The following is a 142,540-nucleotide window of genomic DNA, read 5'->3' as shown; positions in this document are numbered from 1 at the left end:
TCCATTGTATACCATCCAGATTTAACTCCTACTTTGGGAAGATTCTGGTTACTAAAGACAATTCTCACCTGGATGAACCAGTACTACTTTTACCTATGCCAAAAGAAGAGGTGGCTGTTTCCCCCTGAGCATCCTCATTCTTTTCACAAATCATTGATCTCCTTCCTAACTAGTCAGGCACCAGAGTCAACAAAATAATATACTCAACAAAGTAGCTGTAATTGCAAAATATTAGTGTTCCAGTTTCTACAGACACCTAATAACCCAAGATTTCAAAATCTATTGACCATAAACATACTTCCTATACTAATGAAATTCCTATACTAATATTCTGCAGCTTTAATGACTGCCAAGAGTTCCTTTTGAATGTTGCAATAATTTTTCTCTAGAGAATTTAAGCAACTCCAGTAACCATCCTCAAGATTCTTGTGTTTTTGTGTCAATACTGCCCCAAACCACATGCTTGAGTGTCTGTATGTAATATGAAGAAAGATTTTGAAATACAGATATACTAGGGGAACACTTGCAATGGGCCTTTTCAGCTCTAAACTTGATAAATCACATTTCTACTGATGAGTGAAATAGTTTCCTTTTCATCTACAGCATACGTATTTGTTTTGCAACATGGGCAAATCTACAAGTTTACCATAATCCTACAAAACTCCATACATCTGGTGGATTTAAGGAGTTCTGCTCAGCTCCTTGTTTTGTTCTTGCCTGTGTAAATCCATTCTCCAATGACTATAAGAAAAACAGAAATAAATGTTCTGTCCTTAAACCAACTCAAATTCTTTGCTTTCAGTGCCAGACTGGCAACCTTAAGCTTATCAATTGTAAGCACATCTGTTTCTGTTCATGAACTGTAATATTTGCCAGATTATCCCCTGACACAGATCAGATCAGCTGTAGGAGTATTTGACCCTCCTCATTAACCTTTCACATTTGACCTGTGAAATGCCAGAAAAGTCACAAAACATCCTAACATAATGCCTCTTGCTGGCAGCCACTTTTAATACCTCACTGTTGGAACCTAGGAACAATCTGCTCCCCCTCCAGACTATCACCTAGCCATGATGATGGAGAGGAACATCAATGTATTTTCTGCTGTTGGGGATGTTTTCCTTTTTTCCTCTGGCCAAAACTGAAGAAATTTTAGATTTCCTCAATGATTTTATACCTCTTCTTTCCTGTTTGTAATGAGTTACCAATGAGATGGAAAGGCCTTGCCTGAGCAGCACTGCAGATCCACCTGTACCTGGCCACATCCCATGCTGATCTGTCCCATTGAGTTCCTTTCCTGTGTCCCTTTGGACCTACCCCAACACTACGGACACACAGTGATCCCTGAACTCTTGGCTGAACCAAATTACCTTCCCCAGGACTTTTCCTTTCACCTTTCCTGAGTACTGTGAGACTGTCTGCTTATCATTGAGGTCACAGCCCTGCCTTTCCTGCCCTCAAAATAATTATCCTAAAAAATTTTCAGAACTGATTCAAGACTTTAACCCACCTTCTTTACAGAGGAAATAAAAAAGGCCAAAAGCGTAAGTGTGTCCCTCACAGTCATGTGAAAACCTGCAAAAAACTTCTATCAACCCCTTACCTAACTTATTCTATAGTTTTATTAAATTGAAGTCAGGCTCACTGAGGACTCCCTGGGGTCAGGGTAGTTACATCCACGCTGCATGGGGGCTTCTTGCAACACAGGTGGAGGTTGGACACCTTTGCTCCTAGAGCAGAAGGAAATTTTCCATCAGTGATGAGCAGCAGAGGCTGGATGCACCCAGCAGGGCAGGTCCAGTGGAGTAAAGGGCAGTGGTTTGGTAACTGCTCTGTCACAAGACATAAAGGCAGCCAAGGCTATAATGAAATGCCATAGTTTAAATACTGAATAGACACAGCAGCCTGAACTGTGAATCATGCTTAATTTTTGCCAAACACTTTGTATTTGTTGAAAAAACATTTTCTCCCTGTGATTTTGTCATGAATTTACAAAGCATGGGTTACCCATAAATTTAAGCAATTGAACATAATTGGCTTGTTCATTGAATAAATGAACAAATGAGGAAGCAGGTCCCAAAGGCCCATTTTGGACAATTTTCTATTTACAAACCCAGATATCCATGGTTTTAGAGGAAAGATTAGGGAAATGAACATTCATCTGCTTTTGGAAAAGAGGAAGGCAACAAATGAGCAGGCACTGGGCTCTGTGGGACTGCTGCAAATGCAGAGCTTTACATCTGCAAGAGGAAATAGTCTGCTCCAGACTGGTTATGTAAAACACTCCTAAGTGTTGAGGTATTTCAGTGGAGGGAGCCACAGTAAGGATGAAAATGTAAAACCAGAACAAACCCCTCAACAACCAGCAACTCTGAGACTCTGGCAGAGAAACAGCAGACTTAAGCAGACCTGGAAGTGTCTCAAAAGCTGCCATCAAGGTTTCTGCTTACCACTGGATGTGGTCTCTGAAAATTAAAACTAACATAATCAGTACTGCTAAAATATATTAAGTTTCTAGGACACGCTGTCAGTTTTTAGTGTCCCTGAGAAAACTGTCCCTATTCAAAGGTTGCTACACACAGGCAGTGATGTTCTGAATTCACAGGGAACTTCTCTTTCATGAAGTTGAGTCTGGAGTCAAGGGAACACTTTCTTTCTCACATATTTAAACTTTACATGTAAACACCAGACCCAATACACCTTCCTGATCTCCCCTCAGAATATTTCATTCCTCATTACTCACTGCTGGCAGAAGAACATAAAAGGTCTAAAACCATGCATGTTCAAGCATTCATCTAGGTGCTCTTTTTTTTAATTAACAGCATTTTTCATGTGTTGAACTAGCCCTGGTTTCTCTACTTAAAAAGTTAATGATTCACACTTTGTCTGTAAGCATACCATGAATCCTAACTAAATACTTGGCTATATATGTGCAAAGATTTCTCAAAGCCACCAAAGATTTTAGACTCCCAGCTCCATAGCCCTTTCTCAGCACAACAGAGCCCATAGGAAAATCACCTTCCCACATTTCCTAATCAAAATTTTACGAGCAGAGACCCTTCTGGGGTTTCACACTCATTGTGTGAATACATTTTGGTTTTTAAAAAATGAAAAGTCACCCAATGATTAGCAAACTATTTGGAATTTCTATTCTATTTTCTCACTGAGAAGATGCATGTGTAAAATTACACACAGGAGCTAAAGAAGTAGCTCCTAGAAACAAGGATGCTGTTTTACTCCCTGTATCTTCACAGAAGAGGGAGCTCCCTTGCTTGACAATGATAAAATTTTTAAGAATCTTGTTTAAATAACAGAGTATAATCTGAATAACTGTGGCATGAGCTGACCTGCTGTAGACACCACACAGCACACAAAAAGTGCCAAAGGAGCCTCTGCAGAAATTACAGTGGAAATAACATGACTAAAGCTCATGAGACTTACACAGTCCTTTTTTGTCTCCTAAGTTTGGAAAGAGAATGCATCCTCACTAGACTCCTGTGTGGAATAACAAGGCAGGCATCCTATGCAGAAGAGAATTTATGAAACGTGGAGATAAACAAGAAGTGTTCCTGAAGTTCAGGAGAGAAAAGCCTCTGCAATGCCAAGAAAGGCTTTACAATAATTGACAGGTTTAATGCATACCTAGGGAGAGTTATAGCAGTTGACAAAGCATTGTTTCTGGTCTGACTGTATTTCCAGAGTAAGCAAACAGGCTGTCATACACGTGCATTTGAAAAGAAAAAGCAGTTCTGAAATACTTCACTTTAGGTAAGACTTTCAGTCCAGTAACCAACCAAACAATGACACTTGCAGGCTAAAAGGAATCACTGCACCCACCACCAGCCCTGGAGTTCTCATTCATTGACAACCAATGAAAAGTGCCTTCATCAAGCCCAAACCCACTGCTCCCCCCCCCTTTCCAAGCAAAATCATAGCCCTAAGAACAAGCCTGTGTACCAAAAGCAGCACAGAAAATTGCTGTATCCCTCAGTTCTTGATGCAGAGCAAGAGACTGACAAGCAGAAGGCTTGCAGGATTTTGTTCTCTTTGAGTCAGATATTCTGGGGTAATACCAAGCTACTCAAAAAGATTAAAGGGCATTTAAACATCAAAAGGAAAACATTTTATAGGGAATAAATGTGAAAATGCATTTACAAAGGCATTTCTTGAAACAGAAGGAAACTGTTGTACTGTCTTCTACAACTCTCCTATACACACTGCCATAAATAATTCTGCTACACATACGATTTATAGTAGAACCATTTTTCCTTGAGTTTCCCTCTCCCTCCCTCCTCCATGTCCCTCAGGCTCTGCATTTTAGTGAGGAAAGTCATCCAAGGCCACACAGCCTTTGGACAGGAAAGGGTGGAGAGTGAGTGAGCCTGTGCTTTACATCCAAAAATTCTTTTTCTCAACCAAACAGTTTTTGCAGCTGCTACTGCACTTACACAGATACCAAAGCCTCAAGCACAATGGAAATACTAACAAAGTATTGACTGCATAAAATAAATATTCAAGCAGTTCAAACTCTGAGATGAACTACTATGTCATTAGAGGGGCAAAACAGAGACCTTCCTTTGGCTATTATTCGTGGGAATGTGAGTGTGTGTGAGCCACCAGAAGAGGGATAATCATAAGAGTAGGTAACAGATAACTTACTAGGAACAGTGAAATCCATTCCAGCAGTTGGGCATGTTTCACACAACTGTGCAGAGTTATATCAAGATTTTAAAAATCAATTCAATATTTAGACCATGGTCCTGCCTGGCTCTTTACTGCAGCAGATGTTTGTCAATAAACAGAAATCTAACTGTGTCTCAGTGGCATTTCATTCTCTGGAGCTAAGGAATACCACTAAATACTTCACATTTATACAGATCCACCTATCCTCCCTTACTCTCTAATATTCATCATTATCAAATCTGTATTGGCAAGACCTCTCCATTTCCCTCATGGGATGGGTGCATACTATGAACATGGAAAGGTTTTATCTGTATTGCAGTACTGGTGGCTATTTGCAAACTGCAAGATTCTCATGTTCACTGACCTGGAACTAAAGACAATAGCATTGCATTATGAATGAAAGAGGGATGTTCTTTTCTTCCTTCCTATTTGCATGGAACTTTAAAATAATTCATGCTTTAATTCAGTATTTGGTAAGGGAGAGTTAAAGTGAAGGCTCCCTCCTCCATCCCCTAAAGTGCTTTAGAACAGCAGCTATCCATTTCACCATCATGTGGTATATAAAATTCTGATTACACATATACTCAGGATTGCTTTGTAGCTTTTACTCTTGAAGGAACATTGTGATAATTCAGCCTGATCTCCTAAAATGGCCCTCAAATTTCAGCCACCGATTACTACATCTATCCCAGTCACTTTAAGATAGGCAACAGCCCTTGGGATAGAGGCTATAAACAATGGAAAATTTACCACATCCAATGACTGTCTTTTTAAGTAGTTCTTTTTCCACAATGCCATGAATGACAGCTTGTTTTTCATCCAACATCATGGATATGAGGAAACCACAGGACATGACTGGGTCCCAAATCATGCTGTTTACAAACTAGCTGCAAACACACAAACCCTGGTAGCTGAGTATGTGTCCAAAGCCCTGAATCAGACCTCAAGAATTACACTGCTCATGCACATACACAAGAATCTCCTATCCAATACAGAATATGCTTTCAACAAATTTATCTGTAACACTCTTTACCCTTCAAGATTATTGACTGATGTATTGCTTAAAAAGTACTTCACATTCTTTCATTGATGGCAACTTTGTTTTACACTATTCACTAACTCAGGGTAACCTTTCACCAATGTGCATGTAACCACTGATCAATAGGTAGTGGAATAAATAACTTTGAAAGAGGTGGACTGACAACTATTCCATATTAATTCCTGTTCATTTTATCAGCTACATCATATGCCCACAGCAACACATCCTTCTAACCTTTCCAAGGCTTCTGACACAGAGCAATGCAATAAGAACTAATACAGCTTACATACAAATTGATTTACACTTTTCTTCTAGTTATTTTAGGAAATCAGCAGCATTTTCTCCCAAAAGTCTCTGCACCAGTCTTCTTTAAAAAAAGAAGAATAACAGAAAGCCGTTTTCATTAAGTGTATCATAGCCAAGCAACAGACACAGACAAGCAATTTCCTGAAGAGCTGAGCACAAACACAAATAGAGTCTGCTGGCATGGGTTTCATCAGTCTGAATATTTTAAATCAAAGCAGCTCTGTATGGAATTAAACAGAAAATCAGAATAAATCTAAATATTTTAACATCAAGCAACATCCATTCTAAAAAAATAAATAAATTGCATGTTCTTAAAAGTTAACTGCATGTCAACAGGAAACCACAAATTAAAACTCACTGGAATTGAGACAATGAGGTTGTGTTTCCTAGCATATGGGTTTTTTGGTAATTAAAACCTATTAGTCTTGCATCTCTCTACCAAGGAGTAGCTTAAGAGCTTTATGTAATAACAACACTTTCTACATCCAGACACATTACAAACACGGACTCGTTAATTTACAGGGAACTTCTGGGAACTGGGGAGTTTGCTGTGGAGTACGAGCTGCCACAGTGGGAGGCACCAGATCCAGAACAGCACCTTCTCTGAAGAACTGCAGGCAGGTATTAATTCCTCTCCCTCACAGACTGGCACAGGGCAGGGTAGAAAAAAGTGAGACTGCATTCCTCATAATTATGGAGCTTCTTAACTTTGGTGCAATTATGGGCAGTAAGTGGTAGACAACAAGTGTCCTAAAAGCCAGCAGCTTCCCAACCCAACAACACTAAAGGGTTGGTGCCATGACTTTGCCTTTGCAGAATGCACAAGAACAGCAGCACAGAGTCTCCCTTTTGGGAAAACAGAGTACCCAGCATGCAGATTCATTAAGAGAAATTGTAAAAGTGTTTATTGAATTTCTCTCCAGAAAACATGACAGGAACTTCTGCAGCAATACATGAGGTGCTGGTTTTGGGGGTGCTGATTGACAGCCAGGTGAACACGAGCCAGCAGTGTGCCCAGGTGGCCAAGCCAAGAAGGGAAACACCATTCTGGATTGTATCAGGAACTGTGTGACCAGCAGGGTCAGGGAGGGGATCTTACCCCTGCACTCAGCCTTGGTGAGGCCATACCTTGAGTACTGGGAACAGTTTAAGGCACCACAGTATCAGGAGGACATTGAGGTGCTGGACACGGTCAGAGAAGGGCAGCTGGACTGATTAGGGGTCTAGAGAACAGGTCTGATGAGGAGAGGCTGGAGGAGCTGGGGATGGAGCAGACTGCCCAGGGAAGTGGTTAAAGCCCCATCCCTGCAAGTTTTTAAGGTCAGGCTGGACAGGGCTCTGAGCAACCTGATCAGGTGGGAGATGTCCCTGTTTGTGGCAGGGGGTTTGGAACAAGATGGCCTTTAAGGTCCCTTCCAACCCTGACAATTCTGTGATTCTGTGTTCAGCCTGGGGAAGAGAGGATATTAGGAAAAATTTTCTCACCAGAAGAGTTGTGAAGCATTGCAACAGGTTGCCCAGAGAGGTGGAGTCACCATCCCTGGGGGTATTCAAAAAAGAGGTAGATGTGGTACTTCGGGAGATGATTTAGTGGTTCCAGTCATGTGGGACTGATGGTTGGACTTGATGATCTTGAAGGTCCTTTCCAACCATGACAAGTCTATGTGCCAGCTTCCTACATAAGACATTCCCTGCATACAACAGTGTGGCCCAAAAGAGCAATTAGGTTTTTTTTATTATTTCAATAGGACTTCAACCCTAGCTGTACCAAGAATCTGCTCAGTGACATTTGAGTAGAACACTTGTCACAAGACATGGGTATATTTTCACATTGCTTTTTCTCTTCAGAGAAGCCCCCAGCTGGAACACTGTTGCACAACTGTGCCTGCTAAAATCCCTGGCCTTTTATCTCCAAGTTCCTTAAACATGTTTATTCTCTCCTTAGCAGTTTTTAAACTCAGCCACAAACATTTTCCTCTAACCACACTATGACACAGTCTCTTCATTTTAAGCTGTTCAAGCATATTCATACATACAATTTAATTTAATCATGCACAGACAGAATGTTTACTTTGAGACAGAAAATGGGAAGACAAAACCCTCAAAAAATAGCTAAAGATTTGTCCACTGTTTCCATTCTTCCCTCATTAACCTACTTTATTCTATGATATTATCTCCAAGAGATGCACCTTAAGTCTGTGTAGAAGTGAGGGAACTTTGCTTTCATGGATAAGCATTTTGATTGCCAGTTTTAGCCACAGTGAAAGAAACCCTGAGCCAGTTTGAGAACCAATCCAACCTCACAGAATAAACCACCACAGATTTAGATTTTAGGAATGCTGCAACTCCATCCTTTTTCAGTGCAAAACTAAGAAATCAAAGCACCTAATATAAGCATTATTATTATTTTTATTACTACTGCTACTTGTCTTCCCACTTGATTCCTAAATTGGCTCTCCAGAGATGACACATGTTGAAATGAGCACCAAGGTAATCCAGATTTCCTGGCAAAAATTTGTAGAAAGTGTTACAGATATATTCTCAAACTTTCAAGGCTCTAAGCCTGATTTCTTGTGAAACTAAAACTGGTAACACTGAGAGTTAAAAAAGTTACTGAGGAAGATTTCAGACAAGGACAACGCTGACCTTGCATCTAGGAAAGGAAATCCTTTGACATCAGAGGCAGAAAACACTGAAACAGAACAGGCAGCAAAGCATTAACACCTCCAGCATCCAACTTTCATGCATTAATGGTTCCACTAACCTTGCCCAACCTCTGAGCAGCCTTCTAAGTGATACTTCAGGGTAAAGTAAGTGGATAAAATGCTATCAAGGAAAAGGTGAACAGAAAGCATTCTCATGGAAAAAATTAAATGCTTTCCACTAAAGAGTGATAAGGACCCAGAAATAAATCTTGTGCCACAGTACATCTGCTAAAAGAGAAGCTATAAAATCTGGAGTGAGACATAAAACAAGGCAGAGCCAAAATGAGTTTATTAGTGCTCTCATGAAGCTTTTGGCTTCTTCACTTCTGTCTTATTATCAAAGCTTGAATTACATAAAAACACTGTGAAAAGCAGTTCTCTAAGGCATTCTTAGACCACAAATGGCAATCCAACAAGCACAGAGAGGTTTCAGAGATTTTATTCCACATCTCATGACCTAAAGTGTGTTTTATCCTGCTTGTAGGCTTTACCACTGTGGTGAGAATACATTTGCTAAAGAAAAAGCAAACACTGCTATTTACATAGAAAACACATTTCCCTGCCTACTGAAACACAAGCTCTTAAGAGAGGTATTTATTGAAATGTAAGTATAATAAAGCAGTGGTTCAGTAGGTTTCAGATATTCATGGCAGCATGTTTTCCTTCAGAGGTTCTTTGTTTTGCTTTATCATTCTTGACATTTCATATAGTCAAGAACTGAACTTTTGCAGAGGAACTGCACTTTTACCAGAGCAGCACATTGCAGGGGTGGAGGAGCTTGACGCTAAGCATTAATAAAAGATCATACTTTGCAAAATAAGAAATTAATGAAAAGCCATAAAATCATCTGGAAACACAAATCCTTTAGAAAAACATCAGAAATAAATGAGGGATATTCTGAGTTTTAATTAAAATTTACCTGTGCACCTGTCTGCTAGCTCTACTTAACTATGCTTCAACAGTCAGATGAAACACTGCACTCTGGTTTAACAAGGCAGTACATATAGTTTAGAAAATTTCCCAGATTTCTGTCATTTATATATCTCAAAAGACTCCAGCTGACATGGCTGGAGCACAGCTTTCCAATACCAATTCCAATACCAGTTCTAAACCCCCATACCAAAAGTGAAACCAGGTTTTACTTAAAATACAGGCATTAACATTTGGTTTTGTAGCAATACTGAGATTAACATTAATTTTAAATCCTGATAAAGGAAGCTTCTGGAAATTACTTTTTGTTTTGCTTTCCACCTCCAGCCCACTTGGTGACTGCTTTGATATATAAAATTGTCAGCAGATCTATAGACTATGAAATTCTTCAGAGCAAAAGCCATGCTTTTTGTTTGACTTCAGAACTGTCAGAGGAATCCCCCAAATACCAATATGTTTTAAACTACATTTACATCCACAAAATCTTTTTTTGTTTTGGGTGTGGTTTTCTTACATTTCTTTTTTTCTGTGTTTTATGCCCATCTATTGTCACTTTCCAATTTCCACAGCAGTGCTGTACTGTGTTTATTTGAACTTCTTTCATAGATCTTATGGTTTATTTTAATGGCACACCTCTTTTCAATGTAGCTTTGGTGAGTTACATTTCTTATGGTCACTTTCTGACTAGGCTATTCAAATGTTCTTCACTCTACATGTTTTGTTCATACACAGCAATTTACTTAAAATTTCAAGTTAATGAAACCCTGACTAATTATTTGACTGTCTCTACTGAGCCACTGGACACCCGAGGTGAGGATTTGGCCTTCCAAAATCCCAGATCCTTTGCTTTGGAAACTCCTGTATTTATCTTTTGCCTCCTGATTAAGTGGCCTGCATCTCCTCCTGCTGAAACCAGTGATGGAATTTCCACTGATCCCACTTAAACGAGGTGCAATCACCACTTACCCAAGGGTTTATTATTTTTGGTACAAAAAACAGGCATTAAGGAATATGTCTTCACCTCAAAATTAAATCCTCTGTGTGTGCATCAGCAGGGATAACCATTTTGCACTTGCTGTTTCAATGCATTTTACAGCTGACTATACTTTTCAATCCCTTCAGTAAGATAACTGCATCATAATATAGACTGGGAAAAAAGCACAGAGTTGCTGTCATTTGCCCAGTGACACATGGGTTAAATCCAACACCAGGACCCTGTGGGTCCATGCCCCCCTGCAAAGTAAGCTCCTCACAAGTCTCTGTAACTTATCACCATTTCTCTTCATAAGAGCTGAGCTACAGCTCCATAACCCTCTATTAACATCTGCACCTGTGATCTGATTCCACAGATGAAAGAAGTTCTTGTTTTACTGTTCAAGGCCCAATCTCAGCCTCTTGAATCTGCCTCACATATCAGTGTCCAAGAGTTTCTCTAAGCCAGCTGGGTAGAACTCAAACAGTTTTTCTAATCCTAAAGCACATTTCCAGAGTCAAACTTTCTTTGAAATAAGGAGTTTCAATGCTTGGGCAAAGCACCTGTAATCAGCATCTGAAATTTCCCTCTTAGAAGCTCTTCCTCAGCTTCCCCTGCCTTTTGGCTTGCCACCACCTTTGGTTACACTTGGCACAATATTTATTCTTAATGCTCAATTAGCAGCACATCTCTGAAAACTACCAAGTTATATCAAGCCTTTTCCCTAGCCCTCACTCCATTCTTGCAAGACTATTATTGTTTCCACTCTTTCTGCCATCTTACTCTAAAAAAAAAATAATCTTTTAGCTTATAATCCAATATTTAAAAGAAAGAAAATGTTAATGTGTTTCAAATCAAAATCTTAGGCTGTTTGCTATATAATATCAACCATACCTGTGAGAAGTACCTGTGGAGAAGAGACATTGCCATGGTCATCCTGAGTATAAACAGGACAAAACCCTGGTCTTGCTTTAATTTACCCAGCTTTGTCACCATCAGCAATACACCTGCAGCATTTGAAAACACTGGGTGCTTCAGGGCAGAATACATTAGTGATAACTGAGCTCTCACACCTGAAATTTGCTGCTCTTCTTACAATCTTTCAGGCCATAGCACTTGGATGGTTAGCACTTAAGAAGGGACCATCTTGGGTCATGTCCAAACTTACAACACCACACAAGACAAAAGGGACTTCATAGTTTGACACAACTCATGCTGTCCTGGGCTTTTCAGTAGTTCTTTTTCAGTCATTGGTACCATTGAATATTCTGCTTTATCCTGTTAAGCCAAGTATTTTACTATCCTACCCACTGTAAAAAGACCATAAACTTCAACAAAACTATCTAAAGTTGGAGTCCATTGTCCTATATTCACTAGATAAGGCTCTATCTAATCTCTTCCTCCCTTAATTATACATTTCTTAACTTTCCTCAGATACCTAAGCTGAACCACAGTTAGTGAGTTGGTTGGAAATGCTTCAGTTGCTCTTGCTTTTCCTCTCTCAACCACTCTTTATTTCTTTCATATAAATAAAAAAAAATTCCCCATCTCTATATTTGCTCTCCTTCTATTGTGATGTACTTGAATATGGTAAAAATGACTTGAGAATCTTGCTGGCATATGGATGGAAAATACTTGTGCTAAGAAGGGTTTGTTTTCCTTAGCTGGATACACATGGGTTACACATTTCAGTAAAGCACATGTTATTACAGTTGAATTTGCCCTTAATAGGGCAAAAAGGGATTTTCATACTTGTGGATGCATCACAGAACTGGGCACGTCACATCTGCCAAACAAGTTATGAGACATGGTATACCAACAGACAGTCACAAGGTTTTGTTATGCAATTCTGGTCTTAACTAAAATAGCCAGAAATATCTGACTGCACCAAGAGAACCTCTGTGAAGGAGGTTGTGTTTAAAGTTGAGCTCCCAAACTAGGAACTACTGACTGCAGTAAGACCCCTGAGAAACCTTTGGCTTTGGAGCTGAGAAAAAGCAGTGATGAGGCAGTGCCTGGTGATTAGGAATGGAAAGGAGGACACTAATTTCACTTTTAAAAAGTTAACAAGATAAAGCTTTTCTCCCAAAACCTTCAGTATGCATCTCTCCCAAGCTCCCCTCACTACCCAGACACACAGCTGTGCCCATGACAATTCCCACATTACAAACTGGTGCTGCCCTCAGGGGCAGCTCTGCCCCTGTGCTGCTGCAGCCCCTGCTGAAAGGGAGTGGAGCTGGATTGTGAAAGATTATACAAGCAAGATAATATCAAAATAAATAAGCCAAGGGGTAGCCCTGCTTTCTAACAGCCCCCTTCTACCACAGGCCTGAGGTAACCAGAGGGGGTTACCTCAGAGGGGGTTACCCCTTGCCTGGCAAGGGGCCAGGCAAGGCTGAATTCTGCAACTGAAGAGTGCTGAAGTTGTTGAAGGACAATGCAGAGGTGCTTTTGTCTTGGCTGCTTGAGACAGCTTCAGAACACCATCCAAATTGTAGAAAGAGACTCAAAAGTCATGGGCTTGTCCTTTTATTTAAGGGATATATTGGAAGTCACATCACTGAAGGCTCTTAAACTCAGTTGGATGCTGTACTTAAACCTTGAGCAAATGCCTCAGAGAACTGCTAGAGACTTTGGGCATTTATTTTTCATGATAAGCCACAGAGTGAAAACATCCTTCAGAGGCCACACTACATTATTAAGAATTTGTTCTAATACTGACAGCTTAAAAATTGCATGGGCTGGGTCACAGAACTTTAGAGCTGGAAGGAATCCAGCTCCTCCAAACAACAGAGCTGGAATGAACTCAAGTAACATCAGCAGAGACATAAAATAATTCGGTACACTAAACCAGCTGTTCTTTCCCTTATTCCTTGTTCCATGTAAACCTCCTGAAAGTATTCTTACTATTCACTGTAAAACAGAAACTATTTATGAGAGACAATGGATGTGACAGTGAATAAATCCAAATATTTAAAAACATAATAGGGTACTTATAAATTATAAAATTGTCTACACAGAGAAATCACTGAGCTAGTGGAAGCATCCCATAATTGATATTACCACTTATAAATGCTTAAACTTGTGGTCCTTATATTTAGATGAAATAACATTGCTCTAAAGGGGAGATTCAGGAGAAGATTTTACAATTCTTTCTAGTCCTTGTATTGCTGATAGTTTACCAGCCAATGAGATTTTTGTCTTTAGACTGTCCAAAACAGTGGCCCCAGAACAGGCCTGTATACCAACAGCAGCACAGAAGAGAACTTTAATCCTTTATTTCACTTAAAGCTAAGAAATGGAAAATTCTGACTAACAACGGAACAGTTTCACTCTGAGGAAGAAATAAAAATACATAAGCAACTTTAGGCTGTGTATGGGAAATTCTCCCAAAGAGTGGGCTAAACATCACATTATTTGAGACCCTCAACATTCATCCGAATTTAATGCTTGTAAGTATTAAAGTATTAAATAGAACTTTCAAGTACCATTACAATGAAGAAAACACTTGCAACTTTATAAATATATATATTTATAAATATATTATAAAACATTATAAATAACTTTTCCACATCTAGTTTCTTCTCACAACAGGACCTACAGTGGCATGAAATGAAGACAACCTAGTCTCAACTTTCCATGAAACAAAAGGAGCCCAATATTTTATATAGATCATTATACATATCTATATATCAGTTATCTGACAGCAAGATGCTTTTTATGATATTTTGCAGCAATGTACTGTTCACTTAATAGAGACTGTATGAAGATGATGACTGGGGCTTTATCGCCCTCTTGTGAATAGGAAAGAAGTTGCAATCTTTCAAAATAACGAGCAAGTGCTACTGCTACTACAGAATCCTGTAGTAAAAACATATCTGTGCTGTAAAAACGAATTTTGTCAGAAAAGGATAAATTGCAAAATTAGAAATAATTTAAATGGGTCCAAACAAGATTTGTCTTCCACTTATATATGAAGACAGACATTTAATTTACACAAAATCATGGCCTACAGCACTAAAGTCAAATGGCACAGAATAGCTCAAACATGTCCTGAACCTCCCTGATGGCAGTCCCAAAATATCTTTCAATTTCAAAAGGAGCAGGAGGATGAAAATGTCTATTTTTACCATGCAGAATCAGAGGTAGCCTCTTAGCTGCAGTGAACATGGGTCGAAGTTCAATATTGTTTCCAGACCCCAGTGAAGTTTCCAGAGTCAGGATTAGCTGTGTCTTGGTCAAGCTCTGCACAGCAGCTCAAGAAGAACACAGGCTAACACAGCACCGGGAATCCATCAGATCTCTACTGAGCTATTTTTAAGGATCTTCTCTTTGTGGCTCTTCCTTCTTCCCCACTCCTCTGCACCCAACTCAGGGTATTGCTGCTCCTTTCCTTCTCCCTCTTTCCCAAGAGAACTGAAATCAAGGGAAAAGCCATAAAATATTCAGGTAAAGCCACCCCCTCTTTATCTCATAACACTCCAAAGAGGAGGAAAAGCAAAAGTCAGCAGCAGCTGTTGGACATTTGGTTTTCTATTGCACTTCTTGCCCCACATCCCTGGTCAGCTGCATTACCCCTTCCCTCTCCTTTGCCCTTCTTCATGAACTCTTTGGGAATACTTGGGCGGCTGGACTAAATGATCTTAAGAAAACCCTTCCAACCTAAACAATTCTGTCATTTCTTACTCCCTCACACTTCTCTAAGTCCTCTTCTAACACAAAGTGGTCAGGATCTGCTACCAGATGCCTCTTAGGCTCCATTTATCCCATAACTGATGGCTTTCCCTGGCAGGCACAGGCCCTTGCTGGCTGTATGCAGAGGGCATCCAGTGCATAAATACAAATAAATTCCTTTTTTTATTTCATCACATCTAATAAAAAGATAGCTTTTTCTTGTACTTCTTTAATAATGCAACCTTATCAGAACTGTCTCCTGAGATTATTGTCAAGCCATAGTATCAAGAAATCAAGTACAATTTGATCATGAATAACAGGGGACTGTCATTATGAGGCAAGAATAACACTGTTACTGTAGTCTGAGAGCTCCTGTCTTGGTTATGCTGCCTTCCTTAATTTATAATAAACAAAACATAAATCCTGCCCAAATGAAGGCATCACCAAGTCCTACCAGCACAACATAATAACAATTTCCACAAAACAATTAATACCACTTAGCATAATAAATTTTAGAATGACATTGTGGTAAAGAATACAAATTCACCTATGTCTTTCCTGTTCTTAGTAGTGACACTTAATAAACACAGCTTTATAGCTACTATATTTAAATGCAATTAGTTCCATACATTTCCAGCTTAATAAGAAATAATACATATTCATTTCTGCTCATTAACAGTCAGTATATAACTCTTAGCTAATGAACATTCAATTATGTTCCCTGAATACATTGTGGGATAAATTCTCTTTTTGTTGCTCGTATCAGTTCACTTCAATTCAGTTGCTTCTAATTAAAATTCTTTTGCCTCATGTAGACAAAACTGGGTTTTTTGGAGTCCCTGGAGGCTTCTTTAAGAGTTCTGTTTTATCTTTATGTACAGTCAGCTCCCTAATTAATGCTTTAAATAGGGTAAACTTTACTGAGGCTCCTGGGTTCAGTTCAAAGGAAAAAAAAAACCAGTTAATTTTATATATCATTCTCACACAATTCACTGGAGTCTCTCTTTTTCTTGTAAATCTACTTTTTTCTTTTATTTTCAGTGAATTCAATAATCAAGGAAGGTACCAATTTGAGAGCACTGGGAGTTGGAGATCCCCCCATCATCAGTCTAGAGCTTTTCTTACCTAGTGAAACTGAAGAGAAATTCTTGTCAAGTTGTCCAGCTCCAAAGCCAGCTCAGGTGAGGAACTTTTACAAGAGGATCCTCCAAGGGGACATACCCAGTGGATGTGTAGAGATTATACTACCTTTATTTTCACTCAGCATCATTAGGACCCAATGCTATCTTCTCCTAATTTGTTAGCAGAGCTAGCTCAGCAATCTATCTGCCTGTCTAGGACTAAAATCTAACAAAAGTCCTACTTACTCCACTGGGACTAAGAACATGCAAGCTCATCATTAACTTAAGTGCCTCCTATTGCAGAGGTCATTATCAGGTATGACTTGCCAGCTGAACTGACAAGGCTCTTCTCTCTGCTTTTACTTGTCTTGTGTCAATTAAGAAGTGCAAGAAGAAAGAAATTCAGCAGAAGCAGCTTCATGGAACTCTTAGCATGAGTTTTTCCCCTATGGTGCAGCATCCCAGCACATATTCTTCAACTATTTTATTTGTACCTATGGATTGGATTCTCATCTATAACAGACTGGGGACAGCAACTTCACCCTAATAACAACCATGATTTTCAAGAGGAGCAAATTGTTAGGAAGCTTACCAAGCAAACCCTGTGTGAAATGTGCACCAATAGAAATGATACAACACGAGCACAGAATGTCTAACATTTAGGAAATAAGGGAAAGAGGTAGAGAAAGGAACTTCTGTGGGAGGAAACACCTAGGACTGACCAGGAGAAAGATTACCTTTAAGGTGTTTCATTTCTGCTTAACATAAAATCAGAAAAACATAGAACACTTTGGGTTTGGGTTGGAAGGGATACCTCCTACTAGACCAATACATGTGTGTCTGCAACTGTCTTAGAAGAAAAGAAAGTGTGTCTGGGTTTGTGTGTGCATGCCATGTCCACATGTATGCCTTTCAGCACATGCTCCAGAACATGAGTAGCTGAGCACTGCGAAGGAATAGTCCAGAACTGTTGTCCTTGTTTGAAATCACACTAAAACAATCAATTCTACTGGGACATGTGCACAGCAAGCTTCCTAGAAAACAGAAATCAATTGATGGAGTCCTAACTAATTACACTGTGTGCTATCCAGCCCACTGAGCATTCTGATGCATGGAGTTTTCTAGTTAGTGCTGAAAAGATATTAGTTCTAAAGACTCAAGCAATGCTCACTGCAGTTACCTCATATGACCAAGATTTTTTCCCCAAGGTCTGCCATTTAATTTGTCCTTTATCAGTACAGATCTTGAAACAGTACAGAGCAATCCTAATTCCTCTTCCACAGCAAGTAATCCTTCTACCATTGCAGCTACCAGTGCACAACAGACGATGTTTATCTCTGTAAACTTCATCAAGGAGCCCCATACTTGCACACTGCTCAGCCTGTATCTCCTCAGACCCTCACACAATGCCTTTCTGATTCTGAGATATAACTATCAAAACTGTGCTTTTTTAGTTCAAAACACCTGGGGCAGCTTGCCACAGATCCATTCACATAGCAGGATACTGAGTTTATACATTGCATGGCCAAGGCACAAATACCTTTGAGGTGATGCAGCTTACCAGAATAATCCTGGAAGACTGTCCCAGGTGGAGAAAGACAAACTTGATGTGACTTGCATTCATCTGCAAGATGATCCCTTGGAGAGAACATGCTGTCAGCTGCACCCAAATTTCCTCTTGGGAGGCATTAGTTGGCATTGCAGAGGGAATCAGAGACTGAACAGCAGTTGGACACCATGGCCTGGAAAGAAGGGAAGAAGATAAATTGACAATGGAAACACATTGGGAATCTACTCATAATACCCATTTTGCACAATTATCACAAAAAGAAAGAGAGAAAAAAAAAGAACAGTACTTTGCATGAAGAAGTTTTGTAGCTATTCCTTGAGAAATGGCTGTTGTTTTTCTTACAAGCAGTTAACAGATTCTGCCCTAACTTTTCTGCTCAGCTGCATCACAAAACTGTGGCCACCAGATGGCAGATTTCTGTCAAAAGCAAGCAGGGAGCAATTGAAACACAAACCAGGTTTTCAGTTTCTAGATCAAAAAATGACTTTCCAAGTGTGTGATATAGAAGACAACAGCCCTAATCAGAAGACTTAAAAATGTTAAAAAGGCAACTTAATTTAGCTTCTGATTCAGATTAGGAATTACTGATAGAAGGGCTTTTTAAAAAATGTTGTCAGGGATTTCATATTCTGCATTATATGATTTTTTTCCTACTCCATATTTTTACAGAATTGATATATACAGAAATTAATTTGAGATTACTATATATTCATTACAATTTTTATTATTAGAAGATATACTGGAGTATACTTTTACAACTGCCAGGAAGAGAGAATTAACTGTTCCCCCAAAGGCAGTTATGATGAGGCAGAGATCTTAGTCCCTTTTAGACTGTATGTATAATTTATATTAGAAACTCCTTAGACTTTAAAAAAGGTTGTGTCTTCTTATATGAAGAAGAATTCTTGCCTTACACTATGGAAATGTTTGCTGTGTTTTCATATATCACTAATACGATTCACTTGGATAGCATACAGAATTGAAAACTACTCCAGGGCCACTTTTCTTACAGTTTCTGGGCAGAATCAAGGCATTATAGGGTAAAGCTCTTCAGGGAAAGCACCCATCTTTCTAGTGACCTGCAGAACTAGAGCAGTAGCTTCAATGTAGAAAAATAATACAGATTCATCAATGTTCACTTTATAGACTAAAAAGGAATCCCAGTTCAAAGGAGATTCTGACATCAATTTATGCAAATGAATTACATGTAATTGCACCTTCTCACCTGTTCTGAACATTAAAATATTTTTGTGCTGTGTATTTTGGTGCCTGTGATGTTAAGCTTTTTTGATGGTGCAATGGCTAATCAGCCATAAGTAAAATATTTACAGTAACAATCAGTGTCATTGGTTTTAATAAACACACAAGTCACAAGAAACATTCTTCTACGTAATAAAAACATCCTGTCTGTAAAGCCAAATATTTTATTATTTCCCAGTTCTAGATGTAAGATCCTTATGACCATTTGGTAAGGGCAAATATAGTATTTCTTAGAACTCTATTGTAAATTACAAGTAATTGTTCAGATATGGATCTAAGTCCTATCATGGTTTCAGTGTGAGTCACAGGGTGAGGCCAGTGACAAAAAACCAGACACTATATAGGGATATAAAAGTATTACATGTTAGACACAAATTAATCCTTCCTTTCTGCTAAGTAGCACTGGCCAGTTCTCCTATGGAGTAGTATTTCCAGTTTGGGTACTTCAGGAAAGGTGTGGACGTGCTGGAGAAAGGCCAGAGGAAAGCAGTAAGAATTATCAGATATCTAGAAACTATTACCTGAAAAACAAAACCTGAAAAGACCAGATTGTAGTCTAGTAAAGACCGGAGAGAATCGTAACGCTATACAAGTGTGCAAAAAGTAGCTGCGAAGAGGAAAGTGACAGTTCTAACATCCACCAAAAATGGATATAAATTGCAATCAGAAAGACTTAGCTCAGATACAGAAAAAATCCTATCGAGGTATTACCAGAGAAATACTGGAACAGACCATGGTGCTAGAAAAGTCATGGGATTTTTAAGAAGAGTTTGTACAATCATCTGTCAAGATGATGGAGGTAGAATTGATCTTTCTCCTCTGGAGTTGTGCCCAGCCTTACTCCATGTGCCAGTTGTGCTGATCTGGTTTGTACACAGCCAGGATTCTTTTCCAAGCAAAGTGCTGGCTGCAATGACTGGCAGCCACAGGGAGACCCTGGAAACCAGCCAAGGGAAATCCTACACTCCTCAGCCTTCCATTATACTTCAGTTAGCCCTAATATATAATTATGATTGCTCCTTAAACAGTTGCAAAACACTAATAAATATTAAATTTATAATTATTAAGTATTAGGTATTCTGATTGTATCTTTGTGGTAGCAGTCACATCGAACTGGGAGCTAAATTGCAAGGCATTCTAATTATTTTCGTTACATCAATATAAACAGCCCAGCAATATATAGGCTAACCTTGCCTTGGAAAGTACCAGTACTTTCGTGTGAAGGACAGGCACCATAAAAAAAAAAGCACCATAAAAAAGCAAAGCATTTGAACAAATATTGTGTAACAGGCCAAGCGCCAGTGGTCTTGAACCAGCACTCTCTGTGCAGATGGAGCCTGGTGGCTCGCCACCATACAGTGAGAACCTAAAAGCAAATTTCCTATACATCACGCCAAAATTTCTTTTTGGGTTGAAAGCTGAAGGAGCAGCACTGGTGTTTAAAGGAGCTCGACCGGCAGAAGGTGCTGCAGAATTGTGTTTTCCATCGCTCCTCAGCCTGGCCTGCAGCCTGCCCGCCTGAGGCGGCCCTGAGGCAGCAGCTGTCCCCACAACAGAGCCCGTCAGGGGATAAGTGCGGGAAGAGAGCCCGGGTGAACACAGCCCCACAAGAAAAGCAGCAGATCCCTAAACCTCACAACCTCAAGACCCGAATCAGCCCTCCGCCACGGTGAACATCTATCCTTCTCCTAGAAACTACTTCAGCTGTATGCCACGATTGCCTCTTTTCTCTCAGGAAGCCTGGGTTGGAGCCTTGCAGAGGAGTTAATCCCAATTCCACTGGGCTACTGACTGGTGTCACTGGGTGAATGAAATTAGGCTTCTGAACTGAATGCTGTCTCAGTACAGCTTTTCTACAACCGCATCGATCTCAAAAGCAGTCGGTGGTACCGCAACTGTGGTACCATAAGGCGAACCTCGCCTCAGCTACCGCCCCTGCAGTGTTTACAGAAGGGGTGTACGGTACGGTAAGGGGTGCTTTGCTAAGTGGAGAGGGCGGGCAGAGGTCCCGGGGCTGCCTGGGCTGCAGCGCCCAGCGCTTCCCTCGGGTTTCCCGCCCAGCAGCTCCTCCGCTCAGCAAAGGCTCCTCAGAGGGCGCAGCGCTACCTGCAGCCTGGCGCGGCCAAAGGCACCTAAGCTCGCCTGCACTTGCCCTGAGGGGCCTGCCCCGAGGCGGGGCTCCCCGAGGTGGGCAGGGCCGGGCCGGGCAGCGGTGCTGCGGCCACCCCCCCACTCCGGTTCCGCCGGCAGCTCATGCGCAATCGCCCGAGGTGTCGGCGGGAGTATGGCGCAGAGGGTGCTGCCGCTGCCCAGGCAGCAGTCCTTCTGCCCGCCCACCGTCCCCAACCCCTTCGTCCATCCGGGGGGCCCGAGCGCCTGGGACAAGCTGCGGGTAAGGCTGGCGGTACAGGCGTGAGAGCTCGCCGGGGCTGCCCGGTTTTTGGATGCGCATCGGTGCGGGCTGGAGCCGGGAGAGCGGCGGGGCAGGGCCGGGATGGGCTGGGCAGGGCCGGGCAGGGCAGGGCCGGGGAGTCACCCTGGCTGTGATGCGCCGGGCGCGGTTTTCTGGCAGCTTGTCTAAACTAGGGTCACTGTGATCGCTGTGAAGCGAGGGATTGTCAGCAGTGCGGTGTTCAGGTCAGTGGCCGTTTTGAAAAGAGCTTCCCAGGGCAGGACGCGGCTGTGTGAACCGATACTGTTCAAAACTGCCGCTTCCAGAGGGCAGCGCGGGCGCTGCCGGGGCCTTCCCTGCCGGCAGCGACGGGAAAGCAGCAAACCCGACACAGCATCCAGGGAAAAGCAGCATCCAGTAAGAATAGTTCCTTCCCGGTTATGGCATAGTTTGCATCCTGATCCAGTCTAAAGATGGAGAGCAGAAAATGAATAGGTTATATAAATGGTTAAAAGCAAAGATGAAAAAGGTGTTCGACTTGAAAAGGTCACTTTTTTGAAATCCAGTTCTTCAAGCCATCGTTCCTCAAACACATTACTCATAGAGAAAACATGAGCCTTAGACTGCAGTTTCCATCCTGTCCCAGTGACAAGAATGATACACTATCTGCCCTATCAGATGCCTCTGCTCTAAAGTGAGGATAATGATAATGTCTCTCTGATACAAAAAGCTAAAATAGAAAATAACTTTTTACAGTAATCCTGTTTCAGATGCTTAACTCACTTTAGGCTCATTTGAAGCCTGGGTTGGAGGATTGCAGAGGGGAGTTAATCCCAATTCCACTGGGCTACTGACTGGTGTCACTGGGTGAATGAAATTAGGCTTCTGAACTGAATGCAGTCTCAGTACAGCTTTTCTACAAGCACACACAAGGTTTACAGGGCACTTTTACAATAAGGAATGCAAACTGTTTCTGGGGTTTGATTTTTAATAAAATTCTCTTTAAAGATTTATCTGATAATTCAGATAAGAACTGACATCTCAGTAAGGACAATGAGGACATCAGTGTGTAGGTGAACTTACAGCATTTTCTGCTGACTGTTACAAATATCTCAAGCTGATGTGAAACTAAATATTTTATGTTTCATATTGCTCTTCCTCTAGTTATAAACAATGTTTGCCCTGAAGGTAGCTGGGTGGAAGAAATCTGAGAAACAAAAAAACAATTTCAAATCCTTTTATCCCCAATGTTTTACTAGCAGCCTGAAATACATTTCAAGTGCATCTGAATCAGTAGCTGCAGGCATGAATCCTGAGGTAAAGAAACCAGTTTCTTAATGAGGTTCCAGAAATGGACAGTGTTTGCTGTTCTTTCTAGAGGATGCACAGACTACTTTCAAAAGCTTGCAGTTTTAAACTGCAATTACCATTTTAGCTCTAATAGAGACATCCTACCTTTTTACTTCAGGAGGAAGGGAAGGAAAACATGGTAAGTCTTAAAGCAAGATGCACTCCACAGTGCACCTGGAAGGGAAAGCTGGGTCAGAGCCTGGTGCTAGTGAGCTGTGAAGCAAAACTGCAGTAGTCACAGATTTTTAAAGCAGACACACTAGACAGATAACCTTTTTGTATTTTGAGTTGCTGCCTTCTGTTCTTTTTCCCCTGTTATCATAGAGACTTGGATACTTCCTACTGTCTGCTTTATCCCATAAACACCTGCCCCTCACTCACCCAGCACCATTTATTGGGCCAGCTGGGAATCAGAGCCTTACCAAAGAATGTTACTATCAGCTTCAAAGAAGGGTATTGTCCCTTCTCTTTCCATTTAAATCAAGCATGGGGTATCTCTACTCTTGCATGTTAGAGGATTGTTTTGTTATGTTCCCCTTATTCTATATTAATCCTTTAACATACACTGATAAAAATGGATACAATTTCAAAGCCCTCTATGGAAACCCAAAGTTGGATTTTCCTGTATTGGTAAACTCCTTTGAATGTAAATGCTGCTGTCCCCTGATGAATGGAGCCTAAAGTGAGACATGCCAGCTGCTCACATTTCCTTCAGCATCAAATATGAAAACAAGCTGGAGCCAGACTGACAAGTAGATTGAGAAAACTTTACTTTTTTAAAATTTTTTTAAATTTATTTTAGTTCTGTTCATCCTGATTGCTCATTTGCCTTCCTAACTTGTGAACTGTAACTGCAAAACACAAAGACTAAAGCCACTACTGAGATGCTTAGTGGATTTCTGTAATGGTGAGCTGTGTAATGGAACCACCAGGGTCCTAAAAGGATTGGTTTCAACCCTGTGCTTGGAAGCAAGCAGCTAGACTCTCTGGCAGAGGTGGCACACACCCTGGACACTCATGGAAGACCCTGTTTTGATACGTGTGCAGCTTTGTTAAACAGTCCATCTGATGACAGTTTCAGAGCCAAGTTAAAGTTGGGCTTCATTCTGATCCTCAGCCTTCTCTTCAGCTGCTTCCTAGATAACCTCTCAGCAGGTAAAGTTGAAAAAGAATTCAAACTGATTCTGTGGCCTTGTGATAGACCTTCTTTTACTCTTCCCCAGCCCCTGACATCAGTGACAGTAATCCCAAGGGTGACAGTGTACTCCCAACCTCAAGGGTGAGTCAGCATTGGGAGTGCAACCTGCAGATGTCTGCAGCAACTGCTGTGCCAGGCTATGCACTTGCTGTAGCCACCTAAAATAGAAGGTACACAGATTCCAAAAGTGTGAAAAGTTCTTTGGATGACTCAGAATAATTCTGTCTTTGTGGTCACTGTATATGGAAACTGGAGTGGCTCTGATCCTACCTAGTAGTTACAAAGCTTTGAACCTGCATTTTTTCGTGTTATTTTTTTCCTCTTTTTTGTTTCTCGTCTACCTTGACCTTTCTCTTTTCTGTCCTGTTCTTCCCCTACTCTGCAGCTGATGGAGCAGAAATCAACTCAGCCTCATTTCACAGCAACCTAGAAAGCCAATAGCTTGCATCAGCAAATCTGTACCACCTGCACATCTGCCTAAAATAGATTAATGAATTTATTAACATTTTGTGGAAGGGATGGTTTTGCTGTTACTGTTTCATCCTTTACTTTTTATTGTGGGTCGGTGCATATGATTTTTTTTCATAAAGCAAAAAGTAATTTAAAGCCAAAACACACGGATTTTTACTTATGTTGCCCATTCTGGATTACTGAATGCAGCTGAAATGTTGAACTGGAACTTTAGATCACAGTACCAGAGGAGCTATATGGAGGAAAAAAGACACCTCTAATTTTGGGAGACAGGCAAGGACTGCTGGTTGATTAACTCACTACCTGACTTTTTCAGATTCACTATGACTGGCACCAAAGAGAGTGGGAGCAGTAGATCTCCAGGGCAAAATCTCTCATCCAGCTACTGAACCCATTTCTGTGATCCAAAGAAGTTCTTCCCTGTTGTCCATAAAGTTACACTTAAAATCCCATAGCTAGACATATACAACTAAATATGCAGATCTCTCCTGGAAACATGATACATGGCAGTGCCTGCAGAAAATAAGCATCAACACTATGTGCCTGCTGCTGGTGCTTATCCTTATTTCCATTGTGCATCCACTATGATACTTTGTTGTCACTGTGCCTTCCATAACACAGAACTGAGTCCTGAAGACCCAAAGTTCCTGCTAATCCTTGTCAGTGTCACAGGTTAGAGCCAGAGGCTGGAGCCTGCTGAGTATTGACAAGAGGACATTATGTGAAGATGGAAGAGATTAGGTGGGAAGGAAAAGGACTGTGTTTATAAAAGGAAAATTAGAACCAACCTTACTATATTAAAGAATTGGGTGCTTCTTCTGTACAGTAAGAACCCATTGCTGGAGAGCTGACTAGAATGAGAGAGGAGCACTGTTCAGTTGAGGATTTTCTTTAAAAATAGTAAAGCATAAAAAACAGTAAGCTCCCAATCATAAGTTAAACTAGCATAACCCTCTTTTAGTAACTTCCACCATACTTCACAACTGATGAAGCTGTCAGTCTGTGGTCAATAATGCACTTATGTAAATTTTGATGGACTTTAAGAAACTTAGTCCGAAAAAAAAATAAAATCATTATTACAGTTCTGGGTATTGTTTTGTGCATATGTATGCAGATAGAGCTGATCCTTATCAGTGAGTGGTAGCTGAGCTGGATTATGTGCCAAAAGGAGCTGAACCATTTCCCAGTGTACCAGGAATGCCAGGTTGTGACTTCTGCATGGTGACACAGCTCACCTTCCTCCCAGACCTCTGCTTCCTCAGTCTGCACAGTGCTGTGTTGTGCCATAAAGACCAACCTTCAGGATAGTTTCTAACATAATTTACTGGGCTAAAACAATTAGGAATTTCTTCTTGCAGTGCCCTGTACAACAGCTGACTGTTAGCAACCATGTGCCAAGACACCTGTTTCCTGGAGCTGTGCACGAAACAAATGCAAGATAAAATTCCTTGGCAGGGGGATGATATTTGAAGATTACTTGCAACCAGGGCATGCTGGTGTTTCTCCTTACCTCCACTGCCCTTACAAACATACATGAAGAACTGAAGATGTGCACAGGCTTGAATCTGTTGAAATTGGGCTTGCTGCCTGGCTTTGCTGTTTGTGACTGCAGCAGAACTCTCTAAATAGATTTTTGCTTTATATTAAAGCAAGCCAATAACAGTTTCCTGATTGCAGAGAGGAAAGGGAACTAAGCTTCCTCAATTTATTCTGAAAATTTCAAGGAGGTCCTAGAACAGAGGCTGATGTCCAAGATGCTTCAAACTGGAGGCAACAAATTTTCATAATCAGAAGAGTTGTGTTGTATGTTTACAGCAGGTGGTGAGCTAACTATGTCCAAAGGCAATGAGCCAAGACCTGCTACAGCAGCTTAAACTGCTCTGTGAAGTCTGAACCTCTGCCATAAGCTGTAGGTTCAGTTTTCCTGAAAATTCTATTTTGCTTATGTCCCATATACGGGAAGGGAAGTTGTGTTGCATGTGCACTTACTCTAGGCAACAGTAGTGAGGATCCCTTGCAGTAACAGTGTGACTCAACACAGGATGTGTCATTTTGAAAGTGCAAGAGTACATCTCAGTCATCTTAACAATCCCACTTGGCTTCTAGACAGGCAATGAGTTACAGAAGGCTCTTTGGTGGAGATGTATATCAGCTGGGCAGACTCCTCCGAGCTGATTGTATGCTTCAGACCAAGTCTAAGTATAAACTAAAACCAGCAAACTCTGTTTACCCTCTCTGTCTAACAACATCCAAACCAAAAAACTCCAATACTCTGATGTTCTAGTTCTAGCTGAAATGTGAACCTGAAAATGAAACACTGAATGACTGCCTCTCCCATATGAACACTGGAATCATTAATGCTTGCAGTAATGTTAGTGTTTTTAAGCCCATATAATGCAACTACACAGATAGCAGTGGTACTGCAGTTAATACCATTTCTTAAAGATTTGTTTTCCCTTTTTTTCTAGATTGTTCTTCAGGGTATTATTTTGCTGCCCCTCCGTGCCATATGCATTGCATTCCTCTTACTGCTAGCATGGCTCTTTGCATCAGCTGCAACTTTCCGTCACCCTGGAAAAGGATCTGTGCCACTTGAAGGATGGAGAAGGTAAAAAGCAACCAATATTTGTGAAAATTGTGCTTTTCTTTGTTTTGTGTTCTTTTTTTAATAACACAAAGCCAAGGTCTAAGCTCTAAAGCTTTTCTTCTCTCACTGCTTTCCCCCTTTTCATTAAAGAGGAGTCCTCAGTCACCTCAGTCAAATCTTAGTTTAACCCATTTACATGAAACAACTTTTGCTTTTCATAGGTAGATTTTCAATTGTTTTGAGGTTAAACCAAATCTGGATAAAAGTCTTTATATATATATATATATATATAACGTCTTTATATATAGAGAGAGACTATTTGTAAGCAATATTGATAGGAATGTTTGAGAAAATAAATTAATTTAGAGAAGTATTTGTTCATAATATGTAGGCCAAGTTTCTCTGTAGCCTTTGTTATTCCCACTCTTATAATTTATGACAAAATTAGCTTTGACAGCTCCTCTTTTAGCTGGGCTGCCCTTGAAGGAGTATTTTATAGCTGCCTCTGTGGGTTCTGCCTTTATTCAGTCAGCTTCTGACCTCAAAGTAGTGAAGCTCCCTTCTGCAATTGCACTGCAGCTGCACACAGGAGGGGGAGACACAGGAAGTGAGTTCTAACAGGGCCAAGAGATCACAGAGTCCCATGAAGGAGCCTCGTTATTTAATCTTACTTGTTTAAAACTGGCAGTAAGAGAACAGTATCAAAGATACCTAAATTCTTACAAAAAGGACACTGAGTCTGCTAATCACCCACTCTTTCTTTGCAATAGTGTTATGCTGCAATGCTGTATTACATGGCAAGAGAAACAGGATACCTGGGAACAGGGTTTAGTAAGGTGCTGTACATTGAAAATTATTACAGTGCCACATCTTTAAAATTATAATCTGGTTTCAACATGAAAAGGTGCTATTCCCTTCCCTACTTCTTTCCCTCTAGCCCTACACTCCCTGGGTGTGTAGTATTACTACCCTGTGCCTGGCCCTGGTGTTGGTAGGAACTAGGAAATCTTTCACAGGCTTTTGTTTCGAAGTACAAAAGAACTACTAACTGTAAGATGGATGATATTTCTGTGTTTCTGTTTTCAAGGAGGATGATCCAGACAACCCTCTCATGCCTAACTCACTCTGTGTTCTTCGTAATGGGTTTCCAAGTGAAAATAAAAGGGAAAATAGCAAGTCTGCTGGAAGCCCCAGTCTTTGTTGCAGCTCCTCATTCAAGTTTTTTTGATGCCATTATTTGTGCACCAACTGGAATGCCATCAATAGTGTCTAGAGCAGAGAACTTGTCAGCTCCAGTATTTGGCAGTAAGTATTTATGAAAAAACAAAATGTTAAAATTGACATGAGGCCAAAATTCTGAAGTGATTTAGGGGCTTTTTAAAATCCATAGGTTCCTGAGATATTAACGGATTATTTCCAGTGAAAGCACTGGGAGAAGTTACCATTTGACTTGTTCAAAATGTCTAAAAGTATGCAATTTCTTTTCAGACATGGGATATAATATCACTTTAAATTTTCTTTGTACTGAAAGTATATTTCATTACTTCTCAAGATAGAAGTTTTCTCTTAAAATTCTCCCAGTAGGTAGCTTGAGAAGTCTGTTCAGCTGCTGTCTTTTAACAGTGTGGTCTGCAAATGTACAAGACAGATCGGTGAAGATTATTTCAAAACATACCTAAACTACTAAACATACTAAACTACAGTATCATATTTCTAATTTTAGACTTGCAAGCACTGTTACAGATATTTTTAATGGGAGTCAGACTGGGAAATAATGAAAGAGAAGTTACTGAAAAAGGAAACTGAGAGAAGAGAAAAGATCAGATGACTCATGCTTCCGTTATTTTCTCCTCCTTTTGACACAAAAAGAATCCCTGTTTGCATTATTACTGGAATCAGCTGCAGACTTACTGCTGGCTCTACATCTGCCATCTCTATAGGACTCCTAAAAGAATAAATGAACAGTAATCCACAACTAAACTCAGCAGCAACACAGAAAACTGTCTGTGTAGGAAATTAACTAACTGATAAACTACTGATGTTCTCTTGAAAGCATGAGAGTGGGACATAGAGGATAATTCTTCTCAAGTTTGTCATCACATCTCAGCAGGTCCACAGATTCTGATGTAGACTTGTGATGAAATTAGGGGTTTTTTTCTTTAATGTACACACAGGCTGTGTGTGCTGTTACTGAAAAGGGACACGTTACATCTGCAACATTGCACAAACGACTTGTTTATTGTACTCTGCGTGAGCAAGGCCTGAGTCGGGCCCATGAGCAGAGACCTGATCAAGTCTTTTCCTTAGAATTGTGTGGAAATGTTCAGTGGAAGATAACAGCAATATTAGCAGAATGTATTTGGGTAAATTTGGCATGTTTATATCTACTGTAAAGCTCCTCAACTGGCAGTAGATATATCTTCTGAGCTATATCTGGCAGTAGATATATCTTCTGTGTCTTCCTGTTTTGCAGAAAGAGGACAATAATACTTGTCTTATCTATTAAGTCTGAAAGCTGTTTATGGGGAGTTCATCTCTTAGTGTGAGAATAACAAGGTTTTTTGCTACAAGGGAGCCTTGAACTCATGTGTTTTCTAAGCATGAGCATAAACCAAATAAATTCTTAATCTCTTTCACAGCAATTTTAAGTTCCCTTCAGCCTGTAGCAGTTTTTCGTCAAGACCCTGACTCCCGGAAGAACACTCTCGCCGAGATAACTAAGAGGGCATTATCAAGAGGCCAGTGGCCACAGGTTAGAAATATACTACTGCTCTTCTGTCATGGGTTTGTATTCACTGTGCATCACAATATCAAAAGTGCCCACCTGAATAGGATCCTGTGGGATTAACAACGAGCAAGTTAGCTCGTGGCTATGTATGACTGGTTTTGGAAAGGCAGCCGAGAAAAAGTTCTGTCGTGATAAATGGATCAGTTAAAATCCAATACTAAATGCTGATGCTCTTTACTTTCTATTTTCCCTATTCAAGTCTTAACGTGCTGTCTTAAGTGTAGCTGATGGTTTGGATTGGTACATATGAATCAGTTTCTCAATCATATTGCTCATGCATGAGCAATATGGTGCAAAGCTGTATTCACAACAGTTAGGGGATAAGCAGTTAATGAAAAGCAGTAAACCCAGGCTGCCCATGCTCCAGCATTATCAGTACTTTAGCTTAAAACATCTCATTCCACATATGGATAATAGCTGAGTTGAAGCTTAGTTCACTCTTCAGGTGCCAGTTACATGGCAGATTTTGAATATGCACATATCAAAGCTAGGAAAGCTTTTTTTTTTTTGCTTTTTTTTTTAATATTGTGCTTACAAGCTACACTGATGCTTATGACTTGGTGTACTGTTAAAGGTGAAGTTATTCTGGTAGACCTGATCTCTGCTGAAAACAGCATTGAGGAGGAAAGGGGAATTGGCTTGACACCAATGCTGTACTTGGGATAAACACCAGAGATGTATCATGACATAAATGGTCTATGAGTCAAGCTATCTGGGCATCTCCAAGACTGAGTCATCAGTACAACTAGGGGTGTCACTGTGTGATTATTAACCCTCTGCCCTGGTCACACCTTGCTTCTACTTTTTTTCTTTTCTTTTTTTTTGAGAAACCAGACCACAACATGATGTCTGTCATATTCTCCTCAGAGTGCCTGGGCTGCATTCTTTTAGCACAATAGAAAACAAAGAGTAGCTGGATTCCCCATTTCCTCCTCCCAAAAGCCAAAACATAACAGGCGGGGCAGCACTTGTGCTTATTAGGAGCATGAGGTTCTGATTATTGCTTCTCCCAACCCTGTACTAAAACAAAAGGGAAAGAGGGAATGATTACTTCATTTTTGCTCAGTCACTAGTATGTTTCCTGAGGCTTATTACATATTCTTAGCAGAAATACACCCATCTGTGTCCATCGTACCAGTGAACAATTTCTGAGTACAGAACATGTAGTAAAGGACTAACTGCAAAACTGGTGTGTGCAGCTCTCTCTATCATACCTTAGGATAGGCTGTGGCTCTTAGGTGTGACCTAATGATGCCCTTGTTCATCTGACCTTCACCTGTTCATTCAGACTGAAGTGGGAGCACACCTTTAACAATCTGGATACAGACCACTTCTGCTGAGGGTTTTTTTGGAATGCTGCTGCTAATCCTACAGTGATATGAGAAACATAAAGCTTCCTTATTTTTCACAGGGGGCTGGATTTGGTGTGTCACATTACAGTTCAGTTTGATATTATTTATCATTGCAATGATATATAATAGATAAATAACGGACAGTAGGTAAATAATCTACTGTCTTTCAGACACTAATGCAGAAACCTGGGTATATGGTGGGTCTGAGTCACTCAGAGCTTGCAGTGATGTGTAATGCCCTCAGAGCTGTGTCACAGAGGCACACACTCTCTCTGCCATTTGCTGCTGCCCCTCAAGCTGTGTTCTTCTCCTGGCAGCTGGCATCTCATCTCATGTTGGTAGCATCCCTACCTGTAAATGCCCAGGTACCTCATGTACTTTCTGTCAGCCCAGGCTCTTGATGTTTGTGTACCCAGCAGTTCTACAAGGAGCTGCCAGCAGAGGAATAATTCTCACATCATTTCCAACACTAAACACTTAGAGTGGAACACTTGAACCCTTATTCCTGAACTGATAAAGGCCTTTCCCCAAAAATCCTCTCTTACAAAGCATTTGTTTCCAAATCAGGATGGATCAGGTTACTATTATTATGACCATCCTTCATTTATTTATTTCCTTTTGAAACAGTAATGATATTCTTGTGATGCAGTGTAACATGTCACAGAGTTTGAGTAAAAAGTCATCCTTTATGTAACTGATGCTGCAGTAGAAGCTTATTAAATGTGCATGTACATATCTATGTATTTCTCTTTAAATCCAAGATACTGATTTTCCCAGAAGGCACCTGCACAAACCGATCTTGCCTGATCACATTTAAACAAGGTGAGAGTTTTTGTCACATTGTTGCTGGAAAATCATGTGTAAAATATTAATTTGGTAGCTCCAGTAAAGCCTCTACTTCTGCAAGTACATCTTCCACATGCAGTAATGTCTTAGATTATTAAAGCTCAGTGGCACCATTTTAAGCTGACCATTTTATACTAGTCAGTTTACTTTTCTGATTTTTGGTATTTTGCAGGATGAGGAATACCTATGATGTTTGTGGTTTTTTCTGGTACAGTTTTATTCTAATTTACTTATCTGGAAAGGCCAGTAGATTATTTTTAATGCAGGAAGGTAACTGATAGCATCACTGATCATTAGATTGTTGTGCTACACTTCAGTTAAAGCAGTGTTGCTTTTTTTTCTTACTGTTGTACAGTGTTTTGCATAGTAAAGTTGCAAAAACAGTGCTACATGTTCAGATTCATGTCACTTATGAAGATGATCAGATGAGAGAAGGGTTCAGGAAATGCTGAATAGCCTTGTGAGCATCTAGCCCATGGGGAGATAACACACAGAAAATTGGATTGAATAGTCCTGGAACCTTATGCAACTTTAACCTTGAAATTAAGTCCATCCCTTTTCTGTCCTGACAAATTCCTTGTTGTGCTGCTGGTTTAAAATAAGTACAAAGAACTCCCCTCCCCACCAAAAAAAATCAACCAAAAATACAACACAGAGAACACTTCCCATTCTTGTTCCCTTTTTAAAAATTTCTCCTTCTAGGTACCATGTGTTGTATGAATCACTTCAAACTCACAACTGCTGTGTTAAGCTTAGTACTAATTGATGATAATTTGTGGTTGCAGGTGCCTTTGTTCCAGGAGTCCCTGTGCAACCCGTGCTGCTCAGATATCCCAACAAGCTGGTAAGGAGGACACTGGGTCACTAAAAAGGAATACAAAGTCAAAATCCTGACTGAAATGGTACCTCCAATAAATATTTCCTGTTGTCACTGAAGAATATTGCCTTGAGCTTTAGCACTGGAAGGAGCCAGGCTTCCCAGGTGTCACCCTGGTGTAGCAGCTACTCTGATGGTGAAAAACTTCCTGCTAAGTTTCTTAGCTATAATTAGAGGGAAGGCAGAAGTGTTGCAGCCAAAGTCAGGAACTTCCTGCAAAGCCACAGAGCATGGACTTGGAAGTCTAAAATTCACACTACTTCCCTACTTGTCATCATTCTTTGTTAAAGCTCAAAATATTCTTACTGCAAAGGGCCTTGCAAAGTTTCTGAAAATAAGCAACATTGAGTCTAGCAACTTCTCAACTCTTTTTTTGGTTATCTAGTCACCCAACAAGTCCAGAAAAGGTCAACCCTTTAATTCTCAATGGTTGGAAGATGAAAAACAAGTGGTTGCTATTGTTTTATGTTTTATGAAGATTCCTTCATAAAAGCCTTTTGCCACCAGAGGGGAAGAGAATCACATTTCACTGACAGGATTTATGGATCTGCAGATCCATAAATACATTGTAAAAAAACCATATAAAAAGTAATAAACATAGAATAAGGAAAAAAAAGCAATGTAAAAATAGCACAGAAAAAGAATTATAGATTACCTACAGAGACGTGTCTGTAAAAACTAAATTAAACATATTTATAAGATTGCCTTTCTAAAAGGACTGATGAAATCCTCTGAATAAGTCTTACTGGATTTTTCTGTTGTTTGAACGTGAATAAGTGATTGAAAATATCTAAGTAACGATATGCATTTTATTCCCAAGTTGATACTATCACAAGTCTGCCATGCTTATTTCCAAATTTTTAAAGCAAGGAATCCCAGTCACCTTGATACCTTTATATACAGGACTTTGAAACCATCATCTGCTTTTACTAAACCTGTGCCTCTTTTATACTGAAACTTACCTGCTACCTAAACTTCATCTGGTTTTGTTACACGTCTGTGTTTTATTTTTTTCCTTAGGATACTGTGACCTGGACATGGCAGGGCTACTCACTGTAAGTGTTTTAATTCTACTGAAACTTACACACAGAATTTTTTCTCCCATTGCTAAACAGATACAGCTAAGCCAAGACGTGTTCTTCAGGAACTCTTTTTATAAGGGGGAAAGACTTAGGGATAATGCTGTCATACAGCAGATCTCATAGTGGAATGGGTAGAAAAAAGTGTTTGCAAATGGGGAAACATTATTTCCAGCTCTGCCACCATTTTCTGCTATGTTTTACACATTACACCAGAGCAAAAGAAGCAAAAGAAAGATTTTAAATACTTTTTGGGGGGAGGGAAAACAATCATAGTCATCAAAATCCATAGATGTTTACAGTTTCCTACATGGTATACAAGTAACTGGTATTTTATTTATTCATTCCTGCATATTTTTTGAAGTTATATGAGTATAAAGTAGGAAGATGGGCAAAAAAAAGTATTAATTTTTCCCATCCTCCACCATTTAAACATCTAGGATTTTTTTTTTAGATTTTTATGTTTGCCTGACTCAACAAAAGCAATTGTTTTGAGATTCCAGTGACGAGGCTGTATATGTAGTATCTGACATTAAAATCATGGGAAATACTTCAATAAACCAGTTAGGCAATAGATCTGTTTCTTAACACAGGTAACCCTCTCATTTGCTGTATTAAAGTATTAAAAAACCTTTAGAGCTGCACCAAAAATAGATCTGGAAAATACTTTTCACCTTAAAAAATTCATTAAAATGTGGATTTGCAGAACCCACCTACCACATTTTCATGTGGAATAAGTAATGTACCTAAGTACAGTACTACCAGGTTACTAAGTGACTAAGATTCTTAAGGCAACTAATTCTGAACTAGTGGAGCAGATCATAAATGCCATTTAAGCTGTCATTACTTAATCCTAGCACATGCACACCTATAGATTGGACATGTGAAAGGTGACCTAGATGGAAATGTCCCTCTCAGTTTCCCAAGAATTTTTTGCTATGATTATTGCTGCTGTTACAGTTACCATCATATACTGAGAGTAATGAACACTGCAAATTCTGTAACATACTTCAGATTTTCCCTATGAAGGATTTATGCTGGTAGATTGAAAAGAGCTGTCTTGAGTCATGAGAGCTGAGGTGGGAATAGGTGAAGAAAGAAACTAAATTAGAAGTATTCCTGTGGAAGGGAGGAGGCTCCCCATTCATTAAAAATTGAGAAATGCTCTAAGCCAGGTGGCTGGATGATGAAAGACCCAAATCAAAACCTGTGAAAAGATAAAAGAAACAGCTTGGCAGAATCATAGGAAGAGAAGGGATGGATAGGGGTAGAGTTCAGAGATTCTTTACAAAAATAATTGGAACCAGGGGAAGGACATCCCTCACACAAACCTGAAGATAAACTGGAGAACTGTCAGGCTCTTTGTAGACATTTCTGGATATTGCAGCCAGGATGGGACAGTACCAGTCTACTTCTCAGAAACTTCCTGACCCAGTTTATGTTTTCACGTAATACTCCTTTTCTAACTTTTGTGCCTTACTGTGAGGAACACCTAATGTAATGGGTTAGAAAATGAAGCATTAAGAGTGAATTCTGGCAGAAAGTAGGAAGGATCCCTTAGTTATTCTCCTTTGTTTTCCTTTTCTCTTTTTTATTTTGTCTAAAACAACAGAAGAAAGTGTGCTTGAAGGTTTTCTATTACATTATGTACTATATTGAAAGTGAAGAGCAAATGTCTATTTCTGTTCAAAAATCACAATGAAAAGAACAAGTCAGAAGTGGAAGTCGTAATGCTTATCCTCTTTCACAGTTTCTTCCTCCCCCTCCCTGTTGATACTAAAAATTGTTACTTTCTCTAAAAGCACTGGAGGTCCCAAACAGTAACATAAACACTAACATGGTTAAACACGTTAACATAGTTGTGCAAACAGTACCATAATTTGCAAAATTACTAGCAAAACTAACAGATCCTTGCTTCAGTTCTGCAGAAGGAAGTTACTTGGTCCCATTTTGCAGATGAGAGAATAAAAAATAAAGTTAAGCTACTTCTTGGAATCAAAGCTCTTAAACCTTTAAAATCCAGTGTGTATTCATCTCTTTAAAGATAATGTAACATAAATATATTTTGCTGGCCAAAGAACTATATAATTATGTTAAGAATGCATGACAAAAAGTTGCCTGACCAATGAGCAAGCAGCAGGTGTGTGCAAAAGCCCTGTAGAAAAAAATGTGGAGAGCAACACTTGAGGGATCTTCAATGCAAAGTACTAAAAATCATGGCCCAGTATTGGCTGTTTTTGACAACACTTTAAAAGTTCCATATGATGTGCAAATACTTTTGTTTCTAGATATGTAAAATGAATTTTTGTTCCTCTTTGCCTGCAGAAAAGAGCTGTGTGCAATGACACTGTGTCAGCTTTTCACAAGAGTAGAAGTTGAGGTAAGAATTAGAAACAAGAACAGAATGATGCTGAATAATATATTTAGATTTGTTATCCATATAAATGTATCACTTAAATTTGATTAGTTCCTAAATGAAAGAAGTCAGAAATGCCTTTAACCATTGTAAAATCATTGCTAATTATTACCTTTACACATTTTACAGATGTTAATGCTAAGAATTGTATGTTCTGTTAAAGTTAACAACTTCTCTCTTTTTCCCACCTTCTTATTGCCCTCCTCCCTTCAAAGTATCCTTTGTCTTCCTCACCATCTTCCCAGACTGAACTCTAAAATGTTTCTGCAACTAAGAGCTTACTTAAGGGCTTTAGTACTTTTACTATGGAGAAAGCTGAGCCTTTTATAATCAACTTATCCCCTTGATCATTAAAATCAACTGCACAGTACAAAGACCTATGAATGACAACTGAAACAACACACACACTTCATAGTATCAGTACACTTCCTCTAGGAGCCTACATTCAAAACACAGAAGTGAAGAAACAGAGCTGAGGTGCAGATCTGCTCTTAAATGCAGATCACATTCCTTACCAGACCACAAAAGATTGTCAGTGTGGAGTGAACCTTAGGAACCTGAGGAGTGGGAGAAATTCAGACAAGTTTTGCTGTTTATTTGCAAAACACAGAGTGCAGCAAAGTTGTGCAAAGCTTTGTGAGTACAAGCAGTCTTGCTCTTACTGACAATGAGCAATATGGTCTTTGTTGTGAAACAAGATGAAAATTCATTTAAAGGAGCACCTTGTTAATTTTATAGTACATGCAGTAGGCAGATTTTTGTAGAAGGTGTACTGAAGTGCTAATTCTGTTAATGATTTTGTACAGAAGGACATAATTTTATATTATATATAATGCATAATTATATATAATATATATATAAAATATATAATTATAAGTAATTTTTATATTTAAGAGTGAGAAATAGTTGATGTAGCCCTTCCAGTAGAAGCTTTCTTTTCCTCTGTTTCAGAACATAATTCAAACTTGTCTGCTAGAAAATAAATGTTCCAAAAGATGAAACTTTCACAGCAGCACGTGTCCCCAAAGTGGACCTAATTTCTTAGCATCAACACAAAAGTCTTCCCATTTCTAAAAAGGAGAAGGGGCAGATTTGCCTGGGGAAGGAGGAGTCTCTCCCTTTTAGGAGTGGACATTTCTGTTGCTGTCTCAAACTGCCAGCAAGCAGCCCCTCTCCTCCTGTCAGTCTTGCACTGCCACTGCCTGCTGTGCATCAGCAGTGGTGACACCCTGACATCCCAGGGAGTACGTGCATGCATCTCTGGTCACATTCTGACTGTGGGTATCAGAGATTAAACAGTGACCTTGGAAGTGAGCTTTAGGGCTGCAAAAGATACAGCATTTGGCAAATTCTGTAATAGAGGCTAGGTCAAAAGCAGGTCAGAGAAGTATTTTTTGCTACTGAAAGAGAGCTGGAACAGATTTTTCTTCCAGTACTGCAATTTGACAAGGAAGGTACTTATTAGTCTTCATTAGATAAGCAGCTCTCTGTGTGTGAGTCCATTTATGCCACCTCAGGAGCCAAGAAACCAAATTCATGGCAAACTGGTTATATGAATAATTGTAGGTGGGTTTTTTGGAGGGGACAGCTGTTTAACCTACCAGAAATTTAGGTCACTGTCTGAGCATGTAATGAGCACTTTGGAGATGGTGACCTATGTTTCACAGGGAGATTTCTCAGTTATGATTTAATCTCAGCCAGCACAGTGTGTTTGGGCTTCCTCAATTTAAGAGTTATCTGGTTTCTGAAGGGGAGTGGTAATAAGCAGGGAAATGTGTCAGACTTGAACAGAGAATGGCAACTGATATGGAGGGAATGGAATCTCAAACCTTCGTGAGAACAGCTGGACCCCTGCTGTCCTTACAGGGGAGAATTATAAGCAAAAAATTGTTATGGCTGTTTGACAGATAACTAGTTCCATAAACCTGCTGTTTTTAAATCCTAGAGAGCCAGCAGTATAGCTTTATAAAAAACATAAATGGATTTTTTAGGATGGACTGCATTTGTATGAGACAGTTACCACTATATTAGTGTATCACTAGCAACTACAATGTAACTAAAGAAACAGTGACACATAATTAGCACCTGTGTCTTCCAGTAAACCATGAGCAGCACATTCTCCTACGATTTAAGGGCTAGATGGCAAGGGTGAAGTAGCAAAACTGATAGAAAGGATAACCAATAACTGAGAAAAGACATGGAAAACAGAGCTGCAAGCAAACACTGTAGAAAGAACAGAATACTCCTCCACACACACTCCTTTGCAAACAAACAGAAGCTGATTTATGCCATGTTACATAATAATTAATTATTTAGTAGCTTCTTAGTCTTATGCTACTTCAACTTCTTGCATATTAGCATTGAATAAAGCCTCAACAGTCAACGTGTTGCAGTGTGGATATGAAGGGTGTTGTTTGGGTTTGGGAGGAGAGAGAGGTGATTTGTTGGAATTTATTCTGCTTGGAGTTTCAAAATTTTACAGTATTTGTGTCCAGTTAGTGCTCTACTTACAATTCAGAACTAAGATTCCTTAACACTTATCATGGAGGAAGAATTTAGAGGAAACATAGCAGTCACATGCTAGCAGACATGTAACAAGGTGGGACTGCAGTGTGTATTTAAAAACATCATAAATCTTTCATACACTATTCCAGTATATAACACTATTTATAAAGGGCATTTGAAAAGGAGTGTAAGTATTTCAGACTGACATTCTTACCAATGTAGCATTTAATTTTCTAACTAAGTGTGCATTATTATACTTTCCTTCTTTTTCATATTAAACTTTTCATATTAAAGTAGCTTCTACTGTCTTTAAGAGGTAGTTTGGGCCTAGATCTCATTTGTGTGGCTGGGGCTGAAGAGGCAGAATGGTTTTTAATGCGTTTGAGACCTCTAGCGTCCAGTTCCTTCACTGCACGGCTAATATTTTTCTCCTGCTTTTCCCCCATTCCAAACAATAACAAGAAATTGTTGATGTGGTGACTATTGACTTAAATGGATAACTCATCTCTTTCAGTTTCTGCCTGTTCATGTTCCTACTGAGGAAGAAAAGAATGATCCCATTCTTTTTGCCAACAGTGTCCGACAAACCATGGCAACGTATGTAACCAGTCATGAATACAATCTTTGATAAGTTTTCTGTCCTGCAGTTCCTTTTATATCCTAACCATAATTTAGTCGAGTCCCAGGTTTGATATATAGAAATTGCTCTAGATTTTCACCAAGAGGTGTAAATTCCTATACTAAAACACCCGCATTGTTTTTACAAGGAGCATAAAGAAGGTCATCTTAATTTGGAACATAGTATGTTCAATTTATGGAAAGCTGGAATAAATTGCTCCTTTGTTTTATTGGCAAGAATAAGTGGATGGTTTGTTCCCTGAGGTTAATGGGCTGCATGTACAAGACTGTAAATCTTCAAACATCATGACACTGCCATAATGTAGTTTCACAGCACAGTTTCAGTCCCACAGAATGATATGTATTGCTGTATTCTACTTGCAGCAGTGCAAGAATAAATTATCATTTGGTTTCTCTATGAGCATTAAAGCCAAAATGAGACAGAGAAGGTAAACAGTCAACTAATAGTAATTTTAATGTAAATAACTGATTTTTCTTTTTCCTTAATTTCTTTTTCCTTTCAGTGCTTTGAATGTGCCAGTCACTGATCACACTTTTGAAGACTGCAGACTAATGATTTCAGCAGGACAGCTGACTTTACCCATGGAAGCTGGGCTAGTGGAGTTCACCAAAATTAGCAAGAAACTCAAGTAAGGGAAGTTTAACTATTGGTAGCCTAATTACTGCAGCACTGCAGGTGTTGATGGCCATCTACAAAAGGCTAAATTGCCTGACAGCTGACTTGGCCATGTGTAATATAATGTATTCATGTATACAGCCTACATATGTACACTATATGGAAATCAGAAATGAGGAAAATCTCAGTAAGAACTAATCCCATGTAATTTTTGTGGGCAGCATTATGAGAGAAAAAAGGCATTTATCTAAAATTTTGTCACCAAAAGGTGAAGAACACAAAGCAGTACCTCCTTCAGTACCTCCTTCATGGTACTCTTGGTGCCTAATTTAAATTGCTTTCATGGATATGCACAGGAAGTTTGTGGTAGAAAGTAAAACATCATCTCTCCAGCCTGAGACTCCAGCCAGTGGCTTGTTTTTCTTAGCTGTAGTGTGCAGCCATGTTTTGCTAGTGCTGTCAACTTTCTCTCTCTGCTAGAGTGGAACTGGAGGACTGAACCACTTCATCATGCACCAACACATCAAATCATCTGCCTTGGCTGTGGTAAAGCAGAATGATGTGCTCAGTGCATCTTGACTTACTACATATGTGCTCTACATCCATCTGTAGAACTCTGTCTAGAACAATCTTCAATAATTAGATAGCAGTCCTAATTATCTGTACTGAGATGCAGTGATGTATTTCTGCAGAGAGATCAGATACTTCTCAGGCTGCAGCAATACTAGCATTTGGGTAGAGAGATAGCTAATAGAGCTGAGATCTGCTGGCTTCCACTAGGGAAATATTCACCCTAGAGCATGATACAGCAAAATAATGCTGCACCTGAATTTGTGGTAATGAAAGGCTCCCTGTTAGACTTGTCTAGTAAGTTGGCAGATTATTTTAGGTTCGTAAAGTTACTCCAAGGAAGTCTGATATGCCCAAGCATAGAACTGCCTGCTTTTAATATGGATAACTTGAGCAGTCCTTATTTGCCCATTTCATGCCCCAGGTTTGAAGTGCAGCATTTCTAATGCTCTACACACATGCTCTGTTTGGCTATTTTTTGTCTTTGAACACTGTAATAACTCCTACTGAAATTCCATCTGTTCAAGATCAGCTGTATAGAAATATCTCCTCTCCCTCATGTCTGCATAGCCTAAAATGGAATCATGTCAGAGAGCAGTTGGATACCTTTGCTGCTATTGCAAGTGCTTCCAAAGGGGGAAGAATTGGAATTGAGGAGTTTGCAGGGTACTTGAAGCTGCCTGTTACAGATGTCCTTAAAGAGCTGTTTCTACTCTTCGACAGGGTGAGTAGTTGGCTAACTGACTTGTTGACAATGTTTTGTTAAAAATCACATCCCAAAAGGATATTTAATTCTTTATGTCCAGTTTACTAAATGCTTCTTGTCTGGTACTTCCTGTAGGCAAGATAAGTGATTCTTACAGTTCCCTTCTTAAGTTTCAGTGGAAGTAGGTTGGTCAGTTTATAGCTTGTGAGATGACAGTCATCTCTTGGACCAGGTTGCTGCCCACCATCAGAGGATAATCATCCTGGTAATGGCTGAATAGGTTTTTCTAGTCCAGATTTTTGGCTTATGTTCACTCTGACAGCTTAATTAATTGGTGTCGTTGTAAGTTTTAAGACAAATTGACTATGACTAGAGTGTATGTTCCTGCTGCAGTTGTATAGGGTGCTATTAGACATTATCAGGACTTCTCTTGCCTCTTTCCAGCCATATCACGGAAACATGGTGGGATGACTCCCATGACTGGAGTGCTACTATAGGTGGCTACAGGCTTTTCAGAAGGGACAGGCAGGGTAGGAGAGGCGGAGGGGTAGCCCTATATGTTAGGGAGTCCCTTGACACTGTAGAAATTGAAGTCTGTAATAATAAGGTGGAGTGCCTGTGGATCAGAATCAAGGGGAAGGTCAACAAGGCTGATATTGTGATGGGAGTCTGTTACAGACCACCCAATCAAGATGATGAGGATGATGAAGTATTCTACAGGCAACTGGCGGATGTCTCCAAATCGTCATCCCTTGTTCTCGTGGGCGACTTTAACCTACCAGACATCTGCTGGGAACTCCACAGCACAGAGACGAAGCAGTCTAGAAGATTCCTGGAGTGTATAGAGGATAATTTCCTGCTCCAGCTAGTAAATGAGCCCACCAGGAATGGAGCCTCGCTTGACCTTCTTTTCACAAACAGAGAGGAGCTGGTGGGAGATGTGGTGGTCGGTGGTCGCCTGGGACTTAGTGACCATGAAATAATAAAGTTTTCAATATTCAGGGATACAAGGAGGGTCGTCAATAAGACCTCTACGCTGGACTTCCGAAGGGCAGATTTTGACCTCTTCAGAAGACTTGTTCGGAGTATACCCTGGGAAACAGACCTTGAAAACAGAGGGGTACAGGAGGGTTGGTCGTACTTCAAGGAACAAGTTCTGAAAGCACAGGAGCAAGCTGTCCCAATATGCCGAAAAGCGAGCCGGCGGGGAAGACGACCGGCCTGGCTGAATTGGGAGACTCTGAAAGAAATTAGGGTTAAGAGGAGGGCCTACCAATTATGGAAAAAAGGGATAACTACTGAGGAGGAATTTAGGAATATTGTTAAGTCATGTCGAAAGAAAATCAGAGACACAAAAGCACAATGCGAACGGAATCTCGCCACCTCTGTGAAGGATAACAAAAAGTCCTTCTACAGATACATTAGCAGCAAAAGAAGGGGCAAGGAAAATATCCATTCTATACTAGACACGAGTGGGAATATAGTTGTTAAAGATGAAGAAAAGGCTGAGGTATTTAACACCTTCTTTACCTCAGTTTTCAGCGGAAAGACAGGTTACCCTGAAGACGGATGGCTTCTGGAGCTCATAGAAAGTGACATGAATCTAAACAGCCCCCCTGTAATCCTGAAGGACACAGTCTGTGACCTACTGCGATGCTTGGATCCCCACAAGTCTATGGGACCAGATGGGATCCACCCAAGGGTAATGAAGGAGCTGGCAGAAGAGCTCGCCAAGCCTCTCGCTATCATCTATCAACAGTCCTGGCTCACTGGGGACATCCCAGATGATTGGAAATTGGTGAATGTCACGCCAATCCACAAAAAGGGCCGGAAAGAGGACCCAGGAAACTACAGGCCCGTCAGCCTGACCTCAGTGCCTGGCAGGGTCATGGAACAGATCATCCTCGGTGCAATCACACAGCACCTGCAGGATGGGCAAGGGATCAGACCCAGCCAGCACGGTTTTAGGAAGGGCAGGTCATGCCTGACCAACCTGATCTCCTTTTATGATCAGGTGACCCGACTGGTGGATGAGGGGAGGGCTGTGGATGTGGTCTACCTAGACTTCAGCAAAGCCTTTGACACCGTCTCCCACAGCATCCTCCTGAAAAAACTGTCAGCCCGCAGCTTGGACAGGAGCACCCTGTGCTGGGTTAGGAACTGGCTGGAGGGCCGGGCCCAGAGAGTGGTGCTGAACGGGGCTGCATCCAGTTGGCGGCCGGTCACTAGTGGTGTCCCCCAGGGATCAGTGTTGGGCCCAGTTCTGTTCAACATCTTCATTGATGATTTAGATGAGGGGATTGAGTCCATCATCAGCAAATTCGCAGACGACACTAAGCTGGGGGGGAGTGTTGATCAACTCGAAGGCAGGAGGGCTCTGCAGAGGGACCTGGACAGACTGGAGAGTTGGGCTGATTCCAACGGGATGAGGTTTAACACGGCCAAGTGCCGGGTCCTGCACTTTGGCCACAACAACCCCATGCAGCGCTACAGGCTGGGGACAGAGTGGCTGGAGAGCAGCCAGGCAGAAAAGGACCTGGGAGTCTGGATCGACAAGAAGCTGAACATGAGCCAGCAGTGTGCCCAGGTGGCCAAGAAGGCCAATGGCATCCTGGGCTGGCTCAGGAACAGCGTGGCCAGCAGGTCCAAGGAAGTGATTCTGCCCCTGTACTCAGCCCTCGTGAGGCCACACCTTGAGTACTGTGTCCAGTTCTGGGCCCCCCAGTTCAGGAAGGATATCGAGGTCCTGGAGCAGGTCCAAAGGAGGGCAACCAGGCTGGTGAAGGGACTCGAGCATAGACCCTACGAGGAGAGGCTGAGAGAACGGGTTGTTCAGCCTAAAGAAGAGGCGGCTCAGGGGAGACCTCATCGAGACAACTACCTGAAAGGAGGGTGTAGCCAGGTGGGGGTTGGGCTCTTTTACCAAACAACTTTCAACAAGACAAGAGGGCATGGACTTAAGTTGTGCCAGGGGAAGTTTAGGTTAGATATTAGAAAGAATTTCTTTACGGAAAGAGTGATCCGTCATTGGAATGGGCTGCCCACTGAAGTGGTGGATTCTCCGTCCCTGGAGATATTTAAAAAAAGACTGGATGTGGCACTCAGTGCCATGGTCTAGCAACCGCAACGGTGGTTCAAGGGTTGGACTCGATGATCTCTGAGGTCCCTTCCAACCCAGCCAATTCTATGATTCTATGATTCTATAAAGGAGGCTGCACATTAATGGGATCAGTTAGGCTTTCCCCCATAGGCTGTGGTAATTTTCTACTCCTCTCTGAAAACAAGAAAAACTGCTTTGCTGATGCACTCCTCTGACTATCCCAGAAGCCTATAGCATATAATATACTAGATTATATATATGACTGTCCTAGAGCATAGCATAAAAATCGTCTTACTTCTAGGGACCCAGTATGTGCTACAGTGCAAACAGCATCTTGTCCTGCAAGTGCTTAATGAACTGGAGTTTGTTTCTTATTGGAGACCCTCTCCCAGCTCAGCATCCCTCTTCCTGATCAAGTTAGCTTCAGCAGTACATTTTGGGAGGTCATCGTGTTGTATATGCTGAATAAAACTGGGGATTTTTCCACATAAAAAGGCTTTACAGGCTCTAACATAGAGAACAATCAAATGTATTTCCTTAATTGCTGAATGCATTGAAGCTCTAGCAGAGCTATGTGCTCATCCTTTCTTCGTTCTTGCCTCCCCATCTTGGAGCACTGGCTCCTATGAACAGGTAGTCTGAGTCCTGAAGCACAGTACATAATATAGAATTAAGGTGTGGCAGCCAAAATAGTTCAGGGCAATAAAGATTATTTTCACTTCCCTTTGTGGCATTTCCTTGTCAGTGACTACAATTAGCAAAGTAATGCTCAATTCACTAAAAGGCAGAAGGCATAAGATGGCAGAAAAAAGACAAGACTCTAGCAAACTTGTGCTACATTCATCTTTAAGGAGATCAGTTTAACTGAGGAGCTATCACACTAATGTGGCCTTTCTGCATATTGCTTCAGTTATATGCACAGGTATTTGAGACTTCTGCTCTATGGCGTTCAGCCTCATCAGTTTGTTGGGTTTTTTTTCTAAAAAGATTCCTCAAATCATGTAAAGCTCACCATGCAGAGAAAAAAAAAAAAAGAGGCGTATCTCAGAAACTCCTGAGACCTGAGCCAACTGCAGCTGGAAACATGCACAGACAGGGTGAAGTTTTGCCCACACCCAGCTCACAGACAACAAGGCTTTGGAGAGCTACAGAAGCACAGGATCTCTGAGAAGCTCCCTCAAAAAATCTTCACCATGTTCCTTGCTAAAGCTTTGCTGAGTGGAGGAAGTGGTAGTGGCCGTGGAGGAAGCCTTGCACGTGGCCTTGGAGGTCTCCTAACAGGAGGTGGACACGGAGGGAATCTGGGAGGAATCGTTGGAGGTCTTGTCAATCTTATAAGTGAAGCAGCAGCTCAGTATAATCCAGAGCCACCTCCACCTCCACACAGTCATTTTACAAACGTGGAAGCTTATGAGAGTGATGAAATTCGACAGTTTCGTCGCCTTTTTGCCCAGCTGGCTGGAGATGATATGGAAGTGTGTGCCACAGAGCTAAGGGACATCTTGAACAAAGTTGTTTCCAGACATCAAGACCTGAAGACAGACGGCTTCAGCCTAGACACCTGCCGTAGCATGGTGGCAGTCATGGACAGTGACACAAATGGCAAACTGGGCTTTGAAGAGTTTAAGTATCTGTGGAACAACATTAAAAAATGGCAATGTGTGTACAAGCAGTATGACACTGCTCAGTCAGGCACTGTTGGGAGAGCTCAGCTGCCGGGTGCCTTGGAGGCTGCCGGGTTCCATCTGAAGGAAGAGCTGTGCCAGGTGATCGTGCGCAGGTACGCGGACGAGGAGGGCAGCATGGATTTCAACAACTTCATCAGCTGCTTGGTGCGACTGGACAGCATGTTCAGGACCTTCAAGTCCCTGGACAGAGATGGCAATGGGCAGATCAAAATAACCATTGAAGATTGGCTGCGGCTCACCATGTATTCCTGAAGGCTTAGCAGAGAAAAATAGGAAGAATGCACATGGAAAAGTACAACCCTGTACTATCAAACTGCAGTCTTTTCCTTCTAATCCTCAGGCAGATGTAGCTGGGGGTAGATAGCTCAGCTTCAAGTGCTGTGATTCCTCTTGTGCATGCATTACTCTGCTTTTCTGAAGGGTTTGTGTAAGTTGTCAATTGGACAGCTCTCTCAGTCTGTCTGAAAAAAACAATCTCCAGACTCTGAAGTGAGCAAGGATGTTGGAGGATCAAAGATCAGTTCTTTCTTCATGTCAAGTGGCTTGTATATGAGTATAACTACTGTATAAAAGGCTCCTAAGTTTGGTGTTACTTTGTGATGTTACTGTTCTGATTTGTCAGCGTTTGCTAAGCTGGAATAAAAGCTCTGCTTACCTGAAGGCAAGCACTAGTAAAGAGAGTTGTGCAGTTATTCCTAAAAAGGAGAAAAACATGGGAAGTGCCGTAGCAATGGCAGTCATGAATCTACATAATCATATATTTAATTTTCCTCCTACTTCTGCTTTTTCATGCCTGTCTGCTGAAGCAAAACCCGAGTGGCATTGTCAGTTCTACCTGCTGGCCAGGACAAAATAGAAGACTTACTTAAGGCTATTTTTACAACCTTTTCCTCCTTCCTGCAACGCTATTAATTACACTTTTTGACCTTTCCTTAAAGCCTGATTAGAGTTATAATGAAAACAACTTAAAATACTAGGTTTCTATTTAGAGAAGCTTGCTGCTGTAATAATGTAGTCACTCAGCAGACAGACAGCCAAAATCAACCTCTGGCTATCTGAGTTAAATTTTATCAGGGCACAACATCCCACACAAGCTGGTTTTGTAGTTCTGCCTAAGATGTCATTTTTTCAGTAAAAGAAAAATGAGTAACATGAACTGTCAGAGGTACATTTCTTTGAATTAAGGATTACAGTTGCTGAAAACAGCACTGCAATGTAACAAGGCAGATTTCTCAGCAGGGCTCTGCTGCTTTAGAATAAAATTGTCTAGGGTGTGTGCTAGCTGACTGGAATGTGAAAGAATAGGTTGAGCAGAGCAGCTTCCAACTACCTGCAGTCTCCAGATGTGAGACTGAACCTGCCCCTCCCCAGGGAGACATTAGTGACTAATGGAGAAATAACCACACAATACCTGCAGGGCATCTCAGTGCTAATGGGGCACTGGTTTAGTTTTGTTCCTGAATTTCCATAGCTGTGATTTCTAAATCTTGCAGTTACAATTGACAAATAGTAGTTTCCAAATAGATGAAATCTCTTCCCTGAGATTTCTACTTGCAGAGAAGCCTTTTACTTGCAACTTGGAAAAAAATGAATTCAATCTGCTGCCCACTTCTTAACTCCTGCACTTCTTTTAGTCCCAAGCTGGGTGACAGAAAGAGTAAAAATATTTGTATTGGCCCAAACTGTCAGGAAAGAGGTTGGTTCTTCCTAATGGCATTCACCCCCTACTCCCAGTTACTCACTGGAAAAGCACAGAGTTATCCACAGTGCCACTGGGGCTCTGTGTCAGAAAAGGGAGCACAAGGGAAAGTGTGATACCCCCAGGTGAGCACCATCCTGCCAGGTTTGTTTGTTTCCCTTTCTGACTAGTTGGAACTTGCATGTAGCAACAAGTAGTGGAAATCTTGGCATTGCAGCAATAGACTCTCAGAGGATGAGCCTGGATATGAACATGAGGGGTACATCTGCAGTTCTCCAGATGCTCCAGATCTAAATTCTCTGGCATAGGAGCCCTGGAAGTGAGTGGGGCTTTACCTCACTAGACATGACTGTCTAGTGCACACACACACACACACTTGATTTTTCCCATTGCATTAGATAGTGAGAAACCAGTTTTGAGGCAGTACTCCTTCAGACTTTAATGACTGCATCTGTCTTGCAGTCCTCTTGCAACTCTAAATGGAGACTGCTTATGACAATGCAAATCTTGCTTCCCCAAGTGTACCATTTACTGCATTATACAAAAAAACCAGCAAAACCCTAGTTGTCATACCATGCTATAGTTAAAATAATAGCAGAAAACTTATTTCCTTAAATAAAACAGGAGTTGTTGAGGTTATGTTACATTTTGGTTACATTGTGTAACACAATTACATAAATATTGATATTCTGCTGTGCTATTTAGAGAACTGGAGCTTAGTTCACATCTTGCTCCCTTAAAATATTCTTAGGTGCAGCACCTGCAAACACAGCTACGGATGCACAGAAAGACTCCAAGTGCTTGTGTGCAGTGGTGTCACACAGGCACTGAAGGTTTTCCTGCATTTTCAGTTTAACTCTCACTGCTTTTTTCAGGCAACAACCCTATCATTTCTCCTTAACCAACATGCCAGAGCCTCTGGAAGTGAGCCAGCATCCTAGGGCTTTGTAAAACTAGTGACAACATGATCTGTCAAGTATAATAAGTTGATTTCCTACTCAGCTGGCTGGGGTGATTGTATCAGATTGCACTCAGTTTTGATTACTGGCTTTTGGCACTTTAATGAAAGTACTGTGACCCTTATTAGCTCTTGCAAAGCTGTATTAACTGATTTCAAAGTTCTTTTTTAATGATGGTGTTTTATTTAAGTTTACTTCCCAATTCTTCTCCTGTGATCATTACTGCTAGAAATATTTTGTTTTAAATATTCTAATGGCATCAAACAATCCTTTACCTAGGATACAGTCTATAAAACTGTCTGAAAATAATATTCCATAGAACTTTGAACAATTATTATCTACAGTCTTGCTTCACTTGTTCTAAGAGTTTAGGTTTGTAATGATACATTTTGAGTTAGATCTATTATTGTTACAGTCAAGACCGAGCCAAAATATTTAAAGTGTCAGCAACACAGTGACAGCAAGTATTGTAAATAAAGTAGCATTTTATCTACTGTCCTTTTCTAATGATTAAAAGCTGACAAAAGTTATATCCTTTAGACACACATGAAAATAAATTAAAGACTAGTCATATTTTTACTAAAAGATTTCCTTAAAATTCACAGGTCTTTAAAGTCCAAGATGCTCAAATGCTACCTGTGTTCAAAAAATACTGATTTGACTATCAATAAAAAAATCAACAGCTGTCCCTACAAAACCACCTAGAGTTTGGATTTCAAGGCTGAATAAAATTGTATCTTAGCAGTTTTAAATCCTGTCAACTATATAGCCTGATAAAGAAAAGTTAGTATTGAACCCATTATTACACATATTTTATTAATCAATCTTAAATTCATTAACAGAAATCCCTGCTTTGTAGAACCCAGGATTTTCAAAGCATTCTATGGAGCAGCCCTAGTATTTTGCCACTTGCAAGCTCCATATTCTACTGTTCATCAGCACAAAACCAAGAAAGAGAATGGTAAAGGTTCATGGGCTCAAGTGGGCAATAGAAGTTGGAAGAGCCAGAAACAGAATCTAGACCTGGCTGTTCAATACAACTTTACCCAGGAGTTCACCCCTCTCTCACTTGGCTGAAAATGGTTTTTGTGTTGTTCTCAGACTATGTTTTAAAACATCTTTTTCTTCCTGATATGTGCAACTATGAGCTACTAGTGACTTTAGCTATGCATTCATTATCTACTCAATGTCCCATCACCTAACACTTCCATACAGCTTCTTCCCCAGACTGGATCTTTCCCAAAACCCTCCAGAAGTTTTCAGCATGATCACAGGAACACCACTGTGTTCAGCATTTCAGTGGGCATCTGTGATTTTCCCTGTCTGGTTTACATAGAATTAATCATGGATCCCATCAAAGCAAGCATCAAATGTTTTGTTGATGTAGCCTTGTAGTTAACACACTGAAATGTTCCCTCAGATCAAATCTGGGATTATCAGAGAGCCTGTTACAATGAATTCATTGCATTTCTGGCTTAAAAGGTAGCAGAGTGTATTTGCTTCAAAATAACACATAGGGCACTGCATTAGCTTCAAAGAAAGGCTTAAGATAACCATGCAGATTTACTGCATAGCCAGACTGCACTTTAACTGGCAAGTATTTTATTGCTGAAGGTGCTCAGGAAGAATGAACAGGACAGCAGCTTCACTGTTGGCTTGGTTATTCTAGGCTGTTGCATTGGTCTCTGAACTTCACAAGTGCCAGTGCTACATGAACTGTTAAAGTTCCCTTAAGCACCCTTAAACTGTATTCCAGTTCTTGTTAGAGGCTTCTTGGAGGTCATATGCTGAAGAAAAACTTGTAAGTGGTCTTAAATCTTTTCTTTGTTTGGGTGTTTATAAGATAACAAATGATACCAAATTTCTCAATAATGAAAATATCTATATTGCTACTTCAGCCCTAGTATATTTATTACATATAGACTTAGCAAGCTGCTATTTATATATTTAGAAACTGTTAGTATTTTTTCCAGGAGGAACAAATACCTCCAGTGTTGTAAACTGTCTTAATCTATGTTGTATGGTTGATTTATGCAACAGTTTTTAAACTGCTCTGCAATATTAACTACCTCTATGCATGTTTTGGTTACAGAATGCAGATGGCACCATCGACTTCAGAGAATATGTGATTGGTTTGTCTGTTCTCTGTAACCCAGCCAACACAGAGGAGACTATTCAGATGGCATTTAAGGTAGGTCCAATTTAGTGTAAATCTGCAAACCTGACAAATCAAGACTGACTGTAAGTGTGTTAGCTTTCATATTGTAAGTTTATAGCTTCAATCTTCTATGGAAATGTGAGTAATACTCTTAAACCAATTGACATTTAGAGTGTGAAGGGTAGGGACAGAACTGCAGGCATTAGCTTCATAGAAAAGTGTTTCAAAAGCCATTTGAAGGCACTACTGAATATGTGACTTGGCAGGCTAGCTTCAAAAATTATTCCCCAGCACTTGCAGGTTTTTTTCTGCTGTGATTTTTCAATGTCACAAATAGACAATAGATGGAGCAACCTCCTCTTGGAGTCAAGCACTCAGTAGAGTCACTCACTGTTATTAACAAAAAGGAAGGGTAAAAAAATTTTAAGAAGTGCTATTGCACATCCACAATGGGGTGCATCAAAGGTGTTTTGGCTTGTACCTGTTCAGGACCTGTGTCCTGACAGCAGTCAAGGAGCAGTAGATCCTTTCAGATCTCATGTACAAACAGACCATGTGTAACCAGAGATGCTCAGGTTGTGTGTCCCTTAATAGGAAAATGCTAAAAATTACTTTTTTCTTTTATTTAGTAAACCTGGCACACATTCAGTTAATTTACCTATTGGTCTCTTGTACTTAAACATGTTGAACACTATATTGAGATACAGATCACATTCATCTTAAACTTTTTAATACTGATGTGTACTCAGGAAGTAGCAGAAGTTTTATGGCAATGTGTTTTATCCACTGGCTGCTTCACAGATAAGTCCTGCAGCTGCTCTAAGTGATTTGTGCTTGTTTTGAGGGATGTTTTATCAGTACAGATACCTATGAAGAAGCAAGCCTAACAGCTATTGTTGCTGTTTCATTGTTTTCTTCCCTACACTATACTCCTCAGTATCTTAACAGTTGTGCTGATAATAAAATCAGTAATTTGTTTGAATTCCCAGTTTCAGTGGAAAATTACTGGTTCAGCTGTTTTCAGCCTGTTTCAGTTGGAAAGGAAACTATGGGTTTCCTTTTTCTCCTTGTTTTCTTTGTCACTAAATGTCCTTTGTTTTGCAGCGGCAAAGTTTGCCTATAGCAAGTACTTAGGAATTCCAGCCATCCATCCCTTGTATTTCTGAAGGGGCTGACTCATGTTTACTGTCACTGTGCTGGGAAGGATGGGATGATCAGTATACATCTACTGCCTGCATTCCAGTCACTAAAACTCCTTTTCAATAACAATAATTACTACTGGTTGCCTGATCACATACATTAAAATCTAGGTATTTTATGTTAGAATATAAGCTATGGCAAGTTTAATCTAGTGGCAGATATGTCTCTTCAAATCCCAGGCACTGTTTTCATATCCCCTTTTGAGGACTAGAAACCTGATACTGTGCACAGAAGGTTCATAGGCAAACTGATACTAAAGCATTTCTGCATGTTATGTCTTTTTCAGCTCTTTGACATGGATGAGGATGGCACTATAACAGAAAATGAGTTTGCTTCTATCATTCAGTCAGCTCTGGGGCTTCCTGAGCTTGATGTTTCTATGCTTTTTAAAGAAATAGATGCAGATAAAACTGGGAAGCTGTCCTATGGTAAGTTACATCATTTTGCAACAGAGCACAGTCCTACTGACAGAGTTTCCTACCTTTTTTCTGAGAATATCTGATGGTTCTCATAGTGTTTTCCTGGGGAAAACTGCTAGAACACAGACCTAGATATTTGGTGTCATATGCCTGAGAATCTTCAGAGGAGAGTAACTGGATATCAGCTTCAGTAAAAGGAGCAGGCTGGAAATTTTGTTTGATTCTCTTGCTGCATTTAGCATCTGTATTTTTTATATATTTCAGATGAGTTCAAGAACTTCGCACTCAAGCATCCATATTATGCCAAGTTGTTCACTACATACCTAGAGCTACAAAGATACCAATCAGATATGTTGGAGGAGGATGACATTGTGGCACCTGAAGTCAAACACAGTCCTGTGAGAAAAAGTGCAATCCCAGTGTCAGAAACAACACCAACTGCAAGAAATAAAGTCTGTCCTGAAGGCAATGAAGAAGATAACTCCAATACCTCTGACAAAAAGGATGATTGAGAAGAGTGAAAGAATTCAGGTCTTGCATTCTAAATCGTTTTTTCCCTAGCTATTCATAAGCACATTTGCTATAGAGATGAAAGTTAAAATTTAAAAAGTTTCTTTTTTTTTTAATTTCATATCAGGAGGAGTTATTCCTGTTTGAATGTAAGAGAAAAACTACTGTAACTGTACTGTCCTTGATGTCTGTGGCACAGTACTGGAAGTGTTGTTCACTGTATTCCAAGATCCTGCTCCCAAAAAAGTTATGGATATGCTAAGAGGGGTAAGAGGGTCCAGCACTGCAGTGACCTCTCAGAATGGAGAATGAGGAGTCCACTTGTGTAAAAAAACAAGTAGAATTTTTGGTGCTGGTCAGTTCTGCTACATCCCCAACATGTCTTAAGGGGAAAAAATGCCAGAGTTTTAATTTGCAAAACCCTCTTAGCTGTTCTCCAGTTTGATAGACACAAATGAGTTACAAAACATGGAGAGCTGAACTGATGTTTTCCTTTACTTGTCCTTAGATTTCCCTTAACTATTTGTGAACTATTGAGCCTAAGCTTCTGAGCAAGACATGCTGATTCACAGATGTTAACAGAAACAGCTTTAGGCTTAAAGGCTGGGTAAAGATGGAAATGGCTGCACATCTAACAAGAAACTAATTGGAATTTCAAGATAGCAGCTTACAGTCTAGAGGAAAATGTAGACAGTAAGACCCAAGAATTAATGGACTATTTAAAAATAAATAGGATGTTGTTTACAGTACAACTGTTCAGGATCACATTAGGAGGAACATTTCAAACTTCAGCGTATTTTTTGCTAGTAATTATCAGCAGAAGAATGTGACCTTGATCTTCAAAACTTAAAAGGCAAATACACTGTCAAGGCATAGTTCTAGTAGCTAGTATCAACTCTCAAGTTGTCTCCTAGAAACCATGTTTGCATTACTGTGCCATTACTCAGTATGTTCTTAGGGATAGATTCCAAACCAAGCTCCTTCTAGTCTATGATTTGAGGATGTTTTGCCTCAGTCTCCTCTAGTGCACTGGAAATTGGGCCTTTACCTTTTTCCATTCTTCACTTGAATGCACTTTATACCATATTTAAAATACATAGGTATTTATGCAATAACTTCTAAATAAAAACTTGGAAGGGGTGGAATGACCAGCTATTTTCAAATTAAAACTGAGATGAGCAAAGCGTAGCATGTACCAAAATTAACCAATTTTCATCAGGTTTTGTATGTGAAATGGTAACCTCTGCCTTTAAGATATTTCTTGCATTGTCTGGCTGCAAGTTATTTGCCATGTTTACTCTTTCTGTGTTTATAATTGTGCCTATCCTGATGTTTCATGTGCTTAAAATAAATCTATATTTTTAAAGTACTTTACTTCAGCAGTGAAGTCTTTTCAGTACAGCAGGAAGGGTGCCTCAAGGTACCCTTGTGTTCTGCCTCAAGGGGCTGGGGGACATCCAGGCAATCCACCTTGTGCTATCTTACCTTGCTAAACACAGTGCAACCTGAAGTTGGTGGTTTTAGTTCTAAGTGTAATGGCCCTTTTCTCTATCATAAAGCTAGAAAAGTAGGACAGGACTGATGGTCTTGAAGAGTTACTTCTGCTGACTATCTCAGCAAGAAGGGATATGATATGAAGAGGATTTGCAGGTACGTGGAAAGATATCTCTGCTTTTTGACAGAAAATAAGGTGTTGCTATTTACAGGTAAAATGAGTGAACCCAGCTGAGAAGTGAGAATCATGACTTGGTGTAATAATGAACATTAGGAGAGGATTTTATTTCACTTTAGAGAAGGAGAAGCAAGAGTTACCCTCACCTGACTGTGTGGTTAGCTGGAATACATGTTAATTCCTCAGCAAGGATATTTGCCTAGCATCTTAACCAAAGTCCTCAGTCTTTCAACCACCAGTAGCCTTGTCAAAGATGACTTCCAACCAGTAAGAAAAAGATGGACAAGGAAAGATAACAAAGGCAACCAACTTCAGGTCTTGGACTGCCAAGGCTCCCCTATGCATGTTTCCTGTTGAATGCAGCCACAATGACCAACTGGAGCACTACCTGCATGGCATATTTAGGAGTAGTTATTTTAGAAAAACCTGCAAGTCACCCAAGTGCTTTGCAATTCAAGCTAAAAATATGGTATATATAAAAGTACACGTCCCAGTAGTTTAAGGGGCAAAGGCTTCAAATGGGCTTGGTATGTAGCAGTGACTCAACTCTGCTCTGAAAAAAAATCAGCTAAATGTTAGAGACACTAACTCAATATACACACATCTGCTGGATGTGCGGGAAGGGAATACATTAATTTCTAGGCATGATTGTGCCTCAGAGGGCTTTTAAAAGGACCAAACTAAAAGCACTTTGCAATAAGCAGGCATTACATTAAGTGGCAGAGCAGGAACTACACAGAAGTAGAAGGTTAAAAATACTAAACAGAAAATGGTTCTCAGTCAGGCACTGAGGGATGACACCTTTCTACCTGAGACTTTCTGAGGTGGCACTTCCTAAATAAATGCAGAAATTGAAATAACACATCCAAGTTTTATGTCAGATCATCTGCTCCTAACCTGCCAAAATCATAGTTCTTGGTTAGGTTGCTGTCCAGAACTATGAGGAGCACCAACATTTCTGGAAAGCATCCAAAAATGGATCTCCCATTTTCACAGGTAATACCTGTGCAGCATCAGTCAGAGGTTCCAAGCCAGGCAGTGGTGGCTGCTCTGAGCTTTTGCACTCATCTACATCAGAACAAGTCAGGTGCCATATCATATTCCCACGATGTTCCTGCAGGTGTCACCTCCTCTTCCTCATCAATTTGCACCACAATTGGGTAAAAATCCCTGTTCAGTGATTCCCAAATGGTTTGCAAGGGAATTTTTGCAAGCCTGTTGCATTCTGCATGCTCTGTGCAACCACTCTCAAGAACCCAGCAGGACCCAGAGCCCTGCAGGTCCAAAGAAGGCTCGAGTTGTGTGACAGATCTTATGACCATTCCTAGGACTGCTGCTTGGTCACAGATGTTATCTGGCTGGTTATTCCCTTATAAAACAAAGTGTTCTCTGGGTAGCAGAAGTCTGAGAACCACTTGACAAGATCTTTTTTTCTGTGGTGGTCAGCACACCAGGGTCCTATTCCTGGGTAATTCCTCGGGCACCATGCCAGGGAAAATAAATACCCCATTCTGCCTGAGCAGACATCTGGTGGTGTTTGCGTAGGTGCCAAGGGCTACTCAGAATGCACGGATGTGGAAAATCAGAGCCTCAAGCTTAGAAGCTAAATGTAAAAAAATGTCACAATACACAAACACACCCACATTCCTCTGTGGGCAGTTGGCCACAGCCAACTGTTTGGCCACAGCCTTCATCGAGCAAAAGGTTTCATGCTGAGAACTGCATAGCTCTCACATTGAGAATGGCACAGTAAAAATTTTAAAATCCTTTTTGGGAGGTTTGTATTTACAGCCTGTGTGGTTTGTTAGGAAGGCTGGAGTCTATTCAGAGTAGCATTTGGCTCACATTTTTCCAGTTTTACACCCCTTGTTACTGCCTGTCTTTCCTTTCTGTTTTCTTCCTCTGCTTTTCTGCCCAAAATGCAACCACCACCATTAAAAGGTGTACAATTAAAAGATGTAGAAAAAATTCCATAATGACTAAAGTTAAGAAATTGTAAAGTTAAAGCATAAAAATCACTGGATTGAGTTGGATCCAGGGGGTACTTATGCAGCATTCAGGTAACCACTTCTACTGGCCTGCGGTAGGAGCCAACTTGCCAAAGGTTGCAAGGGATTTTAATGACATTGAATTAATTAATTTTAAATCTTTAGTCAATGAAATAACATTTATTGAACTGCCTAGCAGTAGGGAGACGTTTGTCGGCAGTGCTTAAGTTGGCAGACTGTCTGTTACTATACATAGCCAGGGAGGCAGAAAGTAAACATCTTATAGGATTAGCAGCTCTGGTCATAGCTGAGATGAAATTTGGACATTTCATTAGTATAAGATTGATTCTGACATTTCCCAAAGCCAAAATGCAAACAAAAAAATGTGTCTGATATAAATACAGTATGCAGCACTTACTCAGATAAAGTTCAAGAAGCACAGCAGCTTTAGTGCCATGACAAAGGAAGTACAGAAGGGTCATTTAAGGACCCAACTTCTGCTAAGCACTTCAGTGTATGTTTTATCCTCTGAGCATCAATCAGACGCTTTGAACTTATCAAAAATGTATAGTATTACTAATAAATGGAAATTATGAAAATTTCCATGGTTAGTTATCCTTAACGATGGTAAGTGTTATACCACCCTCACCAAGGAAAAGAGTACCACAATTGATTGAATTTTATTAGTTTTCATTTATTGTGCCACCCTCTTAGACTAAGATACTCTTTACCAACCACAGCTTGACTGGTGAGACATCATGACAGTGTTCTAATAGGAAACACTTCATTACCTTGGTTAGACATGATCTCTTTTTTTAAGCTTCTCATGCCACAACAGATATAAATAAATTATAACCCTCCCCTATTCTCACATTACAATTATTCTACAATTTCATGCTATTATGTGCTGTCACGTTCTAAAAGTAAATATATTGTTAACTACTTTCATCCGTTAGTTTTTATTAGACTCTCTAGAAGATGTTCTGCTCAAAATCTTTTGCATCTTAAAATGAGAATCTTTAAAGCTACACCTGCACGTTTCCCTAGTTTCTAGAAACCTCCTTGAATGTGTTTTGTCTTGTGGTTATACAATGGCAGCACAGGACCCTAGCAGTGCAAAAGTACTACAGCTACAACTGGAATCATTCAAACTTGTCAGGGGTTTCATAAAGGAGATGGAGGATTTGTATTTTCTTGGAACTCTTAGAAAAATCAAGACATTTTGAGAACATAGCTTATATTTCATTGTGAGTTTGGTATTACCAAGAATAGCCAACAAACACCCACAAAAGATTGTTCCCTTCCTATAAACCCAGCAAACAGGATTTGTAGATGTGAAAATTCTGTCATGAAAGTCCTCCACAGAGAAAGACTGCCCAGCCTTACCACCCAATGCAGCTCAGTGCTTCACAATTTCTACTGCTGGAGAAGTTTTTCTCTTGGTGTAATCTGAACACTTGTGCAGCTGAAGGCTTGTGCTCAACTTGCTGAAGGAGAACTGATTAATTTCTACTTCCCTGCAGGGTAACTATACCTGTACATACATATATCCAGAGCTTATTATCACACCTGCTTTGCTCTTGAATCTCCCAGCCTGCCTTTCTTATGCCAAAATACAAAACCTCTTTCATTTTTCCTCCCAGGCTGCACTTTCTAAGCTTCTGTTCATTTTCATTTAAATTTTCTGGACACAGCACTTCAGCTCCATCCCTCAGCAGACCAGAAGGCTTTCTTTACACAGTTTGCAGTCAATGCTCCTTCTCATACACCTCCAGCATAAGGCTTGGCTTTTCTAAAACAAGACAGCACTGCCCACTCATGCATCTATCACTGACCTGTAAGCCCTAGATCCTCCTCCAAAGAACTGCTCCTCAGCCAGCTTCCCCCTTTCTCTCTTCCTACAGCTGCTCATTCCTGGCAAAGCTTTGTCATTGATAAATTTGAAAGCTCATCATATTAAAACATTTTGATCAGCTCAGATTATTGTTAAAAGGAGCTTTTTCTAAAAAAAAAAACAAAAACAAAAAAACAAACTTCTTTTTTGTTAAGGACATTGTCTTCCTACAACTTCACTAAGCATCTGACAGTGCACTAGAAGCAAAGCACTCCAAATGAGAGAGACATGATGAAAGCTTAGAGGCTATAATTGTTCAAAAAGAATAATTTCCTTTTCAAAGGTAAACATCAGCCTTGCAGACAAAGATAAGGCCAAGTGCACAATTAGATACGCAAGTCTGTGCTTCTGCTCCTATCTCCTGATATCAAAGATTGCAGGAAAATTCAAAATGTTTTCTTAAAATGTAAAAAAGAAATGAACAGGAAAAAGTATAGGAGACTAGAGGGAGTCACAGCACAACTGCCAGCAGCTTGTAGGAAAGCTGTTTTCCTCAGTGCCGGAAGTCTTTGAAACTGGAGATAACCAGCCATGAACTACAGCAGCCATTCAAAGCAGAAATCATTTAAAATGTTTAGATTTTGTACCTTAGCCTTTGGAATGAAAGCATGCCAACCTTTATTTAATTACATGCCTTTGACAGCCTGTCTCTTGTAAGCAGAGAAGTAAATTGTCAATACACCCTTTGGAGAGAAAACCAGCAGCATTTTCATCTATGCAGTTTGAATCCAGGTTTGAACTATTATTGACTCAAAGCTACACTTAAACCTAAAACCACCTCTCAAATAAATACAAGCAGAAGCCATTCTTCCAACCTTTGCTATTGCCAGTTTTAAAGGTTGCCTGTGCTTAATGTAGTGAAAACTTCTCTTTTAGTACAAAAGATACTCTGTGCACCAAAGAGCACCAGCCCTTCAAACAGTGACACCTTGGACAAGACTCTCCAGTCTTACTTTATGACACTGAACTTGATTGCTCTAACATAAGAAAAAGTCACTGAACTAAGTATTGTATAAAGCACCTAATATTTTCCACCTTCCCTGGCTAATTAACACTTTATAAATAGACAAAAGGGAAGCAACTGCCCTGTGGAAAGCTACACAGGAAGGTCCCAGCAGAGCAGAGACAGAAATGAAAGCATTCTGATTCAGTCACCTTTGAGTGCTCATGGGGTACCAAACCCCATAATCAGATTTGACATTTTTAGCTTTTCACACTCCTACTGATTTTTATTTTTTGTTTTCAAATGCAAGAAGGCGAACTCAGCACCAGATCATGAAAAGCACAGGTTAAACAGATAGGGTCACAAGATGGTGCATTTAGACTCTTTTAGCAGCTTTTTCCCTGTCAAAATACTTCTACTTCTTACCTGCAGCTATCTCTGACTTGCTTGCTGTCACTAGGCATTTAAGTTACATCAAGCCTGACTCTTTCCACCATAATTTGGTGCATATAAAGGTGTAAAAAAGAGAGATCTCAGGTACCTGCATGCAGTTACACAGCTCTGCCTCAGCAGACACCAGCCTGCCAGCACTGGTCAGTGTCTGACCTTCTGGTGGAGTCACTCTGTCTCAATTTACTCTTCTTCCAGCCTAGTGTGAACAATTTCACAGTAGACACAAAAATCCTCCCCTCCACCTAATCTCTTATTATTTTCCCAAGTGGAGTCCATCTAGCTTACATCAAAGGATCACTCTCGTTAAGCCATTGTTTTATAAGTCTGCTAATATTTTTCCTGTCCATGATACAGAAGACACTGCTGAAAGAAATATGTCAACAGGAAAACAAACAGGCAGCATTTGACATGCTATTAGTCTAAGTCTGGGTGGATAAATAAATCACAGATCATCAGAGGAAAAACACTGTTTATTTCCAATGGATTCATTACGCACACATCTTCCATACAGCATGGTGACAAACACTTCTCACAAAAAGGATGTCACAATGTACCCAAGACAGGACTGTTGATGCAACAAAGACAATGTTCAGGGCTTGGCTTCATGAAGGAAGATTTCAGAAGGGCTCTCCCCACACTTACTGATGGCTGAAAAGGCCGATGCGGGACGGGCAGTGCAGCTCCAAAGGGCACAGCAGAAAGTGTCCTGTGAGCCATGCCTCCAAGGCATGGCTCTTTCTGATCTGTCTGTTCTCAAGACTGATTCTGCATGTGCTCTCAAAGGAGCCAGCAGCATTAGGGATGGTGTCTCCATGTCATAGAATCATAGAATCATAGAACTGGCTGGGTTGGAAGGGACCTCAGAGATCACCAAGTCCAACCCTTGATCCACTCCCGCTGCAGTTCCCAGCCCATGGCACTCAGTGCCACATCCAGGCTCTTTTGAAATATCTCCAGACATGGAGAATCCACTACTTCCCTGGGCAGCCCATTCCAATGTCTGAGCACTCTCTCCAGAAAGAAATTCTTTCTAATATCCAACCTAAACCTCCCCTGGCACAACTTGAGACCGTGCCCTCTTGTCTTGCTGAGAGTTGCCTGGGAAAAGAGCCCAACCCCCCCCCGGCTCCAACCTCCTTTCAGGGAGTTGTAGAGAGTGATGAGGTCTCCTCTGAGCCTCCTCTTCTCCAGACTGAACACCCCCAGCTCCCTCAGCCTCTCCTCATAGGATCTGTGCTCGAGTCCTTTCACCAGCCCAGTTGCCTCCTTTGGACCTGCTCCAGGACCTCAATCTCCTTCCTGAACTGGGGGGCCCAGAACTGGACACAGTAAATGTCTCCCAATTTGAGGCCAGAGAGGACCACTGATGGCAGTTAGTATGGCCAAAGCTGAGGGATTGTTTCAGAGAGTCCTTGGATCTCCTCTGGGGCTCCTCTGCTGGTGGCAAGTTCACCACAGAGCACAATCTGAGGGAGGCAATGATCCTCCCATCCTGGAGATGTGCCCTGCCCAGCACTGCTGTGTCCTCAGTAGTGTGGCCTCAATAATGGTGACCCTGCCTGTTCAAGGACAGGAACACTGGTCACACAGTCAGCCCCGTGGATGTTTAGGATGGCAAGGGTGTGCCCAATGGAGGGAAAGACAATGTACTCTCTCCTTAAAAAGTGTTTCTGTCCCTTGGGAATATATCACCTTGGTCACATAAGATGAAGGCAGCTGGAAGTGTCCTTCAGCCATCCCACCATGTAGGACAGGGTGGACCATCAAGACTGGACCAGTCCTGATCACTGGATGTGTCTCTGGAGGGAGTTTCTGCTGTAACAGTATTTCACTCCAGTCTTTGAAATATTGAAGCTCTCATACTGTTATTAGTTGAAAAATAAATTCTAATCCTATTCCTACCCTACATCAGGCCCACCCATCAGGGTGTTCCACCATCTTCTGAGAAAATGTAAAACAACTTAATGACATTAAACTGTCTGCCATCTACAAATACTTCAGCTGACAATGCTCTCAATAAAAAATGATACTGACGTCACAAAATTGAACCAAATTTATTTTGGTGATGCCTTCGAATTAAAAACATCAGTAAAGAAACAACCTTGCTTCAGATGCAAGCTTAACTATAATAAAGGCTAAAAATGAAGCACTAAAAAAAGTGATATTGCAATCATGTCATCCAACTCCAAGGAATAAAACATTCAGATGTGGAGTCTCCAATTACTAGAACTATGTAGCTTGTGTCTTTAGTGATGAAATGAGCCACCAAACAAGATGTTTAATTTTGGGTTAGGAGTTTTCAGCCACTAAACAAACAGCTGTGACCCACACTTGTCATCCACCTTCAGACAGTGGGGAATAATTACAAAAAATCAAGAACTTTTTGCTATTTCTCCAGAAGTAGCCACTTCAGAAGCATCATCTCAGGTAAAACTTGACCTTGATTCTCTAGATAAATTCTGTGTGAAAGTGCTCAGAGACAGATCATATTATTTAGAGTTCAAAGGTACCTCCTCACCTGCAGTATCATTTTCCAAAAAGCCATCTACAGTTTAGAGGATCAAGTATCATTAAAATATATTTTCAATCTGTTTCTTCAGAAAACACAATGCAACCCAGTGCAGGGTACAAAGAGGGTGTGACAGAAGAGATGAAAGGCAGCTCGGTGTGTGTGTAGGCTTTTTTCCAACAAAGGCAACTTCTATTCAGCTTTATTCAGAACTGGGTGAGGGAACATTGTTATGGTGCCACATTGCACTCTGGCATTTCCTTACAAACTTCTACTACAGCTCATCAGTGCTCATCACCACCTTACAACTTCAGTTCCTCAGTAACTGATAGGTGGCTCAACAGCCACTGCTGATTTTCCCCAATCCCTCAGCATCATGAGAGAACATTTAAGTAATAGTTTTAATTCAATACATTCAGCCCTGGGTTACACCACAGACCTTTCTTATCATTCCTGCTAGATGGCTGCAATCACATGGTTTGTGCTCTACTCCTTGACTGGATAAATAGTTTTTAAAATTCCAAATCATTCCCCAAAAAGGAGAGAATTCAAACCATTAACCTGAACTGCAGCTTTCCAGGCAATATTAATGCAAAAATCAAGGTAACTTTAGTTACATAACTGATACAACAATTGTCTGGCAACTAGCAATCTGAATTCCACTTTTTTCTACAGAATATAATAAACTGAACTTGATTCTTTTAATTGCTGAAACATTTCCCAAACAGCTCCTTACTCCTCCCAGACTTAGCTCACAGTTTTAAGCCACAAAATCATTTAGATTGTGTTGCTTCTCTTTTACCTCCACTCTCTCCTTTTCTGTCTGCTCCCTGTACAGAGCATTAAACACTGGAAGTAAGACAGATCTGCATTTCAAATAGCTACACTTACTGGAAGCAAAGAGACTGTAAAATCTCAATAAAAAGAACCATATTCAAATCAATCTGTACATCACAGTAGTATGTGGGGAAAAAAGAAAACAACAGAAAATCAATGAATCAAGAAACACAGCAAAAGCTATACCTGATGTTAAACAAATGGAAATGCCCTCTTACCTCTTTCTTGGGCCTTAATAAGTAAGTTTTTGAGAGAGGCAGAGCAGCTGAGGCTTTCTCAGACACAGATGAAAGGAGATCTCCTCACTCCAGGGACAGGTTTCCCTCATTTGTTTGTTTTAAAAACCATTAAACAATCCTGAAACTCAACTACATGCCTCTGAGGTTAAGAGAGCGATTTTATCACGTTACAGGCAAGTTGCTCACTATTAAAAAGAAACGTGGGTTTTTTTAAAAAAACTCCAAAAACATCACAGAGATAACGTGGCCATGTTATCAAGGTCATTCCCCTGCAGCAGGTCAGTAAGGATGCATTTCCAACAGCAGATACCATTAGCAAATTTTAACAAGTTCAGCAAACTTTGAGGGGGATTCAAAGCATGGCTGCTTCATTGCTGCAAAAGGAACTAATTAAAGCCCCAGTGATAATTGGGATGTTGAATGCACTGATCTTGAATGAAGCAATGTTTGAAGAAGGAAATGAATTTCTTTGAGACGTGTTGTTCCCTTTGCTGAGTTTTACCACCAGAGGTTTCCATCAGGACCAAATGCATTATTAAAGAAGAGGAAACCCTCTCTCCATCCCAGGTAAGGCAGCCTAATGTTAATGTCAGCAGTGACATGGTAAGGCTCCTACCAGAGTTTTATTCAGCATTTTTAATGATACACTCTCCTCCAAGTTCCAACTGACTTCCAAATCCCTTCCAAAAGGCTGGGATTTTAACTGGAGCCTGTTATACAGCCTTATCTGTTGGCTGCTTTTTTCGAACTTGGATTCTTTAGGGACTGGATTTGGCTTTCTGTTAGACATTTTACAGAGCCTATCATAACAGGGCCCCAGACCCCACCAAGATGAAAATAATCATTTACACAACAATCTTGCCCTTCAGTGTACATTTTAGGAAGTTGTGTTATCAGGTATATCTGCCAAGAACCAGGCCCCACAAAACAAGTCCCACAAACAGTGTACCAGAATCACGTAATTACATTGTATGATAATGAACCAGCACAGTTAAGGAAGCATCAATACTGCCTTAGTGGTTCCTAAAAGTCAAAAAACTGAATTAGTGTGCCATCAGAGCTGTGTCATTATACCAGAGAAACACAGCACGAAGCTTCCAGCACTTCTCTGTTCCTGGCCTCACCCTGTTCCAGTAAGAAGCCGCCTGTGCTCTGCTGCTGCCTCTGGAGCTCTGACCCATTTTCTCCTTCTTCCCCTAAGGGCTGCAGAGCTTTACCCACCACTGGGGACTGGAACTAAGTTTTGCTGAGATCAACTCAGAAGAGAGAAAGAAAAAAGAAGGCAGGGATAAGAAAATAGGGAAAAGTATAAAATAAATAATATGGGAGTAAGGGGTCAGTGCTAAGGATTAATTGAGTAAGAAGGAGAAAGCTGAAGGGCTGTGGCTGCAGCTGCTGATGGCTCCTTACAGACACTGAGGTCAGGAATTGCAGGGGCTGAAGCCCACAGAGAGGGAGATGTTGATAACTGCAGCACTTCTAGAACTAAAAGAAGCAGCTGAAGTGTACTTGTACTAGGTGTAGCAAAATATAGGTGGTTTTGACTTCAGTAGCCCTCTCCCTGATGAAGTTATTGACCATAACAACTTAATGTGGTTCTATCTTCTTAATTTTTTCTCTTCTATTCCAAGGTCAGCATATACCTATATAACAAAATACACAACATTCCTTCTAAGTCGAGTTTGCTTTCTAAGTTTTATGTGAGGTCTCCTACAGCACAGCCCTGGAAAAAAAAATTAAAAATGCAGGAAGCTTCACAGAAGTTCTACATTCAACTCATCCTAAGACTCCCTCATGATTTCCTCTGTACTTGTGCATTTATTGAAAGGGTTCCTGTGCCACCCAGAGATCAAAGTCCAACAAATACACTGGCCTACTCCTTCTTGCAACCTAAACAAACCATCTCTCAGCTGCCAACACATCCATGTCCTAAATTATCAGTACCTATATGTATCTTTTTTTTCTTTTTTTTTTTCCTCTCTCATAAAGAAAAAATAAAAGAAAAAAGGAGAAACTGTATTTCCCAACTTCCTCTGAAAGTTTTGAGCCTAACTCAACTCATCTGCATTGGAGTGCCAGTGGATGCTCTTGGTGCTTCTGCAGATGTATTCAAGGTGTTCAAGGCCAGACTGGATGGAGCCTTGAGCAACCTGATCTGGTGGGAGGTGTCCCTGCCCATGCAGGGGGAGTGGAACTTGATGACCTTTAAGGTCCCTTCCAACCTGAACCATTCTATGATTCTATGATGTGGCATCCTCAGAGTCAGCCTGGCTGCATTCTGTGTGACCTTCAGGAGGTGACCCTGCTCTTGCAGGAAGTTGGACTCAATGATCTTTCGAGGTCCCTTTTAACTCCTAACATTCTGTGATTCTGTGTGATTTGGGTCCTAAAATAACAGTGGTCACACAGTTCCCTAGAGGCAAAAGCAGAGCTGAAGGGTAGGCAGGTGCACAGCACAGTGTTCTGTCACACTGGGAAATCAGCTGTGCAGCAACTTACTTTGGCTTTCCAGGGCACAGTCACATTCTCTTTTCCTGAATTTGACAAATCCAAATTGCAGATATAGGGAAAGTAGGCAGAATACTATTCTGCTGAGATTACATGGACTAACCAGTTAATAACAGTGATCTGCAAATGGACGTAAGAGACCAGCAGTGAGACAGGGAACAGGGAGATTGCAAATGCAAGTGTACACTAAGAAAGAAAAGGAGTAGAGCTGTCAGCTCTTCAGCAGGGTAGGTACTCCTTACACCTCATGAAGTGCAACGGGATGCCAGTCATCAACCTGGAATACCAGTGTTTCTGTAACTGCTACCACAATCCCTCCTGGCAATGCTAAAAACTTTGTACTCTAATGTGTATCAAAAGAGGAATGAACCCAATATTAAGCTATCATGAGATGCATTTCAGATAGAGCAGCTGCATCCTCAGTCTAAGAAAAGGGAACAATTAACATTCCAAGGACCTGATTCCATCCATGGACTAGCAGATGACAACATAATGTGAGCCACTGTTCATATATTTCTTCTCCTCTCCTTCTAATCTGCTTCCACCATGATCTTCTGTCCCTGTCTTTAACTGTACATGAGAACAAGATGAAGGCCACTGCAGACTTGCTATTACAACAGGGTTCACAACTCTGCTATCAAACAAGTCACAATATTCACTCAGAAACAGCACAGAAACTGCTAATGACAGCACAGAGATGAGTATATTCAACTTTTCCATCATAGTTTCCCAAATGTTGGTTTTTGATCTGAATAACACAGAATTAACACACTCTCATCATAACCTGGACACCACGAGAACGCAACATGAAAGCAAAAGGGATTTGTTTTAAAGGACACATCTGAATGCCCTGTCCTTCCATCAGCATTTAATACATATGTCTCTCTATATAGTATAATGTCTCACAAAGACTCATGATGATTAATCTGGTATCACTCTCAGCACATAAAGCTGAAGCTTTGGTTAGGCAAAGCATTATGGTTATTTTTAATAATTTTAAGTATAACTGTTTCTATGCTTATATTTTACTGAGATGCAGGCAATGTGTTTTGATTAAGAACAGTTTTTTAAGAACATTTATTTAGTTTGAAAACTAAATAATCACAGCAAAGAGGGGTGATCACATCTTTACCTGATGGTTACATCTCATCTCATTTATTTGAAATGAACAAAGAAAAAAACCAGCTCTTCATAGAGCCTTCTAACTTCAAAATCAGCACTTTCATTACCCTTCCTTTTACGTCAAAGATTCTTGTCTGCTCAGGCCAGGGAGCAATCAGGCAAAATTTGGTATTAGCTTTAGGAAATCTACATGGAATGAGTAGGTCACAAAAGTTTCAATTCCTGGAAATGGCAGAGAGACAGAAGGTGTCTGCTGGGCAGGGCTGGCTGGCCCAGGCATGGCCACGTTCTGAGATCTAGCATCAGCTCTTCCATTCACTTGTGCCACAGCAAAATCTCAACTGAAACATTATCTTGACAACATTTCCTCAGCTTTTATTGCTTAACTTCACATCCGGGACTGGCTTTTCACATTCACTCACAGGACCCAAATGTACACGCTTAAAATCAGCATATTTGCTGCATCTTTAAGGAAGTTTGTGTCTTCCTTATTTTCAAAGCAGGTTTCTAATTTCTGGAGAAATCCACTGAGCTCTAGGCTTTTTAGAGGTCTGCAGTACCGGACAGGAGTAAGAGAACAGGCCCATAAGCCAAGACAGTTTCCCTTGAGCTCCTCTGAGGTTTCAGGTTCAGCAGAAGCAGCAATCCCAGCTGCTGTGCATCCTGGTGTCCACACGTCCTGGTGCCTTCTCGTTCCTCCCTGCAGCTGGAGGGCAGGACAACCACCAGGTGGAGCTTTAAGGCAACCCAAAACCACATTTTCTGCTTTGCCTTCCACAGCCTTTACTTCCAAGTTGCTCTTCTCTGTATCCCCACCACCAAAGGCTTCCTGCCAGGACAGCAGAGCAGTGCAGAAACCAGAAGCCAAAGCACTGTAATTATTATCTCTCCAGGCTTTTACCCAAATAACCCCAATCTGGGCAAACACAACCCCATCCTGGCACCTCTTTTATCTGCTCTGTGGGATACATGGCAACAGAACTTGCTATAATATCTTCACCAAGACAAAACTGTGTGCCAATTTGTCTGCCTCCTTTTCTCAGTTTCAGTAGTCATGCAAGGATATGTTTGCTTTAATCTATCTACACCCAAAATAACACCAGTCAGGCAAGTGTAAGTTCACTTTGAATATATGTACACATAAAATAATAATAATGCAGGTATATTTTTTTCTGTCTCTTTTCATTCTTTCCAAAACAATGTTAATGGCTATAAAACCAAATGTGCATATTCTGGAAACAGGAAAGTAATCTGAAGTAACAAAAGGGAAATTCTACCTTCTACTGCTCTTCAGTATTTCTGTCCCCATGAAATACACACATTTGGTGGATTCTGGGCGTGAGGGTTTTTCTGTGGTTTTGTTGTTGTTTTGTTTTTTTTTTAAGTTGCTCTCACTTTGTGAAGTTTGTCTCTGACTTTTCAAAAAAATGACAAAACTAGGAAAATACTATTTTCTTCAACCCATTCTAAAGCCCACCACTCCAGTATCACTGCATTCACTAGTGTTCAGACACTGAGTGTCTCCAGAAGGAAATTTACTGTCTCCTCCATTAATGGCCAATATATTGGTTTTACCTGCTTCTTTTAACACAGTCACACACGGCACTGCTTCAAGTAATGTGGCTGCCCCAGCGCAGCCTTTCCTTTCAATCCTTGAGCTGAAATGTAGTGACACACACAAGTCCAGGTGTGTGTGAGGACCACGAGTCACCTGTGTTTTGTAGTGATACATGATTTTAGATGCATAAATCAACACAGCAATGGCTAATTAGAAATTTTCCTTTTTCCTCACCTAGGAAATGTGACCTTTCAGCAAGGATATGCAGTTTGGAATCCCCTCCTCCACTCTGCCCCAGTGCTGCCCAGTGTTCCTGCTGATGTGGAAACTTGGAGCCAGGGAACTTGGAGAGCTGAAGCCTCCACAGCCCCTGCCACATTTAGGACCTAAAAGTTAACTTGTTTCACCTAGAGTTGCTTTTTCCCAGGTCCACCTTCCTTCATTTCAGCTTCTTGCTTCTAACCTTCAAGCTTATCAGCATTGATTTATTTAATATGAAGTAGTGAGGTTACCTTAGATCAATTATACCTTTTTTCTGTGCAATTTCCAATGCTTAATACATCTGTTACTGCTCAGCCGCAGGGACAACTTGTCCAGCTGGATCCTAAATTATTTCAATCCTTAATTCAATTGTGTTTTTGCTACAGCCCAGCCAATGAGCATAATTCTTTTATGGCTAAGAAGAAATTATTTCTCTTTAGAAATAATCCAATAGCCCATATTAAAATATAGGTCATTGTGAAAACTGCCAAGTGCCTGACTTGTCATAAGTTGAAGAGAGGCTCTGAGTCTCCTTTGGCATTACTGATTCTTTCAGTGCTTAGAGGCTTAATTTTAAAACAATCAGCTCAACAAAAACAATTTACTTATAACTGTCCAAACTAGTCAGTGTTAGTTGGGAAGCTAATTTGCTACTTGATGCTGCACTTGGAAAAATGCTACAACTGAGGGCAACTGGAGTTTTCCAAGTACTAAACCAGCTCACAACTTTCAGTATTTACATGGAACCTGTTGCTATAGAACTTCAAAGGCTTTGGACAGAAAAAGATGTAAAATGTATGCAAAGTTTTACATGAGGTGGCCATATGATAACACCCATAAGATGAATGTGTAAATTTATATAAGAAAAAATATAAGCAGAGGTTCTTAAATGTTGACAATATATTATTTTTATAAATATTTGCAATATATATGGTATATATATTTTTCATAACAACATAGTGGTCGTTTCTCTCCAGATACCAGCAATGGAAAGATAATTGTTTGTAGGTAGATAAGGTAAATCTGACTTTTTTCTGTGCCTACACATGTTCAGCATCTAGCACAACAGAACTCTGGCTTGGGTGTAACTGCAGAGTGAGCCTTGGGCAATAGCAGAAGGAGCTGCTGCTTGCACCCTCCCCTGTTTGAAAAGACAACTTTAATGAGCATGCACCCTCCCCTGTTTGAAAAGACAACTTTAATGAGCACAGTTCACTTGTTCCTCAGTACTCTCAGAAAGCCAAGAATAGCAAAAAGAATTTAAATAAGTGAGGCTTTTATTTCTACATCTTCTCTCCAGATCTGTGCATTTCATTCTCACTGGCCACAAACAATTCTGTTCTTATGCCTAAAGAAAAATTTGGTCCCAAATGTTAAAATTATATATATATTATATATATTATATATATTTTATATATATATATATATATATATATATATATATTTGCCTAGCAGAAAGCATCAGCAGTGTGTAATTGAAATGTTCTCACTGTTTGCTTGGGCTTTAGTGCAACCTGTGAAATGAACCATTTTGCATTTGGAAGAATCAGGCCTCTTGAGTCTTCAGATACAGGTACATGACACCACTTAAAATGAATGAGGCTACATAAAGACTGGCCTTGAAAATGTTAAATAACCAGTGTAGTACACAGTAAACTTAAGATCATAACCCCTTGTTAAGAAGTCTCTTTCTAACTGAGCAAGATATCAGTGCTCAACCTCAGACTTGTTTGCAGCTTGCACAATGGGAGATGTTTTACTTGCTGCACAAGCAGAGATACCAGCAAGAGACTAGGAGAAAGGACAAGTCCTCCCAGCAAGCAAAACCAAATTGTTTCTGGGTTTGTTTTGGTTTCTTGTTTTGTCTTTTCAACAGGACAAAAGTAATATCCAGCACCTTGCCATCAGCAGTGCAGTAAAAAATGTAATCTTAAAGCAACTTGAAATTCCATGAGTTTTCATAGAATCATAGAATCATAGAATTGGCTGGGTTGGAAGGGACCTCAGAGATCATCGAGTCCAACCCTTGAACCACCGTTGCGGTTGCTAGACCATGGCACTGAGTCATCCCTCAGTCTAGCTTTGGACATTGGGCAAAGTGTTTTGTTCATGGTCTGCAGATGTCAGAAAGTAGGAAGTATCTTATACAAGCCTTGAGTTTGGGAGATACATATAATCCTATGACCTCCTGGAGTTCCCACATTAAAAAATTTTCATGAATTCTAAGCATATAAATACAGAAGACTGCTACATGCAAAACGAGCTTCCCAAAGGAAGCCAAGATGCATCTGGTACCTTATTCTGATAACTGCCTTTTACAAAAGCAAGGAAAATGTGGTAGCTGCTCATCTATCACGACTTCACAAAAGCAGCTGCTACAATGACACTTGTAATTGTTAGTCTCAGCAGAAGAGGTGGAGAGAAATAGAATTATTAAGACAGGAAAGGAACTGACTAAAGAGGATATAATACTATGTTGTGCTATAAGATAATTACAGGCTTGGAGTGAGATTACCCACCTTGAAAGATCTGCTATTGAGAATTAGCTTATTAAATATTTGCAGCAATAATATGTACCCAAAAGTTTGTGTTTGCTAATGAAATTTGGAGATCATTAAGTTGGCTGGCAATATTAAATCAGTGAAGAACGGGACTCACACAGGAAGAAAGAGGAATCCTAGAGCAACAGAAATGGGATGGAAGCAGACAGAGTAAAATGTTCAGCCTGGCCTTTAAGGATTAGAGAAACAAGAATTTGTTTTGTAAACTAAGGAACAGTCATCTGGAAATGACAGAGCAGAACATTCAGGTGTTTTAGCAATCTTCCTGGATTCTGGACACCACACCTGGATTCATTCTCTCCTGCACAAGCCAAGTTGATGGGAGGAAGGATGGAAGAGGAGGGAGGATGGGAGGAAGTTGATGGGAGAAGGATGGAATGCACCTCATGCATGGTCAGACTGGAATTGGGAGTGCTCTCTGTTTCACCTCACTTATTCATAGCTTTGCAAGTAGCCCTCATACAACTATCTCTGAGACAGATTAAACCTGATGCTAAAGCAGCAGCAAGAGCTATCAAGTCAAAACAGATGTGAAAAAGAATAATGTTGACCTGGAACTTAACTACTGGTGTGAAATGGTGCAAAGTAGATTTATAATCTTTAAAAACTAGTAAGTGCTGTAAGCCAAAGTGAGGTGAAGAGGGTTTGCCTACAGAGAGGGGGCAGTAGTGAAATTGTGAGGGATAAACCTCCCAGACTTCAACATCACTGTCTCCACATACATGTATATTCTACACATTATAGAATTTTAAAAATGCCATAGGACAGCCTGCTTGGGTGACACTGATTGCTCCCTTCAAGAAGTTCAGCAGATGCCAGGGGTAGAAGGTCCCAGATAAAATGAGCTTGGGAGGCATCCATTTGTGACAGAAAGTTTCTAAAGAAACTCAGTGAGGAGGACACAAATGCTGATACCCTATAAGGAACAGGGAGAGGCCTTGTCTTCCCCTAGAACTTGGTATTCTTGCATAAATGGAATATCAAAATGTTGGGAAGCACTTTGTAATATTTTTCAGTCTGAAGTTTTCAGTCTGAAGTTTTTCAGTTTGTGGCATGAAAGACACTGACTGTCAAAATGCAATACCAACTGGAGCAACCCAAATGGGCTCTCTCAGTGAAAAAGATGAATTTCTTTGGCTCTAGGGAACAAATGGTATGACAACAGCCTGCCAACAATCTAACACACAAAGCTTTTAAATACTAAGTAATCATTACATCTGGAATGGCCACATGATTTCAGAGATACTATGAAGCACAGCTGCCCAACCCAGTCTCAACAGTCCAAGATGCTGGAGTTGATGTATCTACTATCATCAAATGTGTCTGATCCAGTCTACAGCATGGTATCCTTTGCCTGCTAACCTAGAAAGATGGGCACCCCTGCCACTGCCATGTTCCTATCACTGTAAAATTGTTTTAACATTGATTCAGGCACCAGGCTGTCATCTACTTTTTTCCCAGTTCCTACAGCAACTGGCTATTCCCTGAGTTTCTTTTATCACAGAATAACCAAACCTAACTTCATTCAGTTTATGCACTTCAGTTGAAAAATGTTTAATCTTTCAGTGCTGGTGAGCACCAAGGCCAGAATGAACTCAGAGTTTCTGTGGATGTACCAGGACATGAAATCAAAGAGTTGGTGTATATATTCCCTGCCCCTTTGTTACTTTTTTCATGATATATTGCCTTCTAATAAGAAATCAATGTCCTCAATCTTTTAATCCAAATGCCAGCTCCCAAAAGCAACTGCATCATACAACACTGCTCACAAGACAGGTCTTTAGTTCCCCCAGTGTATTATCCTATACATTGCAAAGAGAATGCCAAACAAGAATTTGAATAATTGACAACCTGACTAGTTTTTAAAGTAAACTATAGCCCATTTCCCAGTGAACACTGGAATATCACTAACAGCCTGCCATCTTGCCTGGCTCCATTGAGGTTTTTAAACACAATATTCTCTTCTCTGACTTCAACTCTACCCGCTGTCAGGCTCCATTAGGCATAACAAGATCCAGACAAAGTCAAGATTAAACAACTTTTTTATAAAATCCAATTGAGGACTTTCTTACCTTGAGGGTGCAGCTGGTATTACATTAACCAGATTGTGCACACTTTCCATGCAAGAACTAAAGGCATATATATATATATATATATATATATGCACAGTGACTTAATTCTCTTAGGAAATAAGCAGGATCTTTCTAGATTCCTCCCACTATACTCTTCATGATCAAGCTCAGCTAATTGTGACCTTGTGGGGAAAAGGGTGTTCCTTAACAAGGCCTTATTTTTCCAGAAGCAATATGTGAGTGCTGTTGTCTAGCCTAGGAAGTCTGTGCAGATTATTAAGGCAGTAATAGTCACGTGGAGAGAGGGGAAACAGGTTAAAAAGCTCCTTACTGGCCAGGCTACAGCTTCAGCTCCCAGACTACAGTCCCAGAGTGGTGGAATCAAGGAGGAAGAATCCCCCCCCTTCAGCCATCTTCTCCTCCTTATAAGTACCAGGGAATGGGACAGAGACATCCCCAGTGCTACCTGGTGAGTCTGTCAGCAGGATGGCTACAGGGCTCTGCAGCTGGGAGGTGAAGCTCTCCTTATGCTCAGAGCAGAGCTTGTCCTTTATTTCCTATGGGAGAAGGGGTGTGTAGTGGGTGTGTAGGCTCACAGGGGGAGTGTGGGCAAATTTGGGGGCACTGCATAGAATGCGGGTGTGTATTTGATGCACTTGGTGGCTGTGAGTGATGGGTGGCATGAGGAGTAGGCAGCAATGTAGCTGCGCAGGAGTGCAAAACGTGGGTTGTTCTGCAAACAGCAAGTGTATGTAATGACTGTGCACAGGGAAAGTACTTGCAGCATGTATGGCATGAAGTGGCATAAAGAATAGAAAAAATGGTGTTAATGTGGCATCTTCAGAGAAGATGAGCACAGGAATCCATGAAGTAACTGAAAGAGAACACACAGGCTGCATGTTCTAAGCATCCAGGTGCTCTGAGGCAGTATGGCCACTGCTCATACACTTCACCCAGGTGAGGGCTTTAGGAATCAAGTCACAGCTTCAGTCTTGAACCAAGACTTTTTTGTGAAGACAGAAAATCTGCAGCTTGTCTGTACCTGCCTTACCAGCATCTTTGTAGTTTGTGGTCTAAAGAGAGGAGGGGAAGATGCTGGTACCTGAGCTTTAACTCTGAGCTGGGATTAGTTTTTACATTCCAAGTCTGAAGAGGAACCTGGTATTACTTGTGACCTCTGACTAGCACCTTTTCACATATTATAATGCTGTGTACTCTGTCCCACCAGGGTGAATAAGAGCAGTAGGCTGTAGCACTGCTGAGAATCCTCTGTGATCTGACCTGTTCATACTGATGCCAGGCAGAAGGGAAGCTATTTAACACTGAGGAAAAGGATCCAGTTTCTGCCTTTTGTGCTTATATTTTAAACTGTGACATTCCTGTAATAGGCATTGAATGCAGAGCTACTGCTCACAGCTCTAACAGGAACAGCCCCTGAAAACCCCTTTCTGCATCTGTATTTATCCAGCTTTTGGCATCAATCACTGTTTTACTGCCAGCTAATTCTTTTATCATTTTACACATAAAAGACCCCAGGTCCCATCTGGAACAGAAAAAAAAATAGTTCAGGTCCTGCAAATACTTCAACCTGACAAGTGAATCCTACAAGCCCACGCTTTCCAGGAAATTAAAATCTGGGCATCCATCAGTCCTGGCATAGAAATATCAGCAGTGTCCATCTCTGCCACGCAGCCCTGCATCCCACCAGGTTCTGATGTCAAAAACCAAATTTTGCAGTTTAACTAAAGCCACGCTAGCAGGCAGGGGAAAGCTGCCTCCGTACTGCAGCTGAGCAGGGAAAGAAAGGAAGTGAGCAAACCAGCTCAGCTCTACCTGTTGCCTGCTAACAGCACTTTCAGACTGCTTGACCGGGAATGCGTATTTTGCCTCACGGAAGCAGCAGCTCCGAGAGCCCCGCAGTTTGGGGCAGGACAAGCCCTGACCGCCCCAGGCGACCCCGCCGCCGGTGGGCAAGGTGCAGCGCTGAGGCAGCGTGGGGCTCCTGCCGGCTCCGCTCTCCCTGGTTCCTCCGGCTGACGGAGCGGGTCGGGAGGCTCCAGCTGGGTCTCCGCGGGGCCCCGAAGGCAGTGGTAGGGGCGAAGTGTCTGCCCCAGGTGCGGCCGCGTCTGGGCTGCTGCCGGCCCGCTCCCCCGCGGAGGAAGGGCTCTCCCCGGGGGCACCCCGGTCCCCCCTCTCCCGCCTCATTTGCATGGCTCTTATTACGGCCGTGCCTCGCTCCTGCCGCGCTGACACCGGGCGGGCTGGAGCGCGGAGTCGCCTCCAGCGGGAACTGCGCTTCCGTCAGCTGCGCTCCCGCCGCGCCCGGCTCCCCCTCCTCAGCTCCGCTCTCTCTGGATGTTTAAGGCAAAGATGAACAAACAGATCCAGCCCGACCGCAAAGTGTCGGTGGTGGCCCCCTTGCCGGAGCGCTCGGGGCCGCCGCCGCCCCCGAAGAAGGACGTGGAGCTGATCCTGGTGAAGGAGCACAACGGGGTGCAGTACACCAGCAGCAGCCTCCTGCCCGCCGCCCCCGCCCCGCACTACGGCGCCCAGGACAGGGAGACCTGGGGCAAGAAGATCGATTTTCTCCTCTCCGTCATCGGCTTCGCCGTGGACCTGGCAAACGTCTGGCGATTTCCCTACCTCTGCTACAAAAATGGAGGGGGTAAGAGCACCGCTTGCGAGGTCCTAATCCCCCCCGACCCCAGCCTCCCCGCCCCGGCCCCACAGTCGCATCCCCCTGATCCTTCCCGGAGTTTCAGGGGGGAAGCCGAGAGCCGACGCTCGCCCCGCTGTGCCCGGGAGCGGTGTCGGATGGCGAAGGGAGGAGCGGCGGCACCCGGGGCTTTGCCCCAGCGCTGCCCCGCTCCGCCAGCCGGCACCGGGCACCCGCCGCCGCCCCGGGCCCGCATGGGTCGCCGCTCCCCACGCAACTCCGTCACGGTAAGGATGGCTCGCACACCCCTCGGAGTTTAACTTAGTTTTGAGCACAAACGTATTTGCCGCCTACTGCAACTTCAGCCTGCTGAGCACTTTTTTTTCGTTCGCAAAAAACAGCATCAAGAAGAGGGGGGAGGAGGGAAACACACCAAAAATGCCTGAGCAGAAAAACGGCACCTAGAAAAATCAGCTCCCGACCCCTGAGAGGATTCTGTGGGGCAGTTTTAACGTGGGATCAGGTTTTCTGTCCTCCACTCTATAACTTGGGGGTCCTTTCTCCATTCTCCTCCCCACTCTGCCCCCCAAAGAAGGCAGGAGCCCTGTTACAAACAAAACCTCACCTCCTGCACAGTTTGGCAATGACGGCGACCACCAAACAAAAAACAACCAAACAAAAAATCCACACAATAGTTACAGTTAGCTCAGACTGTCTGGCACACCTTCGGTAAGACCTTAACTCCATCATCCCTTCTCATCTCCCTGAAATACTCTGTGTTGTCAGTGCTGACTCCACGCTGTGATGGAGTAACACCATCTGCAAGCTGGGCAGGTGCCTGGGGTGCTCTCAGATCCCACACAGGGAGAACAGACCCTGCCTAGCAGATGGAGAACTGTTTGTGGGAACGGGGAAGGATACAGGGAGAAGAAGTGCTAGATAGAAAGTATGTTCCTTAAGATAGTTATGTATGTCTTGATAATGTGGCTGCCTGGTGAAAAGGCTACTGGTTCACAGTGACAGCATGCAATTCTTGCTTCCTCTGAAAAGAAGAACACAGGATGGGAAAATCCCTATCAGTTACAGTGTAATTACATATATCACTGATACTTAACAGGATACTAGAAAGGGCTGTTACAGAAACACTTGTTCTAGTTTGGCACCTCCAAAACTTCTGAGAGGAGTCAGAAAATATCTCTGCTCACCACCCAGACAGGCTGAAGAAAGTAGTTAGTACTGAAAAATAACCTCCATCCTTACTTCATTATGTCCCAAAATAATCCTAGCAATTCCCATTCCAACAGCAGCACAATGCCTCTGAACCCAGCAGGCTTCTCCAGTGTCAGATGCAGGTGCAGCAGCCACACAGTACACAGGCACCATTGCCAAATCTCCTGGTCTTCTGACAGTTTTTAGGGAGATATATTCCCTTATCTCACATTGCACAAGGTGACACCCAGAGTGCTTGACCTCTTTTCTGTCGTATTTTGGGTCACTTAATTTCCTAACCTGCTTCCTCTATAATTTGCTGCTAGTTCAGGCACAAGAGCTAACAGTCTGCAAGTCTCTTGTATTCAGTTTTGTCTCCATGTCTTATGTCAGTTCAGCCCAAGAAACCTGGGTATCCTTTAGCAGGGAGAGACAGCTGCAAGAGGCACCTTTCAGTGAAAAGTTTGTACCAATTCCTCCATCCCAGCAAAGTGAAATCAGATCTTTACAAGCAAAGATAGCCCATAGAATGACTGAGATCTGCTTACTGGTACAGGGATTATAAACACTTTTTTATTTTGCTCTTCAACAGTATGAACCATTTCAATCAAACCCTAGGATATAATTCCCAAACAAACACATAGTATAACAACATCCTTTACAGGCATGTAATAGACTTAAAATGAAAGATGGGATAATTCTGATGGTAAAAACCCATCAACAATGGGTTTTTCCTAAGCAGGTCTTCCCATGGAGCTGAGATGAGCTGTAGCTAGTAGGGAATAAGCTTATTTTTAAAACTTGATTGTGTTTGGCTTAAAGAAGTTTAATAATATCTCTTTTGAGATTGTATTTCTTTTTCTGTGCTTTTTGATAGAGTATGGCCATTTGCATATCAGTCATGAAAGAACTTCAGGATATACCCTGTGCCAAGAAGTGGGAAATGGAAATATAGCCAGGGACTGGTTACCATATCTCTTCCTTCTCTCTATTTTCTCTATGCTATCTTAAAAATTTTCCATCTATTACATCTCATGTTTGGCATATATAAATTCCATTTAGCAGAAACTTCTGTAAGAGATCAAGCTCTAGAAGTACCAAGTTTCAAGCCAGTTCTGTCCCTTTTCTCTGGGTCAAGCTGGGTTTGGGAGTTTGTTCTGTGGGCAAATTTTCCTACCAGACCAAAGAACATGAGGCAATGGGCAGAGCTATGGGATATTGTTGGATCTCGTTCCTATCTTTCCAGTCCCAAATCACAGATACTTTTAAACATCTTTTTCATTTTTTTCTTTCTTTCCCCCACACTTCTACTACAGACAGGAACCTTTCTGGCACTAGAACAAGTTTTGCTATCTCAAAAAGAATAAACCAATGGGTTTTGTATAACTGCTGACTTATGTATCTCTATACAGAAGATGAAATAAAGTACTAGTAAAGACAGACAAAAATTAATATCATTATTTTAGCAGTTTGCCTGGACTGCTGAGCAAGCTAAGGAGACAAAATCAAGTGGCATTTCTCTACTTGTATAGCATGCTTAGACTCGCTCTTTAAAGAAGTTTTACAAGGTGCTTATAACAGGGTTATAGCTTGCCTTTTGGTATTTATAAGGACCTACTACATAATGGAAGAAAAAAAGAAACAGATCAAACTTGAATAGGGCTACATGTACGAAGTAAATCACTGGAAGGAAAAGTTTTCTTTTTTATTCCTCCCTGAATTTCTCTTTTTTCTGAAAGCCTCAGCAATTGCTCAGCCTCATTAATTAACTGGAGCTGTCTTCAGTCAAAGATAGTCAAATGTAGGTTACAAACTTATGTATCCACAAATACATTTTTTTAATTGATACAAAATAGGCAGTAAAAAGGAAGCATTTTGCAATACGGGAAGTCCTACACCACTAAGTTATTTTAACAATTGTTTTCAACATAGCTTGCTCTACCTAGAAAAAAGAAATTATGTTATCCTTCCAAAATCTACACCCTCAAAGGCTTTACAATTGCTCCTAAATGTAAAACAAAAGCACCAAGGACGTGGAAGTGGTAGAAAATGGCACACACACTCCCCTTAATATCTTTTAAAAATGTGATGTGGGTGATGTGTGGACTGTTATACTCCTAAGACTGGCTGTGATTAATTCAAGATGTCAGCAGACACACTAAGGGCCTTTCCATGCTTCCAAAACCAGACAGGTTCTCAATAAAGCATGGCAACTCACAGGGACTAAAAGGAGCGTATAAATACATTCCATATTCCCTTATTCAAAGCTGAATTTTACAAGGACATGGAAGTGTAATAACATCCCTACCTTCTTAATAACCAAATCCTTCAATCTCTTTCTTTGATAAACTCCGGGGAAATTTACTGATTAAAAACCAGGCATTCAAGCTTTTTGTTAGATCTTCAACTTCCACATGTACAGAGCTCCCAATAGTTGCCTTCAGTGAGTTCCACAAGGCAAACACCACCCCGTGGTAGTTATTACAGACTTTTTGAGTGACAGCATCAGTGTCTGTTTGGGTTTTTTAACAAAAAAAATCTATTTCTATTTTAACAAGCTTCCAGCAAAAGCTAGACAGTAAGGAGCATAGAGCAGCACTGAAATGCTGAATGAATAGCCAGAAACATCTGTGTTTTGGGAGTAGCCTGCTGAGAGACCCCAATGGGACTTCTGCACAAAGATAGATGGCAGAATGTAACCCTTATGTGAACAACTCTCATTTTAGAAACATTCTTCTGCTATAAAAAAGAAAACCCCCAATCTTCAGTAAGATCTGAAAAGCTAGAGCATTTATTGTTTTGTATCAGTTACCTACTTCCAGAGGACTTGCCTGCCTTGCAGTGGCAGTGGCAGATGCAGTGGCTGTGTTAGACTATGAAATGGGACATAAAAAACAGTTTAGAAGGGACAGAGGGGATGACACTTTGCCCTCACCAACTTCTTGGAAGCAGGATATGGCCACTATGTGCTCTAAACTACTTTATAAGATAGAGATGATCTGTGCAGATTTTAGAATTCTGCAAGTGCTCATCAAGCAGATGAGGCAACACTCCATAAGGGGGGAATGTCAAACATCCCCTTGTCAGTTTGATTAATCAATAAATATCACAACTCATATGTATTTCACTGTTCCTCACAACACAAAGGCAAAGCACTGTTTGCAGCAAATCACATACTTTCTGCACAGTCCTTTGTGAGAGTTTCAAGGATCAGGTTATGTCACTGGAGAAATCATCAGCGACCATCACTTCTACTGAGTATTCTCACCAGTGCCATATCCTCATTGGAACTCACTTCTGGCAAGAGCCCATTTTTCTTTTTCCAAAAAGAGACTCCCTAGCTTGTAAGATGCTGTTAAGTGACCAACATCAATGTACACAGAACAAGTCTTTGTAACACACCAAACCTTTGAAGTGCTCCCCAGTTCTGTAAGAGACTGTGCTGGAGGGTTATAGAATAAGAAGAGTATTAAAATTAGACTCACATCAATTTAGGGAAAGATTTAGCCTGATATTTGGATTACATCTCAAATTTTACTAATGCCAAGTGAAGTTGAGTAATGCCTAACATAATTAACTGAGGTGCTCAGTGGGGGAGGATGATGCTCAGTCTTAGTTAACAAAGCCATTGTAGTTTTTGTGCAAGATACTTTTAGTATTCATGTTCTTTTTTGTTTCATTTTCCTGCATAGTCATGGGCAAAATTAGTAACTCCCATTGAAAACCAGGGAAAAATAATTTACTAACATAAAGTACTCTTTTTGAAAGCCAAAGTATTTGCAAGGTCAGCCATGCTCAGCCTGCTCCTTAGGAAGCATGTAGTTGTTGGATTAGTTGCTGGAGACTTAATGCATCCTAAGAATCAAATTAAGTTTTTATGAATTTACAAATAGCTGCAGATTAATATTTTAACAGTTTTCTAGCTATCATAATGTACATTTATCTCCTCTGAAGCATCTTTCAAGTGTTTTTAGACCACAGTCTTTCTAAAATAAATGGTTTGCTTCACAGAACAGTTCACCAGTAACCAATACAATTTAAAACAGAATTATATTACCTTTTATCCTAATGCTCCCTTTCCTATTCATACTTCCATAAGTTGTAATGCAGGAGTGAGCAATCCACAGGTACCAAAAAGGGCATTCAACCAAGCTCAAACATCTCCAAACAGGGCCAGTACAAGGTCTGGAGCTGAGAGCTGTCACATACTGAGAATGCCACCTGTGAAAGCATCACCTGCCCCAGGGCCAGAAGCCTGGCAAGCAGACTGCTTCCCCCAAAGCAAGCTATATGCACCTCACCTTTCTAGGAGGCTCTGTCCCCGGCATTCTGCCAAATGCCAGCAAATTTAATCACTGTTTTGAGAAATAATATAACCTGGCACTTCATATTTCAAAGGTGGATGACCTTTGCCTTCTAATATCAGGGTTTACATTCCAAAATAGCATTGATGGTGATGATAACACATCACCTTTGAAGTAATCTCACTGCAAAGCCTACGCCAGGAGTTTGACTCATCAGTCAATCACAGCCTGATTTAGTGATTTTGGTTTCCTAATAAGGGGGTTTCAGTTCCCACCAGCACATCAAACCAGTGACCTAAACCAGGTTAAACTGTTCTGTTCATCTCACCGTGGCTGTGAGCTTTGGGATTGTGTGACACGAGATGGGACTCCTAGCTAAACACCTGGCTGAGAGAAGTTACTTGTACCTGAAGTCTAGCAGCCCTTAGACTGACAATTTTATAAAGGTTCTAGACACACATAATCATAGAAAGATTCTACACTAGATTCATGGTATTTATTCTGAGGTTACATTGTTCTGTGGTTAATACAGTGCAAGCAAAGCATACAGAACTGCTCTAAGGGGCACTCCAACCAGTTACCAAACTGGTTTTCTACCTTTGCTCCTCCATGTTACCAGAAAAATAAAAAATCTGATGTGAACCAAATGAGCTGTTCTGACAAAAGCAAAGATGCCTCTTTCTAAGCATGCTAAATATACACATTTTGATTACCATTCTGAAGTAATTTATTGTAAAGTGAGAGGAAGAAAAGATACCAAGTAGTAAACTTAGTCCTGTTGTTTGGAAATTTAAAATCTCTGTTTAAGGTGTCCCCCCCACACACCTTCATAGGCCCTTGTATGCCTCTCTCTATTCTACTAAGTCTGAAGGACTGAAATATCCCTAGAAAGCCATTCCAATAGGATATACATCCCTCCAGAAAAGGAAATTCTATTAAAAACAGTCACAGGAGTTTCCTATAGTTTGCCTTAGGTTTTGGGTACTCATCCAAGCAGAAATAACAAACACTTAAGATTTCTCTGTTTCTCTCACAAGTTTTCAAGCTCTTTATTCAATTCACTGGGAGCAATGGAAAATCCAAAGGCCACATCAGGAGTGCAGCAGTCAACAGCCCTTCTTTACTGAAGAAACCAAACTATCTCTAAGGAGACTGAGACATAGTTTACATGGCTTGGGGGCAGAATTCGCCTTTAATATTTTGGGAAAACTTCACAAACTTGTCTGTCAATTCAATGAATATGTGAATACAGATCCAGCAGTCTAAAGATGTTATTTCAAGACAGTTCCTTTCTTCCCCATTGATACAAAACAGAACATTAACACAGCTCCTTACACATGAAGTCAGAGGGAACACACAGCTTTAGCAAGTGTTCAGATACACTGTGAGGGAAATGATGATTAACACCACAAATTACTGAACCTCTTGCTGTAAATTAAAATGGAAACAAATGGTTTAAAGCATTCTGAGCAGTTCTGAGAAGAAACAGCAAATAGCTCACACCTTCAATTCTGTTATGCCTAATGGGAAGCAAAACAGCAGCTCCCAGTTCTGCAGCCTTAGTCCCAAGTTAACCAATTGACTAAATAGTTAAGAACCATAGTATGACTTTAATATGAGTTTGCACTGTAAGCTCCACAGCTTTTATAAACATTGTAATCATTAGATGATGTTGTACCTAACTGCCCTCATCACTATCATAAAGGTAAACTGTAACCAAATAAATTCTATGCTTAGAGATATGTATATAATAAAATACTGTAATTCAGGAGGCAGGAGACAAATTTAAATGGAGTCTCTTTGTAACAGAGTTCTGGTTTTTTAGTACTACCTTGTTCTCAGTAATGCTGAATAATTCCTGTTCTCATAGAAATTTTGTTGAGATACCTGTAGCAAAATTCAGCATCTTCTGTATAGAGTCAACATACTTAATTTCAGCTATACAGTATCTGAAACCTTCAATCCATAAAGAGGGAAGAAGGAGGTGGAGGGAATGGAAGGCAGACACTTAAGTTCTTTGAGACATATTCTTCTTCATGAATACCATAGGAAAAAACCCTCTGGAGTACTTATCAAAGTTATCCTTTGTTTTATTTTCACTCTTCCTTCTCCTTTCCCCTGCTGTCTATTTAAATGTTTTGTATTCTCTTAATGAGGCCACAAAGGTGACAGCACCTTGAGAACGAGGGTCTAACATTCAGAAACACAAACTGTAGGAAGGAGGGCAGGCTACCTAAGCCATGCACTTCTTTACACTCATATCCATCCAAAGCACGCTGCCAACTTGCCAGTGCTCAGAATTCTGTGATAACCAATTGCTAAACAAAATTCAGAGAGGGCTGGGCAGGCAGTTGTCTTTTGCCAGCCCATAAATATTTTTTATGACCAGCATTCTGATTGCTGGTGTACAGTAAGAAATGTTGCCCTCATCGTACAATAAGCCTTTTTATAGAGGGTGGTAATTTTTCCAGTGCTTCTACTTCTTTTCCTTCTACTCCAAGGCTTCAGGAACACAACTACTAACTTCCAGAAGTGCAAATGATTGCAGGAGCTGTGCTTTTAATATAGCTATTAACTGTAGTTTGGCTGGTGTTTTAGGATATACATTCATTTATGTGTTCAAACCAGGATCCAACATTAATCAGAGCAGTGGTGTGAGATTACACTGCATAAAGCCCTTCCTGAACTGCTTTGTTACAAACTGCTTCCCTAGAACAAAGCCAGCATCAAAAGACCAGTCCTGGCTTGATCCTGTTCCACTGAAGTAAGCACACAGAAGCTGTGTTTTCAGCAGCAAAAGAATTTTACTCCTTTGTATCATTACTTAAGAGTTGGAGAAAAATCTTGCATTTTTCCCAAGCACTGCAATTAGTGACAGAGTAGAAAGCTGTCTTACTACAGCAGCTCTCTCCTCAGTTTAAGAAACACCTTTTGTGGCATCGATGAACAGGTAACTGCATAGCATTCCTCTTGGATGAATGCTGCACAACTGGGGGAAGCCACTGATTTTCTGGCCCATCTGCAGCATGGAAGATAACACCCCACCTGATTGCCTTGCTGGCCATCCAAGCTAGCTATTACCATGGGCAGAGCATATGAACTGAAAAAAGCAGCCACATACTGTGTATTTTATTTTTTGCTAGCTACTTACAATTTATTCTGCACCTTAGGAACTACGTGTACTGGAATAGCACTCTTCATTTATTTAACTTTTATTTCTTTCTCTCTCTTTTCCTCTTCTATAATCAAGCACCTCTTGCAATGTCTATCGTGAAGCATACCACAGGTGACATATATATAAGATCTGTATCTCGAAGAAAAGTATGATAGCAATTCCAGTCAAATTTCAGGTTAATAAAAAAAGGAGGAGGGGAAGGACTTTCTAGTCCACCACTCTACACAGCAGAATAATGGAAAACTTTTCTCAGACCACAAGGTGGAGCAGTAGATCCTCATAGATCTCAGTAGGTCCTGACAATGTAACAGCAAAGTAACTGCATTTAGAGAGAAAAAGAATTACTGGAGGACATGACAGGGTAGCTTGCGACTTTCAAATACAGAGCTGCCCAACAACAGCGATGATTTTTCCCAATCAGGTAATTCTTGGATTTCCTGATTGATTTCATTTATCAAGATGTTATAGAATTGGCAGTTTTTAGGGATGCCTAATTCACATCAAGAAGTTTGTCAGCATGGCCACAATGACAGCAAGGAGAAAATCCATTGGTAAGCAGTTGTTAGTCCCTGAACACAGAGTGAATGGAATGATGGAGATACCATCCCTTCACCCCATGGAATGAAACAATTCTTCAAATGCTAATATTAGGAAGTTCTGTGCAGTTCCCTCAAAGGATTTCCCTTTGGAAAACAAACAAACTCCACACAGATTTTCACTACCATTCTACAATAACCATGCTTATTTCTTTTCTTCTCCAGTGCTAGTGTAACCTTCCTCTCAGCAGGTCTCAGTGCCTTGCCATCTTGGCAGAAGCATCATTATTTTACACCACCAGTAACAGAAAGAACAATTCCGTATACTGGACTGTGGTATTAGAAATTTTGAGGCTAATTGTTACAAAAAAAAATCAAGTTGACAGCTTAGAAGCTACTCAAAAGTAGCATCTTTGCTGCATACTGTTGGTTAGTGTGCAGGACTTCATCTGCCTCCACATGTCCAATGAGACTGATGCCAGAAGAAAGCTCAGATGAGGGGTGATTAGAGCTGTACATAGGCATCTTATTTACAAGATTTATCCCAAAACTAAGGAATAGTTTGTGCTGGGTTGTGCTTTTGTCTCCTCTCTAAACAGAAACACAGATGCATCGATGAGATCATGAGGCAGGTGTTCATGAGACAGGATACATTCCAGGACTTTTTTTTTTTTGGAGGGAAGAGTTTTCATCATTTGTTCCATTTCTGTAGTTTGTTTCTCATGTATATATGACTCTAGAGCCTTAGTTAAAATCAATAGATTTGTAAACCACAAGGGAGAAATCTTGACCCAGCTGAAGTCAATGGGTGTTTTTTTTCCATTGACGTCACCAGAGCCAGGATTTCAACCCAAATAACAGACGTCTTTCTCTTAAGGACTCCTAAGTAGACAGGATTTCCAGACTAAAAATTATGTGAGAAGAAAAACAGAGTAAAGTAATAAAAACCACTCAGACTGAACTGATCTAGAAGACTTTCACTGACTAATAACAGATCTTCACTCAGTCTAATAGCTCAGTACTTTACCTAATAAGCAAAATGTCAGGACTTACATAGATTATGGTCATTACTACACGAAATTAATTTACTCTGTGAGAGCCAAACTATGACCTCGACATTCTCCTACCTAGGGCTCAGGCAATTAAAAAATATTATTTTAAGAAGTGCTTTTTACTCTCACAGTTTCATAGAGATTAATTATTAGACAACAATCTAGCTCTCAAGGCTAAAGAAAAAAATGTGAAAATACAAAGTACAAGACTAAAAGCAAGCAGACAAATAAAAGGATTAGGCTAGAATATCTTACATTTTATGACATTTTAAGTTCTTCTGGGGCCATGACTTGAATTTCTGTGGCAGTTGGAGTAATAGAGCTGGCAACAGTTGCTCTCTCTTTCTCTCCTTGACTTTTCCCTAAAAGAAAAAAGTTACCTAAATTGCAAGTTAATCCTTCATTGATGCATAGAGGCTGACAACAAAATCACTGTCTCTAACCCTAAATTAAGAGCTTTTGAGATCTTCAAGTTCACTTATATTTTCCCTTCTAAGTGCTGTTTTACAGTCATGAGTTGTTACGTGTTTAAAAGCTGTTTAGAAACACCAAAAAAAAAAAAAAAAAAAAGAATGAAAACTATCTGTGTGAAACACAGCAAGCACCAAGCTCAGCTACACTTCTTTGTAAGGTCTGAGTAACCAGTGAACTAAATCATACCCTGCCCTGCTCTTGCAAAAGTCAAGGAGGGATAAAATGAGGGATTTTGCTTTGAGCTGCTAATAAGCCTCTGTTTCACCTCCAGAGGGAGCTATGATGGACCCTGAGGTTATGTTCATGTTCTCCTATGGCATTTCAATCTGGGGGGGCTTTTGCAGAACGGCAGTGATGAAGTGTGCACTGGGCAACTTGGTCTGAGAGGAATATTTACCTCAGTGCTACAAGTTCATTAGGAGAATAATCCATTAATAAAAACAAATGTAAAGCTCATGTTTCAAACTTAAGTAAAATCTTTTGTCTGATTAATTCCCAGAGAAGAGGGAGAATAGAGGGAGAGAAAATGAAGGGAAGGGGTTGCTAGCCAATACAGCTGGATCCAGGCAGCACTGATGTTTCATACTGGTCCAGGTGAGGCTCAGTTCACCCTTTGGAGCAGGAGTTGTTGTTACAGTCCTCCTGTTGCAGGATGTTACTGAAAGTTTTGCTTTACATTTCAAAGCTCAGAGACCACACCTGGATGGCTCTCTTTGCATACAGAATAATACCAGCACTACCCTAGGCCAAATACAGATTTATTCCAAGTGGAAAGGTTTTCTGTGAAGAATGCTGTGAAATTCTTGTGTTCATTGCTAATAGAAAAGTAGAAAGTAAAGAAGCCACAGCCATCTGGCAGCTACCCTTGCTGGACCTTCTAAAATTTTAGCACAATCTAATAGCAACTATAATCTTTGGTACAAGGTTTTCATTGTTCTAGGCAATTATGCAGTAAGTAGCCATCATACTGTACTTTGTAGTTTCTACAGCCTACGAAATATTGATGCACCAAAGAAACTGCATAAAGAATACTTCTCTGTAGTACTGACAGAAAACACAAGCAAGGTTTTAATAAAACATGGAAAATGGCTTTGTAATGTATGGAGCTGTTTTCTGCTTTACAGATGTGTGATATGTAGTTCACAGTGCAGCTATTCTGCTTCCTTCAGTGACATCAGAAAGAACATTCATCCTGAAGGCTTCATTTATAATGACTGAGATTAAAGGAGAGACTTATGAGAATTCTTATGGAGAGGAACATGTAACTGTCTCATACGCCTGTGACACAACATAACTTTACTGATAGGAAGAACTCAGAGGATTCTGTTGTGCAAGAGCAGTGTTTCTGCTTGTAAAGACTAAGATAACAGAGAAAGTATTATGCTATTACAAATATAATATCTAATATGGCCTGGCAGGAAAGGGAATGTTTGTTTTGGTCACTAAGTGAAAAAATTCAACTTAAAATTGGCTTAATCACTAAATGGTAAGAAAAATTCTAAGTGTACATCAGAATGTTTGTACTTCATTCTTTAGTAGAATTTCAAGGCATTTACCTCCTATTGGTTTGTACATTAATCCTCTTGAAAGCTGCCTGGCACTTGTCTAGACCTGATTTAAGATGTCTTAAGAACTTTGTTTTACCCTGGCACAATTATGAATCTCATGCTGCCTAAAACGGGTACTGTCTACTCCATGGAGGCTCTTTAACTTTGGAGCTGCTTTTTGTTTTGATATTCTGCAAAATTAAAGCAGTCTTTTCAAGAGAAACACCCCCAGCTGTGGTTGTGGTGTGAAGCAGAAATGGCTCTGTTCCATGTACAGAACAAAGCACATTCCACAAGCCTTGTCTCACCGGGTGCAGTAGCTGCTACTGGGGCTCTAAGGAGCTCTGCCAGGGCACTCACATCCCCTCAGATCAGGTACCCAATGCAGGTGGCATCTCAGGGCAATCTTGAGAACATGAGAAAGAACAGAAAGACCAAAGCAAGGGCAAACACTGCCTAAATGAGAGGATGAAACCCAGGGGATTCATCCCAGGCTCTTTTCTAGCAGGGATGAGGAACATGCCAGGGATATAAACTCAGCCTTCCTGGAGCATCAAATACACAACTTAGAAAGTGGGTACTGTAACTCCTCAACCTGACAATATATGAACCTGTTACACCACAAAATACCTCTAAGGTGGGAATTTTAGAGAGAAAAGCTGGAATCACTACTGCACTGTAATGCATGTGTTTACTTCACTGTCCCATCAGATAATAAAAAGAAGGGTGAAACTCTTGATTGCAGTATTCAAGCAGCTTCAAGGGAGGAAAAAAAAAAAAGTATTTGGAGTATTTTAATTTATCAGGGAAAACACTGCCACAATTAAATGTCAGATACATTCAAATTAGAAATAGTAATTTTTAAAAATTTTTGTTTTTTATAACACCAAAGTTATTGACCTATGAAATACACTACCAAAAAAGCAAAGGATTTGTATATCTTCAAATCAGGATTGGATGGTTTTCTGTCTGAAACTCTGGTTTATGTTTGACACGAAACTAGGTAAAAGCATCTAACAGTCCCTTGTGGCATCAAAATCAGATGGATCTATGCATATGGAAAACGTTCATTTTTATTTGACTGAGACAAACATACACAAGTGAACACACAGCTTCTCTGAAAAGAGGGACAAAACTATGACAAACAGTGCATCTGAACCCAAGTAAAACTCTAGTTGCCAAAATCTCCCTGGCACCAAGCAAGGGCTTCCATACACTTAAAGGAAAGCTAAAGCTCATGTGGTAGTATTTCCTTTCATGTACATGACTATATCCTGTACACCCTAGAAAATAAGTTCCCAGTACACATATTTCAGGGAAAACTTATCACGAGGTTATGTGGTGGTATTACAGATTTTCTAGTATTGGTAGCCAGCAAACCCTGCTTACTTTCATCCACAAGCTCACAACAAATAGCTTCTGAAGTTTTAATTTAAAAATATTTTTAGTCATGGGTATCCTGCCAGCAGTAAATCAGGGTACAGTTTGATTTTGGACATCTCAAGTACAGCCTACACCTTTCACAGATGGTTTTGTTGATACTCAACTGCAGGTGAATGGATCCTTCTGTAACCCCCTCAGTCTGCTGGGAAGCAGCAGTGTTTTCCAGTCAAGTACCTGCAGCCCAGTACTATAGACTTCTGACCAGCAACTTCCAAAGGGCTCACAAACCAGACAGTTTGTTATTTTGTTCCCAACAGAGTCATCTGCTCAGAAAAGAATACATCCACTTTTAAAAATCCTGTTCTGCTGAACATTAGTGAAAGGGATTTTGTAATCACACAACAGAAATCTACAAGCTGGCTCCACATTCCAGCTCTCTTACTCTCTCATTTCTTGTTTAAACCAACCAGGTAGCTGAAAAAGACCAGGTACAGAAGCAATGAGATGGATCTGGGCAGGAGTGTTAGTAGCTAGACCTTCACACTGTTGCAAACTCCAGGTTATTTACTTACTGAGTCAAAGCTCACCTTGACACCAGTTGATTTACTGGGGCCAGCTCCATTAGCAGCCCTGATGTAAGGAGGCACAACCAAAAAACAAAAGTTACCACTGCAACCTATAAAGCAGATTTTTCCACTTTCTACAGTCATACAACAAAAGATGGGGATGGCTTCACTCCCTAAGCCAGCAGCAGTGAGAATGTTGTGAAGGTCAGCAGCAGGAACCCTACCACTGCCACACTGGCCATCTTAGACCAACCTAATCTAAATTTTCTCAAAAATATAGATTCCCCTACCCTAGTCTGTCTCTTTACTACTTCTTCCATTTCCTATCAAACAAGCCAAGGTTCTGCTCTTCCATCTTCCTGTGATCAGCTTTAAACTGCACACCATTTTAATCAATGGTGTTAATTTATGCAGCATTTCATTAATTTATGCAAATAGAACTTTAGCCAATGACCTGGGGGTCATTTATGAATGAATCATGCTGCCCTGAGTGCCTGGGTATATTTAACTCTCATTAACTTTTTCAAAGTAGCTACTAATGAGTTTCTTTATCTCATTACTCTTGTAACAAAAAGCCAGAGATGACCAGGTTTGCATGGAAGGGTGTGGGTAACCCCTTCTGGTCTAACACAGTGATCATCTTATAAATACACTGCCCTTTAAAGTCACCTCAAGTGAGTTCAAGGCAGTAGCAGGTTAACAGCTCAAGACAAAACATGCAGGCTGCACTCAGCAACAGCCCATGAACAGCACTGAACCATTTCTGGAAACTATTTGTTTTCACTTTCTTTTGAGAGAAAGGAATGCTATTAAAATCAGAATTCTGGAGAAACTGAAGGCTCTGAGACCAAGTTGATTGTAGAAATATAAATAGGTACAAATCCAAGCAACAGTTTGTTAGAAGGAGTAGCTAAATATAAGGGCTTCAAAAGAAACATGTCACTCCTGATGGTACAGCTCCACTGGTTTTATGATTCAGAAATACTTTCCATGAAAAAGGTTGCATAGTTGGAAGATTTTATTGCATACTTGGAAGATTTTATACTCGCAAAGTCCTAGTGAAGTTTTTTTATAGTGTGTTGTGTGATCTGTTTTGCAGAAAATGTTATTTTTGACTACTATAATCTACTGCTGCTGCTAAAATCATTATCGTGGCTTTGACACTGGGGTTATATCATGCTCCTTAGCATCTTTCCTTTGCTGTACCATGCCTGCACATATTGCTTCCATTCTCTGGTCAGTAAAAACTTAGGTCTTACCCTTCTACCCCTTTTTCCCAGGAGTAAGCAGCTACCTCAACATCACCTCCTTCAGAGGTGCCCTGGATGGCTGGGCAAGCCAGGTGGTAGGTAGCCAGCCTGCTGAAGACCCAGAACCAATGCTCATGAACAAAGAACTGCCTGCCTTTCCAGTTACCTATTTTTTTTTTTTTTTTTTTTTTGCCAGTGGACATCTTGTACCATCTGGATTTCAAGGTCTCTGCATCAGGGACTTGCTTTTTTATTCACAAGACTGATTCAAATTTCCATCCATTTTCCTTATTGTCCAAGCAAACAACAAATAATACTTTCAGATGAAAGAATGCAGTAAGTCCTATTTTTTCTGCATGGAAAAAAAAAAAAGAAAAAAAAAAAAGGCAATGTTGATCAGACACTGGGACCAGTTTGCATTTCAATTTATCAATTGGGAGACTTTTGGTTTTAGACTATTTTTTTTTTTTTTGCATAACTACTAGAAGCACTCCTATCTGAAAGCACACTGCAATATTTGCTTGAAGTTTGTTGTTTTAGCAGACATCCCCCTCAATTACCATTTTGACTAAAATAACAGTGGTAAGAAATGCAGAGGGCCAACCAGCACAAACAGTTCAAAGTGGTTTCAGCTATCCTTGAGCCCTGGCCTGCTCCTCATACGCACATCAACAAATCCTTTTAAGATAATAGCAGCTATTTAAATCATATTTTTTCAGCCATTAGTAAACCAGACCTTCTTTCTTTCTGGTATTTAAAAGTGAGATGAGACCTCTGTGTAGGACTGAAAGGAGCTGTTTTCCTTTTTGCTTCTCACCCACTTGGATGCTATGAATGCTGAAGAGCAGAGGGAGGAAACACTCTCTGCATGGATTCTGTTATACCAAAATTAAAAAGTTTTGTTGGCACTGAACACAGGAATTCAAAGCCTGCCTTGTATTTTTTCTGGCATTAATTAAATGTAATAGGTTTTCTAAAAAAGCTTTTGTGCAAATTCCTACTTGAAGTTTCACATGAGGGTTTGGCATGAGACAAATCGCCGTCTTAACACCATGTACACACAGGTACCTGAAGGGATGGTTGTGCATCTCAAAACCTGTTGGGAGAGACAACAGGGAGAGGCAGTTTGCAGCAGTCCTGGGCCAACCTGTGGCTTTTGAGCTGCATGTGACTCAGCAGCAAGTAAGGTACAGCTCCTGTGCCAGGGTTGTACCACAGATGTTAATTACTTCAGATTTTTAGCTATAAAAGGACATCAGGAACCATTAGGGATTGCTGAGAGCAGTATTACCCTGTGGGCTGCAGCTGTGTGTTCAGTCTCATCCCATCACACAGTGGGGGAGTAGAATCCCCCGAGTGCTATCAGTGTGTTATGGTCAATGCTGCAATCCCACAGCCTGCATTCCCTCTGCTCTCTGAGGTAGATAAATCTTGGCAAGCTGGTTTGAAGCGTTAGCCAAGCTGTGTGCTCCCTCAGAGTTCAGCTGCCTGGGCTATACAAATATGAGTGGCCCTTTGAATTCATGCAGTTAAAGCAGAGCACTTTCTGGGGCCAGTGGCACAGCCAGGAGTGACACAGCTGGCACTGTGTCACCCTCCCTAATGCATTTTGACTTGGCAGACCAGGTAGGCATTAACAGCAAAGCTGCTCCTTCAAAGAAGTCTGGTATGATGCTCAAATTCCCACCAGTGGACCTGAAGCAAGAGGCCCTTAGGGACACCAGGTTTGGCTCCTTTGTGGCCCACAGGTTGTTAGAACCACACACAGAGAGGATGAGGTGTGAAGTCTCCTTCCAAACAAAACCTCTTGTTCAAAAGATGCTGTACACACACCAGTCCTATGATGGAGGCCCTGTGCAATCATAGAGATTGATCATTTACCACCCAAATGCTGTTTATAAGCATTTGAACATCATTCTGCTTTGCAGCAATTTGAATTAGACTTTGCCCATCACTAATTTTGCTCTCAAGTGCTCAAGATCTCAGGAAGGCCTTAGTGAACACCACGAAATTGGATTCTGGTTATTGGCTAGGAAGAGAAAAGCAAATACTAAGATATTTACAAAAAACCAGACTTTTTGGTATTTTTACCTAATCAGAAGCTGCTAAACAAGAAATTTCCAGAAGCCTCCAAAACATTAAGTCACCTTAATGTGACTAAGCACCCTTACTTTGATATTTATCTCCATTTCAAAATACTTCAATCATTAAGTTAACTGAAAGGTAACCCAGCTCTGAAACCCTGCCACACTGTGCAACTGCTCTTTGCTGAAAATCACACCACACTTCATTAAATCCCCTGCGGGGGCAGGGCGGGGGAAGGAAAAAAAGAAAGAAACCTCCTTTAACTAAAGCCTGGAATGACTCGCAGCCAAATAGATGATGCTTAAGCAAGTGTGCCTAAGTGCAGTACACTTCACAGTTCATTATGGGATTAGTCATACTTAGAAAACACGTATTTGAAACTAGCATTTAATACGTATGTCCACTACATAGCTTCAGGATTAATTTTCTCAGACACAAATTTCCCTCTTCACTTTATGGCATCATGTTTTTCACAGTCTCTTGACGTTCAAGCATTCTGCCAGCTCCACACCTCTCAGATCCAAGCTACGTTTTTGAGTCAGCTCCACACGCTGTAATACATGATTTATACTTTTTATAGAGTACACAAACCTTCTGTAAGTTTATATATTTAGTAGCAAGGCAAACTTACTTAATTTTGCAAAGGAAGTTTTCAAATTACCAGTGCAGCAGATTTTTAAAGGTTTGCAAAAGTTTCTATTACTTGCTGTTGGGAGAAACAGACAGCTGCTGCTTTTTTGCTTGCTTTTTTTTGTGTGTGTGCTTTTTTTTTTTAGTTTCTTTTGCAGGACAATTTAACCATGATTTAACGATGTAGTCAGCTCCTTATTTATCAAAACAATCTAATATTTTTTTATCCAGACTACTTCTAGATGAATTGAACTGTTCTGGACCAAATAAGCTATGCAATTACAACAGAATCTACATTTTATATTAACATATGCAGCCATGCACTGGGGAAGTCTTCTTTCTGTGACCTGGACCATATAAACTAGCAAAGAATTTTTCAGGTAGCTTCTACATTAGATGACCCTTTTCTATTTCAGGTGGCAGCATTTTTATGATAGTACCTCTGAAACTTCAAGATTCTGCCACAGGCAACAATTTCTATGGCATGAACTTGTAGAAGAATCCTCAGTCAAGTGAAGTTACATGGTCCAGGAGGGCACAAACAGCCCCAGGACTGGCCTGCTGCAGTAAAACAAGGCTGGACTTGAGCTCAGCAGTGAAACCAAACCAGTCCCAATACATCACACTAGTGGCAGTGAGGTTGGAGAAGAGGTGCTTGGTTTAACACATTCCACAGGAAGAAGGGGATTTATTACAGCAGAAAACCCAAAACATGCATGGAAGCTGGGAATCCATGAATGACAAGCAGTGATTAATTTTCAAGCCAAACATTCCTGCAGACACCTTACAGAGTATGAATTAAAGTGCACTTAGAGGAACTTGCATGACTGTTTTTTTCCCTCTTATGCTGGCCTCCATACTCCTCCTTGAACATACTACTCTCCAAAAAAATAAAACCATTAAATTTTTCATAGTCTTCAAGTATGCTCAGCATCGCTTCTTTTTCAATTAGGGATTAATTTTCAGGGACACATTTCCCTTTTGAAGCCAAAAAGCAGAAGGGAAACACTAAGGGGGAATAGGACCCATGTCCTGCAATTTTTTTCAGAGGTTCTGTCTCTCAGACCTTAAGAAAATAACAGGAATTGGCAAGAGAACAAACATAGGTTCTTCCTTCCTGATATTTCATTTCTATTTCCCAAAAGCAGTGGCTTTGTCTTTAGCCAGTAAAAGTAAGAAAAAGAGAAAGCAACATGTAACCAAAACATAAACTACCATGTCTGATTTTTCTCTTTCCAGGTGCTTTTCTTATTCCTTATATCCTCTTCCTAATCATTGCTGGAATGCCCCTGTTCTATATGGAATTAGCACTAGGACAGTATAACAGAGAAGGGGCTGCCACTGTGTGGAAAATCTGTCCTGTTTTCAAAGGTAAGTGTCCCTCTGCTCACTTCAATAGCACCACGAGGGTGCCACGTGTTTGTGATCACAAAGTAAAGGTCTCTCATCTTTCTACAGACAGCATGATATTTGCTGACCTTTCCTCAACCCTTTAAGTCAGAAGCCTTTTTGTTATCATAGGTGGAGCATAAAATGGCAACAGAGATCATCTTCAGGGTTATTGCTGAGCAATGCAGGAGAGCAATGAGCATGGGCAGTTCAGCCCTCTCTTCCCTTTCCCTCTGAGTACTGGGGAGTAGGAGGAACTGGGGAGGTCTAGATGGAAGGAGAGGCTGGCAATGCAAACACTTAGAAATACCAGATCACACCCAGGTCACATCAGCCCTGCCACCCCCAGCAACTAACATGCCCACTGACTCCATTCAGTTGACTCCATGTAGCTTTCTCTGCAGGGATCAGCCCAACCCAATGGCCAGAACACTCAAATGGAGCTGTGAAGACTGCAGCCACTAGACTTGTAACATCAGACAAGTTATCTGTGTCTCTGTACCTCACTTTTCCTGCCTATGAAATTGGAGCAACGATGCTGATAAAGTTTGTAGAGCAGTTTTCCATCTAGCCATGAAAGGCACGTGTTAAATTAGAAACATCACTATTGTTACTGTTAAGTTTTCCACTAGGGTTAACTCTCAAACATCACAGAATAAAAGGCTGTGGAATATTGTCTTGTGCACTGAGTTGCAGCCACTCTGCAAGGAAGCAATAGCTGAGACTGGATGTTGGGATACTGATCAGGGTGTTTGGCTTTCATCAGGGATATAGGAATCTCCCTGGTGAAAGAGATTTTGCCAAGGGATTTCTGTATTTCTTGAAGAGCATCGAGAATTTCTTAAGCATTGCTTACCAGCAAAAACTGTGAGTTCCCCTGTACCTGTACAAGATTATATCTAATATCTTCTGTAAAAGCCTTTTCAACACAGAGCTATCTGAAATAAAACCACTCAACCGCGAAACCACTGGTTTTAGAAGCTTAAAATTCAGATCATGTTCATCCCACGACAGACAAAAGCTGAAGAGCTTAACAATAGCAATCCAAACTTGGCAGATCGAGTGCTTAGATATAGGTTACACTGAGTAAATGTTAGTTGTCCTTCTCAAAATACAGCTTTCCTCTTCAAGGAGGCCAGTGCCACAGAATAGTAAAACTCTAGATTGTTTTCTTATCAGTCAAACCCCAAACTGACAGCAAAACCAGAGATATAAGAAAAGGAAGGAAGCTAATAAAACACATGCCCCAAATTTCTGAAATTTACGCACACAGATTTACCTAGCCCTTCTACTAAAACTATCACCCACCAATCTGAAGACCCTTCTGGTATCAGTTAATACCTTTGGATGACAATGAGGATTCTGAAACCCTAACTGCAAACATTAGACCATAAGGATCCCAAAGGTTTTTAGCCAAGTACACCACTGTGCTCAGAGGTACTCAATCTGGTGACTTCAGGACTGAAAATGAGGGAAATAGAGTTCATTTAATTTATAGTCTTGTTGACATTCCAGCTGTGTTGACATTTTGATGGTGGATTAACTATACATTATTATTTTAGTGTTCTTATTACTAGAATATAGAATAGTATCATTTATTTCATTCTCAAAAAGTAATGAGTATTGAGTTGTATTTGCATCTCAGTACCAGTATGAAGTCAGTACTTTTAAAGTTTTGACCAAATCTTCTGGTAACAAACAAACAAACAAACAGGTTTTACTGTTAAATTCATGATGCTACTGAGTTGTTTCTGGGATAACTTAAATCTCTCATTCAAATGAGAGTCTACCCACACTTGTAACAGCTTCTCTAAATGAACAGCACTATAGTACTAATTTTAGCTATGAATATTACTGCTAGGAACTCTAAGGACTCTAATTCTAATGAGATGCTTTCATAATGCATGCTATTAAGAATATACCCTTTGCAACACAGTCTGTTTTCATCTCTGCATTTCCAAGGTCTATTTTAGAATGTGGGTGGTGCAGCTTTCCTTTTAAGAAAAGTTAGACCTAGAAACAGGAGAGCAAAATCATTCCTGAACATTCTTATAATATCAGAGGAGTGATAGAGGTACATTTCATCCAGCATTTCTGACTCTTCATATGAAATACCTATTGTCTTTTTGAATTAGAGGAACTTCAGGAACACTTTTTAAAAAGTGCAACATCCCATTCTATTGCAACAGATGTTATTCAGATGTAGTATTTTTAACATTCACATTAATACTTAAGAATCATCTGGGGCAATTCCTCCCCCAATTCTGCTGATCATAATGTAACACTGGCGTTTGAGTATCAACATCCTGAATGTAATTAAGCACCACACAAGTTTCATCTTTCACAATCTTTTCCCCAGTGCCAGTGATAAGCAAACTGACCTGTCAATTGAACACCTCCTAGACAGTAACTTTGGGATATGCAGCAGTCTTTGAACTCCCAACTTCAGGGTCAGTGTCTGTTCCTTATGCAAACCATAAACCAAGGATTAATACTCAAAGTGTGTGCTACTTTTCTTGCTTCATCAAGAAATAGGAAAACCTAAGAATCTCCAACTTCTAGGCCTCCAGTGCAGTATCTCAAAACAAAACAAAACAAAACACCAAACTGAAGAAATTTAGAAGTCTGGGTTTACACTTAGATGCTGTGACAATCCTAAACCAGCCACAGCCTCTATTACGTGTCATATGTTCAGCTTTTGAGTAGAATCCAGAGAACAATCATGCACACAGACTAAAGGAAGGATGATTAAGCCACAATGAAGCTTCCTCAGCAGTCCTGGAAACAAACTTTTATTCCACACTGACTTAGTACCAAAGCTTCCCCCCAAACCATTGGAAAATGTCCATTTTCAGGAGGAGAACATGCACTCTCTGGGGTTCTCTATCCAAAAGAATCACTGAAGCACACTTCACAGTAGGCAAAAATATAAAACAAATCTTCAAAGTCAAAAGAGAATGCTCACAGTGGGGATTCTGTAATCCTGGGGAGATAATGAAAGGGTTTGAAGGTCCAGACATAGCTTAGACCCAAGCTTGATATTCACCAGGGTTTGCTGAGAACCACTTGGAGTCCCTCAGTGGAACAGAACAGACCTTTTCATGTATATTCTGGTCCTAGTTACAAGCTGATGGAAACCAGTCTGGAGAGTAACAGTTGGAAAGAGGCAGGAATGTCTGTTCCAAACTAGCTCAGGGTGGGAGTGTGCAGCAAAGAGAAATTTCACTTAAGTCTTGAGCTTTGCTTTTCCAAGAGAAGTTGCCAAGGACTCTGACATTATAAAGTGAGTTTCACTCCTAACATGGGCTTGCAGTCTTCTGCATTGGAAGCAAATCAGCAGCAGAGTTGTACAAGGGCAATTTTTGACATTGCACTGCTTTAATTTCTGTTTCTGGCAAACAAGTGGACTTGCTAAAAGCTTTTATTTTTCAAAAATCATTCATGTAATTTTTTGCTTGTTTGTTTTAAGGTCAGTGACAGAATGTCAGCATCTATATATATAAACATAGTTATTTTTATTATTATTGGTCTGTAGATCTAAAATTAAGTTGTAACCATGTATGGCTGAGGTTAAGCCATGTGTGCATATACTTGTTGCATGTAAAACAATGTGTAATCTAGTTTTCCTTTGCCTTTAGGTGTAGGCTATGCAGTGATCCTCATAGCTCTTTACGTGGGTTTCTACTACAACGTTATCATAGCTTGGTCTCTGTATTATCTATTTTCATCATTCACATTTGAGCTCCCCTGGACAAACTGTGACAACAGCTGGAACAGCCCAAACTGTACAGATCCCAAACTCTTCAACGCATCAGTGCTTGGCAATGGTACCAAATACTCGAAGTACAAGCTCACTCCTGCAGCTGAATTTTATGAGTAAGTGTTGACTTGACTTCAGTATTTATTCATAATTCTATGTCTTAAGAGTGTTTCCTCTGGAAAGTAAAATAGCTTAGCATCCAGTCTCTAAAATAAGCATCAGAAGGCTAAGGTTAACATGCAGTTGTAGTGTTGATCTGTAATCCTGTGTGCCTGGGACTCTGCAAGCTTTGGTTTCTTCTGTATAAATTCAATACTTGCCACCAAGCAACACAGAACTGAACAACAGAAACAAATCTCCAACATTTTCTTGGGCCAACTTTGCCAGGGGAAAGGAAACAGCAACCTTCTCACAAAGATGAGAATATTCATGTAGCATGCAAAACTGAGCTGGTTTTAAGGCTTTAAAATAATCATTTGTTCAACAGACTTGACCTGTTTCTCCACTTGTAAAATATCTCAGACGAGACCTGTTTGCTCAGCTGCTTCAATAGTTCAATGAAGTTAGATGAAGCACTGAGCAGGGAGGAGAGCACCAAAGCTAGAAAAAGTCCATCTTTCGACGATTCCTAAGCAAAAGAGCATTCTGCAATATGGGCCAAAATGGGCAAAGGCATGCTGAAATCACACTTGGAATCAAACTAAAACAGTATTTAAATTAACAACTGAATAAAGGTCTCCATCTGTGTATATATAACCCCACTATGGACCTTCAGGGGAAAAGTGGGATTTGGTTATACAGAAAGAAGAGTGGGCATCAGGCTAATTGAACCAGATGTTCAATTAATCTGAAAAATCAATTAATATTTCTGAGTGGGCAAGGGAAGGATATCAGGGCACACACCTGCTGAGCAGCAAGTCCAGCCCTGAAGGAACAAAGGGACACCACTCTTATAAATAAGCTAATGTGTGTTACACCCTGCCTGGGTTCAGTAGGGATCTTTAGGTCTGTGTTTATAGCTCTGAAACATTTGTGGCTGCTATTTTTCCTCTTTCAGCACAGTGAAAGATCAGTACTGATATATAAAATGTTGGCAGGGATTTGGGTAAACTAAACTCAGTGCTTTGAAAACAATAAGGGGGTTTAAGTTCAAAGGAACTCACTACAATGGCAAATAATGACAGCTAGGAAATCTAGTGCCTCTACAAAGAGAGTATGTGGTGTGTTCAGAACTCAGATGTAAAGAGAGAATTTCTAGCAAAAGGCAATGTACCTATGTAGGCAGGTAAAGAACCTGACTATGAAATGAATGGTAGGAAAGTATATATTCAGCATCTTCAGTCAAGGAATTGGGTTATTACAGAACTTTCATGTGAATAGCATTTTTAAAAAGGTTTCTTTCCATTTTGTTGTGCTTAAAACTTTATAAAGCACAATAGAAACCTATTATTCTTGTTTTGCTCCTTTGTGATTTAAAGTTGTTCTATGCATTTTCCCCCATCACATGATACTTGGGGTAGGATTTTGAATTTGTAGCAGGTGATGTAGTGGTAGAATTTATTCAAATGTTTTGATTTAGTTCCACTGATCTGGGGAACAGCTCAATTTGTGATTCTGTCTGTATACTGAAATTTGAAACATTAGGGTACTTTTCTTACTATGAAACAGATTCAAGTAGCAGTTTTCAGAAGGTAAGAATAAAAAGGAATTTGACATTTGATTATGCTTTGATCCCTGAATTTCAGGGCAGTAATTAAGTCCCTAGGCCCTGTGCTTATTAGCACCCAAATTATATTGCAAAAATGAGAAGAATAACCACTCAAGTAACACAATCTATAACACCTGCTTCCTCAGCTGTAAAAACAGGGAATCCCAAGGGGCATTATGGTCACTTATCCAGTGTTTGGATGAGCTCATCAAATCCAGCTGTAAAGTTCAGGTGCAGACCCAAACTGTGCAAAGTTGCAGTGGATTCAGATCCAACCCAATAAAGACAACCCAAATCAGAATGCAATGTTTCTTATATGAAATAGCCAAAGTCATTACCATGGCCTTTTGACAATGAGGAGAGATGAATCTTCTGATTGTGAAATTTCATATTACATGCAAAAATCAGGAAACAGAAGTGATGATGCAACATTAAATTTGCATTTGTGTAAGGAGTTTGCAAAATGACACAAACGCATTGGATGCAGCATATTGTCAAATAATAATTCAAGCAAGGGTCTAGGCAGGCTACATTCCCTCTGAAAACCCCTTCAGGTAAAGGCTGAATATTCCTTTTAAATATGTGGAGTGTTCTTTTACCATTCTGCACTACCCCTTGAATAACTGCTGAACTTGACCCAAGTTTTTGCAGGAAGAATTGCTTCTTCCTGGCAGATAGCCCTTAGTCCCTTTTAATCAGAAAATCTTTGCCAATTATCAACTGGATAGCCAAGTGATCTTTTCTCAGTAATTCTGTGGATGAGTAAGAGATTTTAAGTAAAAGCATTGCAAAGACTCTGGCTTCCAAATTCTGTGATCACTTCTATTTTCTTAAGGTTTGTACTGCTATCCAGTGATGCCAGATATTGGCAGAAACAGAAACAATTAGATTTGATATAGCAGACTGCAGATTCTAAATTTCTATCAGTTATATAAATAAGGAAATAGAGAAGCTACACCTATAGCAGAGAAAAATCAAACTATGCCAGTCAGACTTCCGTGGATACCCATGGAAGCCCAGCCTCTGCACTAACACAAGATTCAGCAATTAGCATTATTAAAACAGTGATTAAAAACAACAAAACACTGGTGTCCACTGTAAAAACATCATTGAAAGGGAGTGACCTTTGTCAGAAGAGGTAAAAATAAGTTTCATTGCTCTCCTCAGTACCACCAAGGCATATGGGAGACATATGTTTGGAGTATTGGAGACCATGTTTTCAATCACAGTCACCAGAATAACAGCAACTTGCTGCTTTGTGTTACTGGGATGCACTGCAGCTTATGGACAACTTGTTACTACAAGACTACATGGGAAATGGCACAGCTTGAACTTGGTTCTCTAGATTGTATATTTACTTCAAGAACACATGCAAACTTCTGCCTTCCTGGTGGGCAGGCTGAACTAGAAGCAGGGAGGCCAGAAACACCAAACATCTATTTTGCAGTTGAAGAATGACTGAAAGAGGTATTTCCAGAAGAGGCCACGAGCAGAATGGCCCTTAGAGAAACAGACACTTCTCTCTGGGACAAGATTCCTTCACACAAACCTGGCCTGACCATGCATTTAGAGTAGATTACTTCCTACAGCCATGCAGCTGCCAGATCTGTCTCTGTCTCCACCAGCACAGGAATAAACTGTAGGAGTGTGACTGCTCAGATGTGACAGTTCATCTAATACCTCAAGACAGGCACCTCTACATTCAACAGAAATATGCCACTCTCCTTACATTGAGTGAGAGAAGGGAAAACTTGCTAAGAATGTATGCCAAACCTTTCAGTCCAACATAAGAAGGACACAGAGCTCCTTGAATGTGTCAAGAGAAGAGCTACAGAAATGCTCAGGGGGCTGAGCACCTCCCTGGGAAGCCAGGCTGAGGGATTGGGGTTGTTCAGCCTGGAGAAGAGGAGGCTCCCAGGTGACCTTAGAGCAACTATCCAATATCTGAAGGGGCTACAAGAAAGCTGGAGTAGGGCTTTGGACACAGGGGAGTAGGGAGAGGACAAGGGGAAATGGTTTAAAACTTGAAGATGGGAGATTTAGGTTAGATATAACAAAGAAATTCTTTAATTTGAGGGTGGTGAGACACTGGCCCAGGTTGCCCAAGGAAGTTGTGGCTGTCCCCTCCCTGGCAGTGTCTCAGGCCAGGTTGAATGGGGCCTTGAGCAACCTCATCTACTGGAAGGTGTCCCTGCCCATGCAGGGGGTTGGACCTAGATGAGCCTTAAGGTGCCTTCCAACCCAAACCATTCTATGATTCATTCCATGATCTCTGCTTGAGCACCTTTCCCCCTCCTTCACTGACCTTGGTGTATTTTCTCTGGTATTGCTCCCTCTCCTCTTCTTTCCTCTCTTCTCTCCTCATCTCCTCTTTTATATTATTTTTGCAGTTTTATTTCTCCTTTCTTGAATATGTTACTTGCAGAGGTGGGGCAGGTATTGGAACCAGGAAGCTTCCAGCAGCTTCTCACAGGAACCCTCCCTGTGCCCCCCCTGATTACAAAGCAAGACAGGTGTTAAGAGTTGGGCAGTAATTCAGGTGAAAGTGCTTCTACACTTAGGCTTTCTAGATGGTTCCTAAGTATGGTTTCATTCATTCAGCCTTAACTCAGGCCAGAGATGGTTAAAATAATTTATCAAGTATTTGTACATTGCAAACTTAGCAAAACAAGCACTACAAAGGCTGGTAACAAGTGATACCCTTCTGCTATAGTAATAATCTGTCCTAAGAAAAATACAGAGGAGTCAATTACAGATTTCTTCAGAGATGCATAGTACTTGAATTGCTGCCCTCTCCATTGATTTGGTATTAAGCACACAAATGAAAGGACCTTCTATGCTTTCAATATATGTTCAAATATCTCACAACCAACATTTTTTTAAGAACACCAGTACATCACTGCAAAACAAGTTCCCCTATTTACCCTATATCACCCCTATTCAAATATTTTATCAGAATACAGGCATATTTTGTATTTGCTGACTCCATTCTTGAGTCTGGGAAAAGTTAGTTAGCATCTTGCTTTCATTTCCACTGACAATTAACAAATACCAGTTTGGAGAAAGAAAAGCACTGTTTTTCTCATGAGGTTCATGTAAAAAAAAATCATAATCTGCTGGAGGAACAAATCCTGGCAGTTTATTAAACAAAACAATGTAATTGTCAACTGAACTACAACTGCTTTCCTTGTAGTACTTTTTCTCAGGGCTATGATCCATACTTTAAGTAAGATGAAACAGTTTTGCTAGGAAATTTTTGTGCCACATTCAATAAAGGAAATTCACAGAATTCACATGCCTGCCCAGCTATGGGTAATTACAAAAAGCTACCTAAGAACAAGGAATAGGGTGTTCAGTCACAAAACTCTACATCTATCATATTTATGAGGAATGTGTAAACCAAGAATATGTTGAAAAAATCTTCACCCTATAAAGCAAGAATTACTTTTATAGCCCAATAGGTTTGTGCTTTGTACAAATATCACCACAGATGAAAGGGTCCACATAGCTCAAGAACATGTCAAATGGCAAGATCAACACTATGTGCTTTAAAGGAAGATGCAGGACCCTATCCCCATAAACCAATTGTGAAGCAACCTACCCCAAAAGACAGAAAAAAACGCTCAAAAACATTTCAAAAGTAAGCATGAGCAATTCTGCTTCTACATGCTTATAAAAACTGACTCAGACAACAAGAACTACTGAGTGGATAGCCCTGTATGCTGCTGTTTGCATATTTGTAAGAAAAGGCTCTGAATTCATGCTAAACATCATATTTGGTTCTCATATTCAATGATACAGCACTTTCATGGACAATAAACCTCCATTGAATACATCTGAAGCTTCTTTAAGAGGTTTTTTCACATAACATTCATACCCTATAAACTAATTAGAGAGCTCATAAGCAATGAGAAATGTAGAACCTCTCTAGACTTCTAGATTTAGTCATCTTTTGCATCTTAATTAAAAGAAAAGTTGTCAGTTGTTTCTGACATATTTGAAGTCAGGTAGCAGTCACCTGTTTACCTTCACAGAGATCATGCAATCAAAGACTAAAAATTATTCTGCCAAGTTCTGTACCTTCACCTCTAGAAAATCAGCTGAATTTAACAGAAGAGGTCCTCTGATTTCAGTGGGCTTAGATCAGGCACATAATTGAATAACTTATGTGGGAAATGTATGGCCAAGTTGCTAAAATAGCAATAAGCAAGCTGCTTTAGAAATCAATTCTATATTAACAGCACAGTCACATGTAGGAAGTGCCTGGGTGCACTGTTTGCACATCCACAGTCTGAGACCAACATATTTGCATCCCTTCATACTATATATTGACTTTTTGACTGCTCTGATTTCTTTGGACTTGACTACATAACTCACTGTTTCTCTTTTTGCCTCTGCACAGAAATTTCTGGTACAAGTGTTTATGTGCATAAAATGAAAACAGCTATTCCACAAATGTTTACATGAGCAGCTTTGAAATTTACTTTTCACATAGGCTGACATCTTCACATTTGCTGACCATTTGCTTAGAAAAAGAGAAAAGAAATTACATGTGAGTACAGTGGCAGTGAATCCATGGAAGTGTGTACACATGTTCTGAGGCTCTGGACAGCTTCATGGAAACAATTCCTAAACCACAATGAGCCCTTCTGTAGCAAGTCCAGAAGCCTGGAAGAATTACCACTTTGCCAACTTAAATTTGCAGGCAGGGAGTTTAGGAGATATTGCAAATGTCAGGAGCTGCACATTATGCTGCACACAGTTGGCTTGCTTTGTGCTAACTCGTAGGAGAAATTTTAAGTAGTTGTCTTTACACGCAGAATCCCCCATAGTTTGGTAGAGATACCAGGCTCTGAGCAGTAACTACAACACCAGAGGTCAGTGCTACAGCACCTCCCCTATGTTCTCTCTTCTTTGAAGTCCTGTCAAGCAGCAGGGTCTTTCTCTGTGGAACATCTCCACCTGCAATTTTGCACAAGGCGAAGCCAATAATGGTGTCACAAAAAATTAAACACCCATTTATTGGTATTCACCTTTTTCTCACCAAACATTCCCTGGGATTCAATACTGATACAGTATCCTCTTTGCTTCCTATAAGGGAAGCATTTGTTTATCCAAAACTATCACATCTAAGCATTAAAGCATGAAAAGATTTACCAACTTAACCTCACTGTGTAAAGGACCCAGCATTGCAACAAATGTCAGACCATAACATGAGCATTCACTTCCTTCAACATGTCAGCAGTTTGGGGTGCATGGGTCTAATCCTATAGCTGGTTTCAGGCAATTTTGTGTCTTCCTATGCAGCTCTTCTGAAACCAGTAAAGATTCATATGCTATTCATATTCAAATATGCTCAACTGGGGCACAAATAGCAAGGGATTTTAGAATTAAGATAGAATGAATTCTTAAGCTAGAATTCTTAAATTAATGAGAGGATTAAGCTGAGTAAAGACTTAAATGAGTTGAGACAAACATTGTCAGTGAATGAAGAGTTTAGTCTGAATGACCATCTACAATTTCAGGATTATCATGAAGAAGAAGGAAATACCATTTCATTCAACAGAAATAAAAACCAGGCCAACCACGGTACCACTGGTAAATGTCTTTCAGTGATTCCCAAAATGTAGTTTCAAGTCCATGACATAGCTCCAGTCTCTAGTGCAAGAAGGAGCTGAAATATCTTGAGAAACACAAAACAAAACAGTGGACAAAGGTGTTGGCAAAAGACAATACAGTATCCAACAGGGCTGAAGCATCTGTGCCCAGCTGAACCCCCTGGCACACCTCTGAAGTGTGCCCAGTGCTCCAGGGCAGGGGAGAAGTCTCTACTTTACATGTTGGACTCCACATCAGATGGTTTAGCATCAAACTCCTGTGTTCTCAGCCTTAGGAGAGCACTCCTTCTGCATTGCAGTGATGCCATGCCCAGAGCTCTTTATAAAGCATCCATACTTTATAAAGTACCCAAGGCACTCAAACAGCAGCTGTATATATGGTAGGAGCTGGGTCTGAACCAGGACAACCCCATTGCACTTTGCTGACTTTGTGTGAAGCCACTCTGCTGTCCTGCATGTCACCAATAGCTCCAGAATAAGAGTGAGGAGATGCTGGTGTTCAGTCTGCATGGAGCCAGCTCAAGGCTACAGGGTTTGGAGCACGAGCTCTGCCCCACACACCTGAACACCCACACCTTGGAGACACAAACCCCTGGGGAATCAGTTGAATTTAAGCAGTGCTGTACCTGAAGTAAAAATGCCTGGAGCCTGGCAACCCACATGCAAAAAGAACTCCATCCTCAGCCACTTAAAGCAGGTAACTTGGTCTTCCATTGTTAGAAGAAGCAGCTGCATTTTACACTCTGAAGGAAACTGGCAGCAGTGACAACTCAGCTAGGGTTGCCCAAATATATAACGCAAGAGATGCTTGTAGGAGAGCCTTGTAATTGAGTACAATTATCATGTTTCAAACTGCCTTCTAAATTGAGTATGTAATTTAATTTCTACAGATTGCATACTGTATATACTGACAGCCCCTTTAGCATCTTTTAGCATCTACAATTTGCATTACACTTTTTATGATAAAGAAGCAATATAACTACCAGAGAACAGGGAACAGAGCTCAGGAGACCAGGACTGTATCTATTTATATCTTAGCAAATTTCCTGATACTTAGTCTATGCAAGCCATTTAGGTTTGATCCCATAAAAGTGACTACTAATTTTTAGAAGTACCTGGAAGTCTTTAGAAGTATTTTTGCAGACAAGTTGATGACGATTTTGCAGTCTGAGCAAATCTGATACAACACATCTAAAAATTGTTTAGATGAATTACACCCTTCTATTGATCATGCCAGATATAGGCAAGTAACTTCTGCCTTTAATTAAAAGAGAAAGAGCAAACCTCTAGAGATGTGTAATCGGATTGGGTTGAAATATAAAATTATGACTAATCTGAGACTGGAAAAAAGAAGCCTAAGTCCAAGATCTTTAACTTCATCTGCTTGTATAAAACCTTCTGAATTTCTGTATTACTGTCATGCAAATCTTCCTAGGGATGAATAACACAACTGGCTCCCTAGAAGGAACCAGTCAGAGAAAAAAGTCCAGGGGAATTTTATACCTGAAAGCCTTATGTCATGTTTTCTGGCAATGGAATAAATGTGTTGGAGTCAACAAAATACAGAATAATTTTCAGATAACGACCCTAGGCATTTCTTTTTCTTTTGGTTTGGATCTTTGTTCAGACTCAAATACTCACCACTTCCATAGAGAGTATGTTCTGAAATGCTTTGAGTGGATACAAAGCACCAGGTTATAATAATCCTTATTTTATAGATGGGGACACTAAGACACAGAGAAGAATGTATTGGTTCCAGCATTACTTATTATTAGAATGATGACAGGTTCCTTCACTTACTGAGTCCCACTGAGAAGCTTCCTTCCTGCCTCACCAGTAATATTTGTCTTTAGTTAAGTTTATTTGTGAATACCAAACAGCTGAGCTTCCCCTTGGCTCTTTGTGATCTGACACCAAATTAAAGGACCCAAATACTGCACAAAGACAAAACAGAAGAGGGAGGTGCCAGCAAGCTGACTGCTGCTTCATGATTTCAACAGAGGGGAACTATTTCCCTGAATGCAGTGTGGAAGTAAGGCAGGAACTGGTACCAGAGTTATTGGATGACTGGGGGAATCTTCCCATGAGAGAGCACAGGGAAGGAGAGGACCAGAAGTTGTCTCCCAAAGAGAAAGCAGAGTCTCTGGATGCAACTCAAGTCTGAAATCCCTTCACATTCCTGCTCCTCTGCAGGAATGACTTTTGGGATGACTTTTGGCACCTGTATTTACAGTGATGTACTGTCTCAAAGTCGTTGCAAATGTAATTTACACTCCCTTATATAGAAAGCAGTCTTAGCATAAATCAGGTTCCTTTGCACAAATCCCTAATTTAAAAAGAAAAAAACAAGTTCATTTCTTATTCTAGTGCAAGTTCTTTTATTCTTGGTGCTGTATAAAATATTGCTAGAGCCCTGATTAAAAATATCAGAAAGCTTACACAGTTTATTAGCTCCTCTTGTATTTTGTTCAGCATAATATACTAAGTTCCTGGTCTATTTTCTGTGAGCTCCATCTGCTAATATTTAATCTCAGTCTTTCCTCCACAACATTTTCTTCTCCTTTTTTGCATGTATTTCTCATCTACATTCATTCTTTTCTCAGTAACAACAATCTGCAGGCAACATAGTGATTCCAGTTGTCTTACTGCCTCTGATTTTTTTCTCTCTCTTTTACTCAGCACTGGGAATTACAAGAGTTTATTATGTTAGCACAATTGGACAAATAAGCTTTTACTTAAGACATACTAGGCAGATAAAATTTAAAGAAGCCGACAGACAAAATGCTGATACAAGTTGGTGATTTATCTCCTCCAGTTCCCTGGCTTACAGATTTAAAGAGGTCAGTTTATGCCATTTTATTGATGACTTCTATGTGTCCCATTTGGAAATGGGACCACTTCAATTCAGGAATGGATGTTGGCCATGTTCCAAGATCCAATCGAAGGCTTAAAATTCAGGTGTTGTGATCTCAGAGCTTCCCAAATGCAGAATCTTGTAGTATCTTTTAATTCACTTTTCCCTCTTTGTGGACAATATAAGGGAAGTAACTGAGTACCTCCAAAAATGGAATCTTTCCAAAAGGTTCTATGACTTATCTTCAGTGGTCACAAAGAAAAACAAAGAAGAAAAAAGGAAAAGGAAGCAAAAACCTGCCAGAATTACAGCTCAGAAACATCAGCTGTCTATGAACATTACCTTGCATGGCTGCCCAGTTACACAGCTGGTTTGACTGCTTACAGAAGTAGGCTTCTCTTTGTATTTTATGATCCCTTAAACTGATAAAGGGAGCAGAACTCTTGGATTGGTGATTCTCCTGAAAATCCTGGGAATCCCACATTTTAAATGGCAGTTCTGACAAGTGTTCCCAACAGTAAGATGCAGTGCTACCTCCTTCTTGGAAAGGAAACCCTCAAGGAAGCAGGACTCTTTACATACCCAGAAATGTATTTGGGCAAGAAAAACAAGCAATTAAATGGGCACAAAGAATGCAAGTTCGGAATCAGTTTTTCTGACACACAATAACCCAAAGGACTTGTGTTTACAACACTCAGCTCTGAGAGTGACAGCAGTGTAACCAGGATAGTAGAAACTACCAAAACCCTCCCAAGATCCCAGACAACTATTCTGATCAGAAGTCTACAAAGCTTTTCCTGGATACACTTACACTTACACTACCCAAGCTGGCAAGTAGAATGAAATCTGGCATCCCTGCCCAGGGTTCACTTACACCTGTGGATCCTCTGGCAAATTACAGTAGAGCAGGAATACAAGAAGTTTTGGCACATATTGTAAGCAAACATTGAATTAGACTTGCCTATTTAAATTTAATTAAAGATAATAGGGTCTTAGATGAGATAAGAAGTCTGCCTCTATGTTAAAATAGCTATATTGCTTTATAGTTAATAACACTGTTATATAGTAGTTTAACTCACCTCCTACTTTCTAAACAGAAACATTCTCAAATATATGCCACAAACACATGGTCACTATCCTTTTCACTTGTTATTAACCCTACAGTGCAACAGAAACAGATCAGATCTTTTATCAGACCTTTTTCTGATAAATCATCAGCATTTCTTACTAAGTATAAGAAACTATAGAAGCAGAACTACTACAGTTCTTAGTTGATTGTATCATGATGCTTTAGGAATCAAAATGGAATTGTGTACGACTCTCTCTTATCATCATGTGGATTGTTCTAATGGGCCTCAATTTTCCCAGCATGTTTCTACAGTTCAATAGTGTAGAGACATTTTTTAGTTCTCCCTATTTTAAGTTTACATAGGTCTGCCTACTTTGGAACTTTTCAACTCTCTCATTTATCTCTGACTTGATAAGACAAGTGCTTAAAATGATCATGAAGTACCATCTTTCTAGAAAGAGATTGTATGCAGACACCTGACACAGCTGGAATTCTGTTCCTCAGGATTTAGTCTCTACATGTCTGCAGTCATGCAGGGCAAAGCACTCAGTACTTCAGTTTATCTAAAATGTAATTCTCCTCAGGAAAAATGTAAAGGTCCTCCAGTGAAATGAGCTTTGACTTCTATGACTTGTTTTGTTTGTGCTAAGTCAAGTCAACAGAAATGAACTCTATTTTAACCCCAAAAAGTGCATAGCAAATAAAGGGGATTTAGCAAGGGGAGGAGACAAGGAAAGTTGTGACTATTAAAAAAAAAAAAAATTAGCCTGCCCTGTTAAGGAACAGATTTTCCCTTGCTATCAGTCTACTGTCTCAGTGAGCAACTCAGAGAACTATATCCCATTTAAATTTACCAACTGTTGTTGTTTCTATTTAAATGCTTTTCTCATTTGCAGCCACACAACAGCCTATTCAAAAAGTAATTGCAAGTAACTTTGGAACTGCTCAAGTTGCAGGAAGCCAGCTGTTAACTTAGCTAGAATCACAAAGTAATTTTGGTCGAAAGAGATCTCTGAAGGTCATCTAATATGACTCCTTACCCAAAAGCAAGGCTAATTTCAAAAGCACATCAGCCTGCTCAAGGCCTTTATTGGCCAAGTTTTGAAATCTCCAAGGACAGAGATTCTGCAGCCTCTCTGGGCATCTGTTTACTGTTCGAGCAAGAATCAACAAATGACAGTTACAAAATCCCACAACACTTCCAGTGGAGCAGAGTGCTATCACTATGGCACTATGGTGCTAAACAGACACTGTTTAGTGGCCAGTGAGAGCATAAAGGAGAGGTGGGAAGAAGCAGAGGCTTCAAGCACAAACCAGACTGCAGTCATTGCTAGCAATGGCAGTGGGGCAGCTGCTGCTGCAGTGCACCTCCCATTTCTGCTGCCCACAGGATGAAATATGTAAAAAGCTCTTTCCCCCAGTGACTTCACTTTGTTTCTGTGTATCTGGTGTGTAGGCGAGGAGTTCTGCACCTGCACGAAAGCCGTGGAATCCATGACCTTGGCTTGCCTCGCTGGCAACTCTCCCTTTGCCTCTTGGTGGTGGTTTTCATTCTTTTCTTTAGTCTGTGGAAAGGCGTGAAGACTTCAGGAAAGGTAGAGCTAATATTGTCCTTCTGTCTCAACTACACTCCTTGTTTCCCTTAACAAGTCTCCTACTTTTAGGAAGCAAGCAACTAAATCACTGCTTCTGAGGGATCCTTGGGAACCAAACCATGTGAGAGGCCTTGGTTTATGTACAGTGGAAATACACAATCCAGATTTAGCCTTTATTTTATTTGTTTTGATTGTGAGAAATCTAACTGGAAATTTACTTGCATATTATTTTCAATTCAACATTAGTCTCATCCAGAAAATGTTTTGAAGGACTTCAAATTGTCTCAAATATGCCTCCTGTTCTTAACCAAATGTTCTAATGCTTTCATGTTATTATATAAAATGCCACGATGAAAGTGATATGAAGTTCCTCTCTGACATCCCTCAGAAAACATTTCAACAGAAATTCCAGGGTAGGATACATCTGACAGCTTTTTGTACATTTTCATGTACAAAAATATCTCCTACTGGTATCTGTAAACATACAAACATGAAGGCTCATGTTTCATCATGACATGATACATGCAAACAGAATTTTCCTCCAAAATATCCTATAAAGAGCTCTTCCATTGAATGGAATGGACAAAACCAAGAACGTGAGAGCTGTACTTTTCACACATTCTTGAAGCTTCTCTAACAGCTGATTAATCTTTGGGATCTCTGTTGTCTGCAGGTTGTTTGGATAACAGCCACTTTGCCTTATGTTGTGTTATTTGTCTTGTTAATACATGGAATAACCCTGCCTGGTGCATACAATGGAATAAATGCATACCTGCACATAGATTTCAGAAGACTGAAAGAAGCCACAGTAAGTGTACTTTTCTGTCTCATTCCCTTGTTATTATTAAACCTGTTGCCCCTCTTATTAAAACTGAGAATATTAGATCTAATTTCTGAAATTATATGGCCCTGCTTCTGCTTTGGCATCAGCTCTAGTCCACTGTCCCTCAGAGTTCAAATTCCTAACACTGTCCCTAACAGGAATATCTCAGCCTGAACCCACAACTGTTCTAATAAAAAAGCCAAAAACCACAAAACCTATATGAAGGCAGTTTCAGTCATGTCAGCCCCTTAAAGCTTTGTGGACCTGGCCAACTCCAGCATCCTTTTTCTGTGAAAACGGAGTCATGCAAAAATTTGGTCTTCAAAAAGCTAAGGATTCCCTCAAAATTAAAACTTTGATTATTTTTTTTAATCACTGGGTTAAATGCAAACCCGGTAAACAAAAACCCTGCCCCATGAAAACCCCACTAAGCATACCAAGTCAGGTTGAACTCACCTTATCATGATCCCTCAGACAAAAGACATTCTCAACAGTATGGTGTTACCTTACTATTTAAAGTAATGTACTTCATCATGTAACATTACCAAACATTCTTACCAAACATATCCAGACCAACTCAATTTGTGGAGCACCTTATCTCATTCACTGTAAAGTAAGATCTAAGAGTATAGTACCTAATCATTAAATCACCAAAATTTCAGCTCTATCAAGAACAATGAACTGGTGAGTACAGATAGATCTTACTAATGTGCTATTCTAAAAATATCACAAATCATTTGTAAGTCAGCAGTAGCACTGTGCATGGATCCCCAAGCCATTTAAACGTTTACAAAAGTAAGAAGGACATAGTTCTCCATTTCAAAAATATGCAGCTTTCAGAGGGGTCTCTGCATAGTTGCACTACACAATTTCTATGCATTTTATTTCAACCTTCCCTGAATAAGAACCTGAGTGCTAGAATTCTTTAGGGGTTGTAATACTAAAATTGGAAAATAGCATTTCTTCAACAACAGAGGTTATCTCCATAGCCCAGGCCCCATCTCATTCCAATGTGGAACAGTTATACTGAGCTTCAAACGTGGGACTTTCATCCACCATTGTCACCAATGCAGCAGCTGCCTCAGTAGTTCATGCTTATGCATGCAAGTAATTAACTCTCAAGGGTCAACAAAATTAAGTTTCTCTACAAATCCAGACTTCGATAAATGGTATGCAGTCTTCATCAGGCCATAGCTGAAAGAACTGTGTTAAGAAAAAAAAGAAATCACTAAGATAGGTGTTTTTTTATGTCACCTTAGGAAGGGGTAAGGCACTCTTTCCATTGGGTTAAATATGAAAGGTTGGCACTAAAATAGCAGTGCAGATAGAGGTAATAAACTGGTTAGATCTGTTAGTAAGCTGCTGCTGAACAGATACATTTGCTCTGTTTTATGGAGATGGATGAAGATGAAATCCAGTGCATTTTAGAGTCTTGAGCACTTGCCAGATTTTATCAGACAGCTAAGATGTAATTTTGAGAAATGTTACTAATCATTCCATTGACTTAATCACCCTTGTCAGTGATGCTTGGATGCTTGTTTAAACATATATCTGTGTAACAAGTGAAACAATCATTAACCAGGGTAGACTAATTTCAGGCTCTTCATTCAGGAGACCAGCCCAGTGACATTGTTCCTGAGCCTTGTGTGCACATGTTGAGTGGATGTAGAGCTGAGGGGTCACTTTAGAAAACATTACAGCATTAAAAACATGTTTTCCCTAGTGGACAATTCTTAAAATGACCAAGCTGCATCCAAACTGAACTTTAATTACTATCACAGGAATAAGTACATCTCCAACTAAGTGGAAAAGGTGACAGATGACCTGCATGGTTCTGTTCACAGCAAGCCAGTCATGCTTCAGCTTCTGAAACAAGGACTCCTCTTATAAAGTGTACTAACAGACCCATGAAGAAAGCTCTCTTATGGGAAAGTGTCCTGTTACTCTTGACCTATTATTTTTAGTTTTCTGGTTGTACATTCCAAATAACTTGGAACAAGAACCATCATAAGTGTATTTCTGTCACCCAGGAGAAAAAGAATGTAATAATTTCAGTGCACAGTAAAAGCTCTGATGTACAGATCCAAGTGGCACACCCCACCGTGGTATCAGTGTCCCTGTAATGAAAATTTGCCCACATCTTTGGCCCTTACCACTTTGGTTTGAGCCATCCCAGCCCATGTGCTCCCTGTAGCATCTCAGGGGGGCTGAGAAGCACTGACACTCCCATGAGCCTGACTGCTGGTCAGTTTTCCTAAGCCAGTTGTCTTGTAGACTCTTGCATTTCCCTGATACATCTTTCAGAATGAACTGACACTGACAATGTTGGTATCATTGTGCAGGTGTGGATTGATGCAGCTACTCAGATATTTTACTCCTTAGGAGCCGGGTTTGGCGTTTTAATTGCATTTGCCAGTTACAATAAGTTTGACAACAACTGTTACAGGTAAAACCAGCCTATTTTTTCATTACTGTTTCAGAATGATACTGTTTTGCTGTTAACTTAAATAAGTACTAAGCTAACTATTTTTAGTCTTTTTTTTAAATAATGTTCAGTCTCATGTGGACATGGCAACCAACCCAAATCATGAAACACTGTCTTCCTTACTAAAATTTTAGCAACAGGCAACTGCCAAGATATCTGCTGTACATCAAAACCAAATGGGATTAGGTTTGGACTTTATAGACAGCTGTGTAAACTGTGCTTGTGTTTGCCTTTCAAAAGTACCATTAAGAGCAACAGTGAACACAGGACAAAAACTTATTGGTCCAGGAACTAAAATCGGAAGGGTTTCGGTTTCCAGAAGTGTTTCTGTGCTTTGGGATTGTATTTCTGATATTTTATGTTGATCTCCAGTTTAGGAATGTACTTTAAATCAAGTCAGTTTGTGTTTTGCTGAATCACCACCAGGGATATGTAACCAGAACTGCTCTGCACCATCTAAAAACTTCCAACATTTACAAGTTTTGTTAACATTCCATTTTGGAATGAAAACCACAATGCTTTAAAATTTCCCATGAAATATATATTCAGAAAGTACATGCATTATAAATACTGTGAACTGAAGGATGGCAATAAAATGTTACAGTGAAAGGTACATAAAAATGTACCTTGGAACTGCCTTAAACAGGTTAAAAGCAGAAACTGTGGAATAGTTCTGGTAGCTTCAGAGAGCTTTGTAAGTTAGATTGCCAGCTGACTATTTGCAGCAGGTAATATTACCAGGTTTGAGAACATCTCAGCTAGAATGCTAGCCATAGCAGCCTTCAGAAACAACATTTATTGTCCTCTGCAAATCATTTTGCATTAATCTCATAGCAGCTCCCTATGTAACTGTTTTTCTTCTGTCTTCCAATTTTACTATGAAATGGAAAATATCCACTTGAAACAAAGAAAACACCACAGACTACGTGTGAAATCACATTGTTCAGTTCAATGTTGCTTCATTAGTCTTACCTTCCCGTGCAGTTTCATGAAATACTGTGTTTTAAATCTAATTATAAAAGCAAGCTTCAATTCAGTAGCATTTACAACATTTAGCAATATCTTTCTTTTGGCCAAATAACTCCATAATATGCTGACATGTTTTGTTCAAAAGGCTTGCTTGAAATAGAACAAATAGAAAATACTACTGTTTCCAAATGAAGGCCATGACTCAGCACTGTAGTGTCCCTTCTTCACCTCAACTTCTTTGAGAGGAGTAGTGCCAATAATGTATGGTAGGGTAATAATACTGAAAATCAGAGCCAGAATATAAGAAGATCTATACTTAAATTATGATCTGGTTTTAGACAAAAAATTCTGTGAGCTAACTCAGCTCAGTTTATAAGGAGATAAAAGTTAATCCAGTTACTAAGTGGGGAAAAAAATATCTGTGTAAGAATGCTTTTAAATTGTGGGAAACAAGAACTCCTGTTGCCATCTTTAACAGTTACAAATACTTAGAAAATTTATTTTTAAAAAGTGAAAACAATTTGAGTTTATGGGTCCAATCAGTTACCCCTTCATAGTCCAGTCTTTCCCCAGGGAAAACCCTTTTTGCAGGACTTAGATCCTTCAGTGCTATGAAAATAATGTAAGGAAGAGGATAAAGTTTGGTGCATGGCACCTGTGCTTTTGCATAGTATAACTGATAAGAGGAAAATACATTTAGTTTCTGCTTATCAAACATCACTTATGTTCACAGAGCCATGTCCTCTGTTCTAAATGTCATTTACAGGAGCAGATTACACACCAGATGCTGTGCATTAGGTAGACTTCTAAAGACTTCTACTTACCTACAAGCTAGGTTTCATAACAGAGGTTATTAATACCCAGGAAAACTCATATATCTATCATAATACTACAGCAGATTGACTAAACCCCACAGTTTTTATAATCATTACTATATGATGTACAATGTGCAATATTTAACCTTTAAACTAAGTTCACTCTAGTAACAATCTGAAGAACAAGATTTTTTTTCCAGAAATGCTCAGCTGGCTTCATATCTGAAGGAACCTCATTACAGCTTAAGGATGGTTACCCACTGCCAGCTGAATGGCAGTGCAGTTTGCTAAAAATGCACGCCTAGAGTTGCCTGAAAATAGTCCTGAGTACCTGTTCATGTGAATTGGTGAACAAAAAGGCTCTGTCACTTCAGGCTACTCTCTTGCTGTGTTATGGCTACCACCTGGGATGATGATATTATTCTTTAATATCACAATATTTAAAATAGCTTTGCTGATTTTTTTTTTCAACAGAACTTGAGTTTAAATCAAAATATTAAGCAGAAGTATGTCATTTTCTGGCATAGTATGCTGACATAAGCTTTTTTTGATCAGAATACTTGCATAGTTAGCACTTGCACAAGTATTGTTGTATTGCTGTAAGATAAACCCCATCTAATTCTGGGTTTATTTCTACTGGACTGTTCTTCTCTCCATCATTAGGGATGCTTTGCTGACGAGTACCATTAACTGTGTCACAAGCTTCATCTCAGGATTTGCAATTTTCTCCATCTTGGGCTACATGGCTCATGAGCACAAAGTTAAAATCGAGGATGTAGCCACTGAAGGTAGGAAGTGAATTTTATACTGGTTTTACCACTTCAGGTCCACCATTTCTTTGCAAATGTGTTCCTATTTGTTTCAAGTGAGTGTGTGAAAATCTCATGGAAGTGACCTGAATTCACTTGCTTGGAACTGAAACTGTGTGTAAAAGCCTGGTTGAAATGTGAACTCTAAATGGTATTGATTCAACTCACCTCTACTGAACTGAGCTTCCCCAGCATCCTCCTCTCTCAAGTTCCACTTGTGCAACAAACAAGCATTTACCCCAGCACAGAACCCTGTCAAAGTTTTACTGTTTGATGACAGAGGGCACTGGTTTGGATGGATCTGGTAAGATCTACAGTGGAGCCCTTCCACTGGCACCAGGTTACTCATTATTTGAGTTCTGTATCTCTCATGACATCCCAGAGTTTGCCTGCCAGACAGCAGTGTACATACAAAGGGTTCTTTCTCTAGTATGCAGCTGAAAGATAGGTGGTAGTGTTAGTAATGTTGTGAATCCCCATAAAAGATTATTAGAAGTGGAAAAGAATGGGACAGTTTGGGGGGTTTTTATTAAAAACTGTCATGAGTATATTATTAAAGAATTTAAACTATACTTTTGGTATAATGCAAATTTTCATTTAACAGCTACTCAGAGTGGGATGTGGACTGATGTAAAAGTCAAGTTAGTCATAATTTAGCTTATTAAAATGAATAGGTTTGTGAAGCTAAGTACAATCATTTAGTAATTTTTTTTTCTTTTTTTCTACTGCAGGGGCTGGTTTAGTTTTCATCCTGTATCCTGAAGCAATCTCAACTCTTTCAGGATCTACATTTTGGGCTGTGGTATTTTTTATCATGCTCCTTACTCTTGGCATTGACAGTTCTGTGAGTACTTTTTCCTTCTAGCCTTGAAATTTTTCCTTTACTGTTATATTCTGTAACTGGAGAGGTAACAACATTAAACAGAGGCTTTATTAAATTTCAAATAAACATTCTTTACATTCCCTGAATGAGTTTTCAGAGTCACAGCCAACATACCTGGCAGTATCACTTAAAGATTCACAATATTTAAGAGGCTTAGAAAGAGATCAACTCTTTTACAAGCAGTCAAATATAATTACTCACTGCTGGTGTTTTATGACCTTACACAGAGGCTGTTCATCAACAATTATTACTTTTTAAAGGTATGACCCAACATCGATGTTATGAACTATTACTACTCCAAACCTGCAATAAGGTTTTGGAATGATACTTGCAAAACACAAACGACAGTAAAACATGAAATAGAGTGGTTTCTAGAAGAGATTTTTGTAGGTGCTGAAATTCATTAATCTGCCCAAGACAATTTCTAAAGTTGTCTCATTTGTTCTAGAAGCAATGATACAGAAGTTCCTCTAAAATTAGTCATAAGATAAAAATCACACCGGATTACTTAAGATAGTGGTTTCAACTTACTAGTTTCTTACAGTGAAATGTCTACTCTAACAACTGGATTTGCTCTTTCCTTAATGGGATGACTTTTACCCTACCATGATATTCAGCATCACAGATACTTCAAGCCTAGAAAATATCTTAAGTCCCCTGATAGTTATACTGCTTTGTTCTTGCCAAAGAGGCCTTATGACATCCTGTTATATGTATATATTAAAAGCTGATTTTAGCTCAGTGAAAGGGCATGAATGACCAGTAGGAACAGGGAAGAGTGAAGAAGAAAATAAATGCTAAGAATTGTTCAGATCCAAAACAGTTAACTTTGCAACACAGCAGTAAATTTTAGGCCATGTCAAGAAACATTTGAATGATGAAGGCAGGTGGAGATAGCTCTTTCTTGTGAAGATAATTAAAAAGCTATGAACTAATTAACTGTGGCCTAGTTTAGCTCTTTCTTTCTAAAAGGGGAGGAATTTGCCTGTTCATGTTTTGTTCAGGATTTTTCATCATTTACCTATGAAACTCATGCCAGGCAGTATTTTTATGGTGGTGTTCTCAGCTCTTCCGCCACATTCAACTGATCAAGTCCCTGAGGGGAGGATTGAAATTTAAAAAGCTAAAAATCAAATAACCCCAAAGCTAAGGTGGAAGAAATATATACGAATACTCTTATTCATGCATACAAGCCTGCACTGGGATAGGAAGAAATAATACAATAAGGGATCTGTCAAAATGTACGAGCAAACAGAAATCTGGCCATGCAAGGTTAAGCAAGCAATAATGAAAAGGACAGAAAATGAAACAAATGTTTGCAAACAGGTTTTGGAGTAAGTATCTATCTTGGCAGAGGGGATTAACATGGGAAATAAATCATGATACATTAAGAAGTGGTCTTTAACCCAAATAATCTGCACTGTCAGTTTCCATTTTCAGCTTCTCGAAGACCATTTAAATGCCAGCACGGTAAAAACTTCTGGGAAGTTTATTGCAAAAAAAATTGCTAATGTTCAGCATTAGCTTCTAGCAAACAAAGTTAAATTCTTCCACGTCATCAAACTTCCTATGTAGCAATTATTCCAGATCTGTAAAGATTTTTCTCAAAATGGATTTGGTGAATCAATGGCTAAATGGCTTTGTTCAGTACATTTCCCCTAGGTGCTTGGTGTGCCTATCTCAGTATTAGAGTTTGGTTACTTAAGTATATTAAAATGCTCATTATTTGTCCCCACAGTGAGTCACCAAAGGCTTTGCAGAGGATATGGCAACTGAGCCAACATCCATTGCAATTGATTTCCAGTTCCCCTTCCCAATGGTTTACAGCTGAAATGACAGAAATCATACAGTGGTTGGAAAATACTTATCCCAGCTGCTTTATATTCTTTGATCTGTATTTGCAACACTCAGCAGCATTTAACCAGAGCTCTTGCCTCCCTTTCCTCAGATGGGTGGAATGGAGGCTGTCATCACTGGCTTGGCAGATGATTTCCAAATTCTGAAGACACACAGAAAGCTCTTCACCTTTGGTGTTTCTTTTGGCACTTTCTTACTTGCCCTTTTTTGCATCACCAATGTAAGTACAACAGAAGTTTCCATCAATAAGCTGCCTTAAATATGCAGTTTTTCTCATCAGAAATATCAACAGGCTCAGGTGACTGTTTTTGTTATAAGTTTTAAGTCTTCAAGAATTTTATGGTCAGAACATAACTTTCAGTCATATCTATACGGAGCTTCTCTGCTTTTTGCACAAGGTATCAATCAAACCTATACTCACATCTTTGTTCCAAAGAGCTGTCTGTGCAACTGTTGGGTTTGTTTGGGTTTGTGGATTTTTATATCATATTAAACAGAACTGTGTTGAGTGCTTCTTCCTGCACGAGGAATTAAGAATTTCAAGCAACCGGACCCTTACTCATCTTGCTATTCTTTTCTTGAAGCAAATAAGAAGCATTTACTTCTTGTAAAAGCTTAGAATAATTATCTCCCTTCCCCTACGTGTTTCTTAATGTTCTTTAATGTACCTAGATCTTGCCTCTCACTCTCAACACCATTACAAGTACACAAGTAACTTAACCTGAACATCTACTAACCTGTCCTTATCACTACCATCATCCTGCATGATTTGCCTCAGAAGGCATTTGACAGCTAATTAATGACAGGATGACAATTAGAGTGTTACAGAAGGGAGAGAAGTCTTCTTTTTTAACAGAAAAGCAAAAAGCCCTGCAAGTAAAGATACCAAAAGTGTCAGAAAGCAACTGAAACTTGAGGTAGCCAACATGAAAGTAGATGTACTGAACATCTCTCCTTTCCCTATAATGCTTTTCAGATTCATTACTAAGATTACTGAAATGACATAAGTTTCTCATAACAAGGCTCTTTTTTTACTAAAGGAACACCCAAATATTTTTACTCTAGCTTTCTCAACTGGAAAACACTTGAGAGACTAAAAATTATTTTAAAAAACTAAACCTTAATATCACACTAAATCCATTGTTACCTAAAGAACTGAACATGCTCCTTCCTATGCAAAGTTTTAACTGGAATACAATTTCCTGAAGTGCAAGACCAGAAGAATCTCAGTGGTTAAGAGCCTGAACAGGTGTCAATGGCTGCAATTACACTTAAGTGAGCTCAAGATGTTCAAGTTAACCACCTGGTCCTAGCTTTTAAGCAATAGCCTCTATTTAGACTTCAGCAGCTAGAATGTACAAAACTGCCCAGACTTTCATAACGTATTGGTTCTCGTAACTGAAGAAGATAATTTCTAATGTGTACAAATTACAAAGAAAAATTTAATATGATGGTCTCAGAAAGAATTATCTGGTTTTGTCCTCAGAAATTTTAAGGCCTTGTTTTCAAAACATGGTTCTTACAAAACCATATTTGTCTTCACTTTACTAAGTCTGATGGCAAAGGCATTCATTTAGAGCAGGTGTAGGGCAAAAACAAGAGGTCAAACTCAAATGTCATTCAATAAGCAACATTTTCTATCTAACACAACAACCAAAGTTCATTCAGTTTCTGGACAAGCCCTCACTGAATTAAAAATCCAGACAAAGTCTAAGCACTGGTCTCTGTTTCTGTAAACAGACACAGCTTAGAAAATCATCTTTTTAAAGGATAAAGAAAACTGATTGATTGCACGGATTAAAATCACATAGAGATCTAAATAGTAAAAGTGGTGTTTATACCACTGGTAAAAACACAGAAAAAAATCCTTTCTTAATTAAGATTACATTACATTTAGCTGTAAAAATAGATTTTACTGTAAATCTACTGCAACTTCAAAGATTTCAGTTGTTTCCGTGTGACAAAGAACATCTTGAAATGCTTTAATGAGGTTCATTTTGAAACAAGTAAACATATCATGGCCTCCCATTCTTCATTTGCCCAAATGATTAAACGTAATTTATACAAATTCATGCTACATTCTAAAATGAGGCACAAAGTAGTCACAATGTAGCTAAAAAATAAAATACCAGTGAACTAAGACTGGTTCCAGTTCTCAGTCACAAACCACTGATGACCAGAAATGTGCTGCTGTGAAGGAAAATCATCTGGTTTGCTGAATCAACTGAGCAAAGGCTCAGAAATACCACAGCAAAGAAACTAAACAAGGAAAAGCTGCTTCCATGCTGGACTGGTAACAGAGACAACGTGTAACTGCTCCCTTTGCAAGAGCAGTGGAAAAAGGAGATGCAGGCACTCTGGGAAAAGGAAACATCCATCTAAGACTGTAAAGTCACTGGACTACTGAATAATTTGACTTAAGAAGAAACTGGGTGAGAGTGGCTTGTGGAGACTTCTGTAGCATTTCATTCCTGCTAATAATTTTGGAAGATCTTTATTAAATGCTGTAGACAGACCCTCTCCCACAAGCTGCTGAGCAGTCCCCCACCCAGTGCCTTCAACTTCCACTGAAAACTTTTCTTTCTACACTACTGAGTGCCAACAGTACAGGTAGGCAAGTGAAGATGTTGCTTCTGTTTCCCAGTTCAGAGCCAACACAGGTGAAAGGATTCTTTAGAGCAGTTGGAAGTCTGATTCCACTGCTTTATATGCAACTACAAACCTGTTTGCAGCATCACTTCCATATTAAAACACGTAAGATAATGTTTTATGTAAAGCAGATTTCTGTGAACTAGATACTAAATTACTGAGATAGTTCTATTTTAACTCCTAGGGTGGAATTTATGTGCTCACACTTCTGGACACATTTGCAGCTGGGACTTCAATATTGTTTGCTGTTCTAATGGAGGCAATTGGAGTTTCCTGGTTTTATGGTAAGCACATCATTTTCCATCTGCAAAATCTTTTCTAAAATTCCAAGCACTTGCTACAGGCTTTCCAGTTGTTTTAAGGAAAAACAGCATAGCCTTGTACAGATGAAATCATGACAAATCAGGTTTCATACAGTGATTTTCATATGATCTATGAATAGTGACAGGAATGCAGACATTCAGTGGGCCAAACTTTGAAACCCAGGACAAAGGCAAAGAAAAGAAAACTGCCTTGTGAAAGAGATTGCAGCAGGATGGAAATGTTGCTACTTTTGCCTGTATTTTGCAGCTGTGAACACAGTAGATGACTTGCAGACACTGGTTTTAGTACAATAGCCTAAGTACAGATTCACTTGTTCCTCTCTTCCATGTTTTTCCCAGAACCAACCTCAAGGTCTCCCCATGCAATACAGACAGAGGTATCTTATCTTCAGAGAGTTACATTAGTCCCTTTTGTTTGAGATAACATTCCACTTTATTGTAAAAAACTAGTGGATTAAAGATTATCCTATTTCATAGCATGGTATAGAATACCCAACATCCTAGATATGAGAAATAATACTATTTCTGTATTTGATATTAGTATTTTATACTGATTTATGCTGCTCTTTCTATCAGTTAAAAACTGTTGATAAGTGACTGAGGTGAAAGAATGGCATTTATGCATAAAGCAATTCAACCTACTAAAGAAAATGTTTTAGCTGTAATCTACTAAATCTGTCCCCTGCCATCAGCATGGAACCAGCAGCTCGTATGCTGTTCTCTCTCAAATCAGTGAGGGCACTAAATGAGTGAAGACACAACTGTCTTTAATCCCTGAGAAAGAGCTGAGCGCAGGACAGGCACCATAGCTTAGTCTGGAAGCAGAGGCATAAAAAAATTCTTCAGTAAGGACAAGTTATTATCTGCTGCTATTAAAACAGGATTTACAGCACTTAACAATAAGGAGGCTTTGTATATGGCTCACAGACTAAGCCAATGTTAGCTTCATTTGTTTTTGCACCTTCTGTCCTTCATCATCCTTCCCTTTCTTCCTCCTCCCTCCCCATAACAGGAAAAATATCTATTCATTTGTCTTAAGCAGCTGACAGATGCTTTTACTGACACAGCATGACCTATTGCTTTCTAAAGAACTTATTACAGCCCCGGGTGCTATTTAAACTGATTAAATCTGGCATGGTCTTGTCTACCTCTTTTTTCTGATAAACCCCAGTTGCCTTAATGACCCAGCCGAATATTAAGCCAGCCTGAAGGCAAGCATTGGCATTTTGGCACAGACCAAAAAGGGGGAAATTTAGTTCAAATTACACCTATGATCAGCTCCTGAAGTTTCTTCTTGCAAAGGCCACCTGTACTTGTAAGACAAGAGAGAGCTAGGTTTTTTACTATACAGATGTATTTGAGTTATGACTGATAGTTTGTTACTATTTTCCATTTGTGGAGCCCTAATACCATCCTCTGATGCATATCCTAAGAACAGGCTCTTCACTCCATGACACAAAACAGGTCTTTGCTTTCACTTATAGGAAAATCTTTACACAGTCTGAATTTAAACTGAACATCTCCCTGAATGACTAGAATAAACTCAAGATGAGCTCTTCACTTGTAATCTCTTAAATCATTCCCAAAAAAAGGTCCCCCAGACTGACATTTCAGACCAAAGAGTGCATTTAATCGAAGAAATAAAATAAAATCTAAGGTTGACATTTTGGTTTTGAAAAAGGAAAAAAAAAAAGTAACCAAGTACTGACTGCTGGTATTCATCTTTGCTCATAGATGCTTTTGTATGCATCTGTGCCCTGTGCAAGAGACAAAATATGAATGCTCACATTTTCATAGAATGAAAATAAAAATGTGGCAAACCAGCTTGGAGAGTTTACCGCACTGCCAGAACTGCCATGGTGGGGAAATGTTTCATACTCTTATGTTTGCTTTCACGCTAGCACAGCTGACCCTTCTTTGGGAATAGTCCTGGTATGGCTTACACCCTTATTGTCACCAGATGACAGTCACCAGTAATGAGTAACATTGCTCTAGAGTTAGAAAGGGAACTCAGGAATGAAAAGGGACTGTGCCCTGCAGGATTCGCAAAGCAGCACCACCCAATAGCTTTTATATTCTTTTTATCCCTTCTTTCTCAAACTCCCAATGCAAATGATCACTGAAATGCATGCAAAAAAAATCTTTTCTCATCTTCTCCTGGACTTGTATGACTGGAGATCTGCATTTGATAGACACATCCTCATTAGTGAAGAATCAGGAGCACAGAAGAGTAGTGAATGGATGACAGGATGGCAGAATGCTTGTAGGTCAGGGCAGAGGCCAGCAAGGGTGGCACTGTGGGGAATATTGTTAAAAAGCACATGATAAGCAGCAGCCTTCTTTAGGCAACTCAAGGTGTCCAGATCAGCCCCTGGTTCTTACAGATAAAATATCAGGAACAACTTCAACACCTGGATGCTGTGTGGGCAAACTACAAAGTGACACTTTTCTGGATCTGCTGCATGCACTCATGAGCTGCTTAGGGGTGTGGGCAGCAGGCTAAATAAGTCAGAAAAGTGACCTGCCAGCATATGAGGCATACTGTTACTGAACTGTAACTGAAGTATAATCCAGAGATTAAGGGAAGCAATTACTTCTACTTCTACTTGGTACTTGTTAGGCTGCAATACTATGTCCTGTTTTTAACTATCAGTGGAAGAAGGTGGTGTCAAACTGAAGAGAATCCTGTGGTGGCCTCCAAGATGTTCAGGAGCTGGAAGCAACACCCTGTGAACAAAGTCTGGCAGAACTGAGCTTACATAGCCTGGAGGAGGCCTTAGGAGGACTTGATAGTAGCTTTCAAATACCTTTAAGGAAGTTATAAAGAAAAAAAGTCAGGCATTTCATTGAGGTACACAATGGGAGAACAGAAAACCATGATCAAATTGAAAGGAGGAAAACAATTTTTCTATATAAGGATAATTACATATTGAAACAGTTTGCCCAAGGAGTGTTTGATGATTGTTCTTGGAGGTTTTCAAGACCCACCTTGAAAAAGCCAAAAGAAAGCTCTTATCAGTTAACCTGACCTTGATTTGAGCAAGAGTCTGAATTAGAGACCTCCCAAGCACTGCTCCAACATGAATAATATGATGGCTGAATGATATACTGCAATTCCCTAAGGGCCAAAATATAGAATGAATTAGTTAACCAGTTTCACTACAACTCTTTATTTGCATACAAACTGTGTGAGTTCACACATGTCCACACAAGTAAAACTTAATATGGGAAAAAAAGCAGCAAAGAAACATTCATAGGGAAAGGGAATTCAGTGCAAAATACCATCAAGATTGATTCACTGTACATGTTTTTCCTCTACTAGTTTCAGTGTAGCAAATCTGATTTCTTGCATTTGTTTAAATCATATGTATGGTATTAAAGGCCTTATTACTAATTTTACTTTCTAAATTAAACAAAATACATATCCAAGCGTATAAAAGAATACTGTGAATTACATTGTTAAAATGGGAGGGGAAAAAACATACAAAGATTGCTTAGGGATCCAAACGATTGCTGGACCTATGACACCACTTTTTGGGAACATGCCCACAAATTATTTCAGCCATGGCCACTGAGCAGTTACACCTCAGGGCCAGGCCTGCTCAAGGGCTTGTGTGCCAGTGAGTGGTTCTGAAGCCATCAGCAGAGCCCACAGAGCAAAATGACTTAGAAAGAACCAGCAGCCAGCGGGTGCAGCAAGCACTGTTAAAGTGTAGACTTTCATTCTTATCCAAACTCTGACCTCTGCATCAGTGAGATAAAAAGTTATCCCAATGTGAGGAGGGGAATCTGGATTTGTAGCCAAATCTAGTTATCACTTTCTTCCTAATCTGTTCCTCTTTTTGCAAGATTGATTTAATTCCCTAGCCAACACAATATTATGTTTATAAAGAAGAGGCCAAATTTTCTCTGTTGTTCATTAGACTGTAACAGTGCAGACATCCTCAGGCAGCTGCAGTGTTCATCAGTTCAGAAATTACACTGAAATTCTCTTTGGATTTCAATGTATTTAAACAGGACCTGATCATAAATTGTAAGTATTTCTTACTTGTTTTTCACTGATAAACAAAGAGATTAATTCCATACTCAGCACCAGGTCTCCAGCAAGTAATCTGCATTTTTGTTTGTGGTATAGCAGTTCCTTCCTGTAACTAGTGACCCACCCACAGTCTAAGTTTATCCTACAGAGTCAAAAAAAAAACCAAAACAACCTGGGTAAATGCTTTCAAAAACTGAAAATGCTTTTCAAAAACCCTACAGGTATCATCATCTATAGCTGTAGCTATGTTCTGCTTCACAGGTTGCTTCTGAGAAAGGTTATTTGAATACACACAGTACTGCAAAAGCAACCTATTGAAAAAGCAGTCAGAGCATGGCCTACTCACTCCTCCATTGTCATTTGAGCTCTGGGTACATGGGTATGGAAATTTATGAATAACATTTTTTGAGGTGTCTAGTCCTGGTCTTTGACCTTCTGCACAGTGATAAATTTCACTGAGTATTCATAGAAATTGCAGCTCAGTCAATTTAAAGTTCACAGGAGGCACTGCAAATAGAATTAATTTAAAGAACATTTACAGATCATTTTGGCTACTTTGCTTCACCTGTACATAATACTGAGGAGAGGGGAATGAAAGAGAAGTTTACACTCAAGTGTAACCTTGTAAGCAGAGTACATCCTGGCCACATGGAAAGAACTAACTCAAGCTGTCCTAATGATTTACACTAATTATATCAGCATGGCCAGCAGGTTGAGGGAGATGATTCTCCCTTTCTGCTCCATTCTGATGTGACCCCACCTGGAGTATTTTATCCAGTTCTGGAGCCTCTATTACAAGCAAGACCATGGACATGCTGGAACGTGTCCAAAGAAGCGCCACAAGGATGAGCAGAGGGCTGAAGCACCTCTACCATGAAGACAGACTGAGAGATTTGGGGTTGCTAAGTCAGAAGACTCTGAGGAGAGTGGCTTTCCAGTGGCTTTCCAGTACCCTAAGAGGGCCTACAAGAAAGCTGTGGAGGGGCTCTTTAGGATCGTGGGTAGTGGTAGGACTAGGAGGAATGGATTAAAACTAGAGGTAGGTAGATTCAGATTAAATATTAGGAAAAAGTTCTTCACCATGAGAGTGGTGAGACAGTGGAACAGATTGCCCAGGGAGGTGTTTGAAGCCCCATCCCTAAAAGTTTTTAAGGCCAGGCTGTATGGGGCTCTGAGCAACCTAATCTAGTTGTCCCTGGAGGTGTCCCTGACCATGGCAGGGGGGTTGGAACCAGATGATCTTAAAGGTCCCTTGCAACCCTGACAATTCTGATTCTATGACTAAAGAAATCCTACTAAACTGATCTCAATGTAACAAAACAAATATTATGGGTAAAGTATACATGCTCTCTAACAAACAAATACTCGTGGCAAAAAGCTGCATTTCTGCTGCTTATCTAATAGGGTTCAGGATTAAAAGTAAACTTCCTGAACACATCAACTGAAATAAATTAGAAACAAGTAGTTTGACATAACAGATTGCACTAGAGAGAGCTACTCTATGAGCCAAAGTATCTAAGGTGTAAAGTCAGAAACTGTTTTCTTTTAAAACTGAGAAGGATATTTTTCCCCATTTTTATATCAATGATAATCATCCCATTCTACCATACAGTACAGAAAATACCATGGTCTTAGATTAAACTTTTGCAAGATGCCCATACTGTTAATTCCAACAAGAATGGAATCAACTAAAAAACTGGAAAGAAGCTAACAGTGAAGTGGACATTTTACAGTCATCATAATATGCATGTTGCTTTGCATAGTAAATTAATGTAAATGATTTAATGCAAAAAAAGTGTTCCAGTAAATACTGATGATGGAAAATGTCCCACTGAAGATTAGAGTATTTCCAGAAAGCCAAAGCAGGCAAATTAACATGAATTAGTATTACAAGAGTTATAGCTTGATAGCCTTGTAGATTACTCAAAATATTTAGCTGGCTGAGGCTAGTGCCACTCACATCATGCTCATGCAGTGCTTCCTTTCATATTCACACATGAATACACTTAAACATGTAAAACTCATACAGAATTAGAATGTGCTGACTGAAATGCCATTTCTTCCATGATTCTGTTAAAGAAATATGGAGGAACTCAGGACCACAGATTTTTTTTCTTTTCACTTTGACCTGTACAGCATGATCTGTTCTGACTTTGAAGGCACTCTCTAGATACTGTTTCTGAAGGGCAGTCAACAAGGTCAAAGCATCTTCCTTTCTGCATTGGCTGTGGGGAAAGATATCTACTGCAACTATTAACACTGGTTTTACAGCTACTAATACTTCAACAGACATATGTGCTAAATACACACATCCTTATCAACACACACACACAGCCTCAGTCTAGATGGACCCAAGGAGTACTACAGACTGAGAGGTGGGTATTTACAGCTCTTCCCCACAATGCCACTTGTTAAACACTTCATTCAGGTGTCTCCATTTCTCTGCGCTGAGTTCCACTGCAGGTGGACTGATTTTCAATGTAACACCATTACACAGTTTTCCTGACAGCAGAAATCTACTTCCTGCTAGTTTAAGCAAGTTTAATTAAGACTAGTTTACAAAGTCTTATACTTGTATACTGTGTGTTACTATCAAGGTTGTGATAATTAAGCACAACCATGATAATTGAGCCACCCATGTTTCTAAACCTATACTCTGTGTTCTTGGTACAATTAGCAAGAACTCTTTGATTTGTGTCATTTAATGATTTTCATGTTATCCTCTGCTGTCTTAATTGCTGTATCAGCTCAAAGTTCTGACTATTCTTGGGTTTTACCCACATGAAGGGATCATGTATCTTCTAAGATGTCTACAACAGATATATTACTAGATATTTACATGCACACAGAGGTAAAAATTTTAGAATATTATAGTCAGTATCATAATTTTCAAAAGCACAGGATATTCTAAAAAAGGCCAGCTGTTTCTAACCAATGTAGTTTTCTACATACTTAAACAGAACAGAAGCAGCATCTACCCAGTTCCTTGAAAAGGTGATAGAAGGTGAAATGACATTTGCCATCAATATAGTGAACATCCATGGTATTCAGAGCAACTCTGAAAGACAAGTATGCCATTACATGAAGCAAAGAAGCTTCCTTTGACAAATGAGGAATTGTATTTTTAAAAATGCTGTGGACTATTACAGCCTAAGTACTCATTAGTGTTATGAGTGCACTGAAGGAGAAACCAGACCCTTAATTAAACTGCTTAATGATAATGAGAGAAATTCATAGATGTCCCATTCACAATTAAATGCTAGGTATTTGGGAAATGCCACTTGGCAATGGTAATGTTATTTGCACCAGACCTTAAGTGCCTAGAGGCACAGTCCTGGATCCAGTGATGTCAAAGACATCTCAGCACTGGAAGATCACTGCTGTTACAGGTCTTATGTTTTGGAAGTCATTATAGTCTGCTCCTTTCTGAAGAAGTAGATGGTGTTGGGAATGCAAGATTCTCCTCAGTTTAGTTCTATGCCAATCTCATGTTCACATCCCTTCTAGGTGTAGACAGATTCAGTGAAGATATCCAACAAATGATGGGTTTCAAGCCAGGCCTCTACTGGAGATTGTGCTGGAAATTTGTTAGCCCTGCCTTTTTACTGGTAAGTGTTCATAATTATTTCATCATGGAAAAAATAGTCTGCTGCTTCCTAGAATATGCAATAGGAATCAAGAGCAAGATACTGTGCCTGATGTTGTCAGGATACATAGAAGACACTCATTTAATTATTTTTTCTCCTCAATGACATTAATTCTATTCTGTGTAATACATAGCAGTTGTAAAAGAAGCTAACTGTGGATGTGGTCATCTTCTGTTCTTTCACTTCACCAGGAGTTAAAGAAAGAAGCTCAGGCTGAAAACCTAGGCAGTGTTTTCCCTATCCCAGCAGCATCTATGTATATTAAAAATAAATCATTCTGCTGGGAAAATAAACTAATCAGATATTGGAGACTGTGTTAGAAAGAATTTTCTTTTCATTAGAGAATACTAAGTCCCCCAAATAGCTACATGAAACACTGAGGTAATGTAGGAAATATCTCTTGTAACCTGCTTGATGTGAAAAACAAGTGCTTCATTGCATTTGGGGGAGGAAAAAAAAAACCCAGTGTGACTTCAGTTGCTTTGTGTAAAGGTTAGATTCAGAATTAAACTGCAGTTTTATACTGGAATCTTTTCCTAAGCATATTAGTAAATTGAAAGCTCAGGACGAATAATGTAGAAATTTGACCTTGCTATGATTTTTGGATACTATTGCATTTAAACTGTGCATTCTTAAATCAGTTCTGGTGTTCCAAAGACACACAGGGTAGGCTTTTATAACAGCCTTCAGGCTTTTTCTTCCATATAAAAAAGCTTCTGGCATCAATTCATCAAGGACCTACAAAGAATGTAATAATTATCCATTTAAACACTGTTCTATGTAGAAGCTCATATGGAACCATATCCTGCAGCATTTCAAACATGCTGACTCAAGTAGAACAGAAAAATGTTGCACCAAGTATCCTTAGGTCTTGCACACTTGGAAACTTGAAAATTTTAACTCTTTTACCTAAAGCAGACATCTAGTGACCTAGCCAGTGAAAGGTGAAGTGGTTGTAAGTCAGCAGCTTGAGATTTCTTGGTGAAATGGCCCCAATACCTTCCTCCCAAAGCCTAAAAATTTGAGGGTCAGAACGAATCTGTCAGTCTGTAGGTAACACATCTTCCATCCATCACAATGTACAATTTTTTTTTCCAGCTGAAAGGGCTAAACTTGGAACATATCAACAGAATTAGCAGGTACCAGTGTGTTTTCATATTTGTGGGCATGATGTCACACTATGCAGGGGACACACGGAGCAGTCCTGTTACAGCTGTATGTTTTTTCAGTTTTCTGAAAGGCAACATGGATATTACAATCTTGATTTATGAGGGAAAAGTAAATTTAATTAACTTTCTTACAGCCTCTCTTTTGGGTTCATTATTCAATACATTAGGAAGGTGAAACAAATCACATAAAATTGGACAAATTGGTTTAATCAAGTAATTTATAAGTGAAAACTACAAAGATGGTCACTAGCATGAAACTAGATAGTCAACTAGTAGACTACATAATTTAAAACTGCAAATCCTAAAAATCTGGTCATTTGATCTTAGAAACAGCATTTTTACACCACTTATATGAAGCATATAAGCTGCTTCACCAGAAGAGACCGAAACCATAAGCATAGTAAATACAAATAAATTTTAAAAATCAGTTATAATGTCTTTGAGATAGAAAGAGAGATACTCAGATACCTGGTATTAGGAAATATCACCTTGAAGCTTTTTTCTCTGTGCTGTCTGCAGCTATGTACATCATCCCCCTAAAAAAACCAAACAGTATTTTTCTAACTACCTTTCACACTATCAGCTTTCATTACTCTCCCTGTGTAACCTTTGAAACCCTAAGCACAACATAATGTAATTTCAGATTGCCTTGTGGAACAGACTATATTGGCCCGGAGAACCAAAACAAGGAACAGTATATGTTTCACAACCCATATGGATTTAACCCCTAATTTTACATGCCTCCCACTGAAATTGAGTAGACAACTTCTAAATAAAGTCTAATACCTCTAGGAAGCAAAAAAGGGGACAACAGATCTTGCAGAGGTTTTTCTTGACTATAAAAATCTCTTTTTTATATCTGTAACAACGGTTTATATGAGTCAGGAGCAGACAACCACTTGATCTTCCCAAAATATAAAAAAATCTGTGTTCACAGTAGCTAAAATGAACTGTTGATAGTAGATGCATTCATCAAGAATGCAACATTTCAAACAGTAAGAGGCACAAAGCAAACAGATGGAAGGTAAATGGTAACTCTGGGTTGAAATACACCTTAGGATGGCTGCCTAATAAAACACGTGAAATTGGTTTTCCACTGTTTCTACATCTCACAAGTGTGGCTCATTTCATTTTTTTCTTCCCTAGTTTGTTGTGATAGTCAGCATAATAAATTTCAAACCTTTGACCTATGATGACTACACCTTTCCTCTCTGGGCAAATCGCATTGGCTGGGGAATAGCATTATCTTCCATGATTCTTGTGCCTGCCTATATTATCTATAAATTCATGAGTGTGCGTGGGACCTTTAAAGAAGTAAGTGAAACGTTAATAAAATGTCATTAAATGTTGCTATGGAATAGAATGGCTGGATCTAAGTTGGCAGTTTGTTTCTCTTACTCCTGAAATTTATTATTTATGAGTGACCTTTTGGATGCAACCATCAGATGGAGTGGAGTTTTGAGGTAGGATTACTGCATGCTGTTTGAGTTTCTAGATAGAAATTAGCTGTCCAGAAAGCACCATAATAATTCTGAAAAAATATTTTTATGCTGTAATTCATCCAATCGATGATATGATTTTTTTTCCTTATTAACAAAACAACATATAAGTTATGGTATCTTCATACTCAGTTCTCAGATATGTTCTTCATACAGTTCTACCTAAACAGAGCACAAGGTATGCTTTATTTACTTTATGCTGGAGTGTTGTAAATTGATATATATATACACAAAGTTTATTCAGCCCTCTCCTATCTTAGCATTTTAAGAGTCTCTAAACGTATATCCCACATGCTGGGAGAGTGGGATGTGCCCCCAACACAGTAGCCCAGTGTTAGGGTGGCCTTTATCCATTTAATGAGCATCCAAGCAAGGACAGAAGAAACACCTTGCTGGGTAACAGTAATGGATCCATTTAGCCCAGTGTTCTGTGCTCTATATATAATAGAGATATTGAGATGCAGAAGCCTTTGGTCAAAACCACATTTGCTCATTCATTTTGTAATGCTAGCTATTTTTACAGCTCTGTAGGCAGCAACTCTACAGTCTCCCCAAGAGAAATATAGCAAAAGGCTACTGTATTACATCCAAATAACTATAATAAGATGTCTAATTTGTAGCTCATAAAAGTATGGGAAAAGCCATGTTCTTAGTCTGATGGGAATTCCTGAAGCTGGTTGAAAGCTCATGATAAACCAAAATCTTTGTGATCCCAAATGTCATAGCATAGGGAAGACAAGGGAGAAGAGCTGGGTGACAGCCACTGCCTCCTTCCTCTCCTGGTACTAGCCAGGCTCAGCAAAGCACCAACAGAAAAGTGTGAATTTAGGGAATGTAAGGCCTGTGACAACAACCTACTCCTGATGTTCTTTTCCATATGCACTTGCTAAATATTTGAACTTAATATTTGCATAAACTTTCTACTGTTACCTCTTATATTAAAGGCTAACACCAAGGGGCTTACAATAAGCTTGATGTCAGTGACTAAGGTAAAGGCACATGATGCAGTGATATTAAAGATTTAAGTTACCGTTTTAAATAAAGTTCATGCTACTTCCCCATTATAGATTGGGGATTTCAGACATAATCCCACTTCATATGGGTGACTTTTTCTTCTTCTTCCCATCTGGTTTAGAGACTAGCTTACTGCATCACACCGGAAAATGAGCACCAACTCGTGGCCCAAGGAAATGTCAGGCAGTTCAAGGTTTGTATTCCTTTCACCGTGCTTCCTCTCCTGGTGCCAACCATTGCCTGTCTTTAGCAACAGCTTTCTTCCTCAACTAAGCAGAACTCACAATTTTACAGACCACTTGAGTCCAGTGCTTTAGGTTGTACCTGAACATAGTGAGATAACACCAGGAGTTGGATGTATTTCCAGACTACCGTGTGCATTGGAACAGGTCTGTCCCTTGGTTATGGCACAGCAGCCTGAAGTTATGTTTCCTAAACTCCAATTCTGTGCCACAACACATTGGAAGCAGCAAACCAAGTATTTAGTGTCAGAGCTCTTACATAGTGACTATAATGAAATTATGTGCTAGGTTATGAGGAACAGGCTTTCCCCACAGGCCTACAACTTGACTGAAAACACTGCTGGAAACTTCTTAAGCAGCCCTGAAAAGGATGTCATAGGATTCCCAACGCTGTTTTCCTTTTAGCAAATAAAATGAACTTATTGAAATTAAGTCTTTTTTGTAAAAGATAAAAAGGATGCAAATATGAAGCTTTTTACACTTATTAGCATTCATGCTGGACCACTTTCTGTCTTTGAAGCTGAAAGCAGCTACAACTCTGCACATCACCTCAAACCATGACCCAGTTTTTATAGTGGTGGCTTGTATGTTGGTACTGGAAAAAATAAATCAGCCTTTTGCATACTCCAAAAAGTACTGATTAAAATATTAGTTGGAATTTGAAAGGGAATAATCCAAATGAAGATTTATGGGATGCAGAACAGAAGCATGAAGAAAAGGCTTCCTGTTTCACAACCACATTTTATTTGATGTGGTTAAGAATATGTAGCAGCACAGCCCCCCTTCCATTTTTTCCACTCAGTTTTTCCCTCAGTTGTCTAAAGATTTAATGTTTGCCTGTAAGTAATAAATTCATTTTTCCAGAGGAAGGTGTTCCTGGGAGAATGAGCAATAAACAGCCCACTACACAGTACCAGCAGTCTGAACCTCTATCTAGAATGGCAAAAAGGAAGAAAATTAATTTCACTTCAACTAGAAAATGTTGTACTCAAATGCCAATTCTTAATGATATCTCAAACCATGCCAAACACTAGGGCCTATGAATTTGTTGCTGTCTTGAACAAAAAAATAGGAATAGCTTTGTTATTGCTAAAGCATAGTTATTTGTTCAAGATTTTTAAGTTTGTAAACAAAGCACTGACTACCATAACCAAACAAGTAAAAAAAAATAAATTTGTTGTATATCATCTGAATTTTAAAACTGAACTGAGGGCTGATTAATATGGGGACTTAAGTTCAGTCCATTTCTTATTTGCAACTGGAATCCACATAAATTTAGTTATATTTTGAAAACCTCTTTGTAAATAATTTGTCAACTACTGCATTTTAAATATTCCTTATTATTATCATTTGAATCAATAACGTTATTACACAACTGCCTCTGTTCCCTTACAGCTTCAACACTGGTTAACAATATGACACCAACAGGTTGAGGAAAAAGCCAATATGTTAAGCAAAACTGGGAATACAGAAAAGTCAAGTTCAAATCTCCCTTGATTATGCTTGGACCAGGATGGCTCAGAGGTTACCTACTGACTCTTTGAAGGATTACATCTGCTCTCTGTTCTCAATGCCTCCCTTCTATTACTTGGCTTCAAACAATCTTTAAAGACTCAGTTTAATTTTTCTTATATCCTTTGGTGCCATGAGATCCCTACATGACCAAAACTTGTGAGTTTTGCTATCGGCAGAAGTAGAGGAGAGGGGAGCAGAGAAAAAAAGCAATCTAACATTAGTTAAATGCTCTTTTATTGTGAAGAAGTGAATTAAACTCTTCTGACAGTAATAATTACTTCAGGTATTGTTGCCATGACCCATTTGAAACCAACAGCACCTGAATGTTCTTAGATCTAAGAAAAGAGTATATTTAATTATCAGGATAGAGCAACTTTAACTATGTCCAAATGTTATCAGCTTTCTTGCCACACTACCCTTTGGGATAGGAGTCTGCATCCTTCTGAAGTGAAGACTCAGTGCTTCACTTTCAGTGGTTTGTTACTAGTTTCTTCTCTTGGTGAAGAAGGTTGTCTTTGCTGTCTGCATATGTCCATGCCCTCTCCTATCCTGTTTAATGATACAAGCCCAAGAGCAGCAGGAACAGAATTCCTGCTGTAACTAAGTACAGAATACATTAAAATGGTTTTATCATATCTTCCATACTCCACAGACTTCTTAAGCTAAGTATGAAAGTTATATGCAAAAAGACAGATTTTCATCTTTTTCCTGTATTTTGTTTCAAATAAAAATTGTAAAATACTTAGGAAAAATTCTTTTAAGAATTATGGAATCTACCTAAGGCACCAAAATGCCAAACCTTGTTTTTATTTTCCTGCTGTGAACATGCTATTATTATAATCTAACCTGGATTCATCTACCAAAACCATAGCAAGAATGTGCTGAACAATAGTTCAGAATATTATATATAATAGAAGGATATTTTAGGCATAATCAGCTCTCTCAACCTATTCCAACTCTTCTCTCTAGTAGCATTATGCAAGGTAGAAGATACAGAACAAAGTCTGCATTTGGGTGCTGTTCTTATTCTGTGGTCACTCATACCTGTAGTATCTTCTCAGTGATCACTAGATTTGGTAGCTTTGAGTTATCTCTTGTATTTATTTATTGCTAGATCTATAGTAATTTTCAGAGGCTGTAGCTTCTCAACTGACTCCAGCCCAGAGTTTACTTCTGGACCTTACGTCTGAATTTTTTGCCTTTATATATTCGATTCAGCTTGTCTTTTAAATGTTTGTAGTGCTTCCTGACCACTTAGAAGGACAGGGCTTTTTATTTATAATATATATTTTGTTGAGCTTTGGGGTTTTTCCTTTTTTTAAGTAGCCCACTTTATAAAACCCAAGTGATTTTGGCCTTTTCCATTTAACTTCTGTTCAAACTAATGGAAGGGAAATGTCTCTCGTTATTTATCCTTTTCCTCCAACATAATCAATACCTTAAAACAAATCAAGTATTGCTCTTTGATTTAAACAGAGTTTCAAACACAGATGATACCTTCTTCTGATTACAAAGGAAGTCGTATTTTCTTGCCCAGCTGATGGCAAATAGCTATTCAAGACCTGTTACTAAATATATTTCCATAATAAAGGAATTTCAAGTGTTGCAGTTCTAGTTCTATAATTACACAAGAGACAAACAATGAAAATATGTTGAGGGTTTCAAAAAAGCCTTCCCACCAATTTCATGGTTAATCCTGTTTTACTTTTTGCTATACTACTTGAGCATCTTTCAATTGTTATAAAGCCTATTTTTCAATAATACATCTGCTTTAGTCACTGGTTTGGCATAGCTCAAAAGCTTCTTAGCACAGACATAATTACCAAATTTCAAATCTCCTGGGAGCTCTTTAATATGGAGCTTTAATAGTCCTTCAGATTATCCATTGTTTGGTTCACTCATGATTGGAAATTCTAACAACTTGCATCAGTGTTCACTTGTGCCACATTCCATCCCATCACCACCACCCTTATAGCAAAACCACACAGGAAATGTTATATTTTGCCATCACAGCTCTGAAATAGGAGCAAAGCTCTTGGAATCAGCATCACCCAGTATATTAGGGTTTGATTGTACTTTAATACCAAATCCCAAGGCAATTATCTGATGCATTATTTTTGTTTCTATTACTGTTTAATTTCTTTGGTTTAGTGTAGTATTTATAGCTCAAGATTCCATTGCACTATTGCCATGTTTTATTGAGGTTTTATAGACAAAGAACTTGCAATCTATATAGAAGACAACAGGCAAATCTTATTAACAGGAATAACTCAACTGAAAAAGAAAGATAATACACATTTCATGACTGCACAGTAAGCTTTAAATTCAACATGTTGCCCACAGGAAGTCTTCCCAAAAAATTAGATGATTTCTGTTCCAGAGATGAAGAACAATGTCTTCAATTCTCCACAGACTAAGAAGTTAAACTACCTCATGCCTCTTGGATGACAGATGGTGCCCTTTGACACAAGCTGGCAGTCATTCAAATGACAAACACCTTTGTGAAGACCAGGTTATTTATATTCATTTCCTTGACTCAGTGATATGGTACAGGAAGCCCACTAAGAAGCCACAGCCAGCTCTGCACCCAGGTCCTCTGAGGTACCTGCTTTAAGCTACCTAATGCATTTTCAACATGGAAAATGTCCAACACCACTAAGATACACACCTCCCTTTGGTTCAACCACTTGTAGTTTTAGAAAAACAGTCACCCAGTCATCTCCTTATCACTCATGAGATTTTTAACTACAAGTCTTCCTCTAACTCAGTCCTGGATTTTCAGCCAAGCAGGTCAACCTTGCCCTTCAGCATACCTGCTGTGGGAAAAGCCCTGCTCTGGTGTACATTCTGATGGAATAGACAGCCCACTTCCTAAAGAAGAAAATTTTCACACAATATTATTCAAGATGCAGTATCATCTGCTTGCTAATGGTGTTGGCTGTTTTGGAAGTAGGAAAAATTAAGCGAAGCAATTAAATAGCTCATTTGACTGTTCTAGAAAGTATTTTTGAAAGCTTTTTTGTAATCTGATAAAAGAAGTAGCTGCCATACATTAGCATCCTTCTTCTGACCTTCCTTCCTTCCAATGATCCATATTTTTTCATCAAACCACAGACAGTTAGCACTAAGGAAAGAGACCCTCGAGGCGTTTCCTTCATACTCCTCCTGCTGTCATTCAGCAGAAGAGTTCTTCATATACTTGTTATTTTGCTAAAGCTACATCACCAGAACTCCAGAGATTTAGATTTCTGATATAAAGAGTGGGTCCTTCCTGCACAACAGTCCAAACAAGCACTAGTGCTATTTAGCATTCAGCCTCTATTTGAACCATAGGTTTTTCAGTCAGTTCTTCTTGTGTTCTATCAGGTCCTGAGCCATACAACCTGGCAACACTTGAAAGACATCTTACCATAGTGAGGGATATTGCAGGAAATCCAGGATCAAACATGGTATTTTAAATATAGAATGTAGAAGAAATACATGGCTGTTTCTATTGTATATGTTCCCTAACTGCACGTGCAATGTATGTTGTATGTAATTTCCCAGAGGAAACTCCAGATAATTGGTCAATTCTTTTCAGCAAAATGCCATTTAAATGCTATTATTTAAAAAGGTCAAACCCAAACATTTTTTGTATACATCCAGTTCTTATGCTATTGTTTTGACCTGAATTAAATTTATTTTTTCCTGTTAGGTTGTAGGAGCCCACACAGAAAGTTCTTTTGCTTTTAATGTCTCTTTTGCAGTTTTTCCAGTTCATACACCATGAATTAGCAGATACTTGCTTTTGTGGGAGTAGATACCTTTTGTTCATATCCTGGACTGATTTGCTAAGTTTCATGAGGCACTGGCAAACATTTAAGAATTTCTTTCCTAAGGACCAAATTTAAGATCAGCAGTTTCAAAAGAGATGAGACTTATGAATGTTTTGGTTTGTTGTTTTTTTTTTTTTGCAGCGCCCCATTAAATTATTTAAAATGGGCCTGAAGGACTCAGACAGAAAAATGTTACCACAGCTCAGCAAATGACAGTACATAATCTATCTGCAGAAATTACGTGTGTAGTCTGAGCCTGTTGGAGCAGTTAATTAGAATATAATAGTTCTAAGCCATTTTATTTTCTCAGGGCTAAGAATATTTCTGGTCCACAGATCAGATCATGTGCAAGAATTCCATCTCCTTAATTTAAAGGCCAACACGATGCTTCAGATCAGACCCTTGAAAAAATTCAGAGTCTTGGCTCTAGAGGGAGAGGGAGATCAGCAGAGGGAGACATCTTCTGGAAACACTTCCAGAAAGCCTTCTCCAAAGGAAAACACATTTTTCAGTCTACCATCGTCCAATTCATACCCACATTCCTGCTGGCTGCCCGAGCTAATCAGTGGGAAGTTAAGCTGTTAGAATATGAAGCAAAGTATTTATAATACATTACAGAACCCAGAAACAGGACCTTAAAGTGACCTTACTAGGTATGTATCTGTACACAAGCTCTAAGTAGCATATGGGCTATTTTAAGCAAAGCTGGCCAAAAATCAACATACAGGACTGAATCCATGAACTGTATGGACATCTGAACTAGGACAAATCTTCATTTACTAAATTAATATAAAAGTAATATTAACTGGTACATGAGAAAGCCAGCCACATTCTGGCTTCCTTTAGGAAAATGGTACATCAGTACATGATACTGCAAAAAAGTCATAAAATCTTTCTAGAACTTAAGTTGCAGAAGTTAAGCCTTCAGTTAAACCCTGTTACATCTATGACCCTGCATCCTATTCCAAGAGGATCAAATATGGAGAACAGTTGTGTCTCAAACATCCATGTTGGAGTGTTACTGTTCTGTGGAGAATGGGGTTTTGTTCAGCCATTTCAGTATGTTGTAACAGATTTCAACTGCTTTGCCAAGCACTTCCCACCCTTTAACACATACTCGCTAA

General features: G+C 39.9%; 3 protein-coding genes across 4 annotated transcripts; all 3 read left to right on the top strand.

Moving 5' to 3' along the window:
• Positions 1 to 21,496: 21,496 nt before the first annotated feature.
• On the top strand, positions 21,497 to 54,751 carry LPCAT2 (lysophosphatidylcholine acyltransferase 2). Of its 2 annotated transcripts, XM_030458022.1 has the most exons (14): positions 21,497 to 21,653; positions 27,141 to 27,280; positions 28,347 to 28,564; positions 29,899 to 30,011; positions 32,161 to 32,221; positions 33,031 to 33,089; positions 34,143 to 34,177; positions 36,527 to 36,581; positions 39,637 to 39,719; positions 40,265 to 40,390; positions 41,518 to 41,671; positions 51,192 to 51,290; positions 52,744 to 52,885; positions 53,141 to 54,751. In XM_030458022.1, the coding sequence occupies exons 1-14, from the start codon at positions 21,546 to 21,548 to the stop codon at positions 53,386 to 53,388; spliced, it is 1,641 nt and encodes a 546-aa protein (XP_030313882.1). In that variant the 5' UTR covers positions 21,497 to 21,545; the 3' UTR covers positions 53,389 to 54,751. The 2 variants fall into 2 exon arrangements, with proteins under 2 accessions (XP_030313882.1, XP_030313883.1); XM_030458023.1 differs by lacking the exon at positions 52,744 to 52,885 and having other exon boundaries at positions 53,141 to 53,285.
• Positions 45,947 to 46,693, top strand: CAPNS2 (calpain small subunit 2). The gene has a single exon (XM_008501291.2). The coding sequence runs from the start codon at positions 45,947 to 45,949 to the stop codon at positions 46,691 to 46,693; it is 747 nt and encodes a 248-aa protein (XP_008499513.1).
• A 19,691-nt stretch (positions 54,752 to 74,442) lies between the features above and the next one.
• On the top strand, positions 74,443 to 137,982 carry SLC6A2 (solute carrier family 6 member 2). Its single transcript, XM_030457707.1, has 15 exons — positions 74,443 to 74,472; positions 76,368 to 76,668; positions 96,110 to 96,241; positions 99,898 to 100,135; positions 112,725 to 112,863; positions 113,537 to 113,671; positions 116,029 to 116,132; positions 118,619 to 118,743; positions 119,496 to 119,608; positions 121,596 to 121,724; positions 124,338 to 124,437; positions 132,023 to 132,123; positions 134,478 to 134,645; positions 135,966 to 136,037; positions 137,482 to 137,982. The coding sequence occupies exons 1-15, from the start codon at positions 74,443 to 74,445 to the stop codon at positions 137,503 to 137,505; spliced, it is 1,911 nt and encodes a 636-aa protein (XP_030313567.1). The 3' UTR covers positions 137,506 to 137,982.
• Positions 137,983 to 142,540: the final 4,558 nt, after the last annotated feature.

The sequence above is a fragment of the Calypte anna genome, chromosome 11 (genome assembly GCF_003957555.1).
Source record: "Calypte anna isolate BGI_N300 chromosome 11, bCalAnn1_v1.p, whole genome shotgun sequence".
NCBI lineage: Eukaryota > Metazoa > Chordata > Aves > Apodiformes > Trochilidae > Calypte > Calypte anna.
This window is presented reverse-complemented; position numbering and strand designations above follow the sequence as displayed.

What these genes read in the sequence shown, in the direction of transcription:
- LPCAT2 (XM_030458022.1), top strand. Translation starts at nt 21,546, where the DNA reads ATGGCGCAGAGGGTGCTGCCGCTGCCCAGGCAGCAGTCCTTCTGCCCG. An exon ending in CCACTTGAAGGATGGAGAAG is followed by an intron (nt 27,281 to 28,346) that starts GTAAAAAGCAAC and finishes TCTGTTTTCAAG; the next exon opens with GAGGATGATCCAGACAACCC. An exon ending in CAAGAGGCCAGTGGCCACAG is followed by an intron (nt 30,012 to 32,160) that starts GTTAGAAATATA and finishes TTTAAATCCAAG; the next exon opens with ATACTGATTTTCCCAGAAGG.
- CAPNS2 (XM_008501291.2), top strand. Translation starts at nt 45,947, where the DNA reads ATGTTCCTTGCTAAAGCTTTGCTGAGTGGAGGAAGTGGTAGTGGCCGT.
- SLC6A2 (XM_030457707.1), top strand. Translation starts at nt 74,443, where the DNA reads ATGGGACAGAGACATCCCCAGTGCTACCTG. An exon ending in AATCTGTCCTGTTTTCAAAG is followed by an intron (nt 96,242 to 99,897) that starts GTAAGTGTCCCT and finishes CTTTGCCTTTAG; the next exon opens with GTGTAGGCTATGCAGTGATC. An exon ending in CCCTTTTTTGCATCACCAAT is followed by an intron (nt 121,725 to 124,337) that starts GTAAGTACAACA and finishes TTTAACTCCTAG; the next exon opens with GGTGGAATTTATGTGCTCAC.